Source organism: Ammospiza nelsoni, chromosome 1, assembly GCF_027579445.1.
Source record: "Ammospiza nelsoni isolate bAmmNel1 chromosome 1, bAmmNel1.pri, whole genome shotgun sequence".
Taxonomy (NCBI): Eukaryota; Metazoa; Chordata; class Aves; order Passeriformes; family Passerellidae; genus Ammospiza; species Ammospiza nelsoni.
In genome coordinates, this window is record NC_080633.1 from 24,796,906 (window position 1) to 24,941,084 (window position 144,179).

Genomic DNA, 144,179 nt, shown 5'->3' on the forward strand with positions numbered 1-144,179 from the left:
AACCTTGTTTATAATAACACATAAGGTGATTACTTGCTCAGCCCGGTCTGCTGCCAAACCCCTGTGAAAGAAATGGTACCACGAGGGCTGAGCTTCACACCACTGTGGCAGCAGGGGCTGGCAAATCTGATGGACATCAATTGTCTAAAGTGAGTTTATCCCCCTTCTGAGCCATGAAGAGGTTTTCTCAAAAACTATTCCAGGCAATAATGATTTTAGAGACAGAAATGTTGTGTTTCTTGAGACTGTACATTGTACCTTTTTGAGGGAAAAAATAAAGAAAATGGACAGTCCTCAAGACAATTCAAAGGACTTTTTGAACTTGGAAAGAAATCCTTGTTATGGTAACAAAAGAGTTACTTTATCATTTTTCCTGGGTGTTATGTTTTAAGACAAATAAACTTCCTGATTTAATTGTCATTGCTAACTGGTTTTCATTTTTTTTACCAAACATGTGGGAAGAATTATAAAGTACTCTCTATCAATAGTAAAAGGCAGTAAAAAAGAGCTGAGTTACAAGGTACAAGAGTGCAAAGCAAAATTTTAGGGAAGCAAACTAGTGGAGCAAAGCTAGTACAATTTTCTGAGAGATGCTGTCATTGCATTTGGTTGCAACAGGGCATCCCTGGAATTAAAACTGATGAAACAAATGAAAATATCAAATTAACTAAGAATGTTTGAAACACAAATTCTATAGCATTCCAAGAACTTCAGTATGAGTATTGCCTCAAAAAAGATTGGAAAGTTAGAATTTTGGCTAATAAGAACATGTGGGATGCTTCTGGGTTAGTTTTACAGAACATCATAAAACAGTGGGCTATAAAACCAGCAGTGCATACATAATAACAGCTAACTGCAAACACTCGGTAATGTTTTAAGTTTAGAGGAAAATTTGATTTCAGAAGTAAAAGAAACATCTGTGTTTCTTCCAAATACCCCTAACTAGACAGTATTTTATGTAGTAAACAAAATGGGAGACAATAGCTTCTTTCTGACTACAGTGTGATAGTAAACCTGAGTTTGAAAAAATAAATGTTTCGTCCTAAAAGATTATGACTTAGCAGGAATAGCCAATTACACACATTTAGCTTTCTAGAACCACTTTATGTGATTAGAGAAATGAATACAAGGGAATTAATGCATATGCTTCTACATTCCTCAGTGTAATTTGTGCTCTATACATCTGTCTTTTAGATGACAAATTTTAGGGACCAGGGCTTTTACAAAACATCAAATAAGCTGTTCATCTAAGTATAAAAGAACAGTACTGTGTGACAAGAAAAACTGCTGATCAGATTTAACTTAGGAAAATGCATGGCTGTTCATGCAGCTTGTAAAAAAGTTGATGAGAATTAATTTTTTGAAAGAGTTTTGAGATACAGGAATGGCTCAATGTGTGAGAAGAATCCCCCTGGTGTCTGCCTATGTCGAATATGGCTGCCATGACTTTGCTTTCCATTTTGCTAGATTTCAAACCTTTGTGTTTAAAGAGAAAGAATCCAAATATTTAATGTGGAACAGAAAAATTGTATGTAAGAAGAAAACAAAATATAAAATAAATTTGCATTGATATATAAAATATTTGGCTAACCAGACTAAAAGTATGCCCATCTTTATTTTTGCAGATTGCCCAGCCTTTGTTTGCTCCTGCTGTGGTCTTGCTGTACATGACTCCATTAGTGCTAAAACCAGCTGCCTATTTGAGAGCTGATTTTATTGACATTAGGTACCAGGATTACACAAACTGAAGTTTGCCTGCTATCCCAGTCCTTCTGTTCTGTTTTAGGGAGATCAGTTAGGTCCTTTATGATCCAACTTGCAAGCAATTTCCACTAACTTTGTGAAATGTGATCATGAAAGCTCTGTTGTTCACAGGGCATGGTGAGTAGAGCCGACAACTTCTGACTTTGGAGACCATGCCTTGAGGCTTAGCCACGTGCTGGGTGTGAGATGCCTCTGGTTTTCCTGTTCATTTCCTAGCTTATGTGCAGGGTCAAGAAAATGCAGCTTCACGATGTTTTCAAAGTCCGGCAGGCCAGCAGCAGGCTTGGTGCTTTCATGCAAGGCTGGAACGGTATCTCCAGGCTGAAAGCCCTGGGGGTACAACACAGAGATGGATGATGTGGCTCTGCAGGGACCTGGGCAGCTTCAGGAGCTGAAACACTTAATGTGAACACTTTATGTGAACCCTTCTTGTTCACTTATCTACTCAACTTTAGCCCCAGTGCCTCAGGTAAAGGGCACATCTCTGTAGATTAAGCACCTCTGATAAATGTTCATGGTGGACTACAAGCACCCTGAAAGGACTCCCAGGCCTTGCACTTCTTCAAAAGATGTAACACTGGGGTTTGTCTGCATTTCTTTGTGACTTCTCAGTCAAATAACAAATCAACTTTTCATCTACCAGGCTTCCAAAACTTCTCATGGATATGGAAATTATATATGTGCAAGGTATATATGAAATCTCTGACTTGGATTTGTCAAAGCATTACAAAAGAAACAAACTTTGTGTTAAGAAATATCAGTCTGTGTGAGGCTGGCTGTTTAGTGAGAACATACTACTCCACACATTTTTACGGGCAGAAAGAAACAAAGCATTTTGCTTCTTTACGTGAAGGATGTTTGGTTAGACTTGATACTCTTGTTCTTCTTTTACTAAAAATGATACATTTGAGAGGAAATTCAATCCTATAACAACAATATTTTGTTAAAACCCAGTATTTATACTTTTATTTTTCTTCCAGGCCAGTAATAAAAGAAAATATTTGAAACTTGGAGATTACCCAAAGGACAGAAATTTGAGGTTATAAGAAGCAGCACTGCTTTTCCAGGCCTGAATTTCACTCATATTGAGTGCTTTGCTTGCTTCCAAACCGGTTCCTTACTGTGTGGCCTCTGTAGAAAAAAATCCATCAGTTCACCATTTACTCATATGTTGGTCATTCTCAACCATCAATGCATTTGTGAACCTCCCTGCTGTTTTACTGGCATGACTGGATCCACATGAACCCAAATCTCTGGCCTTTCCCACAATCTGCTACCCGGCCATCCCATCAGAGCTTTCTGATTCAGCCGGTGCAGGGAACCAACGCAAGAACCATTTCACAACACAGAAGGTGTATGTGTATTTTCCCACATTACTCCTCACCCATCCCAGCCACTATCCAAACATGAGGTGTGACAGAAGACATATTGTCAAACATAGGTAAATGTAATAGATCATTCATCCTTCTTGTCTTTGCTGTAGGATTAGAGCTGTCCTGTTTCTTCAGCAGTCAATGAGATAAGCCTCAGAAGCTGATTGTATCCCTTACAGATTTCCAAAATAAACAAAAACTTGAGCAACATATCTAGAAACTTGATTCTCTCTTTTGTGTTGAACACCAAAAAAAATATACGTATTTCCAGTTATATGGCAGTCTATGCCAAAAATATTAGGAAAAGGTCAAGAAGTCAGTACAAGAAGTTGTGTTGGATGATGACAGGGACTAATTCAGTGCCACAGTACCTCCATTAGCTGAAAGGACTGACCTTGTAGGTGAAATGGCAGAGACCTTGAGGGTTACCACGTGCTCCTCTCAGTCCCATTTCTGAGATTTAGTGCCATAGTAACAGAGTCAGATATAAGCACAGAGAAAGTAAAGATAACCACTACCTAAGGACAAAAAATAAGAGATTAAAACCAGCCTGTTTATGCTGGTTGACCTTACAGAAATATTTAATGTAATTGTATCATTATGAAGAGAACAGTAATGGTTTTATTCAGCAGGTTTTCTGGATTGCCTTTTAAGTGGATGAGAGGCACATATGAAATTCAGCTTCAGTCCCACCTTCCCACTGAAACCATCACCCTTACTTTATACAGCACAGTAAAGTCTCTTGATGCGGTATTGCTCCCTTAACTGAGCTGACAGACCCATCTGTCCTTGCAATCTTCATAGTCTGTCTTCATCAATTCTCCTTCTCTTTCATGTATATGCATATCCATATCTATGGCATGAGCCATCCAGCTGAGCTTTAGATCTCATGAAGAGGCCCAATAATAGTGCTCAGATCTTTGAACATCTGCATATTTTTTAGCCAATTCTGTTCATTTCAGGTCTGCCATTAAGACGCACTTGAAATTTCAACTTCCTTCAAAAAATCAGTTCTTTGTGTCCTAGCCTCAGACCACAAGCTCATTCCATACTGTGCATCAAATAAACTTGAATATCAAAAATATTCTGGTCTTGGGTCTAACTGGAACTGGAAGTAGCAAGGTAAAGGCTGTGTATTGCAGGAATCCAAACTATTCAGTATGTCAACACTGTTTGAAGAGCCACGTGTGCGTCATATTCTTGTTTGCAAGCTAATTAGATTGCTTGTTTTGAAAGATGGATTAATGAATTAATCACAGGGTGCGGTAAATGTTTTTTCTTGGCATTCTAAGGCTGATTTAATATAAAGTGTTTTATTTTTTTCCATGTATGATTCACTTCAGAACTCAAAAACACATAAAACAGAAATGTAAAAATGACAGCTGTGTTAAAACACGAATATTATAATCACTTTGGCAAAGCCAGTTTTCATTTAGGCTGTCTGAAACTGTAGATAATACTATCAGCCGTAGAAAGAAGGAATGATATGGGAGCTTTCTTGTTAAGAAATCAAAGCTGAATGGAAAAGGGTGTGGTTTTGATTGCACAAAATGTCAGACGGGTTTCTGGTTTGCAAATCTGGAAACAGGAGTGGTTCACATTTTGATGCTTTCTCATACTGCAGCATTTATGGAATTTATATTTTTTATTTTTTCAAATCAATTAAATTTTGGCAACTCCTAATATTACAAAATTCACATTCAAAAGCAGAAGGCAGCAGAGACTGGGATCTGGCTCAGCCTCTGACCATTTCTGGCCACTCTTTTCTGGCCAATTTACCAAGTCAGGCATTTATATGTGCACTTTTCACTTATTTTCCTGTTTTTCAGCTTTCCCATTCTAAACAACTGCCCACTTAATGGGTAAAATTATGCACATCATTTTCACGGTGATCCAACCCACTGAGCCCTGCATGGAGAGATCCTGGCCCTTGGCACACAAGACAAGGAAGAGCAATGCCAAGTTGTGTGATTCTGAGTAGGACACTTAGCATGAACTATGAACCACCTGGTCTTCAACCACTTTGAAAATGAAAGGTCAAGCCAGATTTTCAAAGGTATTTACCTTAATAAATAAAGATAGATATAAATATCCAACGACAGAGATAAGGTGCCCTAGACACTTTTTTAATATTTCTTGGGAAATTCTTGGGAACTCTATCAGTAGGGTTAGAAAGCTATCCACTTATTAAAATGACACAAATCAAACCTTTGCAAATGCAGTCTTTGTTTCTGATCCCTTCAGTTTTTCACCTTCAGCTATACAAACACTGTGCAGATACAGGACTCTGCAGTTCCTTCACCAAAAACCTCCTTCTCCTTCTTCTTCATTACTAAAGCTGAAGAAATGTAAGAAACCAAAGGACAAACTGCAAAATCTAGTGTTACTAGTAAAGGAGATATTGTACACCCCAAACATACCCCATAAAGTTCTGCACTGAGTCAAGGCAGAGTCCCATATCTGTTGATTATGAAAATAAGCATTTTTCTTGAGTATTGACTAACAGTTAAAAGGAAATTTGGCAGAAATAACACACAGTAAGATTGAGTCCTAATTATGACTATAAAAGTGTCTGAAGGAGACATTATCAAACCATAGTGAGTGAATGCTACCAATAATCCATAATTCTGCTAGGTGTGGATTTAGTTGTGCATTGCAATTTCTTTTCACATCTGCTTTGTTTGAAAGCAATAAAATAGAGAAAGCTGTCACCATCATCCACCTGTTCCAAAAGTCTCAAATTCATGCTTTAGAATGTTTTATGGAGCTCTCACTGCTGCTGAGATTTATTGCATCAGCTGGGAAAAAAAATTGTCATTATTTTATGTTTTCAGTTGTCTGACTGAAAATTTCTGGTGAAAACCACTAGGTTTTAGGCTGTTGATTATTACAGTGATGCATTTCAAAACTCTGTTAATACTCTATGCTCCCATCTGAGAGTCCAGACAGCAATTTTAAATTTCTTTTCCTTTTTGTACATTAGCTAGTGTGTGATAGTGCTGCAATATGACCACATGACCAACAAGTTTGCAATGTAGCGCTCAAAGAATATAAATCAACACTGTTCCTTTGAATAAAATATGCAGTTTTTATCACAGACCATACTGTACAGAACAGACAGGGGGATGGATTTACCAGGAGGGGCAGGGAAGAAGGGCTCTGTCACCAGCCTCAGCACTCCAGCAGGCTGGATGATGTGGTGGGAGCCCCCTGCTCACACCTGCTCTCCCTCTCCCCACAGCCACTTCCCCATCCCCATCCCGAGTGATGCAGCCAGGGCTGTGTCCCTGCTCAGGTCCTGCTCCTCTTGCTCTGTTCCTCGCAGCTCACCTCCCTGGCAGTGAGCTCCCCGGGCTCTGCACAGCACTGGGACATGTGTCCTCCCCAAATCAAAGTCACACTTCTAGCACAGGCTGTGACTTGCACTGGAAATAGGGATTTCCCCAGGTAATGGCAATCCTAAGTGACCTGGGTGTCCAGAAGTGTGGATGGACTCAGTTGGATCCTTTGTTTTTCTGTGATGTCCTCAGAAAACTTATTTGCATTTCCAGCCTTGTGTTACTCCTGGGAGAGTCACTCACACTCACAGGGAAATTTGGAGTGAAAGGAGCTCAGACCACCTGGCTGATAAGCACAGAGAACATGGCCGGGTCCTGTGGTCTCTGGCTTTTTCAAGAACATGGCGCAGGCAGAGGCTGCTCAGAGGGCAGAGCAGAAGGAAGTGCAGGGAGTCAAAAAGGGCTCTCCCCTCCTCCTTTCAGCCCAGGATTCCTTAGCCAAGGAATGATCATTGCTGTACAACTTGTAAAAATGTCTCTTGTGATTAGGAGGGAGCATGCAAGAGCTGGGACTATTTTATTTTCCTCTGATTTACCTTTCTCAAGTGCTTAAGGTATGTCCTACCTCTTTTCTCTCCAGAAAGCCATTTGAACTGTTTGTCAGTGGCTTCTTCACAGAGCTGAGGGTTTCAGCAATAAATACTTTGAGGCAATTTTGAGGCTCTGAGATCTGAAGCCTCACCCTCTGCAGCTGAGACTCAGCATGCTCCTCCCTAACACTTTATGGGATGAAATCAGAAAGCTATTTTGAGAAATAAGATTTCTCAAAAATAAGAAAAAATAAAACCTCAAACTTCAATGCTACTAAGTCCTCACTGTCAAACTTCAATGCTACTAAGTGCTCACTGTCACACATGTTTCTGTGTGTTTGGGATAGAAAAACTGCAGATATCTGTACAAAAATGAGGCAATGGAGAGTTGGATAATTCTCTGTCAGCTCTATTGCAATAGTTTTACAAAGAGCTTTTTTACTGTGTATCTGGAGGTCAAGAGCAGCTTTCCATCTGCATTACTGTACAGTCTGTAATATTTTTTTCAGTCTCATATTAAATAAAAAAATAGAAAATTGGAAAACAAAAAGGAGGTGAGTGTGACTTCAGTGACCCATTTACTTTTTATTGAACTTATTTTATTAGAACTTGTGTGATTCATACTGTACAGTTTTGTTTGACTATTGCTTAGGTTAATTCACACTAGAAGGATGCAAAACTGCTCTTATGAAAGCAGTCAAGGAACTCATTTTAATTGCCAGTACCAAAGGGGCACTTAAGTGTCTACTAATGTGCAATCTATTGGAAAGAAGAGTATCCAAACTAAATGATGAATTTAAACCATACGAAATTCATCCCTCAATATAAACTGATCTCTGATTATCTGAATATTGTTTTAGATTTTAAAAGAAGTCTTGACAAAGGTGGAAGGAACAAATCCTTAGAAACTTAATCAAGGAAACACCTTAAATATTAAAACAGATATTTCCCAGTGTTTTTGTAAAATGGGCTTCATAGCAGTTTTAATTCTAATCCTATTTAGAGATGTATTGGAGTAAAGCAATGAGTGAGTTGCCCCACCAGATCCAGCAACTCTGTGGGTGCTGAAATGAAGTTAAGAAACTTTTTGCTTAGCCTTTGTTCATTTGCTTGCACCCACTGATGGACACTGGTGAAGTAGATCTCAGGTAAAGCAGATGCATGTGCTGCTGCAGGGGAATGCTGCTCTGTGCAAGATCATGTTTCTGCACTTAAAAGGAGGTTATTGAAGTCTTTGGATTCACTCCAGCTCTTGTTGAAATCGTGGTAGAGTCCCTCTGGCTGGCACAGTGGAAATTGTACAGGCTCCTTATGCTCCAGTGCAGCAGCCTGCATCCATGAGAGAGCAGTAAATACCATTCATCACTTGTTTCTCATTAGACTTCCCTCCCACTTTTACAGAAACAAAAAAAAAAAAAAAAAAAAAAAAAAAAAAAAAAAAGGGGGGGGAAGACTTGCAAGTTGTGGTTTCTGCTGGAGGCAGGCATTTCTACAAAGTGTTCTTTTTCAACATCACTGAAAATCAAGATTCTCCCTGTTGAAAATTACTGCAATGATGGAAAGCTTCCTTCTAATGTGGTTGTGTGGTGTATTTTTCACCCTATACTCTCTTGACTTTTTAAATAGTTTTATTAGTATAATATAACCTCTTTATCTTGCTTCCCACACAGAGAAAAAAAAAATCTCACAGACAACAGTTTTCATATGCATTTATTAGACACTGAGTTTTATTACTGCATTTCACTCTAAGCCTTAATATAAACAGGCAGTGCCATCTTAGAAAAGCTGCTGCAAACTTCCTGAGTAGTGCTCTACCTCCAAAAAAGCTCACTGAGCAAAACCATTGTAACTCAGCTGGCAGATAAAGTATTTGACCTGCAGTTAATATATTAAGGCTTTTCACGGGGATCTGGCCTAGGAAACAATAAGGCTTAAGATTCCTGTATGCTCACCAGCTTGAAGTTTAGCCCCACCAAGTCAGACAATGTGATGTGTTCTGAGCAGCAATTGCATTTAAAACCTTTCACTCAGCAGCAGATAAGCACCTAATGTGATCTGTCTGGAAGAGTACCAGTTTTGCCCATATTAATCCTAAATTATGGTCAGCTGCCAGTACAAAGGGAACCTTCATTAAAAGTGACTTCTGTTATTCCCACATAATAGATACAATGCTCTACATTTCATAGATTAGTCTTTAACTTGCCTGAACTATCTCTCTTCTATGAATAGTTCACACACGAGCTAGGAACACTCATTTCTCTGGCATTTATTTGGAAATCACAGCTCCAAATCAAACCAGTGGCTAATGCTTCTGCGCTTCTTGTTTTTTAAATATCACTGCTGTTCATTAGGCTGTATATTCTATAATTAACACCCCTTCTCCTCAGCAATTAATTAATTTATCAGATAACAGACATTACAGTACCGGACCACCAGACTCTGAAAAATGAGGCTTACTTCAACAGAAGCATGTATTTCTGTGCAAATTATTGTGATAGTCTTTCCAACTAGAAAGAAAATGAGGCAGATTTTGCTTTCAATAACACTGCTCTAAATGCATAACAATTCTGGCACATCCACAGCATTGGTTCTTCCAGATTCACACAGTCATAGCTGGACTATGTTTCTCTAGTAGAACAAAATTCTCATCCCTCTTTGAGTCAGAACAGCTGCCCTCAGCCATACAGCTGATTGCAAGCTTCAGGATAAAATCTCTCACCTCTGACTGGGAACATAAGCTTAGAAATTTTATTTTTTTTTAACATGGCTCATTGTTTCTAAAAATTGCTTCTTTCTAAATAAAAGTTCTATGGTTTCTACCTCCTCAACTGACGAGAAGTGACAGAGAAACAGGAATGCTTTTGGTAATCAGAAATCTGACTCCAGGCATACAAGCCGAACTCATTGTCAGTTCACTGCTAAAGTATGGAATTGTGAGAAAGCCATTTATTGGGGCAAATCACTGTTAAAATTATATGTGCTTGCCATTATGTAGCTTATCAATAAAAAAATATTAAGTGCTTCCACATGGATTTCTTTTCTCTTTTTGACATTTGAAGTTCCATTGAAATATAATCTCCTACTCTGGAAATAATTTACAAAGCAAATCCTTGAGTATTGTCATATGATGAAGAATCAGTGCAGATTTTCATTTTTGTAATTTTTATACAGTTCTTTGCAAGATATCACTAAGAAATGATGGAATTATGGGTCACAATGAAAGTTAAAGAGCAGGGATGTTGCAATGCAGTTTATTAAAATCTGCTTATTCCAGCAACTACTTTTCAGTGGCAGGTATGACTGTCCTGTGCAAATCACTAGTCAGGAGTTTCAGTGGCAGCTTGCCTATGCAAACCCAACTGGTTATAATCACTGCTTCCCTCCTCTGCTGTAGAAATTTGCACTGTGACACACAACACCAGATGCTGGACACTGGCTACTATAATAAAAGTTAATTTGCAGGATGGTATGGGCTGCATTAATTTTCAACGTGGCCAAACACTAACAGCTGGCCCAACCTTGGGCCAGTGTTGTTTCATCAGCAAACTGAAAAAGGAAGTAAGTAATGAATCATATAAAGGGCTTTAGATGGCAAGTGTTTAGATTAGTCAAAGTCACAGTAGGCTGAAGGGATGTAAGAGTAACCTAAGAGCACAAAGCAGAGCAGCACAGTGACAGCTGAAATTTTTTGTAGCTAAAAAAAAAAATCAAGATGAAGGCATTTACCTGGAAATATGGTAAAATTTATGTAATAGCTTCTGTGAGGAACTGAAAAAATCTTCCATGAGCACTTCCTTTCCCTGCCCCACCTCCTCCAGAATACTCTAGAGCCTGCTCACTATGAAACCCTGTGAAAAACATGGTTTATGTTAAATTTCTATATGATACCAGGTAGATAAGGGATTAAAACCCAAGCCTGTGATATTTCACCATGTACTTTAGCAGCAAGCCCTTAGGCTTTAAATTATATTTTTATGCAAGTAAACAAAGTGCCCATGGAGCAGCTGCATTGCACAGGGTGTTGCAGTGGTCACTGCAGCATCCTGGTCCCTCAAGACAGCTCCTGCTGAGCCCCTGAGTTGGCATGAACAGATGAGTGCCAAACTCCTGGGTCCTTTCCAGGACATGAGCAGGGTATTGCATTACTCAAAGCACCCAATTCTGGATCAAAACCAAGAGTGGAGCTGCTCTCAGATTTGAGGCTCCCTTTAAATTCTAGGTCCAGTTTTGTATCCCATCCAAAGATACTCCTGTGAAATTCAAAGACACAGAGAGATAAGGAGTAATAGTAATTTCTCAAACACAATTCCAAGATGATACATATTATATACCCCATGGTGTTGCTGTTAAAAGACAGCCATCCTTTACAGCTATAAACTGTGTTTAAATTGAACTTCACCTTCCTGAACAGGCTGATGGTTCTAAAAGCCATGGTCTGAACATGAAACAAAAACAGCCCTAAATGTTTGTGTTTGGTACGAAAAGATATTCAGAGGACACTCTGGGCTGCTGCTCTAAACAGCACAGCCAAAGTTCACAGCCAGCAGGAAGGGATATGGGCAATGCCCACAGACACTGCGCCCTGGCTCCCCCAGGGAGTTTATGCCGGCCCCTTTCTGTTTGAAGGCTGGCAACCAAGAGGTTTGGCATGGGACTCAAAACTGTGTCACAAGTTACTTGCCATTGTCTGCCACAGCGTCCTCATTAATCTGCACTAAGCAAGGGATGATTAAAATAAAAAGGGGTTTTGAGACTGAAAACCAGACATGGAGTAATAGAAAGACAATGGCAAGTACAGACAACTGTTTTAATCAAAAATCTGGCAGTGAGAGAAACATCAGTAAGAAAATCAGATCTTGACTAGTTCACCCATCATGTTCCCTCTCTGAAATAGGTTTAAAGCACACACCTGAATTATTCTAACTGAAAGCCAATGTAATTTCAAACAAATAGCTTGTTACCCACACAAAAGCTATTCAGATAGTGCAACATCAAACAAGAGAGCAGCAGCAGACAATAAGCTAAACTAAGCAGCCCTTTGAGAGCACCTCATTGAGAAAGCCAGCTGAGCTACAAAACTGCTGGGGATGATTAACATCAATGCAATTTATTGCCTTTCTTCAAATAAAGACCTCAGTGTAAGGAAATGATTGAAGAGACAACTAAACTGTTAGAGTCATAATTAACAAATTATAGGTTCCATTACACATATTGGTCTATACAACTCATTCAGGATAATGACAGAACAAGCTTATTTTTTTTCCACAAAAAACATTTTATTAACATTACTTATGAATTTTTATTTAGAAAATATTGACAGTGAAATTAACTGAAATTCAGACATTATTAAAATACAAAATATAAAAGAATGTGCAAAAGTATCACCATAGGCATAACCTACCATAAGAAATATAAAAGTGCCTCAAAAGAGGGATTACTCTTTTGTAGATGAAATTTGCAGAAACTTCTGCTGCTCTGCTTCAACAGCTACTGGATTATCACAAATATCAAAATCCTCTGCAGATGTAATCAGCATAGCTCCATTAAATCAGTAAAACTATGCTGATTAATGCCATATGAGGATCTGGGGTAACCTAGCCAAAATTTCAAATGTCATGAAAAAGTAATGGCTACAGTTTAATTTTAATGCTCAACTAGCTTATTCATTGCCTTTGTCAGAGTGTTTATCAGGGCATCTCTATTCCAAATTCTCTCCTGTGGGATAAGCTGCATTTAAATTTATACTTCTTGTACTGTTATGAAGACTTCTGAAAGCCTTTCCTATGAACATTGACTGTAAATGACCATCTATTTAAACAACAGGGCCAAACTATGTAAATGGCAGGGCAATAAACCTCTGAACACACTTGTGAAAAGTTCCTCTTCTTTAGCAAGCAGAGGATGAAAAAAAAAATTAAAAATCCATGGTAGATTTTCAGTGTTGGACTCTCCTTAGTTATAATAACAGACATTTGATTTTTCAAATTTTAACTGATTTGCAACAGCTGAAATATTCTCCCAAGGCAGTAGTAACATTTCCCCCATAAAAACATGGAAATCTAAACAAGTCTTTCCAAAATATTATTGCAAAGACAACAGAGCAGAAGAACCAAACTTAGGTTCGTTATTCTATTAAATGCAGTTTCTTATAAAAAAGTAAATTGCATATAAAGCAGCTCTGAAAGACAGAACTATGTCAGTATAAAACTTTGTGAAAAATATCTTACAAAAGAAGAAAGTGGAATCAACAAAAAGTGTATCAAACATCCAAGTGCACATCAGCTTTAAGACTTCAGGTTATACATCTGAGATTTTTTCTTCAGTTTTCTCACTATTTTTCTGCGGGATAAATTTGCTGGCTTGTTGATACCAGGTTTCTGATTTCCTGCTAACAAAACAAAGGAAGCAGTTAGAGAAACTGAAGGACAAAACTGTTACTACTTGTTATTGTCTGAGTTTGGTTCATGTTACACTGTTCACTGTCCAATAATAACAAACAGCAGAAACTGTAACATGTGTTCTGCATTCTCTATTCTCACACTGTAAGGTTGCCAGTGTGTTTACCTTTGGCACTGGAATCCTACTTTGCTGCTCTTTTCCTGAGCAGGCATCAAAGCCTTATCCAAGTGTCCTGCAGTGACAGCAGAATGGAACTAAATACTGCCCTCTATTAAAAAAAAAAGAAAAAAAACCCCAAAAAACCCAAAACCCAAACAAAAAACCCCAACCTATTCTTACATTTCTCTAAACAGTGGGACAAAGGTTAAAATACAGCCAGTGCTTGTGGGAGATATAAAGAGAAAATTACTTGAGTTTCTGCACAAAACTCACAGAAGCTGCAGAGTGGCCCAAGACAGTCAGAGCTAACACCAGACATGCTTCCAAAGGCATGAATTGTGTGAGAGCAATTCAGAAAACAAGTATTCAGCAATCTTGACTAAAAATCTTTGTCTTTATGCTACCTGTTTACCAGCACCCAGAGCCACTGTGGCCAATTCCCAATTATTTTGCTGTCAGCCCAATGCATTTGCTTTCTTTTCCAATATAAACTTTTAAAGATTAAATGAATCACAAACCTTTTCACTCAAAACACTATAGATCAATTTAACAAACAAAGTTGTATATTTGCAGAGGGAAGGTCAACTGAATTCAACCTGAGACTCCAAGAGGTAACATGAAAGCTGCTGAGGAGGAAATAATGGAAGCAGGAGAGGAGGAGTGGGAGAGGCTTAAGTTGCCTGAATTATTTGCTTAAAGTTGCTGTGCACTCCCAAGCTCTAGAAATGAATATGCATAGCACAACATTAATCAGCACTAATTATGCCCTTAACTTTGGTCTTCAGCTGCACCAAGCCTTACTGAACTGTGAAATCCCAGAGTTGATGAAAAAGCTTGTAACTGGTACTTTGCATGTGGCTATCTGGTGCTCTAGTTACAAGACGGACAGCATCTCCTTACCTCTTTCTTCCACACACACAAAAGGGGAAAAAAAAAAGAAAAGAAAAGAAGAAGTGAGTTAGAGAGAACCCCCAGGTGAATCTGGCTGGGTGTGGGCAGGGGCAGTGTGCAGGTGAGATGCTGAAGAAGCAGCTTCCTTCCTCCTCTCTCTGAACTCTCCACACTGGAGCCTGGCCCAACCACTTCACAGGAATGGATGCAAATTAGATAATCACAAGCATCTCAGATAAACTTAACATACTATTAGAGACTCTCTCATAATAAAATGGCAGAGACACACTCAGACTTGTCATCCACAGAAATATTACTGTCATGACTAACTGGCAGGCAATATTTGTATTTCTGAGGACGGTGCTCAGGGTACAATCCTTGCCCCAGACCTGGATTTCCAGCCCAGAACTGAAGAATCATCTCCCAGCATAAGGCTTCTGACTATACAACTTCAATACTGAGGTACTCAGATCTTGTGCTTATTATGTTTAAAATAGAGTTTTTTAGTTTTAGTGCTTTCCAGTTTTTCCTTTTTCCCAAAGGCAATGTATATGCTTGATACAGCCTTAAATATATCTCCCATTGGTATCCATTTTTAAAATACTGCACTGTGTCTGCTTCCCAAGTTTTCTGGGCAACAACATACAATTTTCTATCTCGTTTATTTTCCTATCAAATTAATTAAATTAGAGTATTAAAACTTGCAATAGCTGTAATATGACTGCAAATCAAAGCACAACTGTTTTGATTTACAAGCACAGCCACAAGCTGGTTTCAATAAAAGCATTAGGAAAATCTATTATCTTTCCAAGCTTTCCCCCCACAGCCTGAGAAACAGCTGACACAGCACTACTGATGAGGCAGAATCTTTAGTAATGGGAACAGGAAATGTCAGTAGGCAACAGGGAATTGAGGAAGGATGGTAACTTCTGAAAATGCAAAGGAAAAAAGTAAATTGATTTCACAACAGACTTTAATCCTATTTAAAACTATCCAGAATAAAAGGATATCTTAGTTTGTGGTCGTGGAGATACTGAACAGTTTAAAGACTGATTCCTTGTAGGCTCTAGGAAGTAAGCTTAGTCTTTTTGTGTGCCCTCCTCTACACTTCATTCAAATATGGTGTAACCACTTCACATCACACTGATCTTGCCAGAAGGATTTAGCATTGCCTTTCAATTTTCCCAGCCCTTAAAAACACAAGAGTCCAAAATGCAAAAAGCATACCCCTGTAGCTGGCCAAGGTGAGTAAAAGAACACTATGAATATTTGATACTGTTATATGGATGAAAAACAAATAAAAAAAAGAAACAAACAAAAAAACTCTCACCATTTCTGCAGACATTGTAGCAATCCTTTTCAGTGACAAAGTTGTTGGCATTTCCACCACAGCCAGTATATCTGAACTCTTTACACGATTTAGTCTTGGTGTCATAGTAATAGCGAGGCACAGAAGAGGAACACAACCCTTCATCCTTTGGGCTATAGCATAGCAAGGGGCCAGCTTGGGAAAAAAGGAGAAAGGAAAAAAATAAGAGAGAGAGCAAGAAAAATTACATAAATGTGATCACTGTACATGGCTTCTTAAAATTGATCCTGAAATAAGTTTTGTGTCTAAACAGCTCTTTTTCCCCTTGAATTGACACTATTACTGATGACTTCAGAGACTTTCTACATCTAATTCCTGGGAGCTGTGAATTTGAGAAAGCAAAAGACCATCCTAGAAAGCAGGATTAGATCCCATAAGTGAAATTCATCAGCTATCCCCATTTGTGATGCTATACATATGACAGCAAAGATTTTTACATATTATTCTATATATAGGAATATAGCAATAATTTCAGTGGAACAACCTCCACTGAAGGCACAACTTTGCTATGATTTTCCCAGCAAATTCTGCTCACAGCAAAAAGTACAAATCCAACAACTTTGCTCAAGAGCATGTTTCTTTTTGCCTCAACAAAACTTTATTTTTTCTGCTGTACCCCCTTTATCAACTCATTGTATGTGCAACAGAAACAATTCAGCTTTCACCTAAGAAAATGCTGATGATCTGTCATCAGCTACAAATAAATGTCATCAAGCACTAATAACACTTAGGGAGGGCAGTGACAGCTTTTACACATTCTGGTAGATCTTCAAAGAGCCTATCTTGAACTAGATATTAATCTGGTGTTCATGTCAAAACTTAGTTATAGTTACCTGCTCATAACTGCCACCAATCTTATTTAAAGCTCAAATGGAGACACAGTGAAGAACCACATCAGGCATCTCACTTTTGTGAGAAGCTGAGTTGTTGAGTGCCAAAAACCTGAGCTGCCTACCACCATCTCCTAGGCCTGAATTTTAAAAAGGCGTTTTTGCTTTACGTAACACTTCCCTGAATGTGACTGCAACAATCTCTGACACATCATCCTGAACACACATCCTCAAACTTATTATTTCTCTTCAGATACACCTGTACAGCTCTCTAGAAGTCAAGAAATTGATTTGGTACAGCTGTGGGTGTATTTAAGATCTCAGCATTTTTGTTCTTCCAGTAACAGCTAAGACAACATACTAAAATTAAAGTCAACAACATAAACATCTGCTTTACACAAGTCTTCAAAAATACCACTGTATGGGTATTCAGAGGAAAATATCAAATGAAGTATCATCTTCATATTACTTTCAAACCATCTATTTTATTAAAAATTTGGAACAACCATTACTTTTTTCTGGCAGACAGTGGTCCACACAAGACTGCAAATCTCTGAAGTTGTTTCCATTTCCATAACAGCCACCATAGATGAATTCCTCACACCTCATCGAGCTCAAGTTAAAGGCATATCTTCTTAGATAGCTCCTGCAAGGTCCTCCATCAGCCTCCATCCGGCATAATTTGGGCACTTCTGCAGAAACAAACAAAAAAAAAAAAATTCAACCTCTGTAAAACCAGCCCTTCATGCTTTGCATACAGAACAACATGGTAGTGCAGATAAAACTGTATTACTTCAGTTGCAGGCAAGTCCCACTTTGTCCCACTTGCTTTTCTTCTGGAGGAATCCAATGCATTAATTAGCAAGTAAGTGCAATATCAAATCACATTTAAAATCCTAATAGATAAATTCCACACATCATCTCTGGATCAACTGACTCTGCATTTTCTGCCCAAAACTGCCATCAGCAAGAAGCTGCAACAAGCAGGAGGGTCATCAGTTGGACTCGATCATCTCAAAGTTCTTTTCCAACCTAAATAACACTATGATTCTAAGACTTTGTGATATATCGGGGTGGTGCAAAGCGTCCCGCAAAGCCAAGCAGCCTCCCCGGTGTGTCCCCTCCAGCCCCTGCCACCCCGGGACTCACTCTTGATGGTCCAGCAGCTCTTCTCGCAGTCGTCGAAGGTGAGGAAGTTGTTGGCGTTGCCGTAGCATCCCCCGTAGGTGAACTCCTGGCAGCTCTGCGTGTGCCGGTCGTAGTACCAGCGCGGCACCAGGGCGCGGCAGGGCCCCTCGTCGGGGGGCAGCAGGCAGGCGCGCTGCTTCTCTGCGGAGACACCGGGACTGAGCCCACCGCGCCGGGAGGCGGCCCCGGCCCCGCGGGCTCCCCCCGAGGGCCCGTTCCTACCTGTGAGGGGGCGCTGGGCCAGCGCGGCGCAGGCCAGCAGCACTGGCAGCAGCACTGGCAGCAGCGCGGGCAGGCGGCGGCCGGCGGCCATGGCAGCAGCGGGGTCCGGGCAGCGAGCGGCGCTTCCCCTCCGACGGCAGCGCTTTATATGCACCGAGGCGGCTTCCCCGGGCCGCCTCCTTGCGCAGGTGGTGGGAGGGGAAGCTCTGATTCAGCGGGGCAGGAGGTCGCCGCTGACCCGGCCGCCGGCGGGGCGCGGAGGGCTGCGCGATGCGGGATCCGGGGGCGCGGGCGGCCCCCGCCCCGTTCCGCCCCGCTCCGCCGGGGGAGCAGCGGGGGCCGGGCGGGGCTGCCTCCCCGCAGGGTGCGCCGCCCATAGCCCAGGGGCCCCCGCCCGGGGCTGCGGCGCCCTGGCTGGGGGCCACCCCCCGCCCCGCTCACGTTACGGGATGATGCTCAAAGAGCGTTTCCTGTAAATCACGGCGAAATCCGGGACAGGTCACTCAGCGAAAGCCCCCCTCTCTCATCACTGCGCGTCCCACCCTCGTCATCCTCGCCTTCTTCCCCCCGAGGCCTCTCCCTATTCGGAAGCTCCGGGTAGATGACGGTGGGACGCCGAAAATCAAACGCTGGTCCTGCTGCAGGTCCCCATCCAGCCGGATGGAGAAGAGGCTGCTTAGCGAGTGCCGCCGAGACAGACGCGCGGCGTTAGTTTACCTCCCTAGTATAAAACGCTGATGAACTTGAGAAAATGAGGCTTGGACTCTGAGGAAACCCGAGGGGCCGAATGGATAACAACTCTGGCAGCGCAAAGAGGGATGGACTTCAGGAAATACCATAACCTGGTTTATTCTACAGATTGTAGCCCCACCAGGCAATGAGGTGTGATCTGTAGGAGGAGGGGGTGAGCACCAAACAGCATACTTTCCCTCTCTAATCTGTTAGACACATTGCATTAATTAGTGCTTAGCCCAGATGGAATATAGTAAGGCAGATAAGAGGGGCTGCAAATTAGGTGTGCTCTCCATAGATAAGGACAAACTAATCTGATCTCCTATTGTTCTTCTCTGCTCCCTTTACAGCGACATTGGGCCATAGTCCTGCAGGCAGGCACTGCCCTGGATAAGTTGCAATACAGGGCCCTGGAAATCTGTGGCCTGCAGGAAAGAAGATACAGTCTGTAAGCAGGAGGCACTTCAGGGCACCCTGACTGCTTGAACTGACTTTCTCTCCATGGCTTCTGTGCTTTACTTATGTCGGACTACAACCTAGCTTCCTGACGTATTTTTCATAAAGGCAAGAAAGGAGCAAGTCTAATTCCTACTCCACCTACGTGACTTCTGAAAGGGAATGAATGGCACCTCTTTCCTTCATTTTTCAGAACTGCTTCCTTTTTCAGAATCTCCAGTAGCTAAAGCATAAGTGGTGCTTTACTGACAAGAAAATAAATCGTGGTGCAGCTTGAGTCATCACGATGGGATATATCTGCCATGCTTTAGATTCTTATAACTACAATGGTTACTAATGGGTGTCCTCATTTTTAGGGATTTTGTTCAGCATATTAGGCAGAGCAGCTATATCAAAGCTTATGTCCCTCCCGAAAAAAAGAACCAACAAACAAAAAAACCCACATTCTTTTTCTATTTCCAAAAGAAAGCAAAAGGTCATTGGGAAACTAAAGTGGTTTTAATATGATATTCTTTAATATGTTGTCCTAGACTGATGCCCTTTAGTTTTCATGACATTTTTTGGAATTGCAAAGAAAGAAATTTAAATACCACTTTAAAAAATAGCAGCAAAGTGAATGCAAACACCATTTTCAATATTTTCAATTTCCTCTGTGCACAGACATATAGAAATCAAAGTCTGATTTAAAGCCACCTATCCATCAGTGCTGCTATTCAGCTTCTCCTTTGCTTTCACTTAGATCAAGTAAATATCTGTAAAAATATATGAACCACAATAAAAGTTAACACAGCGAGTGGTAGAAAGTCCATCACTCACTGCCATCTGCAGAGCCTGTCACATCAGCAGGCAGGTCAGGGAAAGTTTTCCATTACAGAGCTATGGATACCAAATTCTTCCCACCCCAACCGTGTCAGTGGTGTGCCAGAGCCCACCTTCAGCTCACTCCTGCACCCTACCCCTGCCTCCACCGCATCACATGCTCTCTGCCTCTGCACACCACAATGTTTCTGCTCCCACCAACAGCCCAGGCTGTTCTGGGGCACTGGACAGCCAGCTCCTTACACCTGTTTTGGCTGGCCCAGGACCAGCAGCTGGTGGGGTTTGGGAATGCAGCTGTCAGTGTAGGTTATGGGCGTGTAGAAAGCGCATGCCACAGCTGGGGAGGGGAAGATAGTAGCCATAGGGAGAGGAAGAGAAACTGATTTCAGTGAACTGGCTGAAGTAAAACGAATACAAACCCCAAGGGCACTATAGGAGCAGTGCTGGAGATGTAAATCTTACACGCTGCTGACAGCTGCTTACATCTGGTGAGTAGGAAGAGGTTGGAGAAAGGAGTGTGTTTAATGGGAAAAAACAGAGGAGGAAAGAGGGAGGGTTAATTGCCTATAAAGATCTTTGAAGTGGCAGATAACAGAAGGACTGCAAGCCCATTTTAATGGCCTGTAGCTATGTTCAGTCTCACGGGCCCTGAATTGTGCTTCCATTGCTATTGTAGGAAAACAGCTACTAGGATGACAGATGCTAGGTGTTGTGCAAGCATGCATGGAGGGACCACTCCGTTTCTAAAAGCATAGAAACCTATTTGGGATCTAGACCTCAAAACCATATGCAACCACAGGAGAAGAATTTCCTAACTCCTTCTTGCATTTTCTGAATGCATCACTTCCCTTATGTTGAGTACTCCACCCCAACACCTGTCATAACTCCATGTGTTCAGAGACCCTTGTGCAAACCAGGCACAATAGCCTTCTTATGCAGTTGCAAGTCTGCTTTGCAGACATACCTACCAAAAAGTTGCAATGTCTGGCACTGATGGGCTGGCCACCTGTTGAGGCACTTTATGTGGGAGCAGTTTCTTCCCCTCTCTACCTTAGTCAGTTCATCTGTAGTGGTAATGCACAAGTATTGAGGAAGGTACCCGTGCACGCCACCTGCTTCTGCCTTAGCAGAGGGGGAGAAGAACACAGAGCCCAAGGATGCAGGTGACACAGAGTCTGAGTCATTTCTATGGCCGGGAGGTGCATGGGGAGAAGATGGTGGGGAGAAAGATCTCATGCTGGGCCAAAAGCTCCAGCCGACCTCGCTGCTCTTGCCCCGCACTGGAGTTGCGGAGGGTGAAGCCAGGGAGGTCAGCACAGGAGGGTCTTCCAGCTCCCGGCTCCTGCTGGGACGGCCGGACCTCCCTGCGCTGGCAGGGCCGGTGTCAACGCCCCGGCAGCGGGGCCGGGCCGGGCTCTAATCCGGTTAGGGGGGATTAGCGCGCAGGTTTAAAGGCCGGAGCGGCGCGGGGAAGGGGTGCGGGGCGTCGGAGAGGAAGCGGCCGGGGCTGAGCAGCGGGGCAGCCCGGCCGGCAGCGTGTGAGTGAGCCGGGGGCGGGCCGGGGGCGGCCGTCCCGCAGCCCCGCCACCGCCCGGGGGCTCCGGGCCCGGCGCCCTCGCTGCCCAGACGTAACCTTTTGTCCTCACTCCCTGCGCGCCCCGTAGTGTAGACGATGCCAGCCATCAACATCGAGGACCTGAGCGAGAAGGACAAACTGAAAATGGAAGTGGAGCAGCTCCGGAAAGAAGTGAAGCTGGAAAGGCAGCCGGTGAGCGGGCGCGGAGAGGGGGCCGGAGCTGCCCGGGGCCGGCTGTGGAGCGGGGGGCGAGCCCGTTCCTCCGGGGGCGGCGGGGCCGGGCGGGGCTGTGGGAGCCGCTCGTCCGCAGAGCCCCGGCTGTTTTGGGACGGCCGCGCTTTGCACCGACGGTCCTGCCGCCACTTTGGGTGAGGGGCCGGGGACGGCGCTGTTGGCACAGCGCTGCTAACACCGCGTAGGAGCGCCGGTCCTTGCCGGGGGTGGCTGTGGAGCCCGGGGGAAGGAGCGCATCATCGCTTGGATAAAGCGCCCCGAGGGGCTGGCGCGGGCCGGCCCGCCGCGGCAGGATTTGGCACCCCTTAACTTAATCCCGGTGGATTTGGCACCCCTTAACTTCCCCTCCCCTCGAGTCCCTGGCGCCCAAGGCCGGCACAAGACCGCCTTGCCGGGCGAGGGAGGAGCGCGTCGCGCTGTTCCCCCCTTCTGTAGCAGAACGCCCAGGGACGTGCTGGTGCTAGGGGAGGATGGCCCTCCCCGGGCAGCCAGGGCAGCCCCATCGCGGCACTGCGCCCTGCCTGGCCCCTAGCCGGGTCTCGGCTGCCCGCGTCCCCGCCCCGCTTCCCGTGCCGCGCAGCGCCCGGGCAGGAGCCAGAGCACCGCCCGTGCCGAGCCGTGACCCACCCAGCCTTGTTTCATAGACATCTAGACATTCACACTGATTGTTCCTTCCCACAAGTACTTTCCCCTTAAAGGTTTATGGTTTTGTACATTTTCTATAGACGAAAGATGTGCAGAACTGATCATACTCTATGATGAAACTAATTTTTTTTTAAAAATTCTGCATGCCAGCAGAGGCAAATTACACCTAAATAAACCCTTCAAGTTAGGACCAAAAATACATTTGTATGTGGGAATCAGTAGCATTAGTCATGTTGATTACACTGAAGGTCTAGGTTTTACCCCAAGAATAAAAATGCCAATGCTGAAGTTATGTTTTAGCTGTGAGTTGGCTATCAGTGATTGTAGATATTACAGTATAGTCTAAAGCTCTAGCAGTATTGACGGCTCAACATCCAACTAGTGTTGATACCTATGTCATCTCTCAAAGATAATTCCTAGACAACTGAAATACACTCTGCAGGACATAACGTTTTGGAAATAATAATAATTCTAAATACTTGTCTACATTTTTGGAATAAACCAAAACCCTGATCGCTTTAGGAAAATGGGTATTTTTCAATTTTCCTGTAGTGAAGCATGTTTAATTCTACCAGTGCATTGTAACAGAAGTTTTGCTGTGAGAATGAAATTGTTGTTATTGTCACAGTCCCCTGGTACCTGTGTGGGTGTTACAGGGACTGGGAAATGCAGAAACCACATTACTCTTGGTACCAAAAGCAAAACGTCAGACAAATTTTTTTTTACCCCCACTAACAACTTTACAAAATAAAAAGGAAATGGCCTTTGGAATGAATAAAAATTTCTAAATGTATATTTAAGCAGACTTTTTTACTTGTAAGTTAAAGTGATCCTGGCAGTGCTGACTGAAGTAAAACCCTGGTCCTTCATATACTTTGGCATGCAACTGTGCTATGGTGTTGTTAGGTGCTCCAGTTTAGATGAACAAAGTTGGCAAGGCACAGAAGAACAAGACACGTATAATGGGATTTCTAGGTGCAGCTTCTTCTTTGCTCTAAGGCAGCTAGATCTTATTTTATGCACTGTTTAATTGGGAATTAACTCTCTTCCTTCTGATGACTTAAAGCTTAATTTTGCACAGGCCATGTTCTGTTGTTTGTGATGCAGTAAGTAAATTCATTGGTTCTCTTGTTGTAGTTTTACCTTTGAAATAAAATGTAATTAACAGAGGAGGCAAGGGGCCTTAAATTAGAAATACTAATCATCTAGTGGCCTGGCCAGCAGCTGGGCCTGCTGCTGACTCTGCACAGCAGTACCACTGCAGGGCCTGCGGGTACGAAGGGAGGAGGTAAGGACAGAGCAGGAGTGTGTCCTCAGGCATGTCAGGTATTTGAGCATCTAGGGACAGTTTCTGCTGGCACAGAGAGCAAGAGATGTGTGTGCACAAGGAACCTCAGGAGCCCCAGACATTCACTTGTGCACTCTCAGACTCCACAGACACCATTACCACATGTGCTGCATGTGTCAGTGAACAAAACTAAACACCCTTCTTCCTCCTCGCTGGGTTCTGTGCAGGCTTGCCTACATCAGTGCTAGTTTGATATAAATGCTATGGGAACTATTATGGTCTCAGAACACAATAGGCTCTTATATTAACCATTGTTTGAAATAACCCCAGGTAACCAGTAAATAAGTTGTCTTTCCTAGTTAGACCCTCATTCAAGGTGCATCATTGCTATAGTAGAACTGCAAAGTAAGAATTGGTATTACCACTGAAAAATCATTGCTGAATGTTTTGTTTGTGAAAAAACACATAAAGCCATAACTACTTTGAAACTGAATTGAAAGTTACTGACCCTGAAACTATTGACCATAAGTCATGCTGGTGCTGAGGGAGAGTGTGATCCCCAGCTTAATGAAACTAGATCGGCTAATTATGAACACAAGTTTAACTATGCAGCAATGGCTGTTCGGAGTTGCATTTACATTCCCAGAGACACTCACATGCTCTGTCAATATCAGGCTGTGAAAAGAGAGGAAGGAAGCTGAGTATGCACGTGCTTAGTGCTCTGTGGCCAGATATTTTATGCTTGGTGGGAAGGTGAATGAGAGAGAATATAAATTCATGGGTTTCCTCCACTGATGAACATTTCCCACGGCCGTAACGCAGCCACTCTTCTGTCCTTTCCCTCGAGGTGTCCAAGTGCTCCGAAGAGATCAAGAACTACATCGAGGAGCGGTCGGGAGAGGACCCGCTGGTGAAGGGGGTCCCCGAAGACAAAAACCCCTTCAAGGAGAAGGGAGGCTGTGTCATCGCTTAGGAGAAGGAGCCCCCGCCTGCCCCTGCAGCAGACATTCCTCCCGTACCCGTAGGGAGCGACTAGCGCGTCCCCTCCGCCGCCGGTCTGTGTCGAACGAGCACAGGAGCGGATTTATTTTCATTTTCTATTTCTCCTTACAAAAATACAGTAACCCTCGCGAAAGCAGCCGAGCCCCGCGCCGGCCGCTGGCCAGGGCCGGCTGTTCCCCGCTCCCCGCCGTGGCCGGCCTGTGTCGCTGCGCGGGGCCCGCTCGCCACCCGCTTGTCGGTCGCTTCATGGCTGTTCGTTGGCATTAAAGAGAACCTGCCCGTAACCCGAGAGCTGCCGTGACTTGCTGCCGGGGCGAGAGGAGTGGGAGGAGGGGCGGGGCGGGGCGGGGGCTGCCGGCGGCCCGGGCTGGCTTTCGGGACACGGCGGCTGTAGCGGCCTTTGCCCGGCACCGGCGGCGGCCATGGCGCTGCGCGGCGGCGGGCGCTGGGCCCGGCGCCTGGGCTGGGCGCTGCGGGGCCGCACCTCGGGGCCGCGGTACGCCGGGGACGCCCCGCGGTTCGCCGGGGACACCCCGCAGCACCGCGACCTGCGGGAGGCCCTCCGCAAGGTACCGAGGAGCGACCGGGCAGCGGCGGGACCGCGGGACACCCGGCCTGACCGCCCCGTGCGGGGAACGAACCAGGGCAAGGGCAGCGAGCCGAGAGAACGGCTCGGGATGTGCTTAAATGAGTAAACTTCCCTGTGCCAAGGGAAGAAACGGAACCGTGTGTGCCCTGCCTGCGGGTGACCCGCCGGGTGGCTGAGCCTTGCCCGGCGTGTGCTGCCCGGGGCGGAGCGGGGGCTCGGTCCCCGTTCTAGAGGAGCACGACGGACACATAATGGGAGTGTCCTGCAAGACTCAGTCATAAATCAAGAGGAAACGGAGCGCTTCTGGTAACGTAGCATGTAGATTGAGTGCCAAATGGCAACCTGCAGGAACAGTAGTGCTGGCGAGCTCTGTGTATTCCATGTCAGTGAGGTCAGTGTCACCTGTAGATCTCATCTCCGTGGTACTGTTCAGGGCGCCTGCCAAAGCCAGAGAATCAGCAGGTTCGGCTGTAGGGAGCCCTGGTGTGGTGCCCACTGCTGGGCTGAGCATCAATGGGAAAGAGAAATCCACCTTTAACCTAGGAACCGCTGAGAAAAGTGCTGGAGTTCAGTACCTGCTGCAAGGGCCAAACACCATTATTGTGGCCACCACATAAGAACGTACAATGGGTTCAGGTGAAGGGAATGTAAGGACTTATCTCAGATTGCAGGCAGGTTTCCAAATTCTAGCTGGCGTGCAGTGCTCTGCTGTAGTTTTTTAAAAACAGTATGCTCTGGATTGCCAGATACTTTCATGTGAGTATGCTCTGGATTGCCAGATATTTTCATGTGAGAATGTCCTATCTTTCATGGACGCTTTTAAAAATTACTTGCAGAATCTTGTATTTCCCTGAATACGCTTTATTATTTCCAAACTTCACCTCCAGTCCACTGTGGACAAAAGATAGTGGAGTTACTTCTGAAGGTAAGATTTTTTTAAACTTTCACACTTCCAGTGTTAAAATATCCCAAACCCAGTGTTTGGGTCAGATTTCTGTCACTGAGATCTGTTATCATCGAGCTTTGGGAGAACGGGATGTATCTTCTGTGTTATATAAAAGAAATCCAAATAAGGAGGAAAAGAGACCCATGACTTGTCACTTTCTTAGCAAATTACTTTCATTACTCTACATTCCTGGACTCTTTGCAAAGCAGAAACAAGATGATACAGAAAGAACCAGAAGCTGGAAATGAATCCTCACCTGGATTAATAGTGTAGAATTTTGTAGTTAATACCACTGTGTAAAATTTGTGCTGATTCTTTCTGGAGAGAGCCTCCATATATCTGTGTATCTTCAGAGCTATCTGCCAAATGAACTTGTTCCCTGGCATGCTGCCCTTCATTACCTGCCCAGGGACAACAACTGCATTAGTAAAAAATTCATGTCATGAAACTCAGAGGACAAGGACAGAGCTTGTAAAGGAGGTAATCTGGTTCTTTGTCATGGATAGGCTAAGGCACACATTGTTTTGTATCTCAAGTATTTGCAGCTGTGTATTTATTGAGGACAGGGGAAGTAGCTATATTAGTGTCTGCTAGTGCAGTGTTTGCTTCTCTGTTGTGTGACACACTGCTTTTTTAAATAAAACTTTCCCCTCCTTTTCCCCTTGTTTTTATGCCCTCCATGCCTTCTGAAGTGCAGATAACAGAATGCTCTACCTTGCTGAGTTCAGGGCAGATAATTAAATCATGGGCTAAGAGAGAATGTGATGCTACATTTATCACATAAAGCCCTGTGATGAATATATTGTAGAATAAATCACAGTAGACAATATAAACCAGCTTATTGAATCGCCCTGCATTAAAAAAAAAAGCTTATATAGCACTTATTTTAGATTTCCTCTGATCATATTGGAAAAAAATAAAAATCACTATTTATGTCAAATCCAGTCGGATGTTCACACAAAGCTTCTAGCAATCAATGTTCGATTTGTCTTAAGTTAAGCCTTTCTCTAGTGATTTTAGGATAAATTGAAAAGTGTCCCCAAAGTCTTTGGGAGAGAATGGCCATTCAGTATCCACAACACATTTTAAGTATACCTGTTATATATTCTGGGGCACCCTTCCAGTAGCTAAATGCAGATGCGAGTACCAGAGAAATCAGAGAAATGAGCAGTGCAATTCCATGAGTGAGAGCTGGGGGTTTTGTTTGTTTGTTTGCATTAATTTTATTTTTTAGTGTATTAACGTACTTTAAATGATCTATAATTTCCCAATTGTTCTGAGCAGGATGAGGAAGAGACTCTTATAATTCCAGGGGGCTGTTTTTAGCAAGGGTATTGAAATAATTCTGTGAGTGGTTTCCTTTACAGCTTTATAGGTCACCACCCTTCCTCTTGGAAATTGAAAACGTAACTTTTCCTTAACTTCTTGAACAATGCTTGCAGTACACTGGTATCCTACAGCTTGCTTCAGTAATTACTACAGCTGGTTTGAAGAAAAAAGTTTAACTTACTCTGTGTATATGTGTCTAACAGTATTCATATACATACAACATGTATGTGGGCTGCTTATTTGTCTTTTTCTCTGGCATTAGTAGTAAGAAACTTTGGAAATGCTGAAATTTGACATACATTTTGCTAGAGCTGCATGTAGTGTAAAAATGACATTTCATTTTGTGCCCAGTGGTGATTGAGTATAGTTACACTGTGTTGTGTGTCTGTAGGATGAGCATTTCCCCCATGACAATGAGACTCCACCAAGGGACACTGCTTCATTGTTTGCCATTCTTGGCTTGTATGTCATGAGTTTCTGTTTATTAATATATATCAATAGATTTTTGCAGCAGTTAACGTCTCTTTGTATTAGAGCATGCAGGATCTGAATTTAATATTAACATTTCCTATAACTTTCTGGTAAAATTTCTGTAATTTTTCCATCAAAATAATATGGCTCTTTCTGACTACCTGCAAAATAATGAAGGGTGACAACTATTATCATTGGGGCACCTTGGATGGAGTTGGTTTATTTATCATTTTAAGAAATCATAAAACCCTGCCACACAATGGTGTTGGTATTAGAAAGAATACTTTAAATGCCAGTTTCTCACTAAGTTGGAAGAGAGAAAACATGCAGCTGAATCTGAACAATTACATGACTGGCACCTGCAATTTTAAAACCTAGCTTATCATACACCCAAGTTAAAGGCTTCTGCAAGAGAGCAGTCTGGCAAGGCTCACAGATTCTGCGCTGACTGCCCTTCTGTCTAAGGGAAGCAAAATGTATTCCCAGGTTCTGGGGTATTGCAGTCTTTTTCATCTTGTGTCTGCCAGAAACATCACACGAACATTTAGGGGCTAATTCTCGTGCTGGTACGAAGAATTTTTGGTAGCAATTTATCAGAGAAGAAATCTTCATCATTGAATTTTGTTGTTATTGGAAGAGGCAGCTGGGATACACCACTGTAATGTGAGAGACCACCAAGTACACCTAGTAGTGCCCTACCAAGAAGTGCTTTTAAATCAGTGTAGGAGAACAGGAGTGGAAAAAAAAAATGAGGTACAGTTTATTTAAGCAAGCTCTGTAAAAAGCTTTTTCTCATAATAAGAAAAATGTCACTTTCTGTACAAATGCTTCAGTGTGTAGCAAAAGTGCAATTAAGGCAATTTTGTAATCAGTGCTCCTATTTGTTACTTGGTGTCAGAGTAGAGCTGACATTGAGTTGTTATGTCCTAACACTGGATTTTTTTTTCCTACCTCATATCAGTGTTAGAACAAATTTCCACTGTATCTAGTTAGACTTTTCAGTGAACAGTTTTTAGTACAACTATGCCTCGTGGATATTTTTGTGCCTCAGATCTAGCTATTATATTGCTTTATCATTGCCACATTTGATTAGGCAATACAGTTATGCATTTATGAGAACTAAAATTGTGTCTTAATAAGCACTTTATGCCTGAGGAAAAAACTGGGGTTGATACTGGTTTAGCCTGACAGTTCAAATGTGATGGTGTGGGCTGCAGTGAAAGAACTTGTTTTGTTCCTCCAGGGATGTAGATTCAGAAGGAGAACCCAAACCCCAGCATGCCAGCCTCTGGTGGACATTACACTCTATCTAATCAGCACCTGGGTGCTGGAAAGTAAGATTTGCAGGTGCAAGAAAATCTCTGTGGTCATTTTCTCAGTCTTGTATCTCTTTCATAACTCAATACAAGTAGCCTGGACACCATTCCAGTGGCCAGAGCTCCCTGTTGCCCAAAATGCTTGTCCCAGATCAGTGCCTAGATTAGCACAGCACACATTTTTGGTCTTGTAGGACTACCCTAGTTTAAAAGCCTCTGCTGTCAGATCCCAGGAATAGCTGTGCCCTCAGCACTCGGTTTTTTACAAATGTTGGGATCCTCCCTTTTCTGCCATACTCTTGGATAGGGCAGTTGAAAGGGATGTATTTGTGAGTGTGCAGGGACTGCCAAGACACTCAGGTCTGCACAGGAGGGATTCATCTTTGCAACTGTCTTTGGAAAAATGACATAAGGTCGTGGTGTTGGCTGGGATCGTGTGTGTTCCTTCCCAGCTGGAGCTGCCTTCTAGCCTCTCATTCCTCAGGAAATGGTTGAGCAGGGCTCAGCTCCAGGCTAGGGGGCTGAACCTTTCATTTTCTTAGCATGGTAATAATGTGTGCCCCCTGCTTCAGCAATGGGGCCCCCAGATGTGCCAGCAGCTGCATGGGGGGGAGGGCAGGACATGCTTCTGCACTCCTTGGTGAACTTTTAGCATTTTAGTATTTCAGTAAGTGTTGGCAAAAACTTTTTAGTTGATTCAGGGTTTGGATTTTTTGGTTTCCTGAAGTTAAAACTGTAGTCAGATGTATGGGACCAAAAGATAATCAGTATTCAAATTTCTGAACCAGTACTCAGCCTTGCTTTACCTATTAGGTGTATTGCAAGGAGCTGCGTTGCAGTGAAAAGGAAGAAACACAATGATTTAAACAGAAACATGTCTAGGTACTGACAAATGAATAGACCAGGCACAATTGCAGAATACTTATAAAGTGCGTGCTTTTTTCCCATGGAAAATTAGATTTTGTAAAAATAGATGAGGGCAGGTATGCTTTATTATACAATGAGAAACTGCCAGCTCTTACATTGTAGGGTTTTTCCCTCCACTAATTTTTCCCTCTGAGAAAGGGAAAATTTCCTTTAGTAACTGTTGCCGTATTTGGTGATCACAGCTGTCTTTGGTACCCAGTGCAGTAGAAGATTGCAGAATACTTTGTTGCCTGTGGCACAGCTTAATTGAAGGTACAAAAATGAATCGTTGTGCTCTGATTAATCAGTTTTAACTGCATGTATTTCCAATTTAAGCCTTATATTTTCAAGCTATTAGGAAAATCTTCTGAGTTTTTTCTTTATATAAGCTTACTCAATATTGGTTTAAAATCTGTTGGAATCTTCTCTGGAAGGTCAGTTCTGGCCACAGCTCTGTGCAGCAGCATTGGAGAAACCCACTTTTTTTGTCTTCTCAGTGATATATTCAGTAGGTTCTTTTCTCTCTGTGGGCTACACCTTGTCCTGCAGGCACCAAGTACAACCATTAGCTTCTGCATATAACATGTATGAAAAGAGAGGGAAATAAAATGTTTGAAAAACTTTAGTCAAAATTACTTTGGTTTTGTTCTTTATTTTAATTATGAGGAAATTCTACATCTAGGATGTTTTTTCACTTTTTCACAGAGTCACAAAATGGATGTCTACTTTTAAACTGAACTTTTCAGTTCAACCCCATATCATCATGGAAAATGTTTTCTTGGCTTGTTTCCAGAAACAGTCTGATGACAGCTCAGGGTACAAAAGTTTCCATATCATGATTGAGGCATAGCCTCAAATCCCATATGCAAATAGGGCAAATTTTTCAATGACAATTCTTGTAGCTGATCATTTGCCCGGGTGTGTCACATGATATATTTGGCTGGGTAGCCAGCTGGGAATATTGAGTAAGAGATGCATATTGTATGCAAATGCCAAATCTTCTATATTGTGGGCAAGAGGAGACTTGTCTGTGAGGCAGAGAAGTGTTTCAGCAGCATCTGGGACATTTTCTATCTGGACATGACCCCTTCATAGCAATGAGTTATATTTTACATAGATCTCCTAGGTGAGCTCCTAACTAATAATAACAACTCATGTTTTTATAGGAGGATTGAGGGCTATCCCCCTAGTTTCAGTTAGTATTTAAAAATCCCCAAAAACAACAACAAAAAAACCAACACCCCAAACAACCCCCCAAAATAACCCAACCACAAAGAAAACAATCCCCAGAAAACAGTCCTGCAAAACTTCCTGAAGACCTTTGCCCTGTGCTGGTGGTGCATCCTGAAAGAGGAAGCAGTAGGCTGCAGCTTTGCTCTCTAGATTGCCGCAGACCACAGGCAAGCCTGTAATGAAGGATTTTGCTTGCCAGAAGAAAGTGCACTAAATAACTTTGTGTGAGCAGGCAAGGTTAGCACTGCAGGGAACATTTTCTGGCTGCTGTGTGGTTAAATCATATTTGTTTAATGGGGTTATTTTTAGCCTGTTGTGGTGTTTTAAGTCACATACTGCCTCTGCTTCTGCACCTGATGTCATGGCAGACTGAATGATTGCCTCTTCTGCCGCAGCGCTGAGCCTGTCAGGCCAGGCTCTCCACCACCACGCTGGGTGATCCAGGCACAGGGGCAGCTCCTGGCTTCTGCCAGGGTCTCCTAGCATGTGTCATGGGGGCTGGAAGCACAGCACTGCCATCCATCCCGCCAGCGCTGCAGGGACATCACAAATGCAGGACGTGGATTGGCCTACTGTGTGGCATAGACATTCTCATCGGTGAGCTGCCGTGGCAGAAGCTCAGTCTCTCCACAGCCTCTCTAGTAGGGAGCAGATACAAGGAGCTGACCTGCTTCTCTCACACGCCTATATTCTCCCTGGTTCTGTCCTTAATATGTTTCCACACCTCAGTCTCCTTCCCTGTGGCCTTTCCCTACCTTTCTGAAGAGTATTCCTGGGAAAGGATTGTCCATCAAACTTTATTTAGGACGTTGGAAGAGTCTTGAAAGAGTCCAGGAGGGCTATGACCTCCAAGCCCTTGAGTGAGAAGAAATGAGTAATATATTCTGAGAAACTCATTCAGATGTGCTTGGGATGCATGCCTTGGGGGAACCAAGATGGAGATCGACGTGTGGGAAGTGGGCAGCTGCTCTTTGAACTGGGGACTTTTTTTTCCCACATGTTTTTCACAGGGTCATGAAATGGATGTCTAGTTTTAAATTGAACTTTTTCATTTCAACCCCATATCATCATGGAAAACCTTCCCTTGGTCTTCCTGTGCAGCAGCTGAGAAGACCTGCACAGGCTGCACGTGTGGCCAGTCAGGAGCTCACCAGTGGGGTCCTGGCTGCCTTGCACCCCAGGGCTGGGTTTTGGAGTCCAGCTTTGGTAGCACCAATGTGTGGCCCACGGGTTTGCCCACCTCAGCTTTGGGTTTATTTTTTATTTTTTTATTTTTTTTGCCTTAGCATCTTTCTAAAGTACTACCTTGACCTCAACACAGTGTTGCTACAATGCTGAGTTGTCTCACATTGCAGTCATTACTCCTTGTGGTTTTGATTAAAACTGAAGGGAAAATGTAGTTTTGAAGGCTATTAATTATTTGCTTTATTTATTGGTGATATAGAAAGCAAAGAAATCTCTGGTCTATTACCTCTTGTTTGAGTCATTGTTGCACTAATATCTACGTATAACCACTCAAGAACTGTCATTAGTGGTTTGTTGTTTATTTATTTGCTTTTTATATTAAGATTCTATTAACTGTGTCTTGTTTGGTTATTCTAGCAATAGAGGTAAGTTCAATTACTGTAACTTGATTTAAATGGGAAAAAATTCTGCTCCTAACATAATACGGAACAGTTATGTCATAAAATCATAGAATCATAGAATGGTTTGGGTTGGATAGGACCTTAAAAATCATCTACTTGCAGGCCCCCTACTCTGGGCAGGGATGTTGGACACCAGATCAGCTTTCTCAAGGCCCCTTTCTACCTGACCTTGAACTCTTCCAGGGACAAGGCATCCACAACTTCTCTGGGCAATCTGTTCCAGTGTTTTACCACCCTCTGAGTAAAGAATTTCTTTCTAACATCTAATCTAATCCTGGCTCCACAAACTCCATTTAATATTCTTAATCCAAAATACCTTTTTCTTAGACATTTTCTTTTGCTTCTCTAATAAATTAGTCTAATCTCAGCTGAGGTGTAACTCACAGGGAGCTGTAGTAAAAATTTGTGTAATTTTTTAAGAATTCAGTTTCTTGTTTCAAAATTCATCATCTTGCTAATAGTGTGCTGAAACTGTACACTGTGCAGTCTTACAAGGGGCACTTAGAAGAGGTATTTTGTGTAGAACTGGTGTGGTCTTTAATTTCTGAATTGTATGATAGGAGGTAAACATGCTGGTGAATAATGAAAAATAATCTTTAATTGCTGTAAAAGTCATCTGTACATTCTCTCAGTACCCAAATTAATTAAGGTACAGTTTCTACTGTTGTAGAATGCATTTCTTTTAGAATTCAAAATTAAATGGCATTGCTAATGTTTCTGTGTAGTTGCTGATACAACTACAGTATCGGCAAAAATACTGAACATCAGCATCATATATTTTTGTTACTTTTCTCATTTAAATAACATACCAAGTTTCAGTGGAAAAACTGTGGCAGTGATTTGGGGAGATATTTTAATTGCTTTTTTCTGAAGAAAAACTAAAATTACCTGTTTCTAACAAAATCTGAATTTATGTCTCTGTCCCCTCACCAACCCTGCCATGGCATTTCCCCAGACCTGGTCAGGAAGCTACAGGTGCTGTTTTCACAAAACTTTGTCAAGACAGTTTCTAATGAAAACACTTATTTTTCATACCATCATTCAACATGAAGTAAATTTGTTGGCTTGATCCATTTCCACTCTGGCAAGTATCCAGAGTGTTTTTAATAATTCACAGCTGATAAGAGCCCTGAGGGCATTTTTGGAGGCTCCCCAGAGAGCAGCCTGAGCTCATGCTGGGATGCAGGCTAAGCCAAGGCTGCCTCCAGAACCTGGTCCTTTAGGTTTGCATCTTTATTGCTCGGATGAAGTAGCCTGAGAAAAACACCAGTTCCATACAGACTGTTCAAACATACAGTTCAGATAAATAAGATTTACTGTGTTCTTGCTGTCAGGAAAAGAACGCTTTTTGTTGTGGTGTACTGGTACTTCAACAAGTAGGAAGGTTATATGGCTCCTTAATCAACTTTACACCCCAAATGCCATTGAGATTTGGCCAGCTAGATCAGGTGGAAAGATTTCTTTTGTGGCTGGGAATATCTGTCAGATGACATCTGTAGTATGGTGTGCTAAATATTTCTACTGTTAGAAGTTTTAGATCTTGTTATAGTTGGTATCCTGGTGATGGAAGTCTAAATGCTGGCACTCATGATTTCCATGTTTCTCATGATTTCCATGTTTCTCATGATAAAGCACATATAAATAAGCAGACCAGATGCTCACATACTGCTGAAAGCTTGCTTCTGTGCAATTGCCAAACACTGCACGGATACCTTAGGGTTTAAGTTAATATCCCTACATAATATTTGCCTGAAGTTCATGTGTAAAGTACTTTTCTGAGGGTACAAATGTGAGGAAATAGCTAAAGCCAAGGGAGGGGACAAATCAGATGGTTAAAGTACAAAGCGTTATTTGACCTGTCTGCAGCAAGGTTTTAAACATTTAATTTTGTGATCATTCTGTCACTGCTGGCTTGGCTCTTTAAAAATACCTCTCCTTGTTTCAATTAGCTTTTCTAGGAAGGGATGACAATACCCAGTAATCAGTGCTGAAGCACCAGCCAGTTGAGGAGTACTGTAGTTCTTCAGGAATTTGGCTTATGTTTTTATGAGGTTGTACAAGGAAAGGTGTTCCATAAAACCACAGTGAATGGTCCAGTAGCTAAGAAGAAACTGTGGCTATCAATATCTGGACTTTGACTTAAAAAAAAAATTAAGGCCATACACAATTTATGGTTAATGCAATGAGGTTGTCTTTGGGGGTTTAATTGTATCATGCAAGGAAGATCTTGTTTTACTCAATGTGGCAAACTCACCTGGTAATAAATCAGTTCTGTTAAGCAATTTGAATTTTGCTCAAAGGCACAGGAGCAAACCTGTAGAAATCATGGCTTAGTCATTGCGAATGTGCTTAACTTCAAAGGTAGCTTTGTATGTAGGCTACAAAAATACTTGGCCCAGTACCAGCTACAACAAACAAAACTATGGTAGCATATTCGCCACATATTTTTGCCAAGATCCATCAAAATACTTGAATAACTTTTTGTATGCTCTTTCCCTGGGTGTTTCAGTCCAATGAGCATTACCAGACAACAGCCAAAAAGGTGTAACCACCTTCAACACTGAGGGTCAGCATCTTAGGGTCTGAGCATATGGGACATGGTAATACTGAAGAGAAATGTGAGCTCTCCTAAATAGGGTTCTGCCAAGTATTTTTTTTACTACTGATCATTAGGCCTGTGTTAATCAATATAACAGTGAGAGAGAGATGATAATTACTGAATGAGTTGAACATTCAGTATACGAATTTCTCAGAATTTGGTGAGAGAAGTGAAAAAGTGATTTTCCTGTTACCAGCATTCAAGTATGCTTATTTCTGTGGCCAGCTGGAAGACAGAAAACAGCCATATATGGGTTGAAATTCTCCAAAGAATGTGCAATAAATACACAGTTTGGAAGAAGGTTTCGCAGGGTCTCAAGAACACAGCAGTCATGGAGGGAGAGGATTCTATTTCCAGCTCAAGAAATAGTTAGCACCACAGGACTTGTTTATTTAGTGGGGAAAGAAGACTAAGAGGAGTAAATTCTTGAAATAACAAATTCTCTCTTCATGAAACAGCATAGTAGTTAAATCATGGTCCAGGTTAAAGGCATTACCTTTCTCTTGGGACCTGGTGTTTGTTTTGGTAGGGTTTAGTTTGGGGGGAGGATGTTCATATTCGGACCCCCTTGTGAGGCTGACCGAGGTGTGTGATGCCCTTGGTTGCATGGCAGGAGCAGCCTGTGCCAAGGCCTGCTCTGGGCTGCAGAGCTGGGTGGAGGTGGGCACAACCCAGCTGCCTCATGATGGGCAGCAAGAGCACACCTGCAGGCCGCCCACTTTGCTGCTTTCCCATGGCCATGGAAATCTGGGACTTTGTGGAGTGAAACATCCAGCTCTTGTGCCCTGAAACCTGAAGGTGTTGCTGAACTGCAGATGTACTTTGCTTGCAAAGGGAAGGGAAGGGAGCACTGCAGCCTGAACGGTGTAAGGACTGTAGTCAGGCAGCTCAGGACACTGACTTTTGGAAGGTAGCACAGACAAGAGCTGCTCAGGGACTAGATTTGGAATATTATCAATTCTGGAAGAAGGTCATACTTTTCCAGTACTTATTTTGTCAGACTTGTGGGGAAGTCTAAATACAGACATGCTCCAAACAGCACCAACTTCCTGGAGAGTGTTTCAGGCAAAGGGAGAGGAAATTATTCTCTTCTACTTGGCTTTCTTGGAAATGTGTGTGGTCATCAAGAACAGATCAACCTTTTTTTCCAAGGTTATTTTGAGGATAATCCAGATTTCCTTTCCACTTTCTAGAAACTATACCCAAACAGGTAACAAATGATGAGGGAAAGAGCCATTTTCATAGACATTGAAGAGGCTTAAATTTGCCCTGATGGCCTGTTCTAGTAGTAATTGTTAAAATAATTATTTACATTTGCCTGATTACATTTGTTGCAGTAGTTGTGGCTGAGTGGAAAATAAGGATATCCATCAGGAAGTAAGAAAATTAGTGAGCTTTTCTCAATATATATTTTCTTTTTCTTTTTGAATTGCAGTTTTTAGGTGAAAGTAGTCAAAAGTTGTTGTGCAGGATGCCTGTGTTTATAACTTGTGCAAATTTTTTTTTTCCAAATCTAGATCATTGACAAGGAGATTAATCCCTTTGTGGATAAGTGGGAAGAAGAAGGACAGTTCCCAGCACATAAAGTGTTTAAAATCCTGGGACAGGCTGGATTCCTTGGTGTGGATAAGCCAACAGGTAAGTGAGTATGTAACTCCTGACTATTAATAATGATAGACTCAAAAGATTAATTCACTTTTTCCCCAGGTCAAAACATGGGTTGGAATTCAGTGCAAAGTTTGCTTATGTTCCTCAGTCACATACAGAGTTACTAACTCTGCAAATACACAAAATAACATTGTTGCATACTTAAATTGATATTCTTCTAAATGCAAATGTTAAAACCTGTATGACTATTATTTTAAAATTAGGGAAATGTACATCACTTCAATTTTCAACATAAAATCTGTATAAGAACTTTTCTTCTGCATCCAGATAGGTATGAAATAATCCAGATCTTCATTAAAGAAACCACAATTTGTAGGCATTGGAAGCATTTTAAGATCTGGCTTATTGTACTGCCTTAACATGCAACCTCTCCATCACTTCAAAGGATGAGGATAGCGTGGCCTTTTGGCCATTATCCCCTAGAATGTCTTTAAAATGCATTATTCCATCCCACAGAAGCCTGAACAGAAAAGGAGGCTGAAGATACAGAGAGCAGGTTTTTGTGTGTGTGTTTATATATGTCGGTGACCCAAAAAGTCCAGAGGAATAGGAGGTATTTCTGCTCTTCAGCTAAAATAGATATTCTGCTATCTATTTCTTTAATATGTGATATAATATATACTTGTTTTCTTTTCAAATGCTTCTGTTACATGTTCAAGTCACAATTCTTGGTGATTTTCTTTACCCCATTTTCCTACATTCGGAGCAGCCCAAAGTGTTTAACAGTTAACTGCAGATAATTTTCTCTATGGGGTAGCTCACATCATCTCGGCTATGCTACACCACATCATGATATTGCTAAGGCACAGGGTTCTGTGCAACAAATTATGTCTTTTTATCACTTAATTTCAGAGGAAATATTCCCTCTTGAAATGAACTCAAATTCTTATGTTATAATGTGGAAGCTTTTCCCACAGCTGTTCAGCTGTTAGATCTCAGAGAGCTGTTGGGCTGTGATTGTCTGACAAATCCAATTAGGTCTGAGCTGGTATTTCTTTACAGAAATGCTGACAGTTCAAGATTATGCTTAAGATCGATTTAAAGGACAAATAGGATTACTGGGGGAGAGAGAAAACTGCTTCTACTTTCTGCCATAATTGTTTGATAGGCAGATTTGAATTGCATCTCAGTGGGTCTCCTTTGCATTGCTGATATTCATGTTGGGTGTAATAATGGTGCATTGCATGGCTGGCAGATTTCAGTTCTGCCTTCTTATATTCATCTCAGGGCATTCAGGGCATGCAGAGGCTTCAGCTGGGTTTAGGAACCTCAGTGCTGAAGGTGCTGCACATACAACAATACAGAGGTGGGAACTTTGTATAACACTCACAAAATACCTGGACAAGAAATAACTGGAGTAAAATCCAGTGAAGAAGGGACTCGTGGAGGTACAGGTGGCACAGAGAGTTGCATGCACTTATTACACTTGTCATACTCATGTTTAAGACTATTTTAATTTTGGCTTTAATGTTTGCATCTAGCTGTTAATATAATTTATTTGACCTCTGCAGCTGTGTTTTAAAAAAAGGTATAAAAAATTGATAGAATCCTCAGCAACCTGTAATCCATCTCAGTTCAGTATTGTTGGGCACAGAAAGTGCACAAACTCCTTGGAAGCTGCTGTCTTTGCAGCATTCAGTTGTGCAACAGGATGTCATCAGATCCAGCTTTGCTCTGTAATAGTGTAATGCTACCAGGTACATCTTGAAAGTCCTGAAACTTTCTCCTGATGGTAAGTCAAAGTAAGGTGTGTAACAGCACAGTGTATGTAACTGCACAAATTTGGCAAAGCCTGAAATTCTTTGTCTTCTACAGTTCTACACAGTCCTTAGACTTGCTGTATGATTAGTGTATACTGTAAAATTTTATACTCTGCTCAGCCATTTCTGTTATTTAGTTGCTGTTTGCAGAGGAAGAGAAGTCTTAAGAAACTTGAAGAAACCAAGAGCAGGCAGGAGCTTTGGAGGGCTGTTGCAGGAGAAGAAGGGAAAGTAAATTGATTTGAGGAGAGCAATTGCAATGCAGAGCACTTGTGAATTAACAGTCTGCCCTACTTTCTCTTTCACAAACCAAAATTATCATGTTGTATGTCTTCAAATCCAGATCATAAGACATTCTCTTTAAAGAGCACTGATTATTTTTTTAAAATTAATTCAATTTAGTAATAGTTGCTATTTTGAAATACAAGTTTTATTGAATTTGTTTTCCAAGATCATTCTGTCAAATATGGAGCCTTTTTTTTCCTGCAGAAATAATTTTGAAATTTTCTGATTGGGCAGAAATGGGTCACAAACTTGTTTTGCTTAGATGGAAGGAAACATCTGTTGGATTTTAGATTTGTTGAAAGTAGACTTTTTCCTGTGTAAACACCATTCCCTTTATGAACAATGACCCGCTTCATGGGAGTCAGGTTTTTAAAAGAACGTGCCTTACATGTGTCCCTTATCACTGGAAACTTTCTCTGTGTGGAGAACTGATTTGGGGCACTATTTGTATTGCAAAAGCTCTATCAATTCCCACTGTATGCAGTTGCAGGCTACAAACTTGAAAAAGCTTTTCCTGTATATTTTTTTCACAGTTGTTTATGCAGTAGTTGGTTCTAGTGAATATTGGCTGTAGTTCAGGATGTTCATTGGAGGTCATGTAAACACTGTGGGCAAAGCTCAGACATGCACCCATAATTGGAGAATTTTTAAGAACATCAGTAGATTTAATTTACTGTCTGGTCAGTTCTCTGCCAGAGAAAGAGTCTTCTCTTTGAACAATTTCTCTGGTATTCTTTACATGACTCAAAAATAGTGCATATGTTAGTTTTCCTAAGGAAAGAGTTTGTTTTCTGTTACATTGCAAGATTCTTCCTACTAGCAAAATACATGGTGAAAAGTGAATATCATTTATGCATAAAAAGTGTATTTTTGCTGTATGCAAAATGTGCATAAATTTACTTCACTCAGGATTTAGAAGAAAAAAACAGCATCCCTATATATTTATTATTCTTCATTTATATTTACTGTGTATTTCTTCATAAATGATAAAATTATGGGTTTTTGAGCTACTGCCAGTCCCAAAACTAAGGGTAGAGAATGTTAGGGCAGGCAGCAGAAATATTTAACCAGTCTTAGTAGTTTGCCATTGTCTGTTTTGCTAAGGGAAGTGGGCAAGACATATTCTTTGAACTGTTCTATGTGCAGATTAGATGTGATACTGGATTAAAAGTGGAAAGCAACTCTGTGGTTATTTGTGATCTTATGGCTTATGAATCAAAGCCTTGGCTGTTGCTAAATTTTAGGATGTATTGCCAAAAGTGCAGGCTCAAAATGTACTGTGTGCCTGCGTATGCCAATGCAGATGATTAAAAGTTGTTTTATCAGCTGATGTAAAAGCACAGGAATCCTGTAAAGGATGGGAGAGAAGGGTTTGTGGGAGGGCAATGTTTGCTCTCCTGCATATTCACATGGCATCACTGTGAAACATGAGTGATAATGATGCCTGCCCTGGGTGTTTCATTAGTGTTTACACTGGCAGTACTGTAGGAATATTTAGTGGAATGCGTTAGCATCTAGAAATAATTATGACAAGTTTGTCCAAATAGTAGCCTGCATTTATTACTGTCAGACACCTATCAGTGAACGTAGAAAATATGTTCTTGTATATTTCAGGCAAATTAAGTAACTGTGGTAGGATTTGCACATGGATGGGAAAGTGTAGTTCTACACTGCCGGTCCCCTTTCTCTGGTGCTGGGACAAACGCCAGATTTGGGACTGGAGAAAGTAATAATCATTACCTTCTTGTCACATCAGACAGAGAAGCATCTAATAAAACAAAAATAATGTTTCAAGTGTATGATTGCACTGGAATTGGAAAATGATAACTTTCCTTAAGAAAGTCTGTTTATTACAAGTGTCTCTGTGTTGTATGTGGGGAGGGATTATAGATCTATACTATCCTGTAAGGTTAATTCTGTTGTTTTCTTTGCAAGTATACATTTATCTGGTAAAATGAGACCTTGTGAGAGTTTTGACATGGAGAATCACTTGGAAAAAATGTATGGGGTTATTTTTTCTCCTTTCTGTAATACTAAGCCTTGTTGTTACACAGAATGAGCATAGAAGGACCTGGGAAGAACAATAACTAGAAAGGGATTTAGTAGTTCAGGTGATACTGGATTCGATGGTAACCTAGAAAGAAAATGGAAGGTGTTCAGGTACTTCTGTGGATAAAATTAGGAGTGATAGATTTGTCAGAAGTGAATTAATTTACCCCAAACTGTTCCTGCATGGCAGTAGTGGACCAGCTGCAGTGCTTGTTCTTGATTTAGTAGATTTAAGTATAGTCAGCTGAATCGACTGCTTGATCTTTTTCCCACTTACAAAAGAGTGCAATAATCATCAATAAATAGTAGTTGCACTCTAAAGGTTTGCAAGAGAAGCCTTTGGGCCATGCTTTCAGACACCAATGAACCACTCTCAAGTGTTTACCAGCTATAATCTATACCTGTTTTGCAATCAAGAAATAATTTTGATAGGCCATCAAAAGGCAGTAGACCAAATCAGCCACTGCTTTGTTTGAGTCAATTTGATGACAAAAATTGTGATGTGTGGCAGGGGTTTGGAGACCTTTATCAGATATGTATAAGAAATTTCAGATGCTTATTGGACCTTCTAATTCAGTGGATTGGATTGAAATCTCAGGAAAACAGGGATTTGTATGTGTATATACACCTGAGTTTTGTGTAGTTGAGAACTTTTTCGCCTCCTCCACTGCTGTGAAATGTTGAATAGTCAAGTCCCATCTAGTATCTTGCAAGTGCATGATGAAATTCAGTTGAAAATGGTAAGGTGGGGACAGTTTGCTACATTTCAGAGATCATCAGGTATTTCTGATCAGACAGAGAAATGAGCACTTGAGTTCACCTTTGGTTTTTCTTTAACTGGGAACCTGACTTGGGAAATGGTTGTGTTTCTTTTCTTCATGGCTGGTTGGGAAATGCAGTGTTACCTCTGGGAATAGCTTGTTCAGCTATCAATAGCAGCCAGCAGAGAACTGACTTACTCAAGGACACCCAGTCTTTGCAGAAGAGATAATCTTCCTTTAAATGTGTTGTTGATAGAGGGATCAGATTAGTTCCTGGGATTCTGCTTTTGTGCTTCAGATAAGGCAAATCCTCACACTTGTGGCTTGTAATGCAGAACACAGCAGTACTTCATGCTGTTCAGGTGTGCTAATAACAATGCCTTAGGGGTCAGATGTAGGAGTTTCTGAAATCTGGTATGTGTACAGGCTATGTCAAAATTATATTCAGAAGGCAATTTAAAATGTCTCTTTCCTGGAGAAAGTTAGAAGCATCTTACTGGTAGCAAATGCTCAGTTATGTATGTGCAATTAATGCTTGAGCTCTTGACACACATTTCTCTCACAGCAGACCTGCCATGCCAAATTCCCTTCTGTGAATCACAGGCTTTGCACAAACTGTCAGACCCATGTGGTGTCTTGAATCTGACTTGGAGCACTTAGAATCTGAGATGAAACTGTTACAAGCAGCTGCCACTGTTCTGTCCCTCTTCTGTCCCTGTTCTACTCTGGGTTGTGCAGGAGAGTCTGTCCTCTGTTGTGCTTGACTTCCCTCTAGTTTTGTAGGAAATTGTTGGGCTTGGGGATTTTCAAAGAGATTTATCTGATAAAAATCTGATATTCTTGATTTTATAGTTGTGAATAAGAGAAGAATGTACACTAAAGAGAACAGTTGAATATATTAAAGAAATATGAAATAATATAATGCCTGAAAAGAATATAGGGATTGAGACATTATCAAGTAAGACAGGAACTCTAATAAAGACTTCAGGAAGTTTTTATTAGAGGTGTCTTGCTTATTCTTTATTTCTGTAACTCAAATAGCAAGACTGTCTCGTGAACAAAGCTTGGCCAATGAATGAGGTTATACTGAAACAACCTGAGTATTACAAATATGTCTAATTTACACATAACTGTCTTTTCCCAGCCTCAAGATTCTTGACATCTGTCATATACATAAATGGCATAATTTAATAGCTTTCTGAAAGTATAAATGCATCTCTTATGCTTACATGTCAGTACACATATGAAGTGTGGACTAACTGTGAGAGACAGTGTTCTTCCAGTCACCAGAGTTGTACCTACCCTTAAATTTAATTTAATTTTTCTGTTTTATAGAAAAAGTCTTGAAGTAAGATCTCTGTGTCAGGGTTTTTTTCTGGTTTTTTTTCCCTTTGTTTTTTTTCTTAAGCATAGGCATGGGAGGCCATTTGTGATAAACAAAGTACTTCTTGCAGGACAGTGTATTTCCTGAAGAATGTGTCTGTTTGTTCTCTTTGTGCCTTTCCTGGGTGGCCTAGAATTGCTGATTCCTGTTATCTCTAGTGCGGTAGCTATAATTTTCCATAAGACTACTAAGCTGCTCTGTGGTCTTGCCTGCCCTGGGAGATACCTTCAGTGCTGGGCAGCAGGAGCCAGGAATGTGGCATGACTCTGGAGGAGGGCAGGAACTTCTCGCGTGGGACCTTTGTAACAGCACGCCCTCTGTACTCCCCTTGAGCCTGAGAACTGGCAGAAAATGGGCGGAAAATGCTCAACCATTTACAAATCAGCTTCACTTGTACACCTGCAAGGAGGAGCAAAGATAGGATTAATGAAAAATTTCCATGGATGTGTACCACAGGAGAAAGTATTGGAGTTTTTTGTGGCATCATTGAATGCTTTAAAATTCTTTGAAGGTGACTTTAGGCAGCATTTCTTCTGCTTCCTATACTGTGTGTCAGAGGAAATGAATGGGACTGTTCTCACAGTTGCTTTATTATTCAAGAACAGGGGTCTCTCAGCAGAGCAGAAGATCTGTGAGTAATAATCCTTCTGAAAGGATTTTTTTTTTTCCTTTTTACATTATGTATAACCGGTGAAACTCATTTCATGGAAAACACAAGGAGCAAAGTTTAACAGGAATCCAGAGAATGTTAAATAAATATACAGATGGTGGCACCATCTACAGTTACTGCAGGGAGAGTAATTGTATTTCTGATCCTCAGCTGCTCACTTAGCAGGTGAATACACCATTTCACAGCTTCTTGTACCCTTTGGCCTCACCAACTCCCCCCTGAATAACACATCTAGCACTGCTCCGTGTGCTGGAGTCTGAGCCTGGCAAAAACATTCACAATACATATTTCAACTTGTTCAGGATCCATACACAGCCCAAGAAAGGAAGCCTTTAATTAGTCACAGAATCATAAAGTTTGGAAAAGACCTCTTAGATCATCAAGTCCAACCATTAACCCAGCACTGCCAAGTTAATTTTTGTATTTTTCTCCATCTTTGTATGTTGGAATGGTTGTGAACGTGTTTTTTACTACTATCCATATTTATTTTCTAAATCTTACCAATTGTTTTCAACCACCTCTATCTACTTGTGTTTCCCACTGAGCCTCATCTCTTTCTTCTTGTTTTTTTTCCCTCTTGAGAGGATTCTGGTGGGTCCTTGTGTAACTTCCCAAACAAACTCTATTTGCTACTTCTTCTATTTTAACTGACTTTGAAAGGACTGAAGGCAATAAAAATATTTTGCGAAAAAGTAATGAAAAAGGCCTCTGAATCTATTTTACTGGCTTTTTGGTCTTTGATTGTTTGCTTATTTTAGGTAGAATAATGAGGGGCTCTTTCCCCTCCCATCCTCCCCACTTTTATTTTTTTTTTCCCCAAGAGCGATAGCATGGGAGCAACTTGCTCTTCTGTAGCTGGTGTAAAAGAGCTGTTAGTTGAGTTTGTCACTCAGAGCTGGTCAGGAAATTCTTTCCAGCATGTCCAGATGCTTCCTGTGGACAAGGCTGCTGTCATACTTGGCACATGATTAAAAAAAATCACACTGAAGCTATTTTTTATTTTGGTTTTAACCAGGTCCTTTTACACCATTGAGGGAGGACAGTTTTGCTGGGGGTAGAGTGACACTGTGCTTGGGGTTGTTTGGAAGAACAAAAAGGAACCATGTAAAATTTCTATTTATTTGTTTCTAAAGCCTTACACTAATTCATATTCTGCACGTTGGATTCTGCATTATTAAAGGAAAATAATTATAGCAGCTGATACTTGTAGCAGTGCTGCATTTAAGAAGAGATTTTGGCATCTTTGTATTCTGGGGGGTGTTTGAGCCGATCATGATGCATCCTCTGACCTCTTTGTGGATTGTATTATTCTTTTACATGCTTCTGCATAGGAAAGGTTGTGTAAGCTGTACCTTCTGGTTGTTCCTGTAAAACCTGTGAGCTACTGGACCTATAAAGGAAACAATTATGCACTTGTTACCTTTGGACAGGTCTCACTTGGACTCCCTGGCACCACACTAATGAGATGCCCAGATAAACTCGATTCTCTCAAGAATAAAGGGAGTTTCCTACATTTTAAACCCATGTCCTTCCCAACACAATGTTGGGAATCCCATCCTCTGTCTCTACCCAGGTTGAAACTGTGTGTCATCAGATCCCATAGCCCCAAAAGAGGATGTGGAAAGAGGAGAATACAAGAGGAAACAAACACCAGGAGTAAAATTCTTTACATACAACTCATTTTGACAGGAAATGTTTTGCTCCTTCCGGTAGAATTTTGTAACTATTTTCAGGGCACTAATTTCACTTTATTCCATTTTTGCATTTATTTCTTTCTACAGAGAATCCAGTTTCTTCTTTCCTAGAAGATGGATGAGTATTTTGGTCTTTGAAAAGTTTGCTTCATCATCAGTTTAAAGTCTCCAGCAGATTTTTAATGCACATGAAAGATGCTGTAAGTTCTGCTGGATGGTACATTTAAAACTGAAGGAATCCTGAGTTTTGGAGGTGCCCACTGAACATGCTTCTGCAAACTGATTGTGCAAGAATTGGCCTGTCCTGTAAAGCCACTGTATTGTGTAACCCATAAGCAGCTCCAGGGATTTCAGACTATCATCGTAGAGATGGATCAGAATCTGGCTATTGCACAGATTCTCTGGTGCTGCCTGCTAAATTAGGGAAGGGAGGGAAAATATCCATTTTCTGTTTGGAAACTGGAAAAACAGCAGAAGATAATGAACTGGACTTTCCCTAAAGATATTTTTCAAGCAGTTTAGTTAGGTGTCTGAAACATAAAACATATAAATGCTGAGGATTAGAAAAATCTTCCAACTTTGATCTTGTTAAGGGTTTGACAGGTTTTAATTGCTCCCAGGTTTCAGACTTTGAAACAATTTATGATGAAAAAATTAAAGTGATGAGATTATAGGAGATTTTTACCTTTGCAGCAACCACTATCTAGATTTATAGCGTAGTGTGGTTTCTGCAAGGAAAAATGCACAGCAGAGTGTGGAAGGTGGAGAGAGGGGCCCATTCCATGTTGTACATTGTGCCTGCATGATAATTATTCAGGAGGCATCCTCAGGTCTTCTGCCACAGTTTGAAGCTGTCTGGGGTTCGTGCTGAGTTCTGTGGATAGGCTCTCCAGCATGGCTTTGAAATATTTTGCCTGGATTTGGGTAGATATGTGTTTGTGGTGTGCACAGTCTTCCACTGATGGATTTAGTCAGGAGAAGCTGAACAGAGAGTGGGTACAAGAGATCTGGGGCTTGAACCTGCTCCCTTCTCCCACCACTCCAGCGAGCTCTGTAATTAGCTTGTCTGTAATGAAAGGTGGAAAAAGCCTCCAGCAGAGACTTTCCATGTCCTGATGAGAGATGAAGCAGCACATGTGAAGGGTGGTGGTATCTCACAGTGCTACCATCATCTCCTTTCCTGTCATTTGAATGAAGATACTGGTAGTGCTTGAAAGAAAAAAACAGCTGATGTTTTAACATAATTTTCCCTTCATTTCACTATTTTGTATATTCAATGGGTAGTTGTGAGCTGTATTCTGTAAATGCCTCCACATGCTGAATGATCTAATTTTCCATGTGGGAGTACAGAATAAACTTTAGAACACAAAAGGTTGCACAGAAAGGTGGCATTAATTATACAAAATTACCATCAGAAGGCAGATTATTATACAGAACATTCTTTTTAACATTATGAAACAGCTTTTAATTTAATACTAAGTTTGAACTGACAACATTCAAAAAACAATCACAAAGCTTTGGAGTTTAATTTCTTGTAAGGGAGTATCCTTAGAGGTAGTTGTTGAAGCATATTAAGTAAGTTTAAGAAGAAAGGAAATTTAAATATAAGTTCTGCTGAATAATAATAAAGGGATTAATTGAAATCATTAATTTCTGGTCATAACAGAGCTTGGTCAGAAAAGGTGAAATGGAACAATACCTGAGTTCTTCTCTGAGTCTCAAATATCCATGAGCTGTAAATATGAGAGTAATCTTGCAGAGAACAACACTGCAGCTGGGGGTACTGGTGGATGAAGAGTTGGACATGACCTGGTAGATGTGCACTCATAGCCCAGAAAACCAAAAGTATCCTGGTCTGCATAGAAAGCAATGTGGCCAGCAGGTCAAGGGAGGTGATTGTCCCCCTCTCCTCTGCCCTTGTGAGACCCCACCTGCCGTGCTGCATCCAGCTCTGGGTCCTCAGCACAGGAAAGATTTGAGTCTGTTGGAGCAAGTCCAGAGGAGGGTCATAACAATGATCAGAAGGACAGAGCACCTCTCCTGTGAGGAAAGACCAAGAGGGATGGTGTTGTTCAGCCTGGAGAAGAGAAGACTCCAGAGAGACCTTGTTGCAGTCTTTCAGTACCTTAAGGGAGTTTATAAGAAAGATGGGAACAAGCTCTTTAGCAAGGCCTGCAGTGATATTGAGTAATTGTTCTAAATTAAAAGAGGGTAGATTCAGATTAGATGCAAGGAAAACATCTTTGACAATCAAGGTGCTGAATCTCTGGAGCAGGTTGCTCAGAGAGGTGATAGATGTCCCTCCTGTGGAACATTCAAGGTCAGGTTAGACAGAGGTCTGATGTAGCTGAAGGAGTCCCTGCTCAGCACAGGAGTGCTTGAACTAGATGACATTTAAAGGTCAAGCCAAAACATTCTATGATTCTACACAGTTAATTTCACAGGTATACATAAACAAAAGCTTGCAAAGAAAAGGATTGTCATTTGTTTGAGGTATTGTTTAAAAAGAAATAAGAAAATTAGGCAACAAATAAGAGAAAAAATCAAAACATAACATGGCCACTGATTTGTCTATGGCTAAAGTTGCAAAATGTGAAATAGACAGTGATGAGGTAAGACTTGTGTTTTGTAATTGTCCCTGGCTTTGGAGCGGTACAAGCTCTTACATGTTTCCTTTTTATCTCTAATTATGCCAACTTATTAAAAAAAAAAAACCAACACAAAAAAAAAAAAAAACAAAAACAAAACAAAAAAAAAAAAAAAAAAACAAACCAAAAAACCCAAAGCAAATAAACCACCAACCTGCTCCCAGAGCTACACTTCTGGGATTATTAGAGGCCACCAGTGTAACGAGGTCCATGATGCTGGTGGATGGTGGGTGCCCGCCTAGAGCCAGGCTTCAGAGCTGGGAGCTGAAATGCAGAAATGGCAAAGTCTGGAGCAGAGCCAGAAAATGAACCCTAAATTTGGGAGTCTCGGTAGCTGTGCTGAATGTGGGAGACAGGAGATTTCTGATCAGGATGGTTTGTGCTTGCTCTTGGACAGTCCTGAGGGAGTTACTGTAGTCCAAGGCTTGAAAGATCCCAACAGATGAACCTTGTGGAGAAGTGTTTACCTCCAGCATCTCCCAACATCCCTGCTCAGCTTTCCACCACCCTTCTCACTCTTGTCTGTGATGTTTTTGAGTCAAGATTGTTTGGGGGTTTTTTGTTGTGAGAGTGGTAAGTTTCAGAAAAAAAAGGTGAATGTTTTAAGAACATAGTAGAAAATGTTCTTGTTGTTCAGGTATCATGCTGAGAAACCACTTGGCAGGGGTGATTTTATTTCAGCTGACTCTGGAGAATCTGAGGAATGCCACAAATGCATTTTTAATGGTCAGCTGCAATTTTAATAAGTAACAAATTACACCAATCAGGGCATAATTTAGAGTGAAAAATATCTCAATGATATGAAGTCATTCTAAAGCACAGGGCCAGATGAAAACACCCATGTTCAACACAGGCTTTGAACTCACTATATTTGTGGAGCTGAAAGCGCAATCAAAACATTGCTCTTCTTTTTGGTGTATGAGATGTGTGTCATTTACAAAGAATGAAACTGGAGGGATTATAGTTAAGATTGGTTTTAAGTTGATCCTCTGTTAAAACCGTATGTCAACATACATCTTCTTCATGCAACAATATTTTCAACACTCAGGCTGCTGGCTGAGATTTGGATAATTGCATATAGCATCCCTGTTGCTTGCCTATGTCTTTTTAGCTGCTATAGGTCAAATATCACCTTTCTTTAAATACCCTCTGTGCAATAAAAGGCCTGAGTGCTAATTATTGGGTTTTGGCTCCATTGAACTACAATGAGAATTGGGGACATACATGCAACTTTAGTTCTTTGAAAACTGAGATTGTAATGAGAGAAAGGAAATTATGTGATAAATAGCTTTCTCTTTGTTTGCCTCCTTAGAACATCTTTCCTTGCTGGTTTCTACTAAAGCCTTCAAGCCACCTGGAAGCATGTAACCAGATCAGTCAGCCTGTCCTGGTGTGTGTCTGCTGCCGAGCTCCCCTGTCTCCCAGAACGATTTCAGTGTTGCAAAGCCCAGCAAGGGAATGGTGGGCAGGTGGCAATCACTGCTTGCAGCGATTTTAAAGGCAACATCCTCACTGACTTTAATAAACTCTGGATTAAAGGGCAGGAGACATCTTATGCAACTTCTCTGTAATAAAGGAAAGCTCCCTGAGCCACTCATGGAGATGTCACACAGGGGATGGGCAGATGTCACCATGCCCCCTTTCTAAGTTTTTTAAATTTGGGCAGAGGGATACCTGTGATGAAATAACACCAATGCTACCTGGTCTGCAGCAGTGGCCTTTGGAAGCAAGGGGGGGACACTGAAAGCTGCTTTTATATGAAGCTGTGATGTGGTTAGAGTTTGTTTCTGAAAAAAACTCTTACTTTATTAAGTGCTCAGTTTCCTTTAATGCTTTGGGATATTATGAAGCTCAGCCAGATTAATTTGAGGTCCCAAAGATAAGCAGTTCCTGAGTGTCTGAGAAAGTCCTTAATGGGTGAGAGGAGAGAGACAAGAGTGTGTGCCACCAAGAAAAGAAATGGGGTGTGAGCTGAAGCTGCCCACTGCCCAGCTGGGGCAGCTGCATTTAGAGCTGTTACCCCACACAGCCCAGCCTCTCTCCCGGCTGCAGCCCCAGAGCCTGGAGTGGGGAGCTGGTGGTGCAAAGCCTGAGCACAGAACAGGGGGAGCAGAGCACCTGGAGCTCAGACAGGATTTCCCTCTATATGATGGCAAAAAACACCACAGTCTAATTATTTTTTGTTTGCTGGGTCACCAGGCAGAGTAGTGATCATCACTGATGCCATAAATATTTATAGAAAACAATTCCATTCCATCTTCCACTTTCACTGAGGTATTTATCCTCACTGTTTCTCTGTTTGTTGTCAGGTCACCCACCTGATTCGTTTTTCATCACTCTACACTTGTGGGCTAATGCATGTTGCATATATTCAGATATCTGTGAGAAGAATGACTATACTGTTTTTGCAGGAGTGCTTTTTTACTATATATTTTGCATGCTGGTAATAGAATGTTTCTGTATTGCTTTGAGGTGCTAAATTATTATTGTGGAGTGTATTTTTTTCTTCTTTTAGATATATTATCAAAGCCTTCACTGGTTTGTTTATTCTAAGAAAATCTTTATAAATCCATTTTCAAAGCTGTGCCTTGCATTTATACATATTTTACACAGCCTTAATATGTTGAAGAAAAATCAGAGGTCAAGCAGAAGCTCATAGATCCAATTAATGAGTTCCAGTAAATACCTTTAAATCCTTTATGCATTGGGAGTAGAGCACAGGGACACCTCTCCTGATGCTTATTTTCACTTATTCCTTCAATATTTAATTAGCATGGCTTACTCACTAATTCTCAGTGTGTTTTGAAAATATTTAATTTGAAACTAATTAGACCAATTCCCTGACTATTAATTACCCAAACCTGCAGATGCAGGAATGGTAGCAGATCAGTCCATGTGAAGACACTGGGTGCAGCTTTATGTCAAGGCTGAATCTCAGGTGTGGCTGAACAGGCTTAGGCAAATCTCTCCAAATCTTTCTCTGTACCCCTTGTCCTTTGAAAGAGGGAAGAGGGGAGTGGCATAACAACCTCAATGTTGTGCTTGGCCTGTGTCCTGCAGAGAGAGCCAGGTCAGCCCCAAGCAGTGGTGTTCAGTCATGTCTGAAACATGAGTCAGAGTGGCAGGACATGTTGCTGGTGCAGAGATGTGTACACAGGTGTGTGTCTTATGGTACATGCATGTTTGTGTGTGCATATGCACATCATGACACATCACAGAGTCACAGAATATCTCGAGTCAGAAGGGACCCCCAAGACCACAGGGTTCAGATCCCTGCCCCTCTCAGGACTATCTAAAACTAAACCATATGACTAAGGGAATCATCCAGACAAATGCATTTTCCAGTCTTTAAATTAATGAACAATTTTTATTTTGCCATAATTTTAAATGGTGAAATAATTGTATTGCTTGTGGAACATTGTATTTTTCTGAGGCTCTTTCCTGACTGGATTTGAAGATAAGGGAGTCTGTAGAGGAGGTCTTGTTTTTCAGAGGTTCAGTGTCCTGAAGTAGACATACTGCTAGTTGGAGATGCTCATTTGGTAATCAGCAAGTGAAATTTCAGTGAAGCATTACAAACTCTTAAGTTTTCCATTCCTGCTTTTGGGCAGATGGGCATTACTGTAATCTTGCAATAAATGTGTCGTGAAATGTGTTACTGAGATTTGTAAACTTGCCAGTTTGATTGAAGTGAGGAAGGTTGCTCATGCTTCATTACTCTTGTGGTTTTGTATAAACATTTCTTAAGCAGTCTCAAGTTGTCATAAGGAGCATATACCTGAGTCTCTTTGTTACATCAGTAAAGACACAGAGGCTTAGATCTCACTCTTAGAAGAATAAAAAAGGAAAATTATGCTTTTTTTTACATTTTCCATTTTTTCCTGCTGGTACATTGGTTCTCACCTTAGACTTTGGTCTTGCATCTTGCTGAGTGTTTCGATGTGACTTTTAGCAGTGGACTTGCAAGGCATGGAAGCATTGCTGCAGTGTGCTGTGCAAATCTTGCCCAGCTAGTTGTTTTCCCATAGGCCTGCAACCCTGCCAGGCAGCAAAAGGTGTGGTTGGCAGAGCAGAAAGCCTGTCTGAGAAACCACCATGCAGCTGTGCGGTCTGGCCATGCAGCCAAGTGGGAATTAGATTTTCTGTCCATCATTTGTTCAAATGGCAGCATGAACCCTTCTTCTGCCTGATTAAAGTCAGTGCAGCAGTGAATACTGCAGTAAATAATAGGAAAATACTAGCAAGATTTATTTCTCTGTGTTTGCAACACAATAGGGGTTTCAAATGAGCTGCTGCAGGTGCCCTGCATTTTCAGAGACCCTCAGCTGCTGTTAAATCACAGTCGTGCGCTGGGACTTACAGTGTTTGTTCTTCACACTGACATCAAAACTGTGCCTGCTTTCATGCTTGTCTGCCAACCTCCCATTGCAGGAGGGAATGAAAGAAGCAGGGCTGTCTCCTGAAACACATAGATGAAGTGTATCTTATTTTCATGAGAATATTAATGAGGAGCTGCAGACTGAACAACTTGAGCGTGTAGTAGTGAGGGTGCCTGCAGTTTCTGTCACCCTTCATATCTGATGACAGTAAGATGACTTACTGGGGTTAAAATTGGATCTTCATGCACTTGGTTTCTCTAAATCCTAAGTAGCAATTGAGAATATTCTTAAGTAAGGTGTCTTTTAGTCTGTTATCTAGACTTAATGCAGTGTGCATTATTGGCTAGGAAAGCTGTGGTTAATTTATTTAAAACTGTAGAAACAACAGAGCCCTTTCCCTGGCACATGCCATGTCTAGTGGCAATATTAATAAAAAACAAACTTAGATCTGTTTTAAATTTTTTTAACTCACCTTAGTTTCCTATGATTCTTTTGTTTTTCCTAAATACAAAATACTGAAAAATTACCATTTTGTATGCTGCTAGAGACAATTAAACTGCTATCTAGTTTAATTTGGTCTGTGATCTTGATTTATTTCTCTACCCATCTGTTAATCAGCCAGAAAGACATTTTTGGGAGGTCTTTTTGTTTGGCTGTTGGAATAACTTCACTCTGGTGCTGGACTGCTTCTGCCAGTGAAAGACCTAAGTTTACTAAGTAGCACTGAACCATGTTCTGCTGTAAGAGTTTTGCAGTTATCCTTTATGCTTGAGCAGAATTTATCCCATTCTTTATTTTAAATATTTGTTTTCTTCTTTCTCTTTGCTACAAGGCTGCTTTTCTTTCTGCATCTGTTTACCACTTGTGTTGCAGAGGTCATCACTGTAATTACCAGTAAAAGCTCAAAAAAGAGCAAATCAATCTTTTCTGTATTTCAGGGAATTTTCATCTACAGCTCTTAGGACAACAACTAAATTAACTGCATATTTTACTAGCATTGAGGACAGATTTGGAATGGAAGCTATTAGCTGGGCATGTCTTGGCCTGAAAGTTTTTGGCAAACTAATGAGGTCAAGGAAGAAATTAAGAAAGCTCAAAGGATTGATCTGTAGGAACAATTTAGGAGCTCTCTAGCTGAGCTATGGAGTGATTACAGTCATGTGATTACAATATAAGTGTCTGGCATAAACAAGGAAATGAGGTCCTGTTTAGGACAGTGGAAGAAAATGAGAAATATAGACTGAAAAACTGCCAGCAAATGAAATACTGAGATTATCACTTCTCACCAAAAGTTGGAAACTTTGCTGGTGAAGACATACCGGTTGTATTCATGAAGAAGATATGCAGCTGGGACAATCTTCTGGGACCTTCTGTAGAGGTTCTTGGCTTGCTTTCTCATGTCCTCACATCTTTAATCATCACTAAGAGCATCTTCATAGATAAGACAGATATAAAAAAGTCTCTTTTCAGTGAACAGTGCAAGAGTATGAATAATGGAAGAAAATCAGGTTGGTATTGCTAATAGGCAGCTTGTCTTCAGAATCTCCATACATTTGTTCAGAAAAAGTGTTTATTAAACAATTTCAAGCACATTTATAAGTTTGTTGTCTATTGGCAAACAGGCAAAAAGACAACTTCTGACTGCAAATTATTTGCTACACACACTTCAATCACATATATATTTATTTTATAAAAAAGTTTTGCTCTGTTTCTTTGTAAAATAAACCTGGCTTATGTCATCATTGAAAGTAGTGAAAAATGTTAAGTCATTTATCATGCTAATGAGAAAATAATCTCAACTGTAAACAGAAAAAGATAAGTAAGGAAACCATCAGTCTTCAGTTTTCATGCTGCTTTCTCTAGACAGCTTGTTAAGTCACATTGAAGTTAGAGAGTGGATGCCATGGAAAGACTTCTAAAGCAAATTTTGGGGAAGAAACCATCAAAATTGCTGTGGTTTTGTTCATGTCTTTTGTTATTCTGTAATGTGAAAGCCCCAGATAGAGTATTAAACAGACAAATATGAAACTTCTGTATAGAGTTTGGGTATGGGACAGAACACATGGGACTTAGGTTTTTCATACATTTCTAGTTTGGTTTTATGTTATTCCGACAGCCGTGTTGGGATTGGTGACACTCATTAAAGAGTGTGTAGGGTGGCCATTAGAATTAGAAAAAAGGGAGCTTTAAAATGGAGCTGGTGTAAATTTTGCAAATTGATTTTAAAAAGTATTCTTCTAATAGTTAAAAAGTGTTGTGCAGGGAGATAGCATAACAAGTGAAGTACACTGTGGTATAATTTAAAACAATCTGCCACTTTTTAGCACTGGTTATTTCATAACTCTTCTGTTGCTCCAGGCAGTTGGGATTGTGTGGCTGAGGGATGGGGAAGCCAACAGCCAGAGACAAATTATGTTCAGGCTGGAATAACAGCAGAGCTGCTGGCAGCACCACAGTGTGACAGCTGTGGCTGCTCCAGGAGTCAGAAACCCTTCTCCTGCTGATTTCTGCTTGCAGATGGGGCAGTGGTTCACACTTAGGGATGGTCTGTTATCTTCAAACCAGTCCTCACCGTGGAATAAGGAAAATGAGAGTCCCAGCTGGTGAAAGTCCCAAGCCTTTACCTTTACCTGTTTTGGGCTGCAGTCTCTGTAGAGCTGTGAGCCCTCACCCATTGTTAGGTTTGTCCTGTACATGCCCATTTCCATGGGGGCCATTCTTATACCAGACAAGATTACGGGATGGCAATAAAAAATCTTGGTCTGTTAAAGCTGAGTGGTGGAGCTGGGTTGTTTCTCCAGTCTCTACCTGCCCCCAAAGAAGCTTTTTCCTACTGTTTGCTTTTTCCAGGAGGAAACTTCAGTTAAAGCACATACCAAGTTGGTTGTGAGGATTCATATTTCCTTCCACCCCTTGCTTCATTAAATTAGGTTTTAAACAAAGTACTTTTATTCTTAAACTTCTTTCTCCTTTGTTTTTTGCAATGGTGAGCATCACTCCTTCCTTTCCATGAGCTTTCCTGAAATTATTCCTCTGTTGTGTTCCTTGTTAATTAATTATACTACTCTCTGCTTCAGGGTTTCTTTTTTTTTTCTCCTTTGGCTTCTTTGAGACTGTGATAAAATATCTTAACTTGTGTATCAAGAGACTTACTCTTTATACTCATATTAGTTATCTTGCAGCATCTACTTTGTCATAGAGACCAAAAACATGACAATAGTGAATTGTAGGTAATGTACTATCTCTAAATTACTTTGTCCTTCCTCACCATCCTCTTCCATGTCTTTTACTAGTGTTGTAAATCCTGCTGTCATCATTAAGGGGAAAAAAATTTCATCTTTTCAGTAAGTTATAAGGCATTTTAAAAGAAATTTCGTAGTACAATACGAGGGCTGTATTGCCTCACTAGCCATTTATTTTGAAGAGATATAAAATGCTTCCATGCTTATGCAAGGAGATAAGAAAATGAAGGTAGCTGAATGGGTAAATGAAAGATAAGAAATACAACTGTTTGGCCCCTCTCTTCCTTAGCAGGAAAGACCTGATAGCAGGTAGTGCCTTGTATCTCTAAGTGGAATCTGACTGTCCAGACATGGGGAGGCAGCAAGGCAGTGTGGGGAGCTGAGGGCTTTTTGCTTAGCAACGCTGTGGCGTTGTTGACAGCAGTTGAGAAACTTAGCTAGAGGTCAGATTAAAAAAAAATTAAAATTGAGTCAACAGGGAAACATTTGGAATAATTAAATTCCAATATGATTAGTTTTTATATAACCCTGTTGCAGCACATTCTCCATTGCTGGCAGGCTAAACAGAGGTCTTCTGATCCTGCTGTAAAACCTAGATGAATTTGGTTTGGATTCTTCCACCTTTTCTGTGTTTGTAATCAACAAAACAATCAGATCAACGAGGGCCATTCATCTTGCTAAGATATTCCAAAAACATCCTGAATGTAGGATGAAGAAGATAAATCTTCATTAGCATAAGAAACAGGACAGAAGCACAGTGCCCAAAGCTGCATTTACACTGATAAAGACTTTTCATTGAGGAAGAAATTAGGGAGCACTTTCACCCCAGGTTAGAATGGAAAACACAAACCAGAGAATGGGATTTGTCTGAAGACACATCTTAGCTCTGGAAAGCTGGCATGGAAGGATACACTGAGAGATGAAAAACAAAACTAACAAAAAATCATATCAAAATTTGTTGCTTGATTACTCAAGCATATTCATCTTCAAATAAGAGTAACAGTTTCTTATACCTCTTTGTTCCAACACAGTTAAACTTGCTAGTTCTTCTCTTTTGCTTAAAGTTTTAGCCTAAAGTTTTCTGGAAGCTGACAGGCTGCACACATCATCTCAACTGCAGGGCAAGATTAAACAGAACTCCAACAGCACTAACTACTCTAACACAAAGTCAGAAGCAAGCCAAATCTCACAGAGTGAATTGCAATTAAATTGCAAGTGGAAGACATTTGCCAGTGGTAAAACATTAGTGTGGGTGACCTCAGTCTGCAGCAGCAAAGCTTCCAAACAGCAATTTCCCTAAAACGGTAAAAGGTTGGGGTTTCTTTTGTGGGATTTTCTATTTCTTTCCATGGCAATACTTCTAACACATAAGAAAAATCTGTGCAACAGGAATATGTGTCTAGTATTTCATGTGAGCCTCCTTAAAATGCAGAGAATAGTCACATGGTTTGGTTTGAAAATGTAATTGCTAAGGTCTGTCTTTTAGCATGCTCTTTAGGCGAATTTGTATTTGCTGAATTTTTCATGTTCTTGCTTTAGTTAATTGCTCTCAGTTCATACTTTATCAATGCTACTCCAAGATTTAGAAAACAGGATTAACCACAGTTTGAGAGAGATTTCAAACAAGAAACAATTCTTTATTGGGGCTTTGTAATGTAAGGAAAACAGAAGCTCAGTCATTACAGTTATACTATATTTGCATAAATGAAGGTAAAATAAATAAGCTTTTCCTTTGCTTCTGTGTTGGAGATTTTTGAGATAGAAGATGTGCATTCATTCATGTCTTATTTTTAATTATTTTATGCCACCTGACTTGAAGTGATGAGGCTGTAGCCCAGAAGATGCTGTGATCTTTTCCAGATGGAAAAACTCATCTCACTTCCCCCTCCCTTTGTTGTTGTTGTTGTTGTTGTAGTTGTTGCTTTTTGGTTGGTTGGTTTGGTTTGTTTTCTTTTTTAATGGAAAGAGAATTGCAGCTTTACAAGTGAGGAATTGTTCATGTAAGTTTTCATTGTTTCAACAATGTATAGCATGGTCTTAAAGCTTACTGCTAATTTTTAGTGCTCACTATTCAATGAACAATGTATTTGTCCTTTCCTCAACTATTTTAAACATAGAGTGAGAGTTGAGCATAAATTGATGTCTTTGGTGTAGACTTTCTCATTCTTTGTGGTTCTGTACAATGATGTAGTTGGGAAAAAGGAGGCACAGTCACTGCTGCTTTGCTCACCATTAATTTGCTGTTGCCAGAATCACTCAGTTTGGGCCTACCTCATGCTGAGAGATGCTATGCACTGGATTAATCATAATGAGTTAGCAAATTGTTCTTAAGGAGGAAAAGGATTATAATAATGCAGCACTGAAAGGATGTGCAGTATGCTCAGGATCATGAAGCTTGTAAATTGTAATACATTTATTATAGTTTTGTCTGAGACATTGCAGAAGCTTCAGAATGTGTCACGTTACAGATGCTTATATAGGACTTTGTTTCTTCAGCATCTCACTCTGCACTTTGACCTTGCTAACAATGATGAAAAAGCTGCTTTGTCTTTATAAACTGGCTCTTGGGCAGTTTATAAAGACAGTCTGAGTCAGTGTGGGCTCAGTGTCTCCACTGAGAGATGTTGACCGTGCTGTATTTTTGCATGACTGTGAGATACAAGATATGTGCTGGAAATGCATTTTAAGCCAGAACCATTCTAGGACAGACATCTGCACATCTGCTGCCTCTGCTGTGCAGCATGGAAAGCCCACAGTGTCTCAGCTGCAGGGGAGCTGCAAGGGTCCAGCAGCAATGGGCTCTTTGTGTGTCATCAGGATGATCTCTGCAGTCTCAGCCACCTCCCATGTCATGTGCTGCCCATAAATGAGGAAACTAATTTAGCCCAGCACCTCCTTAGGGTGCCTCTGAAATACTGGAAAGCTTATCAGCAAGCTCTTTGGAGGTGTTGTTTAAGAGTAACTAGGAGATGGTGGAAAATATTTCTCTCTCTGAACAGAAATGTCCAGGAGACTGCATGAAACAAAGCATTCATCAGCAATCTTACATACAGTGGCTGCACAGTGAGATGGCTAACTGTGATAAAAGGTGCCTATGGTAATAAAATCCTGTTCAGTTCCCTTTCTTACAGGCCTGTGCTGCCCACTGGGGTCTCGTGACCACAGAAGCCTGCAGTGATAGATGGATGGATGTGAAAATTAGGCAAATAGTTTGTGACTAGTGAGTGTCCTCCTAAAATAGTGCTTCTTATGAGATGTTAAGTCATGTAACTCAAAACCATGACAAGGAGCCTTAGTATATTAAAATAATTTTCTAAATGTGTGTTTTGTTTCTGGAGATTCTTATACTACTTGTCAATAAATTGCATGGTATTTATTTTTTATTTCAGATGATTCAGTTACTCATTTAGAAACACATAACACTATATAAACACCAGGTGTCTGATGGATGGTTGCAAGTGCTTTAAAAATTCTTTGCAATTAGATGGATCTAATAGAAAGTCCTTCATACAAGACCAATTAAAAATTAGTGGTAATGTATAGTTTTGACAAAAGCTTTTTTCTGCATGAAAGGCTACTTTTTCCTCTCCCATTATTCCCACTTTTTGTCTACATGTAGATGTGTGGGAGAGATAGGAAAATCATGGTGACTGGAAAATCTATGTCCTTGGGAGGTGCAAGGTGGAGGGGACTCCAGCCTCCTTCATTTGTTGTTGTTTTCCTGTTTGTTTATTTGTTTAATTTGAAAGGAAGGTGTGTTATTGGCTAGATTATTGAGCCATGAAGATAATTATTCAGGTATTTGCCAATACTTTTAAGATTGTTTTTTAAATATCTCCTGGAATAATTTCTGAATTTCTATGAAGAAGGTGGGTTTTTTTTTTTCCCTCAAAAAAAATTGTTTTGCTTCTCTTATTTTAAAATATAAATATTTTAAATTCAATTTCAGGAACATCCCATAACAATACAATGCATGTGTTGATTTAATGTAATTTGCCTTTCAGAATTTCATGGAGAAAGCAATGAAATTTAATTCCTTTACAAACTTACTATGTGACCACATATTCAGTGTGTTGAATAAAAATACACATTTATTGCTATGTAACTCTAGAATGATATTTTGGGAACAAGAATTTGAAATAAAATTTGTTGTATAGCTACTTACAAAAGTAAATTACTGAGATGAGTAGTGAACCCTTCTTGGGTTCCTGAATGGTCTGTAAATATTCCTAACTGAGAGAGGTCTGATTTTAGTCTTAAGTGTTTAAATAGCAAATGATGCAAATGCATCCTTACTGCAGACTTTAATTTGCTATGGCTAAATCTATATTCTATTTCTGTGGTAAAAAATTGCAGCTAAACTAGTAAAAGGGCATTTAACTACTGGTCCATGAATTCTTAGGATCATTAATTATAATTTAGGTAGGATTGAGAATCAAGGCAGGGATATTCTGGGGAGGAGGTTTTGTTGGTTCTCTGAACTCATCTCAGTCTTCTACAGATACCTTTAGCCATGTCATTGTTCCCTTTTGCCCTAGATTAATCTCTAGGTATGTTATGGACCCCAGTGTGTCACACTGGTAACTGTGTAATAGGCAGCTTGATGTGATTTTAATTGCAAACTGTATTATCATTTTATCTGGTCTGCAGCAGGGTGCTGTTATTCTCTCTTGGAACAACCTGCTTTTCATTGCTTTGCAAGCTGATTTGGTACTGATTTCAGAACTAAATCTATAAGAAGAAAAAATATAGTCCTGATCAATAATAATTTCTTGGAGGAGACAACATTGTGTGATGAAATTCTTATAGAAATAATATAACACTCTGAGTAGGAGGTTCTTTTGAAGAAAATAATCTTGAACGGGGAATTTTATTTGGTGGTATGCTTGCACTATACTGAAAATCCTTTCATTTTTGGCCAGTAACACACACAAAGCACACCCTACAACGTCAGCATAAATAAAAATAGTAGATAGCATACTTCACACTGGAGATAGCAGTTCAGATCAGAATCCTGTTGTGTCAGCTCTTCTACAAACAGAGAGGAATAATCTGTTTCAGTATATGGTCTGGTTGACAAATCTTTAAGACAAGGATGCACACAGAATCCTAGGCAAAAATGAGAACTGAGCCAGATATTTGCAGCTCTAGAATATGGCTTAAAACATTTATCCACATTCCTTAAACCAAATAAAAGTTGTCAATGAAATTTTTTCTACATTAAAATTATCAAGAATCGAGAAAGCATGGACACATATCAGTTTTACTGAAATATTGACTTTATTGGAGAAAATGAAGGGAAAGGCATTGTTCTGACATTGCAAAAGTGCTTTCATTTTTACCCCAGATATGTTTTTTATTGTGATCTTTCCTTTGTGTGTCTGTAAAAAAAACCTAAGGTCACCTGACAGAGGCATACAATTTACTGTTATAATTGGATTGTTTAATTTTTCGTTGACTTTTGTTCCCCTTTTGAGATCAAACCCATTGCCTTTCCTGGAAAACTGCAAATTTGGGTTTTGTCTTGAAGAGCTCACCACAATCCATTGCTCAGAGCTAGAAATACTCTTTTATTGCTTTGCTTTTGCTAGCAGAAAGCAGTTTCAAAAGCAGCCAGGTTTCTCAAAAATCACAAATACAGGAGGTGGTCTCCTTTGGTTTCTGCTGTCCTTGGGAACTGGGACCTGTGGAGGTTCCAGCACGATGGATGGGCTGTCCACAGGGTGAGTGAGGGTTGGGAGCTGCCAGAGACAAGGAGCTGTGGGACTGGCGGCCCCAGCCCTGCCCACGCTGAAGGCTGTGTCAGCATGCAGAGGCAGATGTTGCCAGCTGAAGAGAATTTATAAACAAGGAAATTATCTAATGACAGAGGGTGTGCTTCTGGCTCCAGCATTACTTGATGGATGTCTCTTTAATAATCTGTTGGCTGTGGCTGTGCTGGGACTGTGCTGACCTGCAATGTGGCAAGGCTGTTAGCTAGGATGGCATTTTACCTTTTTCTCAGCATCTGACCCAACATCTCAAGGACTTAGGAAGTCAGCCATGAATGGAAATTCTAATGGAAATTCATTTAGTCCTTTAAGTCTGTGCTGATCAGGAATTCCTGTGGAAACCTCCTGCAGTGCACTCCTGTTCCGAGTTTGCTGCTACTGAACTAAAACCTCTGTGCTGGCCAGGCTAGCTCTAGAGCATGTCCGAAGTTTATTTCATTATTCACTGCACACATGATGAAATCTTTTTTTTTTTTAAGTTATTGCAAATTGTTGTAGATTGCAATTTTTGCAAAGTGTGAGCTAGTAAAATTTATGTCTTCGGGTGTGACCTATTAAGTGTCTAAAGTTTTCATATCAGACAAATGTGAATTTCCAACAAGCTATTTATTATCTTGGATTGGAATAAAAGATCTTGTAGGGAAGAAAATTAAACATAGCTTTCAACTGATAAATATTTAGTCTATATATTAAATCTTAGCATAGAATTTTTAGTAAGTAGCAAATGTAATAAGTCTGTAATCCTTAAATCACTTAGTATTGCTTCTTATTTAATTGATTTATTTATTTGGAACTCAGAAGAAACAGAATGATGTTTTTAATATTGACTGTATATCCTGATACCTTAAAGGAATGAAAGTAATTGGATGCCTGAAAGAAATGAAGCAGTAAGTCTGCTTTTTTGTTTATAGAGAGCTACAAAACCAAGTACAGTGACTCCTTTTCATCCAGCTTTTAAAAATTCCTTACAAATGTACATACTTGTATTCAGTCCTGTTACTCATCTCTCTGTTGTGCTTAAACTGGGGTATGTTCTTTGGGGTATCTCTGTCGGTTACCCATTGATAACTCAATTCCCATTTTTTTTCCCTGTTGACCTATGGATGGTTGAATGTCTGTGCATTACTGTATGTTCCTTATACTATCTATTTGTGCATTCGCACTCAAGATCCTAGTGGCAGAAAATTTGCAGAGTAGCATAAGCTTTTTGTAGGAATTTGTGGCCGTCCATGTGAGAGGATGAGTCCTGAATAGAAGCACCAGCAACACATAAATGTGACGTACCTGCTTCATCCTTGTGCAGGTGTGGGACTGATTATTACCTGTTCAACGTGAACAAATATGTTTAAGACAGCTGAGCAGCTGTTCAGACATTTTCTTGGGAGGAAGAACACATTTTACATGGGGCTAACAGATGCTGATGACAGATTTGGGTGCCTCCAAGGGCTGACTTATGGTTGTGTCAGGAGGACTGCAGTGGACAGTTGTTGGAGGATTTGGTGCAGTGGTGGCCTGATCATCAGAAGGGTGCCCACCTTCAAGCTGGAGAGAAGCATTCACTGCTGGATATGCCTGACTCAGAGAATTTACTTGAGCATCTACAAGCAAACTTTAGAGCAGGCTGGTAGCAACGTGTGTGCTCGATGTACGTAAGGAGTCTGGGAGCTGTTGCTGGTTGACTGATCTCAAGCAGCAGGCAGGTTGCAAAGGTGATATCCTTGAAATGCATTCTGTGATTTGTTTATGAGCTTGCCCAAAGAGAATCCCCATGAGAAGTAACATGGCTTTTCCCCTGGAACTCAGGAAGGGTGATAGCCAGCCTTTATACTTCTTGACTTCATTTTTCTGTGTGTTTGGTGTTTATTTCATTTTCTTTACGCTGTGACATTTAGTTTGACTGACGCTTTCATATGTACAATAATTGAGATCTGTGCTCTTTAACCTTAAAGTAAAAGCTGTAAGCTATTTCGATTAAACTCCAATTCTTTGGAACAGGTGTTGGATCAGGCCTGGGGTGGGGGGGTAAATAAGCTCCATTTAAAACTCCAGGCAAAAGACAACTGAGGAGTCTGTGACCAGGGGTTGCTTAAAGTTTTTGTCTGGCTTGGAGCTGATGCAATAGCTGGTTCCTGTGGCTGTGTGCACTTTGGATCTTTGTCCTCTTTTCTCTTTTGGCTACTACATCTTTTACATTGTTGATGTTTCTTATAATGTCATGTGTACATTTTACTCTATTGTACCGGGCAGCTTAGCTTTTCCTCCCCCATAACATTGTTTGTACACATTTTTGGGGGTTTGAGTGATATTGTTTTTAAGAGCTCTGATAACCTTCTGAGTTCAAAGTTTTATGCAAATGTGATTGCTAACTCAATGTCACTGGGTGATTCTGCATAACCACTTAGAAAATGAAGAAAACTTACAAATTTTTGAGGGATGTTTTAGAGAGTAGCAAGTGCAGGTGTTGGCAGCTTGGTGATTTAGAATATACTGCTCTAGCTTTTTCAAGTGTCCTATACAGATTTGAACCCTTTTTAAATGTGTCCATGCTATCCCTGGCTGGGGCCAGGTCTCTGTGGTGCATTTATCTTTATCTATTCAGTGGCAGTATTTATCTGCTCAGTGGCAGGCACTGCCAAGTTCCTCTGTGGTATTTTGTGGTGGTGTTATAGAAGAGTTTTTATCCTTACACTGTGTGAGAAGTTTCTCCTTTATTTTATAGTGTAGATCTGTCTTAATTTAAAACAGTCCTATACAGACCCAATCACCTTATTTGTCTCAGTAAATTTAGTTTCTGTGGTGGCAGCTGTGATGACGTCTGTAGAAAGAAGGAACATAATACAGAATACAGTACAGAATAATACAGAATACAGAAGGAGTTTGGCAGGAACACGCATTTTGCATTATTAATTGCTCTTGGGATTGTACTTGTGGTGCCAGCCATGAGTGCTTGAAAAGTAATGAGAAGCCAATCCATATTTTTCCTTTTCCAAGGGCTACTGGGTGATGAGTGATACTAAAAGTTTGGTTAGCAGAGTAAGTCCTTATCTGTCTTGAAATTTTTGCTCTGTGAGAGAGCAAGTACTGAAGGTGACTGTGATCTTTCTAGGATCAACCAAATAAAATCATGAAGCACTATAATTTTTCCTGGTTTGGGACAAAATCATTCAAACTGGGGGTGTTTGGTCTCTCTTAATAAGGTAATCTGTTAAAAGGAACTTTCCACCAGTTACAATGGTTTATTTGCGTCTAGAGGTTTTTTCTTTGTTGGTTTTTTTGGTTTGTTGTTTTGTTTTGATTTTTTTTTGTGAATTGATCTGGGGAAAAAGGATAGCCCAAAAATACATATTCTTAATCTCAACAAGACTAAAATGGACTCACAATTTTCTGTTACTTTTAATGAGAGGTTTTCCTCTACACCCAGCCAGATGCAAATAACCAAGAAGGCAGGGGGTGTTTTCTGAACTTCATCAGTCTCAACTTTTCAGAATGGATTTATGGGAAATTCCACAAGACAGAGAGTACACCCTTTAAATCCCTTCAATATAAAGCAGAGGAAAAGAATTATGATATGGATTTCTGTACTGTCCTACCTGATGACATTTGCAGTTGTATAGATTCAAGGCTCTTTGTACTTCTCTGGAGTTGAAATTCTTGAACCATATTTATGACAGGTGAACAAGGTTTGAGCACTTAAATTTTGCTTCTGTTGATTTAAAATTGTAGACTGTGATGAAAAATAGCAATTAGCTTTGTCATCCTAATGTCAGATATAGAAGTCTCTCAGACCTGTTTCCAAACTGGGATTCGATTCATGCTTTGTCTTTTACAAATATGAGAGCACATATTTGGGGTTTTTTTGCACTGAGGTAGATGCCTAGAGTAGAAATAATACTGAGTGATTTTCTTTGGTGTAGGTAGACATCACTGAAACTTTGGAAAGTATGTAAACAAACAAGATAAATTATATAAGTTTAAGCATTTAACATGGAGTTCTGGATACAGCTGCATTATATTATCACCATCCCTTTATCCAGGCTCACTTACATTCTTAAAATAATGTGAGGACCACCTGTTTCACCTTGCTTCAATTCGCTTACAGACTGTTTTCACTACAGATATTGTCATTCCCACTAACAGCTACTAGATGGGGTTCAGAAGCAAATTCCAAATAGAGACACTTGTAAACTCTTACAAATTTTTGACTAGAGACTTCAAGCCTATCTCATCATGGAACAGTCATATTTGAACAGTCCTCTTGAATAAGTGGCAAGAAATGCTCCGGTCTTCACAAAGGTGAAACGATTATATGAGAGACTTCAGCTTCTCATTTGCCTTTATGACTCCTTTTTCATAGACTTTCTGTGCCTTTGTTTTTCCAACTGGTCTTGTCACCAGTGCTTCCATTTTGACCTGTTGCAACTAGACACCATGTCTTGCTCTTTCATTTGTAGTTTTGAGCATCATTTGTGCCGTCTACCCTAAATTCATGTAAGACTCCTGATACCCTAAATTGTCAGATTTTGTAGAATTTACACTTGCATCTTTTAAAACCAATGTTTTTTTAAGATTCACTGTGTTCTTTTGGATTCTCCACTGCCAGGATCTACAAACATGACATGTAAAAGTTTGCTGGTCTGTATGAAATAAGGAGCTTTTGTGGGTTGGGGAGTGGTGAAATAATGTGATGGTGGTGGTTAGTAGAAAAGCAGAGATCCAATTTAAAGGAATAGTTTAATATACTGACCATGGTGTGGTAGGTTCATCTTGGCCAACCACTAACTCAGTCCTCCTCTTCAACAGGACAGGGCAGAAAATACAGTGCCAAGGCCTGGCTGTCGAGGAATGTCAGGGAGACTGGCCACCAGTTACCATCACAGTAAAAACCAGACTTGGCAGGGGGAAAATTATTTTAATTTCCTGCCAGTTAAAGTAGATTTGTGTGGTGAGAAGCAAAGGCAAATTAAAACAAGATGTTCCACCATCCTCTTCCCAGGTTCATCTTCCATCCTTCCTTCCTGATTGATCTACCTCACTCCCCACCCCGAGCAGCACAGCAGGATGGGGATGGGAGGTTGTGGTCAGTCCATAGCACATCCTCTCTGCTCTTCCTTCCTCCTCACACTTTTTCCTTCCTGCAGCTTGGGTCCTGCCCATGGCCAGCAGTGCAGAATCTTTATTTATTTGTGTGTTTCTGTGCTCTCTGCTTTGGGCCTTATATTTCACTTGCTTCATAAAAGAACCTGATATCCAGCAATGGATGAGATATTATATTAGGCCATTTAACAGCTGGAAGTTGTGCTTTTATCATCAAAACTGTAACAATTTGAACATAGCTGAGTTGCCTCTTTCTACCTGTTTTCAGCTATAAAGCCAATAGTACATTCCACTTTCTGCCTAGTTTAGTCTACTTTGCTCTTTGTTATTTTAATTTTCTTGCAAATTAAAATTGGTAATATAGCCAAACAATTCTCTAAAGGTCCCTCATCTCATTTTAAAGTAAAATGAAGTATTTACCCCAGAAATGTTTAACATGTGAATATTTAAATATAATTTGTTATTGATGTCGAGTTTTTTTGGTGTGGGTTTTTTTCTGTTTATTTTTTGAAATTGTGTTTGTGTGTGTGTGTGTTTCTGTTGGTTTGTATGTTTGTAAAGTGATCAGGTCTGGAATTGATTTGGTTTCTTTCACTATGGATTTTTCACCAAAAATATCACCAAAATTTTTCACTTCTGTGTTGGGCATGGTGTTTGCTCTTCTGAATTAAAATTTAATTGACCTATTACAATTACATCATAGTACAGCTACTTCCAGGAAATGGTGTTTGTTGATGAGACTGGCGAATACAAGCCTACCACCACTAGCATATTGCCTTTTTTTGCAAATAAGTTATTCCAAAAAAGAGTAAATTCTGTGCCAAATAAAAATGTAACACTATTTCATCAAGATTTACCATCATCACTGGAGGAGATGGAAATAAGAATGGCTTGGTGGTTTTGTCTGAGAGCTGAGTGCCATGACGTGGTGGGAAATGTGCTCACACCAGCCCCAAAATCTCTGTCTGAAGTGCTGGCAGTGGGTCTGCAAGCACCAGGCTGCTACTAGGACCTGAGAAAAAAAGGAAATTTCTTTGATGCTTGTAGCCAGCACTACCTGCTAATGCTGTGTGTGACAGCACTGGCAGCCTGGCTCGGTGTGGAGGGCTGGTTCTCCAAAGAGATGGGACACAACTGTGGTTAGCCACAGCCTAAGTTACCTGGATTACCAGGGTAATAATGGCACAGACTGCACTGACAAATCAGTCTCCACCTTGATCAAGTATGTGGGGCTCAAAAATACATTCCCTATCATTGTTTATCAAATCACTCACAGTTCTCCATGAAACTTTAACTTCTTGGCTCCTGGAGCAGAAGTGATGAAAGCTTAGGTGTGGTCTGATTAATGGTTTTACCATTTGCTTCTGCCCTTCCTGCCTGCATCTGTGGTTGTCTCTTGTGTTATCTATCCCGAGATTATAAAATCTTGGGATTTTATAATCTCTTTGCCCAGCAGGACTTCCTTCTCCACCTTCAGCTCCCAAAGCTTCATTCTGCTCCTTTACTCCCTTTGGTCAGAAATTCTTTCATTCTTATCCTTTTAAAAGTTGGCCTTTTGCAGTATTTTGTTTTTAAAGTGTACTGCTTCGTAATTTATCTAAAATGAGAGCTAGAAGAGTCTGTTATGTGGTAATATACAATGGATTGTAGTATGGACAAAGAATGTCTCTAAGCTGGATACTAGGATAAAGTAGCCTAAGTTGGGTCAGTTTTGTGCATAACATTCCTCCTGGGAAGTTACTTTGGATAAATCAAAAGAAACTAAGGTTTTGATCTGTGAAATTTAAAGGAAAGATGGGAATATAACTGCCTGGTAGACAAAACTAAAGATAAAATCAGTAATAACAATAGTCTGACAATAAAATCATTGACTGATTTAAAATAAAATTTTAAAAATGTAATGAAAAGGATTTGTGAGGTGCCAGAACTGAGGTTATCTGTTATAATTCTGTTATAATTCTGTTATAATTCTGCTATAGATCCATTCCAGATTAGCAAAATCTCTCTCATGCCAGATATATTTAAATAGTCTTGCCTTTACAGGCACATCCATTACTGCTCCTCAGAGCATTTATTTATTGATGGGGGCTGTGTAAAGGCAAGAAAATTACATTATCTGTTATGTTAAACACATTTCCATATTGCTGATGTTTCATTGTACTGCTTAAGCTCCCAGTAGGAACTTTATTTTGTATTTTTAAGAAACATTCTTTTCAAGCAAAAGGTTGGAAAAGTAGAAGTTTTTTAATTCTGACAGTCTAGACTATTCATTATGACCTAAGGACAAACGTTTTTTGGAAACCAAACGTTTTGCTTTGCCTTTCCTATTGTGTTTTTCCTTTCAGCAAAGAAAGGATGCACAAAGATAGGTTTTGTGGGTTTAGGAAACAGATGATAGCATACAAAGCCCCATGTTTATATGCACTGTGGTGTTTTGACCTTTATTTAATGGTGTTTTTTGAAAACTTCAGAACAGGTCGGTGAAGGGTGTGCTCAGTGTTTGAGGTCAGCAAGTGAAAACAGGCGAGGGTCATCTGCCCCTTATTGTGTGTGTGAGGGGTGAGGGTTTGTATCTATTTATTTGAATTTTTCTTAGCCAGTCTTCAAAGGAGCTAAAAGAAAAAAGAAAAAAAAAAAAAGAGGCAGCATTATCTAATCAAAGCTGCTCAGTCAACTAATGACGTCAGGTAGTAACCTTAACCTTCACTTTCTCACCGTGTTTCCTTTGGACTATAAGCTATTTAACACAGCTAAAAATTACCTCATCCATCATAGCAATGTAGCCTTTTTCTGTGCTTCACTATGTAGTGGGTTTATCAGCACTGGGCATGGGAATGAGGTGAAGAATAATTTCTTCTTTAATTGAATTTGCAGATTGGAATGCTGCGGGGAGAGGGGCAGCAACAGGCTGTGCTGGCACCAGGCTGGCACCCCAGCTTGTCAGCTCCCTGTGAACAAGAGTGCTTTAATCACTGCACAGACTGGCTGCAGGGTGTGGAATGAATGCATTCAGTGCTGCAGTTGTGTCTAACATGAATTTTGAGCTACAGCAGTAATTCAGAATAGAAACACAACCTGTGTGTGGTCGCGCTCCGTGCTGACTTGGCTGCTGTGTCTGAGAAAGAGGATTGCACTGGGTGATGAGAGCAGGTGTCAGGTGTTATCATGGAGAAATAAAAGCACTTATTACCTTGTGGTAATATGACCTTGCTATGGGAAGAATAATTTTGCTTTCTGGTATCATTTAGACAGCATGTCACTTCTTCCTGCTGTTTCCAGTAAAAGTAATGAGGCTACGTAGGATACTGAGGTGACCTGATGTGCACAGAGATAATTAGAGCAGGTGTCATTCTCAATTCAGTTCTCAATATTGTAGAGAATAATGTGGTATTGCTTTTGTGAAAGGGAAGCTGGTAATTGTCAAATACTTAAAAATTAGCAGTTAAATGTCAGTTGGCAAATCCTTGCAGTAGCAACATCTTTTTTTGCTGTTTTTCTTGTTGCTTATGCCAGTCTAGAATATGAGAATCACAGATTTTTTTTTTCCTCAGAATATGGCGGCATGGGTTTGGACTTCTCCTATAATATTGCAGTGGCAGAAGAGCTGGGAAATATCCGTTGTGGAGGTATTCCCATGGCCATTGGAGTGCAAACGGGCATGGCTACCCCTGCCCTTACAAGGTAATTTTCAGAAACTTTGGTTTAGCCTAAAACTCAGTTGTCATGAGTAGAAAAAAAAACCAATACTGTGTAGATTTACTGCCTAGTTGCTACCCAGTAATGCCTGAGGAAAGAACCTACTCTCTGCTTCTCTCAGTTTGCTTTAGGGGAGAAAATACTTTCTCTCTTTTTTTTGATGCTAGAGTTATATTGATTATATGTTAAAACATAAACCTTGCTGAGCAGTAGATGATATGTTTAAAAACATGAAATATTGGTACCACAATCAATGAAAAAGTTTTAATTCCAGAATCCAGTTTGTTGATGTTTGTCTTTTTTCTTATATCCCACTGCAGTAATACTAAGGATGCATTTAGTTGTAAGGATTAGGATCAGTCTAATTCTGTTTTATAATTTACTTGCTCTTTTTCCAGCTTTGCAAGGTGTTGGTCCTAAAATTGTAGCACATATATCATGCTTCCTAAATATGCCCATTCTAGGCTATTAATAGTTTTTCTTTTTCTCATCATCTATGTCAGAGTTCCCATTTTAATCACTTACTATCATTTAGGTTTCTGCATTTTCTTAATCTGATTTGTTGTGGTTTTTTCCTCCCCCAGTAAAAGTTACCAACTTCTTCATGAAGAAGTTTTGCACATATTCTGTGTTAGAACAGAAATTCTTAAAATTAGAGTGGGGCAAATGGCTGATCCAGCAGTTTGTCCCTGGAATATGGATACACCTAAAATTCTGGAAGATGAGGGTGGGAATTAAATTCTAATAATTATGTTGAAATTGGAAATTTCTCTGCGCTAAACAGATATACAAGAAGGGTAGTGGTACTCAAAAGAATATTTTAGGGATTTTTTGATAATTTTTAGGGGGTTGTTGACTTTTTTTTCCCATTCTGAATGGAAATATCTGTAAATCTACTGAAGAATCTGGAATATCAGCTCTATTCCCTTGACATTTGCTTATCCTGCTGTATGTGTGACTTTGGAGGTCTCATCTACAACAAATTTTTCTTAAAGTTTTCTTCTCCTTTGTGTAATGCAACAAAAGCTTGCTAAATGCATGGAGTTCAGTGTGTCTCTTGCAAAAGTGCCTTAGCTATAGTCCAACTGAGTATAAAAATAGTATTTTAAAAGACTTCAGACAGTACTACCTTGACCCCATGACAGCCTTTTATTCAGGGGTTTTAAGAAAATCTATGGGTAAAAGAAAATGAGACTTTGTTCCATTTCAGTTTTTTGGCCTTCTGTTACTCTGTTCTGCTGTAGTAAAACAGTGAAATTATGCATATTTGTGCTAGTGAAATCTTACAGTGGAAGTTCTTGGAAAATAACAGTGAAATTGTTGTTAACTTGACGAAATCTTTAATTGAGTTGGTATCTGCATTATTGAATTTTTCCCCCACTGCTGAGCCAATTCCACTGGCTATTTATACAGTCCAATGCCCCCCACACACATGTAAAAGTGAAACTTGGTAATGAAAAGAGAAAGCTGGTTGCTACAGGAAATTTTGCCTGTGTGCCTCTTTACCTCATACTGTGTAGTGGGACGACCAACTGCTTGTCCTGGGCCATGGATTCAAATGGCACCCATGTCCTGGGTGGTTTCTTTAAAAGTATCTGTGTACCATGGGGATCCTAAACACGTTCATAGAGATATGTCAGATTTTGCATCTTGGCTGTGCGTTGTTGCACACATCAAACAATGATGTGGGAATCAACCATCAACCCCTAAAAAAGCCTCTTTGTTGGCTTTCATAACCTTGGGCTTTGTTCATCATTCATCCAGCACATAGTGAGTGTACCTACAAACTAATTCCATGAATGTGATTCCTGTAATTCCCAGAATCCCCTAAGTGAAGCAGGGGATTCTGGGAATTACAGAAGTTTCTAAATCTTTCTGCAGGATATAGATATATAATATATAACACAGGAATCTTTCTAAATTTAAGAACTAAATAGAAAATGCTTTGTCCGCAGTGATCTGACCTTTGATGGTTTGGAACATCACTTTCTGCCAGTCTTTCAAATGCATTCAGATATAATATTGCCCTTCTTGCCCACAAATAGAGTGGAGAAAGCAGCTCCTAGCTGAGGCAGTGAATGATAGGCATTTCCCAGTTTATAGACATGCCTGTAGGGTGTCACATCTGTAGTCATACCAAATCAGTGTAGAGCTGCTTATTTCAGCAGTAGGCAGTGAACTTTACTTTTTTTTTTTTTCCTTGTGTTGTTTATAGGCAAATAGTAAGCAAATTTAAGATGAGTAGAATTTTGCAAAAGTGGCATATTTTTAACACAAAAGCTAGCAGCTGAGCAAGGAGCTAGCTGTCTCCTGCAAGGCATAGAGACCCACCATCTTCTGAATATAGTGTTGCCCAACTTTTTTTTTTTTTTTTTTGATTGCAAAATAACATCTTCTATAACCACATTTTTGGAAGGAACTTAACTGTTTTCTGGAACTCAAAACAAAGAAAGACATCAAACCAAAAATATTATTCTAAGCAAAGTCTTGCTGTGAAAATCCTCTGTTGAAATGCTAAAGGTTAGCAAAGTTTCAAGCATTAGAAAGCCTTGCCAAAAATCACCACTATCTGCTCTCATAATCTGATTTTCCATTTTGTTGGTTGGGCTGTTTGGGTTTTTTTTTTTGACTGATGAATATGCAGCTATGGGTAAATCAAAATCTAAATCTAAATCATACTTGATCAGGCCCCATGGAAAATTAACAAACAAAGTTTTCTGCCTAACAGACATGGGTACTTTGTTCCAGTATGCTAGAGGAAAGAGTAGGCACTCTGAACTTGCTTCTTGTATTTATTTGGGATTGCTGCTGTGATTTTCAGCAGGGACAGGACTAGGAATTAAGCTGCTTGTGTGCACCAAATGGAAGTGTCTGCCAGATCCCAGTCTGTTCCCTGGCTGTCCCACGTCCTTTGTGCCAGGGTTGGTTGGAGGGGATGACTTAATCTTAGTTTGAATGGCACCATTCCTTTGGGAATACTGGGACAATGTTTTAGAAGGAGGCCCCAGGAGCCTAAGGAGATGAGTGGTGATGATGAGCTGAGAAGCCTCACAACAAAGAGGAGGCTGAGGAGGAACTTGAATTTATGGATTCCTGGACACATAAGACATTTCATGACCCAAGGAATTTTTCAGTCACACAAGAAAGGTCTGAGAACTAGACCATGAACTCACCATTCACACTGCAAGAAGAAATCAGTGAATCTCAATTAAAGCATGACAAGAAATTAAAGCTTGACAAAATCAAGCATGAAATAGATGTAGCATATCTTGGATGGATACAGTCTTCTAAACAGCAGGAAAACAATGTGTGGCTCTTAACTGAATTTAAATAAAGCCAAGTGAAATTTTTGTGTTAAAATACCATCCAGAGTTTGCTGTTTCCCTTTTTATTTTTGTGGAGATAAAAGAATAGCTGGAAGAAGCATTAATGGATTTTACTGAGTGATTTAAATGTAGATGTGAAGTACAAATAATTGAAATACAGGTCTTTGCAGATGGTGGCCATCACATGTCAAAAGTTTTCAGTCACCACTAAAACCTGGCAAAGAGATGGTGCAAGAAAACAGACCAGGTCCTCCATCCTGGTGGTTGCAGAGTAGTGCAGGAGCCTTGAGAGGAATCCTCAGGGGTTATGTTTATTTAGATTTGGAGCTTTTAAAGCAACAGTCATGTAAATTTTGGCCATCTAGACCACACGTTTCTGTGGGAATAAGACGCCTGAATACTTTTTAAAACTTCTTTTAAATGATTGTGACTGCACTTGTGGTGAAGACTCTGAATCACAGCTTTGGAGGGTATTTATTCTATCTTTTGGCTCTGGGACAGCTTTTACCCAGTCATAGAAAAATTTGTGGGTAGAACAAAATTTGTAACTAACTTCTAATAAAATTTACCTTCATAGGGTTTTAATATCGTATCTTTTTTTTGTTATATTATTGCAGGTTTGGTTCTGATGAGTTGAAAAAGCAGTTCCTCGTACCAACTATAGCTGGTGATTTTGTGGCTTGCTTGGGAATCAGTGAAGCTGGAGCTGGGTCAGATGTTGCAAGTAAGTTAACCTAGCAAACAGTCAGTTTTAGACAGCCTGATGTTTTAATGGAAATAATCTGTTTTCCCTGACCCTTCCCTTTGCCCCATCCTTAGTAAGAAACAAAAGGAAGTAAAGTCTGGTGTGGTGAGTGCAAAAAGTAACATTCCAGGAATACAGCACATCCTTCTCATGCATCCAAAAGCAATCAATTTTAATGTATTTGTCAGGTGAATCAATGCAGTAACCCTGTATAGGCTGAGCACAACAGATTTTGTGCTGGCCCCAGTTTTCTTCTAGTGCTGTCCTGCTCTGTGCAGGCTCACAGCTGGCAGGAGCACTCCAGCCCCTCATCATCTGCACAGCCACATTCAGTCATGCAACTCTGGATATACTGACAGGAACAGAACCCCTTCAGCTGGACCAGAACTGGGCTGCCCTGACAAAGACCTCTCCACTGAATGGGGGAAAACTACAGAGCCTCTCTGATCTGAAAATGATGGCATCACTTTCAGAATGATTTCCTCTTGTTCATCCTTACTTCACCTCGGCCCCCCTTCTGTCATTCCTGTGAAGCAAAAATATCTCTCAATTGATGATTGCTTTATTTAGAGCTAATGAAGAGTTTGGAATGTCAAATCTATTATCTTTATGATTTAGTTACTTTACATGCAACTGGGGTTTTTTTTGTTTAGTGCAAGAATATGTTTAGAAACCAGGACAAATGAAACTATAATTCTGAGGCATCCGAGGCAGTAAAAAATTTGAAAAATTAAATCAAAACAGATACAGTAGAAAAAGAAAATATGTCTCCTCTGATGATGAACCATGGACTTCACGGAAAAGGGAATGATAAGTGACCACTTTTAGAGGTTTGCTTGTTGGACAGAGCATGGCCAAGTTGACCATATTGTGTTCTTACAAGCTTGCCAATGTATGGCAGACATTTTTTATCCGAGGAATCCTATATCCATCTCCATGAGCAAACTCCTGTTGTTTTTTCAAGGCAAACAGATAAACATCCAGTGCTCAAGCAAGGTTGCAGCAGGTAGATTTAAAGAATGTTAATGTGGATAATGAAATAATGGCACTAAATCTTCCTGCATATTTATTGCTGTTTTTCCTTTCTGAGTTAATTGAATTTATTCATAAGAAGAATTCCATAAATTTAATAGACATGTTTATTAAATATTACTTATTAATAATACTTAATAATTATAAAAAATAAATTTAAAATATTAAATTTCAATATTATTTAAACTGCATTATTGCTTATTATAATTTAAATATTATTAGGATTTAAATAATAAATCTTATAATAGCACCTAATAATTTGTATATTAAAGTAATTATAAATTTGAATTTTGCTAATATAAGAAATATAACATCATTTATTTTAATAAACGCCTCTCTAGTTTAATTAGATGATCATCAGAAAATTCTAAATAGGAATTTAATTTTTTTGATGCAGTGTTCCAGATAATAAATAACATAAATATTCCTTGAACAGCATCTTGTTTATCATCTAGTTAAAGTGGTATGATACACTTAGATGAATGCAGTTAAAAACCAATTTGGAATCAAAGAGGATTATCTACTGAATCTATGCTGCAGCTTGGAGACACACTGCAGGATGAAATGAAAATACTTTTTCCCCTGTCCTGGACGATTTGATCCCTGATACAAATGCCAAATCCAGTTTACAGTGCTTCTGAAGGACAATTAAAGGGACAATTTAGGTATGAGCAACAATAGTTTGCGTTCTGAGTTGCACCATTCTGCACCATCTCCAGATGGCCCAGCTGTAAAGCAGACTGAGGTGTGTGAAACTGCACTTGGTGCTTGCTTTTGTTGCTCATGCTATTGGGATGTTTGTGTCCCTAGGAGAAGTGAAGGGACATGGCAGCTGTTCACATGTGAAAGTCAGGGATGTGCTTCTGCCATGTGAGCCAGTGTATTTTAACCCAAAGAATGACACAGAGTAAAGTATCTCTAACATTTTTTCCTGCAGTTCCAAAATTACTGAAGGTGATATGAACTCAGACAACAAAAACAATGTTTACATGAGAACTTAAATGTGCCTCAAACTAATTTATTCAGAATTCAACAGAACAAAAAGGACTGTGTATATTAGTCTAATACAAAATTCATGTAAATTTGAAGGAACACCAGTCTGCTTTCAAGTGTAGTAATTTTATATTGTCCATAGTAGTGACCGTGTGCACCAAAACTAGCACAGAGCTGGCTTGAGAAGAAAAACAGAACAGTACAGAAAGTGTCTTTAATTTCAGGATTCTGGTACTACAAAGCATAAGCATTTATGTCAGTTTGAATGATATTGTCTCATTCTATCTCACTCCAATTCCACAATTTATAGAATGTAATCTGTGGGTATATATAAAACCACATCATGGAAAACACTTTTTTCACACACATCCTCTGTCTTCAGGTTATGTTCAGGTGTCTGCAGCTAGCAACACTGTTCATGTCTACCTCTTCTACATAAATATCCTGCTCCATTTTGTCTCAGTGGAATCCAGCCTTTCTGCTTTTCTGGATTGAGTTTGTCTTTTCTGAGCATAAAACCCCAGAATTCTGCATGGTGTCTATAATGGCACAAATACATTTTCAACCCTGGCAGAAGTATTACTCTCCAATACCTGATGTTACACAACAGCTTGCAGACTTGTGAATCCTGTGATTAACTGTGGATCATCCTCATTACCAGTTTGCTATTGAAACACTGCAGGATTTAGCAATCACTTTTACTGCTTCATGTCTGAGTACTTGTACTTGCCATGTTGAATTTGAAAACTCAAGATCATTCCTTTCTTGCTGGGCCGTACTTCAGTTGTCTGTGTTGGTGATGTCTCCCAAGTTTGTGCCACAGACAAATTTAATTAGTGTATTCCTGTCCTTTTAAAGATCATTAATGCAAATATTCAGTAGGTTTTGTCCAGAGGCTGATATCCAGGGAGGGGCTTAACTAGTACTCTCCCTGCACATCAGAACTTCTTTTAATGTAACCTGATGCAATTTCTGCTTTGCCAAGTTCCTTATGCACATTTCCACTTTTGTCCTAAGTCTTATATTTTCAAATTTTAACTCATAGTTACCTAGTAGTTTCAATTTCACTTACTTGGATCCAATAGGATTTTTCTCTAGATAATCCTATTTAGTAATAAACCAGGTTGGGTTTAAATAAGATACCATGGGTAAATTGAATTCTCTTTTATTTCCAAATGTATTTTGAGGCTGTGCAGATTGCCAAAACCAATAACCTCTGTTTTCACTAATTTCAGTCTTTCTTGTAGGTGTTTAGCTTTGTCAACCATATTTGAATCTGTCTCCTGTGAAATATTTCTTCTTTTTAAATATCCTCTATGCGCCTCCTTTTTTTTCCCATTCTCTTTTCATTTCTATGGCTGAAACAGTTTTGTTTGCCACCACAGTCTTCTTTGATTTTGTTGGTTTTCATCTGCAAGATTTAACCTAGTTCGACCTATTTTAATACTTGTATTCCAAACTCCAAATTGTAGCTTACTTTCATCATTAATCTTGTTCATTTCCTGCAAGTCATTTCCTGGTTTTTGATGTGATTATTCATTCAGTCAGACTTGAAGGTATTTCTTTGAAGTTTTTCCTATGCTGATGAAAATTTAAGATATGTGTTCTTCATATTTTACTTTAAGGATGTGTGTTGCTTATCTTTGACTGTAATATTGACCTTAAAAGTTGAAGCCAACCTTACCTTTAGTCAGATCTATTTGAGTGCATGGCTGGACTCGAGTGCAGTAGAGAAGAAAATTGAGGCTTGAGTTAGTGTGATTTGAACAGTGATGTGACCAGCCCTCATTGCTTATAGGGCACCAGCTGTATCATTCACCTCTCGTGATGCCTTGTGCTTTCCTAGAAGGGCTCCTCAGAGAATGCTGTGCAAGAGGTTGTGAGAGTCAGTGGTGTGTGCCTGCAAAAATGAGTTATGGAGCACCCACTGAAGTAGCCTTTTACCAGAGATATTCCAAATTATCTTCATAGCCATATTCCTGAGTCCATTTGACCATAGTAAATTGCTAAGTAGGTTTTCAAAGCCTGCTATATTTTAAACATAAAACTTATGTATTGATTTGATCATCTTTCTTAATCATCTCTAATTAAAGAGAATTAATTCTTCACAAGATCGTTTGAAATAGTTGTTTCTCACGTGTTTGAAGCAAACTGTGAACAATTGAATCTGGAGTACTTGAACTTTCTCATTAGTAAGGCATTTGTTCTTTAATCTGTGTTTGGGTGGTTAGGCCCCTGTGACGCCATGCCCACAAGAACTATTTACATTTGTGGTAACATCACAGTGCTCATTGTTGCTTTGCAGGCCTTCTATGGGACTTCTATCTAATCTCTTCAGTAGCTGTTCCACAGCAAAGGGATGCATGATGTAAATCACTGTGTATGCTCCCGTCCTTGTCACACCATTTCAGTACAGTCATATTCCTTATTCCAGCTCTTGTGTGTCCTTCCATTATTATTTAGTCTCCATGTATGTGAGTGTCCAATGTCTGTGTCTGTGTATTATGAGTGCCAGTACTTTAGATTACTTAAGTGTCTTGGCATTCATTTTTATACAGATTTCATATCAAGTCCCTTGGACAGATTTGCCACAGTCTTTTTATGTGTCTGCTGGTTTTATCCACATGATTAACAACTCTTTCCCTTGCTTATGTTCCTTTAGCCATAGCTAAATTCCATACTTCCTTATTTAATACCTTATTTAATTTTCTCCCATTATTTTTCTCCTGTGCCTTCATTAACAAGAAAAATTTTCAGCTGTGCTGACCTCAGTCCCAGTTTACCTCCTAAATGAAGATCAGATACTTGGGTTTGCTTTTGGTTTATGTTTAGAGCCCCAGGGAAGAATGTGCATGTGCAGACTGAGGTGATTGTGTGTGAAAGTGTAACCAGATGATTTAAACATGCCTGCCCACTCCACTTGGTGTCTGACTCCTACCCTCCAAGTCTATGATCCCCCTTCAGTGGATGTTCTCTCATGAATTTCATAGTCTTGTTAGATTCACAGGTGCTGTTAGGAGTGTGGCTAGGTTCTTTTATACCATCCCCTACTTACAGCTGGATATCTGTTGGAGAGTCTTCATCAACTGGGGCTCTTGTCAAAGTTCAATTGCAGGGAAAAGAAGGGAGCCCTTTGGAAACTCTGCTGGAGGATAAATAATAACTAATGATTCTCTCTGGCTCTCTGTTGCAGGTAGGGCTGCTTGCAGCATGATGTGAACCATTGCAGATGAAAATAAGATTCTTTTTTTCCAGGGTGTATAAATAGCATTTATAGGTATTTAGAAGTCCTTCATGTCCACACACTCATTGCATTCAGACTTGGCCTTCAGTAGCTTTCCAGCTTTGAAGGTATTGCAGAACTGTGACCAAGAGCATGCAGGAAATGCATGTTGATTTATGTTTATGCATTAACAGGTACCGAGGCTTGTGTTTGTTTAAGTCATGACTCTGGAATTAATGGACTCCTCAGGACTAAAGCACACAGTAAGAGAAACTGTAACAGATCACCTCACAGTGAAATCCTTCTCTCCCAAGTTTTTGACCACCACATTTACTTAGGAAGTTTTGTGCTCTCATCCACTGGGATGAAGACTCCACCTAAAGGAAGGTGGAAGAAGTGGTCCTGTTTCCCTGGCTTGCCTTCCAAGAGTTTTCTAGACAGCTTTGCCTTATGGCCTGGAAGGGTTATAGGACAGGGGAGTATGAGGGAGAACCAAATAGTTTTCTATCTCAAGAGCAAGGGAATGACCCTGCCAGTCATAACTGGATCGATATACCCCTCCTTCACAGTAATAACCATTCATTTCCTGTGTTTTGAAATAGATATCAAGACAACAGCCGTGAAAAAGGGCGATGAGTATGTCATAAATGGTGGTAAGATGTGGATTACGTCCGGGAGCCAGGCAGACTGGATGTGCCTCCTGGCAAACACCAGCGAAGGACCTCCCCATCAAAATAAATCTCTCATATGTCTGCCAATGAATCTACCTGGTAATAACACAGAACTCTTTGTCTTCTCATTTGATTTTATTGGTGTTCTTTGTATGCCTAATACAAGAAGGAAAGGTGTTTAACCAAAAATATATTTAGAGAAGTTGGTCAGATACATTTTCATGGCAATGATTCATATGCATATGAAAATAAAAGAATAAAGAGTTTAGAGATGTCAAACTTGGGAAATACCTCTCAGGCCTGGTGGGCTTGCTGAAGAGAATTGCAGGCATATTTAGAGTGTTTCATGGCTGTGCTGTGCAAAGGGATCCCTTCACCAGGGCACTATTACCAGTTAAATTAAAAAAATAGTATAAGAGTTAAATGTGGGCTGGAGTGAAAGATTCCAATATCCTGGAAGTAAGGACTTGTTTTTGAATAAGACAAGCAATTCTGCTAAAGACATGGAAGAAATACTTCCTGAGCTAAGACTACCAGTTTCAGTGGTACATGCACACAGTGTCTGTTCCTGGGTAACCTGCAGACCTCACAGAATGCACGAGTGCTGTATGCATAGGGAACATCATCCAGACAGGATGCAGTTAAGATTGTGCTGGTGGGGATCTTTTGAAGTTTTGATGCCTGTTCAAAAATTTTTAAACCTTTTCAGTTTTAACTCATTTTAATATTTAAAAATATAGAATATATAAATTTATGCTCTATATAATATATAGTATATTTAATGCTTAATTTTTAAAGTTAATGTTCATTTCATGCAAACAGTTTAATACAATTTAATAGTTTTTAAATATAGACTAATGTCTATTAATGTATTTATATATAATATATTTATACTCAGGGCTCTTTTGTTCATTCAATTCAGAGTATTTTGCATACAAAATATGCCATTATTGGCATTTCACATGTAGGAACACCACTATAACAGTGAAGGGAATGAATCTGTGTTCACTTAATGGATTAGACCGAGAACAAAACCCAGGTCTTCAGTGTTGCAAAAGAGGATGATGAGAGCTTCTTAAGGGAATGTCTTTTAAATGAATTTAAGCATGGAGTAAGTCAAGCAAGTGAATTGCCTTGGGAATCAAGCAGGTTCTGAGTGAGCTTCTACTACTTCTGCTCATGCAAGACAGGCTTTGAATGGGTGCTCATGGAAGACAGACCTGAGCTGCTTCACTACTTGTGAACTTCATCCTTATTGAGAAGTGATGAGCAAACATGTAACTTACAGCCAGAATTGCTCTGAATTTCCAGTTAAATTCACTATTCAGCCATCTGCTGATAAAAGAATGAAGTCCTTCTTGTGATTTTTCATGGACAGGTCAGAATGCAAATGCAGTACTTCTTCTCTGAGATCAATCTTCCTAAAACAACAAAGCAGCTGACCCACAGTTGGTGTCAGATAAAATACACAGAAATTTACTTAAAGGTTTTCAGCTATTTGGCTTATTCCAAAAAGACACGAGTTGTCATAGCTCTAGGAGTGGGGAGATGTTAGATCTCACAGCCTACATGCGGACCTTCTTTACCTGCATTAAATAGATTTAGAGTAGAAAAATTGTCTGAGACACCTTATTCTGATCTGCAGAAGTGTAGAAGTCTTCCTAGGAACAAAATTTGTGCCCCTCAAAATGCATGTGTTCTAATTCTTCTGTGATGAACACATATTTATCTCCAAAGGGGTCACAGTACCAAGATTGGTGACCTTTTGAAATGAAGTATTAAGGCTGTTGATTGTGCTCTGTGGGTGAGTCATATCAGAAGTGAGATTTTCAGGAAACTCCATCTGGTTTGATACATCCTAAGGATGTCTGTCTGCTAAAGATTATACTCCGTGGAGGGCAGCAGAGCAAGGCTGTACGGGAAGTGTCTGGAGGACATCACGGAATGATGCACTCTCAAACGTCCGGGGATGTATGTGTGTCAAAGCTCAAAAACAGCTGCAACAGAGAGCAAATGTGCTGTGTCTGACTCACCTCTGCAGGCACCAGCCTATAAGTCTGGGGAAGGAAGGATCTGTGGTGTATTTTTGCTAAAAATCTAAGTTGTTTTGTATTTATATCGCGTGGTGGAGGAAAAAAAGAGGGAGAGAAAAAAATTCCAAGTTTGAAAATGAATTACTGATTTCAACAATTGATAATTTATTGGATAGACAAAGTAGGATTTGCTTCTACTAATTTTAGGTATATATACTCTCTAATCTAGGCTGAAGCAAATCCTGGTCTAGATTTGACAGACATTGCTGAATACATTTCTCATAAAGGAAGTTTGGATAACAGCACCATGGATCCACAATAAATATCCAAATTAGGTGAATACTCCTCATGCAATAACAATGTCTTTAAAAAGCAGCTGAATTTTTCATATAATGAAAGAGAATCTAGCACATTGCAAAATGTCTGTGTGTAAAGTATATAGACAAATGGCTTGCAGCCCTGATATGGTAACTGTTTTGTCCTCTGGTTTGTCCTCTGAGTCCTCAGATAGCTCTAGGGGAGATTGCAAGGAGGAGTTAATAAGGAGAAGAGCAACCATGAAAAGAGAAAGGGTGTGTTTCTTGGATTGCAATTTAAAATGTGTCTGTTTCCATTTGTAATGGCAGTAAATGGTGTCAGGAGAGAGCAACTGCCTTTTTCTTAAGATAGAATACAGGAAATAAAAGAGATTGTCAGAAGGCTGAAGGAATGGGAGAAAATGAAAAATCAAAGATGCTTGGGAAGAACTGCCCAGGCAGAGAAATAGCAATCCATCTCAATGATACTGGTGCAAGTAGCTTAAATGGCTCTGTTACAGTGATTCTAGTAAGTCATGTGCTTGGCCTTGTTAAGTTCAGATTTGTGAGTTATTGCGTGTAATTTATTTAATACAGATGAACTCCAGGACTTACCTGGGCCAGTAATTTCTACTGCTGCTGGTAATTTCTCATTTGTAGTACCCCTTAGGAAGAGAAGGAAGATAATTACATGAAGGGAGGCTTTGATGCCCCCATAGTGGCCAAAGAGATGATTATGTATGATTGTCTTCCACAATGTAAAGCATAGCCTCAGAAGGGGCATCCCATGGGACTGATGCAGCTTGGTCTCCTTGTGGGTGAGAACCATGAATTAAGAGCAAGTGAAACTGGTAGGGCATGACAAAGGGGGATGCTGCTGGACCCAGGAAAATTGAACCACAACCCAGTCTGGAAGAATTGCAGACAGAAGTCATCAGCACATTTAGCTCACTAACCAAGCCTGTAAGAGCTTTCTTCAGTGGTATTTGCTGTATGTGGATCTGGGAAGTAAACAACGGGATTAATTTAGCAATGTAATAATGAACTGGCAGCAGTTTTGCTTTCTTGAGGAGAGTCCTTTTAAACCACCCACTAACAAGAGCAGTAAGTGCATCTTCATGTGGCTGAGGAGCAGTGATTACATAAAGCCAGTTGGCTTTAGACCGTACCTGATATCTGCAATTCTCACAGAAACCAAATAACAGTATTCCAATGGGAAACAATGTTCCTGATTTCATCTGGGCTTCTAAATTGCTCAGTGTGTGGTTATTTAGCTATGTTTTTAATATGGAAACAAACCACAAATGATTTTTTAGCTGACTGAGTACAAATTACTGGATAATTTTCAATTCAAAAGTCAAGAATTCTTATACGGCTGTCCTGATTTTGCTCTTGCATTGATCATATATCAAAGCAAGTCTTCCTAATACATAACCTGTTTACAGCTTGGTTGGTGGAGAAAAAATCTTGAGTGGAACTTGTGGAAGTCTATGTGAACATTGTTCTCAGAGAAGTCTTGGCATTTGTAAATAATGTCAGTATTTCATCTCTGTGAAGAGATGAAAATTTCCATAACCTTATTTAGTGCAGCCAGAGAGAGTAAATTTGAAGGAAATTACTGCCAACTTCTTCTGCCTACAAAACCAAAGTAATTTTCATACGTCTGAAGGCTTCCTTTGAGTAAAGGATGAGATGTCTGTATTAGTTCAGAAAGAGATATTTTCTGAAAGTTGTGAAGAATAGCAAGATATGAACAAGTACAGAAGAGCAAGAACAGTCTGTGTGGTGACCAACCAGGTTCTACTGAGCCATGCCAGAGAGCAGTAGAGGACTGAAAACGAATAAAGAGGAAAGTAACAACAGAATACCTTCTCATCACAAAGCTGGTTGGAATAACATGGACATGAGTAGTAAAAAGCTTTGGTTATCTGACAAAGATACATATGCTGAGTTGGAGGACTGTTTTGCTACACATACAGACTTGTCAGATGTAATTAATGTATTATGCACAAATCCTTATGCCTGGTTGTTGTCCTCCTTTTGCTTTTGAAACATTCTTGACTTTCACCCGGAATATTTGAATTAGCTCCAGATCAACAGGGAGACAAAAGCTGAAGACAGGAGAAATGCCAGGGGAAAACAGTGGGTGCCTGTTAAACTCTCGCGGCACAGGGGTGAGCCATGTTTGCACCTGAACAACAGCAGGGAAGAACTTGTAGCTATGAGAAAACAAACAGTGGGAAGGAGTCCTGCCCAGGGTGATGAGGTAGCTGAACCCTCATGTGGCCAGGCCTAAATGAACCAGGTTCATCTTCAACAGACCAATGCATGCAGGGTCAGAGTCAGTGCTGTGTAGAGAGAGTCTGTGGGGACCCAAACTCTCCTCACAAACATACACACGTGAAAACTGAGTGATCGCTGTACCAGAAAAAATCAGCATAGGCTAGGAAAGGGAGGATAAATTAAGAAGAGAGGGAAGGAACAGGATTTCCAGGAGGAGAAATACTCTAGCTGCAGCTTAAAATGTAGCTCTGTTTTTTTCCTTACTGAATATTTGTGTACTGTTTCATAGCAGTGCAGGCACTCAGCAAATATTGCCAAATTGAATTTCAGCACTTTATTGTAATGCTAGATAAAAATCAAACACAAACAAATAAAATTGCATTGTTTGAGGACCTGTGTGGAGTAAGATTATTATGATTAGTAAATATTATTATTTGGGGATATAATGAAAAGCAGGACTTTTACATTTAAAGTTTCTGATTTGCTGGTTTAATGAAGTGGAAAAACCTTTTAAAACAGGATCTGGGCCATTTCATTCCAGAATACTGTTATGTTTTTCCTGAAGGTAGATTGCACTGTTGTCTTGGAATGTACATTCACATCTGCAGACTTTTCCTTCTGAAAACATTGTATTTGTTCATAGTGCTTCTATTTTTTGTGGTCTTTCTCATGCACCTTTCTCTTCAGGCATTCATGTTGCTAAAAAGATAGACAAACTGGGTATGAGGTCATCGGACACAGCTCAGATCTTTTTTGAAGATGTAAGGGTCCCCTGCAAGAACCTCATCGGTGAGGAAGGAAACGGTTTTACATACCAGATGTTGCAATTCCAAGAAGAGCGGCTGTGGGGAGTAGCCAGTGGTAAGTCATCATTTGTGCTTCTGCAGGGACACAGGGGTCACTCTTTGCATGACTAACAGCACTTTTCTTTTCTTGTAAGTTGCAATGATCTTTTAGGATCTGTTTTCGAAATCCGTCATAGCCTGGATACAGAGGACATTCCCTTTCTGTAGAAAAATTGCTTTTTCTCTAAAAAAAACTGAAGCAGAATATATTTTGTGAGCCATTGCAGACGCTCTTTTTTGCCTTGTTTATTTTTCTTGTTGCTACTCTGGAAAGAAATTATGGCATCATGTTATGTCTATTACAAATATAGTGCAAAGGCTATCAAAATATCAGCATGAAATAGAAAGATGGTGACTTTTCCTGTAGTACAGTGCATTATGATGCTGATCATGGATTTTAGAAAGGTAACTTATTGGCTGTGTAAAGTTAAGTGGCTCTTGCAGGGTGTCAGAGCTTTGTTTTGCAAATCTGTTTTACCTCTGTACACTTTGGACATAAGTGGTACATTCCTTTCGCTGAAGTTATATTGTCACAGAGTTTATGTTACTCAGAACTCAGGCTGTACTCAAATCTAGGTATTTGGGTTATATGGATTCTGGATATTCCAGGAAACCAGATCCAAGTCTGGATTCTCTACTTTCAGCCTGCAAACTTTTTCCCTACCCCTCAGTGTCTGGTTCTTTAAGTTAAATAGAATGTAGTTCACAGTAAGAAGATTGGTCCTCTTTAGATTCCAAGGTTGTTTAAATAATCTCACTGTATTCATGCTGCTGTGCATGTCCCAGTCTGTGTGTGGCTGGGGAATTAATCATTCTAAGTGGTGTTTTGATTAAGTGAACAAATAAAATCACTCATTGTTTTGGGTTCATCACAGACCAAATATTTTGGAGTTCAAATGCCTTTAAAAAAAAGTTTGTTTATTGAACTAAAGTTCTTAGTTCAGCCTGAGATAAATAGTACATGTGAGAGTAGTTTTAACAAAGGACAGGAGGTTACACTTGCCAAGGACATCACTGCAGACTCAGGCAAGCAGGAGTTGTGATACTACCACTGCTTCTGCTTTAATTGAGATGTATACAGACTGCAAGGATGTGCATTGTGCATTTCTATGCTCAGTTTGAAGCCAAAATTAAACAAACCATGAGAAGCTCTGGGCTGCAGTGAGACTCCTCAGGCAGCATTACTCATGGCCCAGGCAAAAGTGACGCGCACTGACAGCATCAATGCACAAAGCCTGGCAGGTTAGATCACTCCTGCTAAAACCACAGGCAGCTTGGTACTGTCCAGTCTTGCACAACTGCCTGGCTCTCACTGTGCTCTGCCAGGAACTGGAACACCAGGTTTCAATTCCTTTTTTTGTCCACAACGACTCAGCAGGAGCAGGTGAACCCTTGCCCTGGATGAGCAGCCTGGGAAGGGCCTCTCTCCTTGCCTGCTGTGGCCAGGCAGCGGCCAGCAAGGAGGAAGAGTCTGGGAGCTCACCAACGAGAGGGAGCTGCTTTCTGCAGTGGCTACTGTGTAAACCTTGCTGGACCCCTTGGGTTTGCTTTTTTCCAACTACCTGATATAAAATACATAAAAGCACTGGCAGCAGGGACAAGACCCATGGTTTGGGCCAAGCTGCAAACTTCAGAGATCACCAATTGTGGTGAACAAGAAAAAGAGTAACCAGTGTTCAGAAGGGAGCCCAGTACTCAGTGGGTGCAGTGTGCTGTATCACAGCATCTAGAGGTGTTAACTTCCCATCCTGAAAATAGTTTCGCATAACTTCAACCATGACTGCTCAGGTGAAGGCTCAGATGTGTGAAACCATTTAAGTGCCTTTAAGTGCCTTAGGTCTGCATGTTTAATCCTGGTCTTCACTTCTGCCCCTCAGTAGGACATTTCTGTTCCTTCCCAGTTCATGACCATGACATTGAAAATCATCAGTTGCTTTTAAATGCTTTAGGGACCAGTCCTGGGATCCTCACTTTCGCTGCTTCCTTTAACTTGGAAAAGGCAGTTGACTAGTCTGTTTTTCCTTTCTGGGAGTTGTTTTGTTGTGTTTGGGGTTATTTGTTCTGTTTATCTTTGTTTGGTGGGGGGTTTATGTATTTCTAGTTTCAAGTATCACATGCTCTAAACTTCTTTTTTGTTTATTAATTATCTTCTTGGTGGCCAGTATCTTTCTTCACTTGTCTTTTTTTCTTTTAAAATCCATCTTCAGTCAAACAGGTTTAAAATACAAATGGAAAACTAGCTTCCTGGAATTGCAAAATTTGCTCCCAGGTGTGGTCTCTTCTTCTGAGTGACATATCATCAAAGGCATTGGTCAAAGTCACTGTGTTTCTTGCTTCACTGAAAGAAAAAAGGTGCCACGAGTCTTCTGTGTTGTGACACTTGGTAAACACTGTCCATTTTAAGGGCCTGTTGCACTGATCACAGGAAAAGAATGTTGCTATGGCAAAAAAAGCAAACAGTTGTCCTGTGAATTGCTTAACTCAGAGACAAAGAGGGAGTTCAGCATACATATGTGAGCAGAATGGCACTTTTCTAATGAATTCTATTTGCTCCTGCAACTTCAGTTTTATGAACACCATTGAGTCATGGCCAGTAAGCAAGATGACAGATCATTTTGCATGGGCAACACACGTCCTTAAGAATCAGATTGCTCAGCTTAGAGCTCATGTACATTTCATTAGAGAATGATCAGTCACAGCTTAGGAAAAACATAATAATTTCATTTTCTTTTGAGAGGAAACACAGCAATAAGACAAAGTGTCTTTACAGTGAGCAGAAATTTTAAGTGGAATTATATAAGTTGGATGGAGATACGAAGAAAAGATTATTCTGCACTGGCAACTTCAAGTGCTTTCACAATTCTCAGCTGTGTGGTAGGCCACGCATTCCTTAGGCTGCCCTAGTGACATTTCCTGCATGTGCTGTCAGTTGAAACCCATGGGGCTAAGTTTGTCTGAGGATGTGGAGAACATTGTATAAAAAAAGGAAACAAATACACATAAAAAGAGGGGGGTTCCTTATTATGAATGGCATTTCTCTGAATCGGTATGACTGGGAAAGTGTTGCGCGCTGTTATCAACCTGGCTGTTGGCTGTCATGGTATTCATGGTGTGCTGCATTTTGGTGCTGTTTGCTACACAGCCAGGCTTTGCCATGTTAGAGCTGTGCTCAGAGCTCTGAGTACCTGTCGTCAGCATCGCAGAATGGTTTGGGAAGAGACCTTTAAAGTTTATCACGTCCAACCCCTCCACCATGGGCAGAGACACCTTTCATTAAACCAGGTTGCTCAAAGCCCATCCATCCTGGCCTTGAACATGTCCAGGGAATGGATGTGTCTTGGGGCACCCACACCTTCTCTGTTCCAACAACAACATGTTCCAGTGTCTCACCACTCTCATAAGACATTTCTTACAATCATGAAATGACAGAATGGTTTGGGTTGGAAGGGACCCTAAAGATCATGTAGTTCCAGTTCCAAAACATTCTTCCACAGCCATTTTGTTCAATCTAAATCTACATTCTTTTGATTTAAAACCAGTCCCCCTTGTCCTGATACTACAGGGTGTGGTAAAAACTCTGTCCCCATCTTTCTTATAAGCTCCCTTTATATATCAAAAGGCTGCAATAAGGCCTCGCCAGGGCCTGCACTGATCCATGCTGAACAACTCCAACACTCAGCCTGTCCTCATGGGAGAGGTGCTCCAGCCCTTTAATCTTCCTCAGGACCCTTCTCTGGACCTGCTGCAACAGATCAATGGCTGTTCTGTATTGTGGGCTCCAGAGCTGGATGCAGTACTCCAGATGGGGTCTCAGGAGAGCAGAGCAGAGGGAGATAATCATGACCCTTGACCTGATGGCCTCTTTTGAAGCAGCCCAGGACAGTCAGATTTCGCAAATGAGAATTCCTGAAATAAGAAGGAGGGCAGTAATGGCAGCAAAGGAAACAGGAGAAAGGATCAGCAGGGGCAGGAAGGAGGCAGTGAATTGGAAAGGTGGACACTATAAGAGCAGTCTTCCCAGAACCCCAGTCTGAGCCATGATGTTTGGTGGCTGCCTGAGTGGAGTTTGATCAAAGTGCCTTCATGATCTTTAGATCTTTAGATCTTTAGACCTTTTGCAAGCAGGACCTGAACAGTTTCTGTCATGTTTCTTCCCACCTGATCTTGCTCCTGCCTCCTCTTTGCTCTTATTTCCTGTCCCTCTTTCCCCGGTGCTGGCTGCTGGGAACCACACAAGCTGTGCTGGAGCTTGTTGCGCTGACAGACCAACACAAGATGAATGCCTTGTCTTTATCCCTTCCACCTCCCTTCTGCTCTCCTAGCACAAGCATTTACTGTTTAGTTTCCCACCCAGCAGCTCAGACTGCACTGTATTCTTCCCAGATTTCAGTGGGAGGGAAAGGGACAAGTGGTGCCTGGATACTCCTTGCTCTTTCCTTACATTTCTCAAGCTGGAGACCATTGACATACAAGTAAAAAAGCTGTTGGTGTTACACATGCTACAGTGTTGTGTGATATTGTCCTTTGGAAGGAGAGTATTTCTAATCAAGAGATGTTCCTGAAAACAGAAATTTATTTTCCTTTCCAGAAAGCCAGAATTTGGGTGACAACGTAGTGTGTTAACACAGAAGAAATGAGGACATTACTGTATATACTCTTCTGAAAAATAAGCATTGCAGTTAGTTGTATGATAAAGGAGGGGAAAATATTTAGATAATGAGAAAAGCTGATCACCCTATGGAATGTGGAGACATCATGTGAAAAATGGTGCTCTGTGGAAGTGATGGTGAATGATCATGGCAGGGAGAATTGGTGGGATGCATAGTCTACACAGGACAGCAGTACAGAGATGAAATTTAAATAGCAGTGATCTTGAAAACAAAGTAAAAAGGTACATGGAACCACACCAGGCTCCTGCAAGGGACTATCATGTGAGTAACTCACAGGTAGGAAAAGGGATTTCATACTAGTTTGGCTTGGGTTTATTTTGCATTTCACATTCAGAGTTTTGTGGTTTAGACTTTAAATGCAAATGGATGTGGATACGCATATTTTGAAAAGAGAAAATTTGACCCTGCTCATACAGATAGTTTTGTGAAATCATGCCCTGCTGCTTGTCATAGTAACATGAGTCCATATTTGCCAAACAAAATGCTCCACACATTCTGTATCTGCTGTTATCCCAGCTACACTGGGACTGATAGCTTAGTCATTCACTTCAAGGCCTTGGAAGAGAAACTTTTCCCTTTTTTTCTTGTTTAAAATGAGATTGCACAAAAAGCAGCAGCAAACTAGCTCTGCTTTAAAGCATTGTCTGCTGCCTCTCTCACCTGTTTTACAGCAGTACCCTATTTTCATGCTGTTTCCATTAGAATTATTTAATGTTTTTTTTAAAGTGGGTATGAATTTTTTTTCTCTACGCTGGGATCACAGAACACAGATGTAATAAGCAGTCTATTTGTGTTCCTTGATCTCAGAACAGGTTTCTGCCTTTTCCCTGAAGGCTTCCTTCAATTTGCATTTCTACAGTCTTCCTCACCAAGCACACTACACTGTCTGCCTTCAGATTTTGTTTCCAGGATTTAACAAACCTTCAGCACACAGGTAGCATGGGAAGTAGGAGTTGACACAAGCTTTTGCTAGGGCCCTAAATGAGACACTAAGCATAAAGTTTACCTCTTCATGTTGGTACTGCTTTTTATGAGTCTCCCTCTTTCCTACCCACTTCTCTTCCCTTTCTTCCAGGTTTTGGCAGTTTAGGGCTCAAATAAGATAGATGTCTTCAAGGAACAAGGAAGTACCAGACTCTTCTCAGAACTGAAACTTCACCCCAAACTGAGTGTACAGAACAATTTCCTTTAAAAAACCTAACATGTTGCTTGACTGTTTGATGCTTGTACAATGTGAAAAAACCTTCTTTTTCAACAAGAAGCTAAACAGATCTGGCTAAAATGATGTTTTGTTCTGTGCTTTGTTTCTTCCAGCCCTGACACCACTGGAAACTATTATACAAGAAACTATTGACTACACACGGCAGCGGAAGGTGTTTGGCCGGCCTGTCCTGCACAACCAAACCGTGCACTTCCGCCTGGCCGAGCTGGCAGCCGAAGTGGAGCTCCTGCGCTCGCTGCTGCACCGCGCCGTGGGTGAGCTCCCACATCTGCTTCCCAGACGTGCTTCTCTTTGAGCAAAGAACCTTCTCAGGCTAAAGGAACATGAGGAGGTGACTTCCAGAGTGACTGACTTTTTATGTCTTCTTTTTTTATTAGCTCTCTATGTAGAAGGCAATGATGTGACAAAATTTGCCTCCATGGCTAAGCTAAAGGCAGGTCGTCTGACCCGTGAAGTGACTGATAGCTGTCTCCAGTTTTGGGGAGGAATGGGATTCACCAATGAAGTTCTCGTGAGCAGGCTTTACAGGTAAGAGAGTGATGAAAATACAAAGTGTCTTTAACTGAAATTTAGCCTCTTAAGTGTCCTGTTAAACAATCACCTACTTGAAAAGAGCAGCAGCTTCTCATTAGTGTGAATGGTCTTGTTCCACTTCATAGCATGTCTCTGAAGTGGATTGTGGATGCAAGGACACCCAGTGCAATTAACTTTGAGTAGACAGGTGTCAGAACTTAACTATTCTGTTGCCAAATCTTGGCTTTGCATTAAAGTTGTGAAGTTTGAACTGCCCACAGGTTAGCTTAAATGTCAAATGGAAGAGGAAAACTCAGTATTTTGCCTGATGGTCCTCTGGTATCTGTCACAGAGTAGAAAAAAAGGTGGGAAAATTGGGAGCTACCAACCAGTGACTTTTTTCTCTTTGCTTTTTGTTTGAATGTAATCTTGATTACAAGAATAGAAATAAACCCAGAAACTTTCTTCTAAAATGAATGAAAATCAGCTTTATCTTTTTCCCCGGATATGTGTGAAGCTGGAGTTCCCCACTTGGCTTCTGCAGTAGCCTGTTGTGATAGCAGTCTCCATCCTTTTAGTCACTAGATACCATGTGAGACGTACAAGAGATGTAATTGCTTCCAGAAAGTTGTTAGATCATTAAACTGGTCCAGAGGCCTTTTTGCACATTAATTGAGGTCCCTTCAGATTTTAGTCTCTATCTACTTAAAACAAAATTCTCCTTAAGGAAACAGTTTTTTAGGTATCTGGCCTCAGTGTCTTCTATTCTGTAGAATGATCAAAATTGACCTTAGATTCTCTTGCAGTAACAGCTTTCTGTTCAGCCCTTACATAGACAACACCTAATCCAAAGTTAGAGAAATCAGTCGTTCAGTTAGTTGAAAGCTTTGGTAAATGTGTCTGTGTAAAGTGAGAGCAGAACACTTGAGAAAATCTGAAGAAACACTTGAGAAAATTTCTTCTTAGGTAGGTTGAGTTCCTTTTTCTATTTTTAACAGCATTTTATGAACAATAATGTCATTGCAGTAAGTCAACAGATCCTCAATAGTTTTTACAACTGGACTCCTGAAATTTTCTTACAAAGGTACAGACTGCTTTATGATGGTGTTTTTACGCTAGCTGTCAATATGATGGTTTTCCTTGGTTTTTTTCACAGCCTTATTTTAACAAGTAATGGTCATTGGTGATAGAGATGTTAAGAACTACTGCAGTAGGCAATCTAAATAAAATTAATCCCTGTCCTTACAGCACTTACTGTAAATTATGTAGTCTGGACAGATTAATGTGTACATGCTTTTACATAGTTTTGTTTAAGATTTCCTAGCCCAGTATATTGCTAACTGTGAGCAGGGCTTTTCTGTGTGGATTCCAGAGTGATTTCCAAGTATAACAGCACAGTCACATTTTTCCTTAGAAGAAATCCAGACTGTTTCCTGTTAGTGGACGCAGTCAGCTGGCTAAAGAAATGTATCTTTCTACCTCTAAAACAAATGCTCTTATAAATGAGGCTAAGGACAGTGTGATATTTATACTCTGAAATTTTCTATGAATCAGTAAAATTCCACCATTGAGTAACCAAAGGTCCAAGAAGGGACAAGGAGAATTTTACCTAAATAAACAATTACACGTTCAAGATAGAATCTTGTTAATCTGTGACAACAAGCAAAGCAGCAACTTCCCTAAAGCCCTTCTTTTACTACAGCAGTCTGAGTAACTATTCACGTCACTGTGATGTTTGTCCAGTAGCAGCAGTATCATTGCACAGCAGGACATCTAGTCCTAATGTTCAAACATTTTTGTAGCATAATCTTTATGAAGTTCCCAAAGAGATGTAGGTTAATCTTCAACACTTCTGGCTGTTACTCACTCCTCAAAGAACATACAGTACAATGCATAGTTAGTGAATGAAGTCTCTGAATTTTAGTTATTAGGGTCAGTTAGAGATCATAAGCAGAAACAGCACAAAACTGCCAACTTATTTTATTGATATCTGTCATTTAATCAGTAACATTTTAAACTTTGTAGAACAACTGGCACGTCTTAATTCCTATTCTCTAGAAAGCATGAAGAGAGCTGCTTCACTGTGTAGGTGTCTATACTGGGTTGATTTTAGATATGTAAATATCTCACTTGTACAGATTCTAATAAGAAGAATAGGTAAAAAAAAAAAAAAAAAGAAAAGCTTAGAGCTCAAATATCAAAAGGTTTCATAGAAAAATACAAGACAATATAAACCCATAAAGAATATGACTGTATTTCCCAACTGTACCCTAGCAGGATTCTGGAGAAGGAAAGCACTAGCCTGGAGTCATGCTTGTTTATTTTTCTCTCCTCTGTCTGAAAAGCCTTAAAGACATCGTGACTTGGCAAAAATCTATTATTGAACAAAGCCATCATTTATATGAAAAACCTCTCAAGGTTATGAGAGACTGAGGAAAGAAACCTTCTTGAATCAAGTTTATTGCAATTTTTCAGACTTCCTGAGTTTTAAAAAAATTCAGGTAGTGATCTATATATTTTAATAGTAATTATGTGTGCTTCAATTGTAATAGGAAGAACTTATATGGTCTTCTTAAAGCAGTTTGATTTGTTTGGTTTATTTTAAATTCAGATTGTTATTAACTGCTAAACATCATGTCTAACTGCTTCCAGTTCTCAAAAGTTTTTCTCCTATGGGCTGTGATGGGGAGAATGCTATCATTTCTTTACTTGCTACATTGTAAAAGACTTAAGAAAGCAGTAGTGAAAAATATTGACCACTCATGTGAAATAGAAGTGTAAGTAACATTGCAAATGCATAGCTGCAGAAGAAACACATTTTCATTTTACTCCTCAACAGTCATGTAGTTATTGCAATATGAAGGTCTATTTGTAATTGAGGATAGTTAAAAACCTAAATTCTGTATAATTTTAAGTGGATTTTTTTAATAAGTAATGTATTTCCATCTAGATATTTTTCCTTCCCATATTTCAAAAGTTAGTTCAAATACTTCATTCACTTTCATTTTCTATTTCATTGTTTATTGTCTTTCATTCTTTATAAAACATGTCTAAATTTGAGTGAGTCCAGACAAATGGAGGTTTTAATCAGCTTTTTTCATTATAGTAATTTATAGTCGTACCAAACAAAATGAAACTTATCCATTTCTGCTGACAATTTGCTTTGATGTCTGTACCTAACTGCTGAGACAAAACTTAATACCAATTGCTGTCATCTGTGAAACAAAATCTGCAGTTTCCACCTTTTTCTGCAGAGGCTTTGAGACAGATGCCTGTCTACCCCTTTCTTTGACTTTTATGAGTACCTTGAGAAGGAATTTAGGAGATGAAGCACATGACATTTACCTTTAAGATAGCAAATCAAGGCAGTGATGACTTTAAAGCAGAGCTATGTTCAACTCTGCTTTATGCTCAGAGCAGGCAAGGTGATGCCCATTCCCTCCTCTTGGCCTTCAGAATGTCCCTGAGAGGGAAGGAACAGGGTCATGGGAACTGGCAGGCACGGCTGTGGGCTGTGCCAGCCCGGTCAGAGGTCTGCTGCATTGAGTGGCACCAGCACAAATTCTTCTCTCTAGAACAAAGCCTCCTTCAGATTCTGCTTAATTTGGACAGCCTATAGGTAATCTAGCTGGGTTTGAACATGAAAAGTCACAAAATATTAGGCTTGAGGGTTCATCAGTACCTTTTTTGGAGAAAATTCTTGCCAGTAGTAAAACCTTAAAATAGTTAAAACCTTAAATAGTGAGTTATGAGAAAAAAAGGGTAAATCAAGTGCAGTTTGTGCTGAAAAGAAGCAGTGTATAAATGGCCAGGGAAGCAGTGATACTCTGAGCCAGGCAAACCTTGGTAAGGTTTTTTACCAATGGCCTTCTAATCAGGGAAGTGGAGAGCAGCATCTCTGAGGGACTGCTGCCATAATGCCAGGCTGTTAGGGGAACCCAGGGCTTATTGCCAAAACTCAGTTTCTGCCCCCTGACTGGCACTGATCACTGCCAGAAAAGAGAAAAAAATTTCTTAGTTTATTTTGGCAGGAAATTTGAAGTTTCATGAAGACACCTGCATCACAGATAGTGCAGCAGGCTCCTCTCAGCCTGTTTGGGAACAGAAACAGCTTCAGTCCAATTCCATATGGTTTCCCAGAGGAAAATGTAGCGTAGAGCAGCTCCCACAGCAGGCTCAGCTTCTCAGCTGTAGGTAATAAATGGTACTGGAAGGCACAACTGCAAGCATGATCACATTTTACCAGCTTGAAGCTACAGACAGATGTAGTGTGCCATGAGCTGCATACAGCACATTACAGGATCTAAGTTTGCTTGTGCTGTGAATGTCCCTGCTTTATGGCTGGGGAAATCGCACACAAGGAGAGCTCGGACTGGGATAAGGACCGGCCCTGATTTTCAAGAAAACTGGGACCAAAGTTTTAGGGGCAGGGTAGTAGACATGGCTTAGCTTGTGCAAAACAAGGTCCAATGTCACTCAGGGTGCAGAGGGGTCAGCACCAGCCAACAGAGGAATGTTTAACTGCAGACTATTTTGGATTACACTATTCAGAAACACATTTTCAGGCTGTGAATTACAGGGTTCCTAATCACTAGAACAACTTTGTTATCTCATAACCTTCAAATTAGGGTAGTCCAAGATTAAAGGGAGCTTGCTTTTTTCCCTTCAAGCAGTGCTTGACACATTTCTGAAGGCTGTATGACATGGCCTCTATGGAGACGGGAAACATGATTTGACAATGTGGAGGGCCTTTTTTTTTCCAGTTGCTACCTAACTATAAGTTATTAATCACCTGGATTGAGTTTGGTGGGTGGGAATGGTGCCTCACCCTCCCTCTTAAGTGCTGTTTTTTAACTTGACATTGAAGATTTTTTTGCTTTTATTCATTAAAATGTGGATTTTTACCATTTATCTCTCTTGATTTGGTTGAGTGAAGTCTTATAATCTACAGTGAGTATTTCAGACACATGGGATTTCCTGAATGTAACGAAACACTTCACAGGGAATATTTTAGAGGGATAGAACACAGTTGGATTCTCTCCTTCCTCAGGTTAACTCCCACTCTCTAAAGAAAACAGCATTCAATGACATTCAACAAGTAGCTAGAGGTTTGGTCCCTCAAAATGACACCTTTACAAACTGCCTGGTGTGCTGCAGGCTGGTTCCTCATGGTCCTTGGTCAGGGGGAAGCCACCCCACACTGGTGCTCACCTCAGGAGGGCTGCAGGTAGTTTAGGATGTGCTGCTCTGTCATGTGGCAACAAAATGGTGATGCAGAAATCAAAAGCAAAATGTTATTGTGCCAAATCAAAAGTCATAACAGCAGTAGCCTAACAGTGTCTCTTACAAAAGCAATCGAATTCCAATATGCATATATGTTGAAATACTCATGTGCTGTATTAATAATGCATTCTTGATATAAGATAAACTATCAAGCCATAAGAATACATTAAATAACTGATATAGAAGCTGACTTCACTATGTGCTCTTTCCCAGCTTCCTTACAGAGTTTCTGGCAGGATAGTTAATCCCATGGTTTCAGCTTCTTATGATGAAAGCAAGTTTCTTTCCCAGAAGACAGCTGCTGGATTAAAATCATTTGTGTCTTTTGTCATCTTAATCCACTTAAATTAGGGGGAAACCTTCTGTCCTGGCTCCCCAGAGGAGAGATCAGCATTAGTCACCTGGCTGTAGATTCTGTAAGAAATATTCCTTATCTCACCCACAGAGACAAAAATATAATGATCAGCAAATTTTTAAAGATATAGACAAGCACTAAACATATGAAAGCTGTTCTGGTTTCTTGAGATGTGTCTTTATACATGACAGCCTGACTTGTCTGTCACACACACCACCAAAGCCAGATCTTACCATTATAATTTCATATAAATGAGCCCCATGTGTCCAGGATTCCTGCTGCAGATTTCTGTGGACATCACAGAGGAGTTCTGAGGATTAGTTACTTGCTGTTGCTACGATGAAGATGCCAAATGCTGAGCATTGGCAGGGACTTTCTTCAGCTTGACAAAGCAGACAGCACCGCAGCATTAAGAATAAGCAACCTACCACTGTTCCAGCTCTGCTGCCTTCAGCAAGGCCCATAGGAAGGTCGGGAATGTTAAGGTTACTAAGCAGAGGTAGTTTAAAATTGTTCTGGTAGTTTTATTGGTGGTGTTTTTTCCTTCTCCCCTGAGGTAAAATATTTGTGAGTAAAACTGCTTGAGGCTGCAGTAGTGAGCACTCTGGCTAGCACATAGAACCTAGGCAATACTGTTAGGGTTGACTTGGGATGGTTATGGCAGGTTTTAAATGAGTGATATTCAAAATATCAAATAAAGAGTAAATATTCCTGAAGCATTAATTTTTAAAGCACAAAAGCTCTATTTACACTAGAATACTATACAGAACTACTTGTAATATTATACAATGTAACACTGAAGAACCATATAATATTAATAAGGCTTTTACCAGATCTTACATAGTCATTAAGAAAACCTGGATTGGTTATAAATCTTAAATGGAAATTATACCCTTTCTGTGCAATTCTCCAATACCTTATGTACTTGACTCTTTTACCCCAGGTAAGCCAATTTAGGAGCTGCAATGCTTTTTGCTGCTGCCCCTGGAAAAGCTCCCTCCCCTCCTACAGTTCAACTGCAGGCTTAGGCACCGACAGGTTTGGGACAGGCCCAGCAGGGTTCTCGTGGGCAGCATCACAGCCCACCTGCCCAGGAGCCAGTGGATGAGGTGTTCTGCAGGCATGTAGCATTTGTAACCAATGTGTAAGTAATTCTGGGCAAGCTGTCCAGCACAGCACCATCAGAACAGCATGCAAATGTTTAAATCTACTCTTTATGTTTCTGCAGGGACTTGAGATTGATGTCAATAGGAGGTGGCTCAGATGAAACCATGCTTTCCATCATATGCAAATACATGGACATACTTCCAAGAAAGTGATGCATCTGCACTCTTCCTTGAAAATGAAGAAAGCAAGAGCATGACTTGTGCTGCACACTGAAGGGGTACAGATCAGTAATTTTGCCATCAGAAAGCACATCGAAGCCTTTCACCATTACCACTCTGTGTTTTCCAATGTCAAATTCTTGTTGAAATGAAGCACTCTGAAAGCTTGCAGCCTCCTGCATTCCATTTTTTCAGTGAGTGACCTAAGTTTTCCAATGACCCTTGCTAAGCACACAGAAAATAATATGTTCTTTAATCAAGCTTTATCTACACTTCAGAGCATCTAAGCTGATAATTACGCAACAGAACTTCCATATGAATGGAAGCTATGTAGCTTAATCTCATTTCAGTAAAGCTCTGCTTTCAAGATGAACAATCATGGCACAAATTATTCCCTGCCATAATGAAACCCCAGAACAGTGCCTTTCCTCTCAATTAACAGGCACCTTCCCTATCTTTCACTTTTAGCAAGCAATCATTAAAATGAGCTGTCATCTTTGCCAAATCCGTATCAATTTGTACTCCGCTCTGTCACGGACTTTTGGTGATGGGAGTAATGTTACATTTTTATTTGCAGAATTCTACAAACAACTGTTTAAGTGTATCTGAAGCTTGCAGAGACTGAACTTCAGCAGCAATGTACCATGTTGTATGCATAATTATTAAGAAAAATATTAAAAAATAAACACATTAATATGAAAACTGTGCATAATTACTGAAAATCTCCCTAAAACAGCCATTTAAGCTGGAAGAGGCAGCCTGTATTATTGATTAAAAAAATAAAAATTGCCCCTTAAATACAGCACCATTTCAAAAAAATACACTGATATTCTACAGTAGAAAAAAATGTATATAAACAACACTAGCTAGGATAATACTACAGGACACTTTATTTGTAAGTTCATAGTTGCTTATTAATGGTAACATATCATACAGTATTTTTAAAAAAGTTTTTCAAAAATTGTAGATGCGATTTCAATATCTAGCAAACTTCAATTTTTTTTGAATGGTAAATTCAGCAACACAATAGCCTCAATGATTAGAAACTACTTGGTGAGCCAAAACTAAGTTCTCAAACCCTAATGTGACTGCATCTCCAATAAATACATCATAATGTACTTTAATATAAAATTCAAAAGATCTGCCATTGTATTTCAGACATCATGCACTGTAGATTCAGGGACTATCACTAATTGGAAAGTAAGCATACTAATGGTAAAAGTTCAAGTGATTCAATTGAATCATTTCAGTTTTAAATACTTTAAATATAAAGAAAACATTTGTACTGTGTCCATATTGGTTGGTCCCAACGATGAAAGGCATTTGCTTAAAAGTGTAGATGTGTAAACATGATCTGTCACATTTAAACTAAAAAAAACAAAAAATCCATTTTTTTGACAAGTAACTTCTTGTCAAAACATGCAGTTAAAGTTACTTACACATTAACAGATCTAAACACAAAAGTAATTTTTGGGAATACCAGTATTACATTTGCTAGCTTCAGGCCAGCCTTTAAAACTCCACAGGTAAGATCTATTTAGAAAGATCTACATATTCTTTGTGCTCTTGCAACTGAAATGACTATATGCCTGAAACTGGAGCTCTAATTTAGAGCATGGCCCAGAATGAAAAGCAGAATGAAAAAGAAAGCCTTGAAATTCTGCAAGTACTTCATTTTCAAATAACCACTCTTTGAATTTTTTTAATCAATTCTAAAAACTATTTCCCCTAAAAAAATCCATCCCGCTATGCTAGCTGTTTCTGCATATTTACAAATAATCCCCCCAAAACAGGGGATGATGGAAAAACTCTGATACATTAAGAAAACTATATATAACTTCGCATTAATTGTTAATGCAATTTACAACAATTTCACTGTTTTATCCATAAAATGTGCCACTTTAAATCAATGTCTTCATTAACTAAGACTACAGTTGAAATTATACAATGTAAACCAGAGGTAACATGCATCACCTCAGTTTAATAATCCAGTATATCACAAAAAAAACAAATAATGAAAAGAGCATCATGTAGCATAATAGCTTTGTCTGGCTTCCTCTGGAGAGTGTTCTCAGTCTGCCCATAGTTGCACCTAGAAGTCCACCCGTAGAGTCAAAATCATTCTCCTATATTTAAAAAAGATACAACCAAGCAAACAAAAGAGAAAAAAACGTAACTCTGAGAGAAAAGTACCCTTACAGCTCACTCAATATAGTTTTCCCTGTTTTTTCAAAGTTTCCAAAACTAAAATTATTTTAGAGGCAAAACTATCACCCATTTATCCAGTGCTATTATTACCCCAAGCCAAAGCAAAGTGTAAGCAAAAAAGGCATTTCTGACTCTCTTGTTTTTCGCTTCCTTCTTCTATTCTTGAATACAATTAAATATAGAAGTGCCTTTTTAATGATACTTGACATTTGCTGATTAAAAACCTATACTGATATCCGAAGCATAAAGATCTAAGTTGTGCCTTAGGAGTAATGTATTTGCACATCTTATCTTTTTGAACAGAAATACTGATACTGCTGGCAGATCAGTCACATGTTGCAGTCAACAATAAGCTGTCAAAATTTTAATACCAATGTTTATACTAAAAGACAGGATGCTTTACATTATTAACTTTTAATCCTGACCCATATTTAAAGAAAGGCAGTTATTCAATACTTACCATTTCTGATAACATTTTATTCTGGTTTTTAACTTCTGTTCCAATTTCAATGGAAAGCTACAAAAACAAAACAAAACAAAACCCAAAAAGTATTAAATATGAAGAATCAGTTAATACACAGATTGGAGAATCCACTCAAAAAATACATGACATGACTAACATTTTCCCCAGTGAAAGCAATACCTGGTATTTTCAAAAAACAAAATAACATGCACAGTATTCTATCAATAACCCTTAGGGAAATAAAAGATTTTCCATTTGACTAGATGAGTCTAAAGAGTCACTGGAAGTACTCAATGTCTCACTTCCCCTTTTCCAGATAATGTCTTACATGAATTATTGGACAGACTTAAAAAAACTCAAAATCTAGTCAAGTCTCAAGCAGCAATTACCCATTCCTGGAACAACTGTTAAAACTGCTGGCACACAGCAGAGAGAACCATGAGCATTGGTTTGACTCCAGGTGCTGCTGGAGCTGACACTCGTAACCTGCAAACACATCTCTTTGACAAGCTGCTGTGCTATAAACAGGAGGACTTTCCTCAGTGAACTTGTGTAGCCCTTCTCTGCTTTATGTCACAGAACAGGAGGAGGAAAGCTGCACTAGAGCCAGTCCTGAGACAGTGACCAGCGCCAGCAACAGCCTGGGCAAAAGCCTGAGACAGGTCCCAGGCCAAGCCAGAACGTGAAGTGAGGGAGGAATGGGTTAGGGTTGGAATCAGGGGGGAATGAGACCAGGCACAGCTGGAGCTGCAACATCACAAAGGTGAGAGCCAGCCAGAAGAGCCTTGGCTTAAAGCAGCTCTGGAGGTAAACAGGGGAGAACTGACACTGAGCCTGACTCTGTTACCAGCACACTGGCCTTGAACAACTGCTCAGTTCCTGGGGTGGAGGGAAATGCACTCCAGGCCCCCATGCTTTGGATTAGCCAAAACCCATTTGTTTTCACATGTCAGAACTTGAGTCTCATTATCTCATACTGATGCATTTCAAACAAGAGTGAAACTGATTTTACATGAGGCTTCTTGGATTATGTGAAGGCTATTCCATATGCCAAAATTATCCCATTGCATTAAAAGACAGAACTACAGAAAGATCTCCTTGGGAAACCATGAACTGCTCTTTTGACATACATGGATTTTGAAATGTGACATACCACAGCAGGAGACAAGAAATGAAATTTGATAACAAAGGTCAAAGCTTTTTTTTTTACCCTTTAACTTGCTCCAAATTCTTATTCTAAACCTGTTTAATTTCTCTTTGAGACAAAACCAATTTAAAGCAACAGTATTAGCAGTAAAACTTCGAGTGAGTTCAGGCCTAAAAAATTCACTGGAATGTTGTTTATAAAACTTAAAGCTTTTAAGAACAAGAAATCCACAGAACTTTAATCTCAGAGCTGTCTTTCAGTTAGACTTGTTTGAAAGAAGTCCTCAATCTGTGAAAGGAATCAGAATCATTGGAACACCAAACTTCTCCTTCAGAGGATATTGGCAGGCTATTTCTAAGAGCTGTTTTCACATTACATATTTTTTTACTGCAACTCCCATTCCCCGTTCCTCTGTACCACTGAGATTTAAGAAACAGAGAAAATTGGGAGTGAAGCTGAGCCCAAGAAAAAAGGAAAGGTAGTGGCAAGCCTTTTTAAGTCTTTTATTTCTCACTACTCTACTGATTTGATTGTCAATAAATTCATTTCCCCAAGTCAAGTCTGTTTTGCTTATTATGGTAGTTGGTGAGTGATCTCTCCCTGCCCTTATGTTGATGCATGAACTTTTCATTGTGCTTCTTCCTCCCTTGTCCATCCACCTGAGGAGCAACTTTGGTAGGCACCTGACATCCAGCCAGGTTAACACATCACAGTTTTAAATTTCTGTTGTAAACTAAGTCTGCTGCTTCCCTGATGGATATACCTGAATTTCCTGCTGTGGTGACACCACTGCAGTTAAATACGTACCGATTTAATGGCACTGACTTTTGAACGCAGACTTTCTGTTAACCTGTCGTTCTCCTCTTCATAAACACTGTAGCCACTGTTGGTATAGCCATAGCTCCCTGCAGCTGCTCCATCACCTGCAAACACAACAGTCAGCAGGCAGGCTTCCTTCAGAACTCCCTGCTGAAACACCCATCCCCTCTCCAGAAACAGCACGCAGCTGGGTGGCCTCCCCGTCAGTCTGACAAAGGAAAGGACTGAACACTAAGCACCATCAAATACCCACTTCTTAATGATACACTGCCTAACACCTCTCCTGATTCCCTAAGAAGTGTTCCCAAGACTTGTTTGATTTCATGAAAATACCACTGCACAATACAAATCTGAAGTGTAGGAGTAAATCTAAGGTAGTGTCAGACACACCTGGTTCAGCCCCAAATACTTTCTAGGAGGAAGTCCTAGGACTCAGTCATACACTTCAGAGGTGTGAACATCTCCTCAGCTTTACAGAGCCGTCACAGCACCCACGGGGTTGCAGAACATGACGTGGGAGTTCAAAGTTTCCTTCTAGTCATCAACATGACTGCTGGCTGAAAAATGAGGCCTAAGCTGCCCAAAACACTCAGCAGGAATTCTGCAAGGATTTCTCAACTTGCACCAGATTATATCTGTAATAAATTTATAACAGTGGATATTCTTGGTTTTTTTACTCCCTGAACATGGCAGGGAAACACAGAAGCACTTAAAAAAAACCCCAAATGAACAATTTCTGAATTTGGGAAGGACTTGACAGAAGAGCAATAAATCTGTCTATTCATGGGAACACAGCTCAAACTAATATGGTGTTAGAACAACTGAACAACAGCACAACTAAATGGGGCAAGACTATTTACAAGAGCATGTAGTGACAGGACAAGGGCAATGGGTTTAAATTGAAAGACAGTACGTTTAAATTCAATACTAGAAAAGAATGCTTTACTGCGAGGGTGGTGGGGCACCGGAGCAGGCTGCCCAAAGAAGTTGTGGATGCCCCCCCATCCCTGGAAGTGTTAGCTCAAAGCCAGGTTGGATGGGCCTCTGAGCAACCTGGTCTAGAGGAAGGTGTCACGGCATGGGGGGTGGACCTAGATGGTCTCTGAAGTCACTTCCAAACCAAATCCTATGACAAACACAAACCTGTCGCTGCTCGGTAAATCCAGCCGGGCCAGAAGGAGAGGCAGAGGCAGGGCTGACGGCCCTTCCCCTCCAAGCTCCCGAGCCCTGCCAGCACCCTGCCCCCAGGGCAGAGCCAGCACCCTGTCCCCAGGGCACAGCTCCCCTCACGCCTCCCGCGCCCCCAGCCCTGACAGGGGCCGGGCCCTGCCCGTGTCGAAGCCCGGCCCGGCCCCGCCGCCGCGCTTACCCAGCCCCGCGCGCCTCATGGCTCTGCCCTAAGCTGCCGCGGGAGGAGCGGGATGACGAGCAGGAGGAGGAAGAGGAGGATGAGGAGGAAGAGGAGGATGAGGAGGATGAGGAGGATGAGGAGGAGGCCGGAGCGCCGCCGGGACGCGGCGGGGTTGGCGCGGCGGCCGCGGACCCTTCACCCGCGAGCGCCACGACAGCGCTGCGCGCGCGGACCGCTGGGTGCGCGCCCGGGGCGCGACGGGGCCGCGCGGGGGCTGCTGGGGGCTGTAGTCCTGGCCTAGGGCCGCAACAGAATGCCAAGAAAATTAAAATTAAGTGCTGAGAGGAGCTTTTAATTTCTTTTTTTTCCTCTGTGAAAAACGCCAATCACTTGTTTTTAAAATTTTAAAAGTTTAATAGGAATAAAATGGTTATAAAAGTAGTAATACAATTAGAGTAATAATAATTTGGACAATTTGAAATAGGACAATATAATACTACAGAGACAAAGAGTTACGGACGTCCGGGTACCTTTTTCTAGGCAGTACGAGCCCGAAAAAGGACGCACGTTAACAGAGGATTAAGCCTTAAAAACAAGAACTTGTTGCATATTCATATACCTCATACATGATGCATAAATTCCATTCAAGTAAAGGATACTATCTGGTCATTGTCAACTTCTTCCTCTGAATCCTAACAGCACCTTCGAGGCAGGAAGAAGTTCTCTTCTTCTGATAAGAGAGCAGTAAATTCTTTTTCTCTGAAAGATTTAGGTGTCCTGTGGCTGCTATTTCGCTGCAAGTCCTTTCTTTTAAAAAGTATCTTACACAGCATAGTTTCTATTCCAACTTTCTTTTATAACCCCAAACTATATTTAACACACTACTCAAGAGAATCAATACAGCATTACTTTCTAACACAACACATATAATATTTTTAATATTTGCGAGAAGCCAATCATAAAATACACATTTTTCACATTCTCCCTCCACTGTTTATTTAGAAGTAAAAAGTGTGCCACTGCAGCATACAGACACTTAGACTGGAAACTTGAAGAATACAGTCACTTGTATTATTGAATGTGATTTAAATTTTGTTTTCAAAGATAATTTCTCCTTCATTCATTCATTCACCTCTTGCAATGCATTAGCACATAGGGGTTTTTTCTGCTTATATGAAGGATGTGATTGACTGAATTTAATTTATTTGCCAGGATGATACCAGAAGGATTTATCAGAACTCCAGTGTAAAGCAAACACCACTGAGTCCATTCAGAATTTGCTATTTCAGGGGTAGTGTCCACTGGATTAAAGAAGCTGAACTGCCTTTCCAGATACAACAGGCTGCCTTTTCATTAATTGTTCTGGTGTTTGTCTTCTGGTACAAACTGGGACCCTCAATATTGGACCAGCACCTACTTGCATTGTACAAAGTATTTAAACACAGACCACAGCTCCTTTTTCAGGAAGCTTGCAGTACACCAGGAGCCTTCACCTAGGCAGACAGAGTTGTAGAAGGAAGAGTAAAATAGTTCTGGTCAATAAGAAGGCCCATGGCATCCTGCTGACCTCCTGTGTAATTGCTGTAAGACACCCCAAGTCTCCAGTGAATAAACCCACAAATACTGCAGCATGTCTTCTCTCTCCCTTTGTGGAAGTGCATTTGAGACCTTAATCTTGTATCTGTCCAAATTCTGGACAGATGTTAAGAAGCTGATTTATTTCTTTCTCTGTCACCTCTAGATGCCTGTGTCTCAAAGAACATTGCAAAGAGTAAAGTTAGTTAATGCAGAAAACAAATATTTATTTCATTATTGATAATTTAAGCAGTTTATCCAAAATTTCAAGTGCAGCATCATTTGCTCATCTAAAACAGAAGAGAAGGCCAAGGAGAAGAAATGAGCTGCAGAGCTGTCTCCTGTCATGGGATTCCGTCTGGAGCTCAGCAATTCTTACTGGAATTTGCTAGCTGCCATTATTGATAACCTGAGACTTGATTTACAGCAGTTCAGGCAAATGCATCAGTTGTTTCAAAGATGGCAAAAGTGCTATCACCAGATTGAAGCTCAAAGATGGAGCCCTTTGAGGTAAAACCATCTGAAGTTCACAGACAGGCCCACTTTTTACCTTGCTGGGGCAAAGAGGTCTCTTGAAGGATTTCATGCTTAGAGCAGCAAAATCTAGATGTTGAAAATGCAAAGAAAATTAACAGATTCTGAGTAAACCTTCTTCCTGAGTGCTTCAGATTTGAGCTAGGGCTCTGTTAGGAGCAATGTCCTCATCAGAATTTTTGAAGAAGGGCTAGTGTGACAGTCTATACAACAAGTAATCAGAGAGTTAAAACTGAAGGTTTAGGAGGCAGTAGGAAATGTTTTTGTAACAACTGGCCCGACACTCTCTCTCTTTATTAGGTGTAATTTTATTTACATTTTTGTCTTCATACACCATCCAAGAAAATTATTGCATTTGGTGACATTGCTGTATGAAAATATTTGTCTTTACAGTATTTGCATATTATATGTCATCTTTTTCTTTCCCACATGACTCATCTTCCATTTTTCAGTAAACATGGGTTTATACGTAACTAGGTAAAATGTATATCTCTTAACAAGAATTGTAGTTATTCATATTAAGGAGCTCATTTTTCATTTTCACTTACATTTTCTGCAAAATAAAATCCCAATTAACCACAGGTAGTGTGTTCGGAACTCATAGTGTATGGATATATAATCTCCTTATGATGTTGTGAAATAACATCTTGAGTCTATATGCAATTTACAAATACCACATTTATTCTACAGTTTCTTACAGCAAAGCATGAAAATGATACTGACATGATTAATGTTTCAAACCTATTTTAGTCATACTGAATTTATGGTTTTTCATATACTGGAAGTACCTCATAGGAAAGTTAGTTAATTCTGCAGATCTCCTGACATTACAATAAGGAAATCAGGATTACATTCTGCAGCAGAGGCTGCACGCAGAGGTCAACTCTGGGTGTCATTAATATGTTTATGTTACATTTCCATGGAACAGCTTGTACTCACGTTAATGACTTCACAGAACACATCTGTGACATAAATACAGTTTTTCTGTCGATGTGATTAACTGTGCTGCTGCTGCCTTTCTCCCTGGCAGCTCCCTGCATGGGGATGTGCCCTGAGCTCCTCAGCCATCAGCCCAGCTGTGCATGGGCAGCTGGCAGCTGTGGCTGCAGCTGTTCCGTGGCATCTGCAGCTCTTCCTGCCAGGAAGCCTAAGTGAGTAGTCAGCAAGTGGTTTTCAATGAGTCACTCATCAATGTTTGATTTGCCAGTGACAACATACAGGAAGAAAAATCACATTTTAAAAAATAAATGAAGTCCGCAAGCTTACCTATTTTGTCAATGCTTTTACAATCTTTTAACGATAGCCTGCTACAGGTGTGTCATGGTCAGAGACCCTGCTGAGGCAATGTGCATGTCATTCTCCTTTCCCCAAAATATTAGTGAACAATTTACTCTTTAAAAAAACAAAAATCATGTCTTTTGTAAGAGAAGCATTCCACATGTCCTACCAGCTGTCCTGTCACTGCTACAGTTTTTACTGACTCTTTACTGACTTCTACTGGTTCTCTTTACTGACTCAAATTATACTAGATTAATACATTTATATGGCAAACACCCAACAGATGATATTAGATTATAATTTATTATATTAGTGGATTACTCCATGACCACTGCAAAAGCAGTAAAAATTATATTAGTGGATTACTCCATAACTTCACTGCAAAAGCAATAAAAAGGAAGAAAAACCCCAAAACCACAGGGAATCTGATTCAAATATCCTGTAAAATCAGTCTTCCAATACACAGCTGACTTTTACTAACGTGATACAATAATGACATTATTTTGATCAAATTATTATGTCTTTATGGTTTTATGTCTTTAAAAACAGATTTTACAGTCTTCATTATTAACTTGCTACTTTCAACAATTATAGATTGTGAAAACAGCCTGACTAGTCACAGGCATCATTAGCAAGTTGAAAAGCAGATGTCACACAATATAATGTTTAGTATCAAATATTTCAATCAATGTTTTGTAAAGCAGTTATCTTCAATTATTAAAAAAAACCACTTGCTAGTTAAATCTTGATCCATTGTGCAATTAAGTAACAGCTGACATTTCTAAATAAAACTAAAACATTATTTATAAAGAAGCAGCACAAAACAACAGACTATTTTAGTTACCCTCAGTATTTTCAAAAAGGAGTAATGTCAGCATTTTTCATCAGTAACCTTGTCAATTAACATCTTAGTTTGTTCTAAGACTGTTTAGCAAAAGGGAACTCTGAAAATGCTTCTGTTCTAACAAACCCAGTGAAACCATTCAGGACTTTGTTCCCATGTTGCAAAGCTGACAAAACTGATAGTGGGCTTAGTATGTCATGAGCCTTGTTCTTCCTGGTTGTATTCTCCAAATGATGCTGTCAAGAAAACAAAAAACCATGTAAAAACACACCTTCTGTAAGACTTTAAATGGCTGAAGGGGTCTGATGCTCATTGCCACCCAGGTTGTCAAGCGAAGAATTAACATCCAAGTCACCAGAGGAATAGTACATGCAGTCATCACAAATTCTTTAATCATGAGACCATATGTAAACCACTGCAAGTACCAACAAACCTGCTGGTGTCACCCATCATGATGATTCAAATCTTTATTAAATAATGCCAAAGAGAACAATGGCTGTTTCTGGTCTAAAAGCAATTCCATCATAGCTAGTGCCTTCCTTCTGGAATAAGGTTTAGACTCATTTAATCTCATGTTGTATTCTAACAATTTTTTTATGATGTTATTTTAATAGGACAGTTATCAAGTATCTGCCTAAATAGCCTTTTTTGTCTTTAGAAGATAATCAAGAAGATATCTACCTGGACAAGAACATTCTGAGAACTCCTGTAATTTTTTATAAAACCATGTTGCTGGGAATCAGAAGAGCTTCCTTGAATATATGTAATTGTGTTTATCCCTGCCTAGTCATCCTAAGCCTTTCCATACACAAGGTCAAATGATCATTAACACTTTGTAGCTATAAAGACTTCCTATCTCATAGCTTTGCATATGAGTACGATTACAGGTTGAAAAATCACATAAATCTATCACAGCATTTTTCAACTCAGTAAATATGCTTAGAGCAAAATTTCTGGTTTGTATTTATATAAAGTTGTGATGGAATACTTTCCACACTATTTTCTTGTTCCTGATTTCAGTATCATCTCTATTTTACATTCATAGTAGAGGTCCCTCAGGGAGCTTGGTTTTTCAGATACACATCAGCAGCCAAGAACCACCGGGGGGAAAGAGAAACAATATCTGTAGTTGCATCAGCAGAAAGTGTCTAGTGAGAAAATATGGTCTTTTTCACCTTTACAACACTTCTAGAATTTGTTAGCAGTGAAGGCATCTTTCTTCTCACTTTGATATAAGTTGTATTAGGGAAGTATTGAGCTTTATATTACCTCATGCACCATATAATTTAATTATTACCTGGTTGCAAAATACTGTGATTATTCTTATTTTCTCCTTCAGTTGCTTTTTAGTATCATAAACTGCTCTGGCTCCTGTTTGATTCTGCAGGGAACCCACCCAGAAATCTCTGGCGTATTTTTATAAATTTCTTGTCAGTGCTGTTAAATTACATCAAAATAAAGAAGAGAGGTTATGGACACAACTGCTGTCTCCCTCCTAAATTTCATTAAGTAAGGCTAGAATCAAAATTTACTGAAGTCATGGAGAATTTTTGTATTGACTTTGGATCAGGCTATAAATTTTTATTATAAAAACACCTCTGCTGATTATTTATCTCCCAAGTAGTGTATGCTGTGTAATCTATGAATAATTCCAGTCATGGTTTCTTTCTCTAATATTAAGGTACCATTTCTGATGTCAGCTTTGACTGGGTAATAATATCAGCTGAGTGAGTGATAAGAATTCAGAGCCATGGCAGAAGCCTGAGCATTAATAACTGTAATGTCTAAAGAGGAGGACTAATACATTTAAAATAAAAAGTGGAAGTCAAAGTAATTTTTCATTTCAGTAGAAAAAATGAATGGAGCACACAGTCCCAATCCTCCATAAGATGCAATTAAATAGTAATTTGATGATTTGTGTTATGTTTATTTTGACCTTTCAAATATGTGGGAAAGGCTTTCACCAGTTAAAGCAGAGAATTCAATAAAAACAGGGACTTTGAGCACAATGAGTTTCAGTGAAGGGAGTGCTCTTTTGCAGACTTGCAGAGCATTTTCCTACAGAATATTTTTCAAGACAAATGGAGCAGACATCATGCTTGTTTGTTTGTCCAGCAAGGCAGAACTGAGAACGTGAATCAAGATTCCTGGATATTGGAGCTAGCTTTGTTCTACCTTTGTGCTTGGCCACGGAAGAATTACTTAAGAAGGAAAAAACAAACCATCATGTACTTCCTCCCTAAGAGAACTCTCTTTAGTCTTCTCATGAGTCAACAAAGCATGCAGAAACCAATTTATTTGATGATTAATTAGAGAAGCTAGTGCCTGAACATAAGTCTGCAAAAGCTCTTGCAAGCCACCTGTTTTCCAGAAAGACCATTATAAGCAAATTGCCCATTCAAAGCAGTTTTATAAAGATCATTTTCTTAGACTGCTGCATGGACTGCAGCAGCTGGGTTAATTACCTGGACAGAGCACAGTGCTAATGGGATGATGTGACTTCCTGTCCCACGATGGCTCATTCTGAGTTTTCTTGTGTGTTTCTGCATAGCTCTACACTGGGCCACAAGAATACATATTTAATTTCTGTATTTATATTGTTTGCTTGATGCAGTGTAGGAATCATGGAAGAAAGTGTGACATTGTTCTCCACAAAGATGTGTCAATGCACTTGTAAGAAAAAGCTATTTTAACTTACTGAAAATCTGAGCAAAATATCTAACTTATAATGAAACTTAAAAAAAATTACATCATTTTTACAGCAAGGGGGTCAAAGACTGAAGTAATTATAGTGCAGAAAGAATCACTATGTTTCAGAATTAAAAGTCTCTTTATGGTTTTCTGTAAATGTAGCTAAAATCAAACTTAGGTTATATTTTATGCTACACCCATGAAGAAAGATTCCATCTCCTGCAGACCATTCACCTACAGAAGTAATATTTACTTGAAAATAACTTGAAAAGTCATTGTCACTTGTCAAAATATGGTCAAAAGGGACATGATTTATGAGTTCAAATTAAATTATATTATACACATCTATGCCATGACATGCAAACCCCCTACATTGACACCAGTGCTCAGAAACCCGTACTTGGACAATAACCACTACCCTCTGTCACTTTAGGGACCACATTAGGCAAAAGGTCTGGATGTAGGGTAAAAGGTTTCTACCCCATTTACTGCCAGTTCAAGTGCACAAAACCTACATGCTATTGTGAATGGCTTCAGGTTCACCAGCTTGTGCTTTGCTGGTGGACCAGGAAATCCAGTGGTGGGTTGCTCCTTGGTTCAAGGTCCACCAGCTGGTCCTTTGTTATGGATTGGATCTTGGCTTACAGCTCAAAGTCTGCTGGACTCCTCTTTTGTCTTTTACTCTCAGTGCTGGCCTTTTCCTGCTGGAACTCCATTCCCCGCTGTTTGACGTGTGACAAATTAAGCTTGACTCTTAAATACTTTTTCCTTCCCTTTTATCCTTTGCTAAGGAGACCTTATTCAGTTTGTCCATCCTAGTCAACACCATTTGATATCCCTGCTGCTCAGAAAATCCTTGAGTAATGTGTATTTCTTCATAGCTGAGTAAATATGAGTTGGTATTTTTGAATCCTTTTACCAAGAATCCAACTATTTAACTGGAGCCTTTTATCTAAATCTCTTTCCTGAAATTCTGAATCAGGGCAAAGGATCAGGCTGGTGGTTTCTGGAGAATATATTTTCCTGGAAGGGTTCAGGAAGGATGGAGAGGACACGACACAACAAACTCTACTCAGAGTGATGTTTCTGAGTTGACTCCAAATGCTAATTACTTGTACTTCTGTTGGAAATTCACGGAGTTAAAATACAAATGTTAGTTTACTAGAGCAATGCTGAATGCCTATATACTCCAGTGGTGTAAAAGAAAATGTAGAAAGCATATCTGAATTTCATACTCATGAATCTTTAGTTATAAAGATAATTTTTCTTTAAATGAAATTACTAGGATAACCTCATTCATTAAAATAAAAGTTGTTATTCAATATTACTGTCTTTTAAGTTGTGTATTCCATATATGTGTAAAACTATGCTTCAGGAATTACTAAATGAGGTATACTAGTACTCCTGTTAGAATCCCTATTTCCTGACAGGATACATAACCATGGATCTGGCTTCAAAAGTTTCTCTGATGGCTTCCTTCTCACTGGTGTCAGCAGTATAAACTTTAGACCACATTTCTCTTTCACAGGTCAGCACAGATCACAGACCACAGCAAAAGTAGGGATGATTCCGGCCACACGATCATGTTTCACAAGATGCAGTTCTGTATCTTGACAGATCATGACCAACTACAATGTGACTGACTGTATATTAATCACAGAATATCCTGAGTTAAAAGGGTCAGGTCCCACAAGGACAAGGATTCCCAAGAATTGCACCACATGCCTGAGAACATTGTCCAAACGCATTGTCCAAATTGCTTCAGGCATTTTCCAGAGATGACAGATCTTAAGAAATTAGTAACACAAAGAAGCCTAGCAAAACTAGACAGCAAAAAAGACAGCTCTGAGGCACCTGGCTCTTGCACCTAGCATTTTCTTGGCACATACAGGCCAGCTCATCCTGTGCCAGATGTCAGGCTGGAGGGCTGGAGCCAGTGCTGGTGTGCAGTTTGATGTAAGTGTGACATATCCAGCATGTGTCATGTGTGTGCAAGGCAATGTGCGTGTGCACATGGCACAGAATGCACCTCTCTTGGATATGACTCATGCTCTTCGTTAATCACAGGAAACACAAAATATCCTGGTGACCTGCCAGGAGAGCAGGTCTGGCTCTAATTCTGGGTTTGTGCCTCCTAACATGGTGGTGTGTGGGATCTCAGCACCTCAGGATGGAGGTGCAGAGAGGCCGAGAACACCCTTGGGGGGCTCGGGAGTCCTGGAATGTTGCCAGAAGTGTCTGGTGGCAGGGCTTTGATCCTACACAGGAAATGACACCTGTATGAGGACTGGGAGGAATTCACTGGGTGAATGGTGAAGGGATAAGTTAATTAGAGTGTGAAACACAGGGTTTAGGATTTTGGTACAGGGGGGTCTAAAGAAGTAAGATGGAGGAATTGGGGCGTGTCCTGTCCTTCTTCTTCTTCTTCTTGGCCTCCATCTTCTGTGGTGATGGTGGCACTTTGGGATTGGTTATTACTAGAAGTGCACCGGTTAATAAGGGTAGAAGATATTGGGGAAAAATTATAAATATTGTACACGTAACTTCGGGTATAAAGATAAGTGACCGCCCCGGGGGCTTGCAGAGTGTGCCCATGGCTGACTTGCTGTGCAGACCTCTGTCGGGCTGAAAGAAAATCTTTTAGATAAACAATTAATAAACACCGAGACCGAGACAAGATCAGAAGTCTCTCCTCGTCCTTTGAAGCGCTGGGCTCTTCAAGGCCATCCCTGGGCCTTTCCAGGCCACCTAGACAGCTCACAGAAAACTTACAAGTGGCGTCTCTGAGCTATCTCCGGTCATAAATCAGCAAAGAGAAACAGTGAAAACGTACAGTGGTGCATGAGAAGTCAGACTCAGTGTGTGCTCCCATGCTGCTGCTGGGAAAGGGGCAGTATTTCCTCATTTCTCTTGCAGCACAAAGTGCAAATGGCAGCTCAGAAAATGTTCCTAGAAAGTGATATGCAGGATGGAGAGAGAGGATGATTGGATTCTAAGCTTGGAAAATAAATTCTGGGATGGAGCCAAAAACATCTCTGTTCCTCTTTTTCCCTGTCACTAGAATGTTAATTTCTTGCCAACGATGTTAAGGGGTTTGTTTAATCATTTTTACTAATATGTTCTAATGTCTTGAAATGGGGCTTAGGAAAGAAAAAAGTGTTATTCATTATCAGTAAAAGAATAATGTCCACTATTTGTGCTGCAGTAGAAACAATTACCTGATCTATCACGGAGATTACATAGGGAGACATAATTCCTTCCTCAGAGTCAGTGGGAGAGGAATGACCCTTTTTTGCATTACAATAGAGTAAGATTATATGGTTCATCTTGTAGGTTTTATAGAAAGGCACGACAGTTCTCCTAGATGCCTTATAACTCTTATGGTCCCTGGAGTATTTTATCCTACTGTGAGCATTAAATTTATGCCTCATTTTAGCAACAAGGAACCCATTTGAAAGAAAAACATCTAGGAGTGCAAACTGAATAGAAATATATCAATATAACATAGTATATAAAATATATATTTTATATATGTCTTTGTAATAAAGTAGATTTTATTTTTGCTAGAAATAATGTACATTTGATAAAAGAAGCTATATGATCTATTTTAATGTTGTTGCACTGTAATTTCCAGTTTTATGAAAAAGACACAGAATGTGCAGACAAGTTTGCAAAATCATGTTCATGCACATCACCAAACAGCCATATACAAAGAGCTTTTGCATGAGGCTCTTCAAGGTCATGTTTATTATGGAATAGATACAAATTCTGTGTGTGCACTTACTGGTAATAAGAATCTATTCTTAGGAATCACATAATTCATGGAGCAAAAGTTCATTTTAGAAATTATAAAGAAATATTTGATATCAACCTTTAATAAATTCATAAGGATTTTTGAAAATTTAGATGAAGACAGTTAAAAATAAGCAGATTTGTTCTGTTGTATACTATGAATTGTTTTTTTCAAAGCTTTTTTCTGAGCTTCCCTGCATCGCCCACCCAGTGATTGTCACAAAGAGGAAATTCATCTCTCCCTTATGGCACTGCCAGCAGGGAGGGAAGCAGCCAGCAGCATTCAGAGGGATGCCTGCACCCTGATGTGCTGACAGGTGCAGGGGTTTCTACAGGAGGAGAACTGAAGACAGAAGAACTGCACATTTCTCTGCTGTTTCAGGTTGAGCATCAGATGCTCAGGTGCCCATGGCGAGGGTGCTGGGATGAGCACACCTGTTTGTGTCCACTTTTGGCCATGTCAGGCAGCAGCCTTGGTGCTGTTCCCAAGGAACAGAAAGAGAAGAAAGGGGCAAGAGAGGGACCTTGGGAGCTGCCTGGTGTGTAGTCTATTCCAAGCTTTCCTGTGAGCAATGAAGGCAATGAAATCTTTATCTTGGTTTGGTTGTCATAAAGTTTAAGAACTTGCAAAACACCTTTCCCTCTACTGGTGTGTTATTAGGGTCTTGTTCACTGATCAGGTGTCTGCAGGACACTTGTGGGAATTCAACACCAATAAGGCCAGAAGCCTGTTAAAATTCGACAGCAATTACCTAGGGCTCGTGCTCAAATGGATTCAGGGACAGAATGCAGTGTCACTGGGGGACTCCTGGGATAAGACTCCTCTCCTGGAGGAGTGATGAGGAAGAAGGGAGCGAGACCTTCTTAGACTAGAAGAAAATATGTGGGGGGGTAGAAATTAAAATTGTGCATGGTTAGTACAAATACAAAAGCAAGGAAGTTATGCTGTGTAGGAGATGTTCTGAGGGAGCTGAAATATCCAACTCTTCCTACCCAGCAGAATTCTCAAAAGATGTTGAATCCTGCTGGACACTCACATGTAAAGGATGTGAATATTGTAGGCAGCTGAAAATGAGAGTATGTTTCTTTAGGGGTGACTTTTGCTAAGAGTTTAATTAGATAAGTTTTTACATCTTAGCTTTGATGATGTTCTTCGATGAACTGTTTTGTACAAAACTGGTTTTCAGGCATCTCTTATATGGACTTTGATAGAAACCAATTCTAGCCAAGGCTTTTAAAATAGTCCAACTCACTGCCTTCAATTATTTAAGAGCTCTTTTTTTTCCTTAAGACTCTGGAGAATATTACCTTGAAGTCAAATAAAACTGTTTACACATACTGTGAACCATCAGCAAAACAATTAAACCTCTTTCTAGGAGACCATAATGCACTGACAGTTAAGATTTTATTTAATGGAATACTAACGAGGATTTTAAATGACATTTAATGGATTTGAAAAGATTATTTTCTTTCCACAGCTGAATTATTAGTAGGTTTGTACTGAGTTGCAGGGTATCATTATTATTTTTACATCAGTAATGCCTTTCTAACCTCAATTAGCAGGAGAACCGAAGCCACGCTCTGAATGTTTCACTGAAATGCAGTTGTCAGCTATGTAAATGACTTTATAAATATGTCCCAAAAATGGAAATAGTTTATGCAAATTAACCTGAACCACACTGTACAGGATTGGAAGTACAAGAAATAACTCAGTGGTTTTGGGAAGCATTGAAAAGCATGACTTGGAGAATCAGCTGAGTTCCACCAGAGGCAGGAAAGGAGACCTCACTAACCTTTTCAGGAGTGCCAAGGATGGAAAAGGATATCTCTTCTGCTCACCCTCTTTTCTTGTAAAGTATTTTTTTTCATTCTCAGAACATTTCCTCTCATGTAAAAAGAATCATACTTTTAAATATATCCTCAACGATTGGAAAAAACCTACTACAAAGGGAAATAGATTTAAAATTACTACCATTAATGTTTCATGCTCCTTAGTGGTAGCTGGTTCTTACAAAGATTTGGAAAGAAATATAAAAATCCTTGAAGCCTTTCACTTTGAATTATTTGAAAGCTGGTAGACTGGCAAAAAGAAATGTAAATTTTTTCCTTCCTTCAAAACTCCTGAACATTTGCTAATATTTGCTATTTTATCCATTTTATTAAAGGCTTCTCATGAGCATCTGCTCTGAATTTGCTTTAGTCATTGATTATTAATTTCTCACATAGTGTCATGTGAGATGTTATTACTCAATGTCTTTCAGTAGGTTTAACTCAGTAAAATCTGCAATTGCTGCTCCTTGAACAGTTTTTATTTAGACTGTGTTTATACAGCTTGGGTAGAATTTCTCATCCAAAAGGTATTAAGACCTTAAAGAGGACAGAATTTTGGTACTGAAATGAAAAAATATAGCTGAAAGAAGATCCAAAAGAGGATCAGAAAGATGTCTAATGTGAAGCAAATTCAGGTGTTAGGTTTTAGCTTGTACATATGTAATAGCAGAGATGAAAAGATACACCTTCCTCAATTCCAGCAGACACGTTTCTCTTCTATGAGGAATAGAGGACTCTGTCCTAGATGCTTTCTTCAAAGATTTACTCATTCTTTTAAACTATTGATTCAAAAATGCTGAGAACTTTGGTAAATGAGTTACAGTTTCTGTCAAGGTACATAAAAATAGCAAACGATAGCTAGTTTAGAAGTTGGCAATTACAGTAGCCTTGTTAGGCCAGTGCTGCTTAATAGTTATTATTTCATAAGATGTTTATCTTCTAACCTTTTTGTGAGCATTTTAAAGAAGTTGTCAGTTCACTATTAACATGTCATGTTGATGCATTCCTTATCTTCAATATGAAAAGTTTCCAGATAAGCTGAGATATTGCATCAATTACTACAAACTATTTGTAATATTAAATTTGCCTGAGTATCGAAAATTGGAAGGGACCTCTGGAGGTGAACTGGTCCAACCCCATGCTCACACAGACTCATGGCCAGAAAGCTGCCAGGACAATGTCCAGAAGGGTTTTGAATGTCTCCAAGGATGGGGATAATGTATTGATTATCTTATGCCTCTTAATGACTCTTACAAGCACCCTGAAAGCAGGTTTAGCATTTTTGAGAAAGCCTCAAGGACACTTTTGCCTACTCGAGAGCTGTGAAATACACAGTGATTACACTGCTGTGCAGAGGGCTTACCTGACGGTCTGGGCTGAGATTCCTGGAATCTCAAATGGACACACTGGAATGGCTCAGTTATGACTGAAGTTTAATATTTGCCTCCTGCTGTGTTTCATATGTTTCACTGGGAGAAATCTGCTGAGGATTTCATAAGCAGTTCTATTTTTTATTTGAGTTTTCAATTGTATTTCCAGTCCAGCCTTTTTATCAAACACAGAACAGTTTGCTGACAGAATTCACTGCTTCATTTCAAATGCTCCACTTATCACCTGGTTTCTGCTGGATGCTTTATCTATTTTTTAGAAAACACTTAATCTGAGATACCAAACAGCTATCTTAATACTGAGTATGTATTAGTCAATATAGCAACAAATAGAAAGCTTGCACACAGCTATTACAGACAAATATGGCAATCAAAAACTTATTTAGCAGCAATTTCTGATAGCATCAAGAAATAACACTGATTGTAGGGCAGAGGATTTCTCCAATGTGAAGAAATAAATAGCCCTTAATATACAGTTCTTTTGTATGTGTTTATTTTCTGCTTTTCATAAACTATATCAGTTGAGTTTGTCCTTTAATAATGGCAAATGGAGAGGGGAAGCCAAGCTGTTAGGCTGTTTGTTTCTTAGCACAGAATTAGAGCACCTTTTCTTACATTTGACAGATCTGGACCTTTTATACTGTATAGTATCCTAGCAGGGGTGTGTGTGTGTGTCTGTTACATCTCCCATAAACAATTATTTTATTGCCATCTGCTAACTCACAAAGATCCATGGACCACAAAGGTCCACATGGTCAGTGGAAGTGTTAGAAGTAAAAAACATGCTGAAAACTTACAATCACATTTTTCACATGCCTCTATGAAATAAACTGGCAGAACTGGTGCAGTACCCTCCAGTCCAAAGATCAGGGGGTGAGGGGGAGTATCCTGTGGTTGGGTCAGCACTGATCATCAAATTTAACTAATTAAGGGCTAATTTAACTCATTAAGGACTATGGTCTCAGTTAGTTATGACTAGACTGGTCTTTGGATTTGCACAAGTGTAATCTCTTGAGCTCTCACACACAAAGATTTTTTTACCGCTACTAGGTTAAAAAGGAAATACATTGTTTTCTCTGTTGATATTTAATATCTCACTATTTTACACATCAGAGATATGCATAGATATGTTGTTAGAGTCCACTAAATATTGGAGGTTTGTGTTCATTTACATTGCATGCCTTTTCAGTGTCTGTTTAACATTCATCCAGTAAATTCAGGAATCATAGCTGATTTATTATTTGTGTCTGCTCAGGCTGCAAATCTCTGTTCTGTGGTTTACAGAACTATTGCAGTATTGTGTCTTGGTGTCAGACTTCCACATTCAATGGCAATTAATCTGTGCTGAAACAATCTCAGAACATATTAAGAATGTTGAAGGACATAAGTATTTCATATATGAGTATCTAATTAAATGTTTATAAATATTTTGTCAGAAAGACCACTGCTTTTCTCAACTGTAAATGTAAATTATACCTTATTTATCCAGGATTCACTACTTTTGAGGCCTTTTTCAAATATTTTTTGGAGTGTTAAATGTCTGTTCAGAGTGACCATCACATTTTCTGCACACTTACAGAATTGCACATTGAAGGGAGTGCCTGAGCCTGCAGGTGCTCGCAAGGCTGGAGCTGCTCTGGGGTGAATTGGCTCATCTTCATTCCTTACACAGGGCAGGCTGCAGCTGTGTCTGAAACTTCTTGCAGCCCTAATAATTGTCTTGCTATTGTGTGAATAATGCAGGAAACTCTGGTATTTCTGCATTGTGGTGGAAAATAAAAAAAAAACATGAGTCTAATAAGGGATATTTTTTAAAAAGTGTGTATCTGAAAGAGGGATTTAGCCAATATTTAGCTCTCAAATCTCAAGCTGCAATTTCAAGAACCTCTCCACACCTTCTGTCTCATAATGCATATACTTAAACTCCTAAGCCCCCCAGTCCTCTAGACTTTTAAGTTCTTCTACTCAGACTCAGAAGCACTTCTGCTTGGATAAGGCTGACCACCTCAGGATTTTTCAATTTAAAGATCAGATACATAGGAATTTTGGTGACTAGCAGCCAATCAATACCCTGATGTGGCTACTTCTTTTGACTGCTATATGGAATACTTAATCTCATATTACCACTCCTAGGTTTTATAGTGAATCTAATGTAATTACATTTTCCCCCCCTGCCTTTGTGTGTTTTTATCCATGGAATAATTTCTGGACATGTTTACCCATAAGTGTGATTGATTTTTTTTTACTGAAATACTCATTTCTTCTTCAGTAGTTTGAAAATATTAGCTAATATATGAGTCACAAAAAGGTTCTTTCCTCCCACATTTTTCTTAGCAATTCTTGTTGATATTGACAAAGTTTTTGCTCATGAACTGCAAGTATCATTTTTGGTACTCTGACTTTTAATAAACTGAATCAAACATAGGGAGTAATCATTATGAAGACAGCAGATTTCAGTTATGAAAAACTGAATTGCTGGAAGGGTGAAACCTTAGTCACACAGAAGAAACCCTCTAGATGCAGAAGTCCCCTTGTACATAGTCTTCATTCCAATTTGGGGTATATAGCTCTTGAATGCTTCAAGGCTTGAGATCTCATTAAAAAAAAAACAAAAAAACAGATGCTTTGAAGAATATACATAACAATACTTCAAAGTTTGAATGAAAAAAAAATATCCTAATTAGGATCAAGAACACTGTATCTTCTCACAAAGCCAGAAATATACTCCACAAAAACAATGCATATTTCTGTCAGCCACTGAAAGGGATTAACATTTACTAATTTGGTTGAATCCACCACTTTTTTCCATTTTCTTCTAACCAAATACTATATTTCAAATTTGACAGCTCTCTATATTATGATCTTGAACACCTTCCAAAATCTGTGGGCATATAATAAATTTCAAGTGAAGTCTGAATCAGAAGGTTTTTTTCTCTTACAAATGTTTGTACCTTTGGGTAAGAGAAGTTCTAAAGGGATGACACTTGTGAAGAAAAATGTGAAAATAGCTATTAAAAATCATTCTTCATGTAACTATGTTTAAAAAATCTATTTTAGGCTACCATATGAGGAGCTTTCATTCTCAAAAAGAGATATCTTATTTTCAGAAACAGAAAACCTTATAGAGCTTTTGTTTTCTGTCATGTGACTGACTCTAAGTGGATAGTACTATTAAAGAAATATCCTCCTGTAGATTTAAAATATGGTAGAAATACCAGATGATAATGGGAGATGATTTTTATTTTTAAAGAAAAATAAATTGTTGTTATTTAATTCAAATGCGAAACCATTAAAATATGGTTATTAAAATAAAAGGAAAAACAATAAACCAATAAAGTCCAGCTTTTGGGAGTTTGGGATTTTGTCTATGTTTTATGAATCCATAAAATAGCCTGTGCTTTTCCTTGGAGTATTATGGTGCATGTTTGTGATTACTGAGCTTATTTACTTTCTCATCAATGTGCTTATGATTTGCAAGGTGGGGCTCTTAGCAACTCGTCAGGAGCTAACAGCAGGTAAATTAAATGCATGTAAAGAACCACATGGTTCTGCATTTACTTGGAACAGTTGCTCTAGAGAGGAAAAACACAAGGCTTGAAGAACTGGCAAGAGGTAACACTGTGTAAGTCCAGAAGTGCCAAGTTTACTGTGTTACCAAACCCATGCTGGGGCTCCTCACCAGCTCTGTGCCTTGGTCCCTTCCAGCCTTCCCTGCTGGGTGATCAGAGGCAGCAAGGCTGCGGTTACCTGGGGCTGTGATATCAGCGCTCCTCTTTTGCCACAGGAGGGTGTGAGAAGTGGTTGGTCTCCTCATTCTTTCCCGGTGCCTAAAACTGAGACCGCTGGTTGGGGGTGGGAGTTTCCAGGGCTGAAGGTGAAGGCTTAACCCTGTTTGATTTTGGTTTTCTTTCTATTTTTTTTTTTTTTCCTCCTGGGTGTACTGTTCCCTCTCTATTAGCAGAAAACAGTATGGAATATAGGACAAATTAATTGTTGCCAAATTTCACAACTTGCGGTCAGGACTAGATTCAGCTGATTACTAGCTGATGTCAATTCTGACTCTAGAGTCAGTTGTAAACAAAAATCATACAAAATCTGGACTCACACTTTCAGTGTTCATGATGTTCTGGTGTAGCTTGAGCTGAAGAGTGGTTTCCAGCTTTATAACCTGATTAATGTCTCCAGTATGTCCAAGCAGTGTGCTGGTGGAATATTACTGACAGTATTTGGTACAAGTTCTATGGCTGCAGTAAGTTAAGGCACATAATGTACAAATCACTTGTTCAGGCCTATTTAAAATGTCACAAGGAATAAATAGAATAAAATTCAGAAGCAGAGAGTTCCCATCCTTTAACACATAAGCTGAATAATCTATGATTCAGGAAAAAAGACTACCCTCAAACCAGATATTTTTTCTGCGCTGCTTAAGCATAATTTGTGCATTCTCTAATAAAACTGAAAAATGTTACTTTTTATGCTTTCATGTCTTAAGTTTTTTAGTAAAAACAGTAAAGGTGAAAACTGAATATAGGGTGAAGAGTTCAACTGCAGCTTGCTAATGAGGCTTAATTTAGGACATTCTGTTTGCTGCTTTTTCATAAAGTCTTTCTCTGTTCTTTTTAGGTGAAAATTGTCCTTTGTTAACCACAACTAGATACTAATAAAAAATAAAACGTGGCTTAGAATTGTACGCCCCATGATAATTCAGGCATGCAGAGGTGTGCCTGCAGTGAGACATACGTGCCCTCAGCAAGCAAAGAAAAGATCTGATTTCATTTGCTCTGATCAACAATGGCTGTGAATCCACTGTGGTTTGGGGCCTAATTAGATGATTGTTAATTGCTTAATGTGTGAAGGAAAAGTTCATGATACATAAGAGAATCTTCTGTTGCTGATTTCAAAACCCATGAGTAATCCTCAAGATTGGCAGTGGGACCATGGCTGACTCAGCTCCATGTAGTGTCTATAAACACATTAGCAAAGCAAGAAGCTGATGAATTATTCTGGGGAGAACTCAAGGGGAAAGTTATTTCCTCTGTTGTCAGTCAAGGCAGAGCAATAAATGTGGCCTTGCTTTGACTTGGTGTTCCTGGTATACTGCAGGTTTTCACTGTCCTCTATCATCTTCTCCTTCAACATCTGCTTTGCACTTACCCTGCCAGCCATCAGCTAGAAAACATGTAGACTGGCTCTTCTTAAACTTGAGCATAATTATGAAGTCCTGGATACTTTGTAAGCCAGAAGTAACTAAATCAAAGGTAAATTAAGGCCATAGGAAATCCAGGAGTTGTGGCAGAAGCTTGTATTGACCAGGCACCTGGATAGAGGAAGGGATAAATTAGAGCAGCTGGTGCAAGTAGAAAATGGTTCTTAAGGCACCCCTGGATACAGACTGAGGAAGGGTAAGCATTTTCACGGTGGCATTTAAGGAAGCAGAACAGACCTCCTCTTAAAGAGGGAAATTTGCTTTTTTTATTCCTTTTCTCATTTTGGAGGCAGAGATGCATAAGGGTTTCCAGAACTGAGAGGCAGGAAAAAAATGAGTTGGGAGTCAAAAGCTGGTTGCCTTATGTAATGCTTGACCTTTTTCCATTGTTCCTAAGTAAGTTATAATTATAGTCTGACTTATAGAAGAAACAACTGTTTGAAACATAAAATAGCTGAATTCTGGTTTACAGAAATGTCAGAAATTATATATTTGATGACCTTAAAACATCTCTTTCAATGTTTTATTATTTTACTAGAATTAAATACTTTTAGCAAAGTGCATCAACTTTAATGGGTGCAGTTTTCATTTTAAAAATACTTAGAGTTGAAAATAAATAGGTTGCTTTTTTTAAGATCCCTAAGTGTGTTGGAGTGTGTTCTACATGTGAAAGACCATGTGTGTTCTTTTGCTACAGAGTTCATAACAAAACACCACTTTGTTATCTTCAAATCCAGAGGGTCACAGTGGGTAATGTTCAGATTGGAATATTTGAAATCAGCTTGTACTTAGATCAGCTCATTTATGTACTGTGCTGAAAATTAATAGTTGTAGGTTTTGTGCCAGTGTTGGACAGTATGGCCTGTTGGTGACCTTGCAGAGCTGATAAATGGAATGTTTTCATTTTTCTGAAGAATGGTCTGTATGGTCTACTCAGCTCATATGAAGGAAGCGATGTTTTGCATCTCCATAGTAATCTTTAGTAGTACTTAACTCTTTGTGTAAACAATTTTGCTGTTTCTTCTGCTGTAATTTCTTCTCAGCACACATCAATGTAAAACTGTAATTTAAGAGTTCCTACTTCAAAAGATACAAGTTTTCATAATATTTGGTGATCTGTCAAGTATGGAAAAGTCTCACCATGAAGAGCTTTACAGTTAACACAGTTACGGCTGCAATTCCCAATTCAGTGCAGTCAGTATCAGAAATTACAAATCCAAATTGAAGACTTCTCAAAGGCTCCTCTGAGAACACAACTTCATCATCTTGTACTTACCTACTTCTCACTAACACTCTTGTAGACAACCCTCTACTTGAGCAAATCCCTTCTTGCTTGTTTATCAGCATGGGCTGTGATACAGCGTGGTTTTTTTCAGTGCTTCCCTCTTCTGTGCTGAAGCACGGATTCCTGCAAGTCATCATCTGGCTTTTCTAGCTTTCTAAAGGCGCCTTGCTTGAAACCTATATGAAGAAATGATTTTTCATTGTGCTCACCACTCTGTAACAAATGCAACCTTGACTGAAAGCATTAGGTTGATTGTGCTCTCAGCAGCTGTTTCACCTGAACTGCGCTTTCCCAGAGATCACTCTCGGGTTCATTCTATCACCTGTGAGACAAAGAAGAGAGAAGTTCAAGCAATGAAGCAGTTCAAATGTCAAAACATATTTTGGCAAGGCAATTGTAGCTGACTATTTGCAGAGTTCCTGATCACACTGTAGCCAGCAGCAGAAGAAAGCTACTGAGAATAATAGTTTCCTCATAACTGTTTAAGATAAACAATTATAAAGATAAACAATTATAATGACTGGGAAACAGTCCCCTGTGGCTGTCTGTTCCCATAAGCTTTCAAAAAAATGGCTCAAGTCTATTTCACCAGAAAGTCCTCAATTTTCCTGCCAATTGAGAAAAATCCAATAACATCAGGATAAAGCACCCTTGAGATTCATTCAGCTGGCAAAGCTGTGTCTGTCTATTTAGAGTAGAAACACCTGGTCTATTTTGGTTTTTATATGCAAAGCACTGAAAGCATAGCTAACAGATTAAGGCACTCAGCATCTGGGCAAGGCAGGCCCATAGTGCAGAATCACTGATGGCTTACTTTGCATCAGGAAGCACCATTTTATGGTAAAATTACTTTTTTCAGTCAACATTATTTAGATATGTGTTCTATTGGTTGCAAAGTATGGGACTTAAAGAGAAGGTCTTGGTAGTCACAAAACTTGATGCTCCAAAATAGTTTAAGATATATCTAATAGATCAATCAAAAGACAAAAAGGGGATGAGAAACAGAGCTGATCAGTGCAATCATGCAGCAAAATTATTACCCCATAAAGAAAAGATACTCCAGACCTGTAAGAAGAAAGCAGTGCTCTGTTTCCTCATCAAATTCTTAAACCTTAGGTGCTCACTGCTCATGAAAGTCATTACAGTATTTCTAATTCTAGAACTGCTTTATATAGATACTAATGTTGTAAGCAAGGCTAGCAGAGGCCACTTAAGGAGCAGAATATGTTCCTTAGCTGCTCTAAACAAAAATACCAATTTCCATTGTCAGGTGGCTAAGAGCAGCATAAGGTGTGGACTTTGTGCAAGTGCAGCGGGTTCGCATGGGGAAGTTTTGATCCCATCAGGAACCAGAAGGGTATTGAGTGTCACTCTGCTAGTGACTAAAATGATGTCTAACTTGCCTTGCTTTACTGGTTCAACTCTTTCTTTAAATAGTTGTTTTCTTCCTAGCTGCACTGTAGAACAACAAAATAGTTGTGATGCCAAATTTAAAGACTAACTGATGTAGTTTTTATACTGGAGCACTATTGTGCAGAACTTGGCAGAACGTATTAATTAGACAGCTGTAGTCCAAAATTCCATATACTCTACTTCAGTCACATATTGGAGAAGTTTGTTTCTTAATTTTCATAGAATGGTGAGCATTTCACATTTCATTAGACCAGGTTGCTCAAAGCCCCATTGAAATATCCTTGAATACTTCCAGCGATTTAGGATCCAAAACTTCCCTGGACAACCTGTTCCATGATCTTACCACCCTCCGTGTGAAGAATTTCTTAGTAATATCTTTTCTAAATCTACCTTCTCTCAGTTTAAAGTCATTCCTCCTTGTGAATTACCACTACATGCTCTTGTAGTAATTTCCTGATCAGTCAATAATGTCATGATCCTTCATCCCTTCAGTTATGTGCTACAGGTGACAGAATCGGGGGAAGGGGTTATTTTGTTTGTTTTGTTTTGTGTTTTTTTTAATGCTTTCTGACATGTATCAGCTGAGGCATCTTAGAAATTATAAGCCATTCAAAATCTTAAGGGAAATAATTCAAAAGAAAATTGGTATTTTAATCTTATGCTTCTTACAAAATAGTGAATGCTTGTTTAGGATTCCTCACAGAAATTTAGGCAATTAAATATCTTAAATGCTCCACAAATAAGAGCAAAGATAACAGGATTTCAGTTGCATGTAGGCAAATTATTTCTGTGTGTGTAATGACTGCCTAAAGAAATAGGCACTTGAACATGCAAGTGATAATTATTTATGGTAATGTCTTGTTGTCTACCAAACCACGCATCTTGCATGAGTGTTTTTTGTGTAGGAGCATATTTGTGTAACCTCTGCAAAGGGCCTTTCCTCACTCTTCTCAGCTCATGTTATTGAGTTCTCAGTACTCTGCAACTTTTGCCTATCCGATTCAATTTGCCTGGTTTTGATAATGAAGTTCCCATTTTTCAATACTTTCTGTAGCAGCTTTTCTAAAGAAGTTTTTTCAGTTTTTATTAGGAAGTAGAGGAAAGGCAAAAGGAAGAATCAGAGATGCAGGTTCTACAAAGCCCTGGGGAGTCACTGTAAGACCTTCTGTCTGCACGTAGGACAGCATTACCCTTCTGGATCTGCATCTATATTGTTGTCCTGCTTTAATAAATGCTCTACTCCCACCTACTATTGCTTGCGACCAATGAGAGCTTCAATGCATATTTTGCTTGAAGAGCTCTTGCTGTAGCATTCCATTACACATGGATTGCCTAGATGCTCTGGAATCATACTAGTCTACTACTACATACTAGAATGTATCCCTTGCACCCAATAATGTACATGTTCTTAGTCATGAAACTGATCCAAAGTTGATCTGTACTGAAGTTCTCTCATTTGAAGAAAAAACTTAATTAATGTTAACATTATTAATATTAATTTTAATGTTTCTCAGCACGTAGCTTCAAATGAAATCAGGTAAAATAACAAGCCCTCAAAAAGTCATAACACACAGAGAGCAGGAGAAAAGTGGGGAGTGGGCAGGTATGGTGACCACCATACCTTAAAGGAACAGGTGATTCTCCTGTTGCATAAAGGAAACATCTGATGGTGAGCAGTAGCTGCTAACTCCCATGCTTTTAAACCTCTTCTCTCATAATAGGCCAAATCTACTTTAGTCAAAGAGTATAATTACCTGAATTACATTGTCGTACTTCAGCTCTGTGGAGAAGCACCTGGGAGTCCTGGTGAACAAGAAACTGTCCATGATCCAGCAGCACCCTTGTGGCCAAGGAGGCCAATGGTATCCTGCTGTTCACTAGGAAAAGCATCAACAACAGGTCAAGGAAGGTGATCCACACCCCCTGCTCAGCCCTAGTGTGGCCACACCTGGAGTGCTGTGTCCTGTTCTGGGCTCCTCAGTAGAGAGGGAACATTGAGCTGCTGGGGGTAATTGAGCAACAAAGATGATTAAGGGACAGGAGCCTTCTCTTATGAGGAGAGGCTGAGAGAACTGAGTCTGTTCAGCCTCGACAAGAGACAGCTGAGACCTCATCCATGTCTATCAGTATTGGAAGGGAGGGTGTCAAGAGGATGGACCAGGCTCTCTTCTGCTGCCAGGCAAGAGGACAAGAGGCAACGGGCAGAAACTGATGCACAGGAAGTTCCACCTGAACACAAGGAAGAACTTTACTGCACAGATGACCACACACTGGAATAGGTTGTCCAGAAATGTTGTGGAGACTCCCTTGCTGGAGATATTCAAGAACCAGCTGTACACAATCCTGTGCCTTGTAAGAGATTGAGCTGTATACCCACTGTGTTCAACCCACTGTGGTCAACTTCCAGCCTTACCCATGCCAACCCTGATCCTGCGGTTCTGTGATGAGTAATGAACTCCCCTGTCCTTAAAGGAAAGTCTGCTGTAGTTGGAAAACTGCATCTCACATTAAATTATTACAGATTAATGAAGTGTCTAACTTTAGACTCAAACAAGCCAGATAGGCCCTGAAAGTGTTCAGTCATCTCTGTTGAGAGCTGCCTATACAGGTCTATCTCCCTCTCCTTGCCTCTCTCTCATCTTCGTGATAAATCCTGTGCATGTGAGCCTTCTGAGAAAGCTCTGGGCCCAGTGTGCCTTCTGGTGGTGTATTGCTCTGTTCTCACAACACTTCCTGTGATTCAGTATAAGATTCTCTAAGAAGAGAACATTACAGAACATGAGCATTTATCCAGAAACTGTACTTGAGTTTTAATGCTTCCACATCAATCTTGAGTTGCAATGTTTCTGTAGAAGTTGAGCTCATGGAAATTAGTAGCAAAAAGCATAAAAGGGATACTTCTTTATTGCAGAGAAATTCTCTTTAATTGGAACGTGGGCTGTGGCTTGGTGCATTGAGCTGTTTTGCACTGCAGTGAAGTATAAAACAGGACCTCAGCTGTATGACATTGCTCTGGCCTCTTCCACTGCATCATTCTGGGAAAACTGAATTTAGAGAGAAATTAGTTTGTACAAAGACACTTGGAGGCTGTCTTCTGTCATGTGTTAGAACATTTCAAGGTATGTTTCTCCAAGACAGGGACAGCTGTTCTCACTGCAGAGACCACTTCCTTCCAGAAGACATCTGCAGAGAAAAGTAATGCAGGCCTATGAACCTGGTTCTATTTCAGTGTTTCATCTTCCCAGGTGATTCATAGTACGGCCAACAGACTGAATGCCTCAGAATAAAAAAATATTGCAATGCTTATTATTTTACAGCTATCCAAAGAACCCTCCTGGTGATATGAATGTTGGATGTGTTTAACAGGAGCAGTTATCTTTACATTCTCAGGAATATTTTCAAAGATATTTATCTTAAAGAGCTGGTGCATCAAATGATTATGTAATGCCTTTAAAGGTAATTGACAGCTATATTATAATTAGGAATCTCTCAACGTCAGGTTTCAAAGTAAGTGTAGTAATCATTACATTAGAGTTTTCCCCCTTTCTATAGCCTCTAAGAAGCTTGATCAAAAAACTACTACTTGTAACCACCAACAACTTGACATTTGTTGGAGACACAGGTTTAATTCTGCACCTGAAGGTGTTGGTGTCTTGAATCAGTCCTAGGTAAGAAAACCAATTTCTGGGCTATTTAGGAGGTTCTTGGAAAGTTAGTTCTGGGGGCCTGACACTGAGGAGTGTCTGATGTTGCTTGGGATGGGAGAGAGGAGGAACAGTCTAAAAGGAGCTCCAGTTGCCTCTGAAGCAGGATAACTTCCAGATACTTTTCTGTCTTTGACAGGACAGGTTCTTCTGTTGCCTAATTTATCTAATGATTCTAAAATGCTGGGATCTCTGAAATGCAATTTTTGTCCGTTCGTTACAGTAAGAAACCTATCAGTACACTTGATAGAAGATTTGTTATATGAAGACTTGAAGTATAAGTCTTTGACTTTGAGATACTATTTCTGATAGCTTGAAATAAATTATAGAGAAGTGAATGATTATATTCCTGAAGTGGTCTAATACTATTTATCTTAGGAAGCATGAGTTAGTAATTTTGAACCACATAGCATTTGCTGTATCCATCCAGATTTTGTGCATCTCAAGGGGATACAAAAATACAGGCCTTTCAACGGTGCCAAGATATAAAAGTAGCTAACTGGAAAGCTGAAATAGCATGGATTTAATGGACAGAAACATCTGAATTGAACTTGTTCATATTTTAGACACTACACTTTATTTGTTACTGTGCCTTCTTTTAAACATGCTTCCTAAGTGATGTTTATATTTGCCCCTGAGGTTATTCAACCTCAAGTGAAGTTAACAGCACATAAAGTTCTAAGGATCATTTTTAACCTTTATAAGACTATTTCATTGCTCCCAATGAAGCCTCCATCCAATGGAAAACATTTGCCTTTAACAATTCAAGATCAAATCCTAAATTGTTATAGCAGGCCTATAACAGTGCACAGCTGGAATGTGAACATCACAGAAATGTGTATGCTGAAAGGTCTGGAGGAGGCAGAGGGAGCCAGGAGCCTGCTGCTGGATTCCCAGCAGACCACTCTGTGTCCAGGCATGCCAGAAACCTGGGGACTGCTCTCTGAATTTTCTGCATGAAAGTACATGAGGACCTGAGACTAGAATTCCTGTCTCTCTCCCAAAAACTTTGTTTTAATGCATCACACCAGTACCACTTGAATACCGGAGACTGGCACTTCATATCCTGCATCCTAGTAAAATGAATTGTTCCTGTGTTTGATTTCATTTCCTTGACTCCTAACCCCCAAGCAGAACAAGTAAAAGTTAATAGTGTTGACTATATAGGCAGAAAAGGGGGATTTGTGTTGGTGGAGAAAGCCTTGAAATGAGCCACTCTTCTGACAGAAAACAAGAAAACACTTTTCAAAAAAGTTCAGTAGTTTAAAAAGTAGTTACATATACTGCAGCAAAATAAGTTTGTACAGTGGTCAAATATATCTTGAATATTAGATTCAATTTCCTGGGATGTTCATTGAGTTGAACTATCCCAAGCAAACCTGTAACAACTTCCCCACTGGAATGTAATTTCCTTCTGCCATGTTACATTCTTAGTTTCATTTTGCAAAAGAAATATCTAGCTGGAGAGTGGGTGGAGGCAGACTGCAATGAATCTTCTAATATTTTGGCCAGTGATACATCTGCTGTGGATATAATTTGAGCACAGTGGAATTTAGAATTATGTCAATACTGGAATTGATTTATTTGTTTTCCTTGACATCAAAACTTGCACTATGTGATAACATATAGAGTATAACTCGGCTGGTTTTCTGGATTTTATCTTGTCCTCCAGTACTTAGTTTCATTTGAAATACAATTCTACTACTGATAATCTCGACTGCAAGAAAAACCTCTCACTTAGGCCTTTGTGAAGTGTGACATCAGCTTTTATTTAAAGTTCAGCTGAGGAGAAAAATCTAGTTTTTAGTGGAAACTGAAGGTAGTGTGTGTTTTTTCCTTGCTATTAATAGCACCACAAACTGTGTTAGTCTGGTCTTTGTATAGCAAAGTTTTGAGATTTCCAGTAGCTGATAGATGATGTTTTCACCACACCTTCAATGCTGAAACAAAAACACGTGCAGCTCATCTGTAAAGTAAAATCAAGGTCAATAACACAGACTGACTTGGTTTAGTGTACAGCTGATTAGAATTTTATGTCTGTTCTATCTGAAAATGGTTAAAGAGTCATTAACAAAGCACTAGGGGGTGGGGAAAAATTCTAGATTTATCATTCTTAAAGCTGAGATGTCATCAGGTCCACAGAGGCAGCAGCCCATGCTCACACATGATGTGAGGAGACCACATCATGCTTTTATCTTCTTTCTCTTATTAGCAAAACACCTATGTATGTTTTCTCCATGTATACAGGCTGCTTGAAAACAGTCCCCCTTGGATCTTGGCCTATCTTGTGAAATATTGCCTTGTGGTGGTATTGCAAATATGGGTGTTGTGAACAGTTATCTGAGATCCATTGGTTTAGCAAGTACCATTGCCTGAAATCTTATTGCATTCACTACCATTGCTATAATCCCTTCCCCATGGTGCAGTTTTCCCTTCCATATTTAAAATGCAATAATTGTATTATAAGTATTGTTTCCAAACTTATTCGGTTTAATTTAGTTAGTTTCTCATTAGCTCTGGATCAGGACCTTGCTGCGGTACTGACTCTGCTATACTTCATTTAATTATATTTAATGCAATCTCTGTTTCCCCAGGGTTTAAACAAACCTGCAGCCAAAGACTGAAAATGAGAACAGAGGGCTGCTTTCTAGAAGAATTAGACTTAAAGCATGCATTGCATCTACTGTTTAGTTCCCTATCTCTCCACAGTACTGCATGACCCCCTAACCTAGCAGCAGGAAGCCAACCCAATTCAATATGAAAAAAAAGCTCTTTCCCTCTGGACAGCTAATAAAGTGGTTTTGTGCTTGTTCTGGGTTTCCTACTTTTCTTTATGCCTGGTCTTTCTACATTCAAATGCTTATTTTAGCTGAAGATTTGGGTTTTGTTTGGAACATCTGGCAAGGAGATGTGGTACTGAGCACATCCACAGAACATGGGGCTATTCAGTTAAATCTCATTTCCACATTTATGTGCTGCAGTTGTTAGTTTTCTGACAATACTTACTGGAAGAGTCCAATTTATCAGTTTTCTTTCCATTTCCCAGCATAAATTGAATTCTGCCTTTCCAATGATTCCTATGTTTACCATTATTACTGTGGCCCCACTTCCCTTACAAAAAAAAAAGGTAGTTTTTATGTCCCGGGAGATATCCTGCTGTTTCCTAGGATACTTTTCACAGAAACTGAGAGATGCCTCTTTCTGCAAAAGCAGTATTGCTGATTGCCCACAGGTAGGGTGAAAGGGTAGAGAGCAACTGGCTTGAGCTGAAGACCTAGGGAAAACAGTGTGAGGAGCAAATCTGCAGAATCTGATGCTATGGACATTTGTGCCCATTTCTCTTTCCATACTTGCTTTCTAAAGCATCACCAGGTCCTATTTGCCTATTTTTACTGCACAGGTACACACAGAGATGCACTGCAATAAAAGAGTCCTAAATGGCAAAGTATGTGCTCAAGTTTCGCTGCTGGGCATGTTGCAGCAGGAGATCACTGTGAATGAAGCTCCTCAGGAACAAAGCAATTGTGAAGAGTGAACAAAATTAGCATTTCCTCAAAACCATGGGGTCTCTACAAGCAGAAGAAATGTGAAGGCCAGCCGGGGACACGACTGGAGATAAAGAGAGAATACAGATCTGCTGTTTCTACTGGGCCAAATGCTCAGAGAAGGGTTGAATTCCCTCTGCTTTGAGGAGTACTTGGCTTCCTATTACATCTCACAAGTCACTGTCCTCTATTTTCAGAAGTGGCTTTCATACAGTAGTAAAAGCCAACGCAGGATTAGGTGAGAATCTGGTTAAAACCCTGTTTCATACAGATGAATTACATATTCCTCTGGATGTTTCTGTAGTGTTTCCAGGATCTTTAGCCTAAGCTTCAATTAGTATAGCCTTGTAATAGTACATTTCACCCAGAAATAACAAGGGTTTAATAAAATTAGCTCTATGGTTGTGTTTTAATGTACTCTAGGGATTTGTAATTAAAGCTGATTAAGAACCTTCCAATTAAATTACTTTCTATTGGATTATGCATATTCTGCAGCATTATGATGTTTCCTTATACTTTTCCCCAGAAGCCCAGGTAGGCTTCAGGGGGCAGGCTGCTATGTGGTGCAGATCCAGCCGTAGCATTCCAGGCAGCCCTTCCCCAAAGCAAGAAGTCTGAGGTGGCAGCCCAAGAGGGTTTGAACAAGGCTGCCAAGGCTGCAAGCGTTCTCGGCTGTATGGGAGGAAACTGAAGGCTGCCTCCAGGAAAGGGAGGTCACTGTCATTTTGAATGGCTGCAATTAATCTTTTCAAGCCTCATTCTGTAATGACAGTTTGCAACAGTCTTTCTGATGAAAAACTCTTGTTTTTTCTTCTAAAATCTCAGACTTGTTTATTCCAGCCAACCCTCCTCTTTTCCTAATGCACAGAGGAGTGGAGGCATTATCAGTGTTTTTTGCTTTTCTAAAATCTCCTGGGAAACATAGAAATAGCCAGCAATAAAGACCAGCAGCTATTATCACTGCTTTCTGTTATGATAGGTGTACAACCCCTGACACTGTCACTTTTAAAAAGCTACCTACCTTTTTCCTATGTGCTCTGAAAACTTCTTTTAACGAATGGGTTAGTCAGTAATGATTCTTGAACTGGGTTGCCTTGGACTAACAAACCACTTACCCTTTTCTACTGGGCTTTCTAGTAGGAATGGGGACTTTTAATTTGCTAATAAGTGACTTAGAAATACAAGAGTCTGAGTGTATGTAATCTCACAATGCTCTTTAAAAGGGACATTGTGTAATCCTTTCTTTCTTCAGCTTCAATGGGGTCACTCCTGACCTTGCATCAGCTCTCAGAGTACACTGTGCTACTCTGCTGTCACTGAGTACTAATTGTGGCAAATAACTCCACAAATTTCTGCCAGAAGCAAGAAACATTCTTGCATTTGAAAGTCACTGTACTTGGATGTACTTTAATTATGCCTTATATTTGCATTTTTCAACATCAGCATCTCACTAACATCTCAGTTTATAAATGTTAATCATCTTTTTTTTAAGACTGACAGCAAACCAAAGTTACAGCTGACTCTATTCAGGTGTCTGGGAGCAGGTCCAATAATTATAAAGAATCAGAGCAGCAAGCTCTACTTAGAGACATCAATTCAAAATAAATACAGAATATGAAAGAATTATGACTTTGAGAATTGCCGCTTTTAAAACTAGCTAAGGAAGCATAACCTAGTGCTCAAGTGATAAGGCAATTAATGAATAATTGCATGCTAAATGGCTGAGCTGAAGTCAGAACTTGGAAGTAAATTCTACTTTTGAAAAGTAAAAAATTTGCCTAAAAGAAATCTTTAAAACAAGAAACACGGTTTCTTTAATTAATTTTTAATTTAGGAACCAAGATGTTTGTGACTGAATCTTCTTTCTCACTGTCTTTAAAGAAAAGATTTTTATGGCATTATGAGAAAACTTTCACTGTCTTTTATCTGAGAGAAGATTAAAAAAATAATTGAAAAGGCTTAAAAAGTGTGGGAAGTATTACACAGGTGTACAGAGGCAATAGTCAAATTCATCCCAGTATAGCAATAACGCTTAAAAATATGCTGAATTTTAAGCAGTAATTTAATTGGATCAGGATGAAAACTGGTGTGTGGAGTGAGTTTGTAATGTACAGAAGAATTCCTAACCTCTTCATACTGTTTGTACTGTAAGACAAAATCACAGTGCAATTCTCAAAAAAATAGACATGGAAAAAGAAACACTGCCAGAACTTTCTGCTTTGAGAGTTACAAGGCACAAAATGTTAGAAATCCTTCACCAGTAGGGATTTGGAACACACTTTTGTTTTAGCTTTTCATAAAACTCTGGCAACTGCTTGAGAAGTTGCAGTGGAAGCAAAACATGATGAGTAAAACAAATCATAAGCCTGCCTAGTAATATAAATCATTTAAAAGATGGTAGATCATTATGTATTTAGGAAATAGGTTTTCTTTTTAAAATATACTTTGCAATAATGACTGCAGCATTGCTACCGGAATATATTAACATTAGACTGATGATTAAATGTAAAATTAACTTTAAAAAATTTGGACTATTAAAGAGCAAGATACATTAGAGGACAGAACAGGAGATTGCCATATTACTGCGCCTGTGTGGGTGCTGCAGATGATAGAGAGACAGTGAATCTTGTATCTTGAATCAGAAGGCTTATTTATTAAGATATTATATATAATACATTATTACTATGCTAATAAGAATATAGAGAGAGGTTTGCAGAGCAGCTAGGCTAGGCTAAGAATAGATAGCAAAGAATCTATAACAAAGTTATCTCCAGGGGCTCAGTCCCCTAGCTTGCACTGGTGATTGGCCCTTAATTATAAACATAGAAAATGAGCCAATCAAGGTGCATCCCATTACATTCCACAGCAGCTGATAATAATTGTTTACCTTGTCTTCTGAGGCCTTTTGCCCTCCAGAAGACACAGAAATCCGAAAGAAAGGATTTCTGTGGAGAAATGTCTGCGACAATTGCTAGAATGACATTCACAGTCATCTTAAATGGCATTTTATGCAAAGAAAAACCTATACAATGTAACAAGGTAAATTGCACGTTATTCACTGACATTCTTCAGCAGGAATTCTTTGAATAAAAGTTTATTCAGCTCAGATGTTTGGAAGACATCTCTTTTTTCAGGCTGTTGGGTCTTTGATATTTTCAATGTGCAGAACTGCATAGTAGTCACGGGTTTGTTCTTACAGCTGAAAGTACCTCCTTGTCCATTTTGATTTTAACATTAACAGCTGTTAGAACCATTCAAGGGTTTTCTCTGCTTCTTGAGACACTGAGATCAGAATTTCCATCCTGTCTTTGTCTTCATTTTTTTTTATTATGAAAAGTAATAAGAGTATTTTGAACACCTCCCAGAGAGAAAATTTGGATGTTTATGAGAACTCAGATGGAGCTGAGGATGTCCACTCAACAAATAATGTAAGTGTGCATGGCTGTGGAGAAGGGGAAGGCACATGGGTTTAAAGCAAACACTATTGTGTTAAGCACAGATCAGCCACCAAATTCCTTGAGTTCTGAAATGAGGAGCGGCTTTCATCTTGCTTAATTCAGATATAACACGTTCCATCTAAGCCAATCATGCTAAGCTCAGTTTATAGTCAATTAGGTACACTCTTTTAGCACCTACGATGAGATGAGAAAAGTTGAGCTTGACACTCAAGTGGGGAAATTGGACTCTCTACTCCCTTCCTGATGTCTTTTGGGCTCAGGTTAATGTAGTCCAATGAATTACTGCTTCATTTTTGCCACCAAGTACAATTAGGCCCACCCTCATTGCCAAGTTGAAGCTCTAATTAATGAGACATTGAAATAGCCAACTGCCCTGCCTCAGGCTGGGGTCCTCTGTCATTCTGAAAGATTATGCCTGAAAAGACTGATATCTAAAGGACAGGATATTAGCAAAATAGCCCACCCTGCTGTGGGAGGTGTGATGAGGGAGATCTCCCTGGTGTGTGCTGTGGGACCAGTGAGCTGCACACAAAGAGCACTCTGCCAGCCTTCTGAGGCATACCCACAGATCATGGCCTGAGCACGTCAACAGGGTGTCAGGAGATTCATTGGACCAAGAATGAAGGCTCTGACAACTGTCAAATGTATACTACAAGTGTATTTCTGTGCTCTTGACTGAAATATTTAAGCTCTGAAATACTCTCTTCCACTTTCCCTAAGACATCCTGGGCAGCTTTGTCACGTGCCAATTACTATTTAATTCAGTTTTATTTTACTTTGCAGCCTATGGATGCTTTATTTTATTACACAGCCTTGTGTAGTGTCCTTGATGTATTGTTATGAGTACTTTTACTCCACCTGTATCTGATAAGAACTGCTATTCCATTTACTTTTCATTGAGACGACAATTTTTCCTTGTTATGCAGGTGTTGGGTATTTGATCAGACAATTAAGAAAACTTGGAACAGAACATAATGAGAGGTATGATGGTCTTTAAGTTGTCTGCCACTCTTGCTGTGTCAATTTAAAGCTCTGTTTTATAAGAAGGTCACAGCAGAGCACTGTAACTTTCCATGTAACATCAGTCATAGGACTAATCAGCATTAACTCCTTGCAATAATAGCACCTCTATTACACATGGAAAAATTTCTGACAGATTTGTTCTTGTTTAAGATTGAATGGTGTTCCCAGGCAATTTATGGCCATTTGTTGGGATTTAAGCCCAGATGGAAATTAAGCACAACATAGAGTTCAATAATTAAAATATGGTAACAATTGTAAATTTTTATAACAATGAGAATGAAAAAGGAAAAAGAAACAAGTGATGCACAATGAATTCCCTCACCACCCACTGACAGATGCCAGACACCCCTTTTCAAACCCAGATTAGCTGCCCTTCCAGGCAACTCTCCCCAGTTTATACACTGGGCATGACTTTCTATGCTGTGGAATATCAGTTTGGGTGACCTGTCCCAGCTATGCTCCCTCCCAGTTTCTTTTGCACACCTCCTCACTGGCAGAGCATGGGACACACACACCAAAAAAAAGTCCTTGATTTATGATAAACACGACAGCAAAAAACCAAAACATCACTGTGCTTTCAACACCATTCTCCCTCTAAATCCAAAACTGTTACATCACTGTAACAGCTACTGAGAAGAAAGTAACTTTACCCTAGCTAAAACCAGGACACAATTACAGAGTTTTTATTCCCTTCTCTATCAAAATAAATAGGTGAATTATTAGTTGAGAAGGAAAAAGTTTTTACCTCTGAGAACAGACTGAAAAGACAAACACCTTATGTAGGTTAATTTAGGTACTGCATACATACTGGTATGAATGCATAAAAATATATAGGGAAGGTAGAAGTAATAATATTTTAGTTTATTAGAGGCTAAATTTTTTAAAAAAGCGAAAAACCCTGTAAGGATTAAGGAAGAATGGGAAGACAATGCTACCGCTGTTACCTTACACCAAGGGACTTAAAGGATATATAGATGACAGCTCTTAAAAAAAAGGCTTCAGAACACCAAAAAGAGACTATTCCTTCTAGAAATAAGTTGTGAGAAGTACATGCCATACTTTATCACATTAGTATATTCTTATATTTAGAGAGTACATATTATGGGTTATTATTAACAGTACATTTAAGGTATTCTTCAGGAATACCTTAAAAGCAGGACATATTTTCAGAATTTCTGCTTTAAGGCCCAGTTCTTGGTGTGAAGAAAAAAACTCTGTTCAAGAAAAAATGTTGGTAGACTTATTACAAAGTCTTGAATTAAAAAACAAAGTAAATAGGGAAGCAAGTACTCCGTGCCCTCAGATTACCAGCCTTTCACTCTATGACTCCTGGAGAACCACACACTGAGTTCTGTAAACTCTACTTTGAAGGCAGAAGTTGCAGATGCAAACTTTTCAGTTTAATCAAAGAGTTGGAAGTCATGAAGGGCCTGGGAAGTCTGGAAGCAAGTTTTTTATTACATTGATAAATGGCTTTTGGTTCCTAATGTGTTATATTCAAAATTTAATGTAGTTTGACTTATTTTTGCAAATTCCCAGGGCAGAATTTGTCACTGTCACAGATTGGGCTTATTATATTGCAATCCAAGACAAGTACATCCTCTATCTTGAAGGTCTAATTCTTCCCATCATGGTCACTTCTGGTAACTGAGGTAGCCTTGGGAAGAACCAATGGTTTTCTCTTGCACTTACTTCCATCTCTGTTATCCCTGATATTGGTCTGCTTTTTATACCTCTGTTTCCCTTGAGAAAAAAGTCTTATGTATCCTAGCTTGAATAGTACACTTTTCTCAAATAAATCCACATTCATTTCTAATCTTTGCAATATTCCACTTGCCAACACATTGAGTATTTTTTCCTTGTGTTTTCCTTCTTGTTGCTTTCATCTTCTACTGGAAATTTTTTAATACGTTATCACCTAGTATTCTCTTGATTGCCTGAGATATGCCTTTTGTCTTGAGTGACTTGAAAACAGCCTCACCTTCTAAACTGATAGTACATAACTCCAGATGGGAATTTTCCCAGTTGTAGCAGATGGGTGTTTTCCTGACTGCTCCTACACCTGTTCCTTTTTAATTGTGAGGAAAAGAAATAAAATAGTGTCCTTCTAGATAATTCCTTTCACTTGAATTATTAAACCTTATATTGAAAATTATGCAATTTCTCCATCAGGCAGTTTTCTTTATGCTGGAGCCCATGTGATGAGAATCAGTGATGTTACATTTCACACCGCATTACTCAAACGAGTGAAGTGTCTCTTGTGAACAGCTCAACTTTCACAATTTGAAGCAGCACTGTCAATGCCCAAGTGGATTTTCTATTTCAGCTTTTCCAGGAAGTCTTTCTGTTCTGAAGGCATGTGCTCCTGGCTTTATTTTTTCTGTCATCTCATTTTAAGCTTAGCTCCCCTTTGTGCTCTGGCAGTGGTTGCAGCTCCCCAGCTGTCTGCTTCTTGTTTCCTCAGTGTCCCATGGAGAGCTTCAGGCACAGTAGTTAAGTGTTGCAGGTCAGTAACTTCTTACTACAAGAATACTGAATGTCAGATTGTTCCTCAAAGAAATAGAAGCTGGTCCTTAGTGCTTCAGAAGAGTTAATTTTATGGCTTCCAATCCCTTTTCTGTTTGTCTCCTTCGGGGCTGAGAGGCTTCTGTTCAGAACAAGCTGAGCCAGTCACTTGGGTGAGACTCTGAGGATCAGTGTTTACCTTTTAATTAATGACTGTTCCTCATTAACACAGTCCTCTGCTTGACTTTTGGTGTTTGGGGTTTTGGGTTTTTTTCTCCCTAACAAGTGTCACAGAATCAGAGCTTATGTGTTTTTACTGTCTCTTCAGAGCTCAATTTCAAATGTCCATCTTAGTCCACAATTCTGCAGTTCCCTGCATGATAGCCTTCAGAAGGGGTGTTACATGAGAATAATACATAAGGATGTACATGTATTTTGCACATCCATTATTTTGCCTTTCAATGGCAAATTACTGATATAGTGAGGATTTTAGGTGTTACTCATACCTATAATACGTATTATAAGTAATTTACATAGATTAGAGGTAATACAGTAAGTAATACCTAGAGCATTTTTGGTACCTGATACCTGCTGCTGAACAGTTTCAGCATGACTGCTGAAGAAAAAAATGAAAGATCTTATGAGATATCACTGATACAAGGTATTCTGGACCAGAGATGATAGTCTTTACTATGTGCTGAACACAGTGGGGTCACGGTTTTATAGCTTATAGGTGTTACCTTACTGAAAGGAATAAATCAACCAACAAGTTTATTTTTCCTATTATGTTATCATTCATCAGCCTCTCATTACAGAAGGTTAATAGTGCCATTTGTGTAGGTTGTCATCACTAATCTTTACCTCTGTATGATGATTCATTGTCTACCATCTTTTTTTGTCTTTTGTCAGCGCACAAATTCTAGGAATGGGTGAAAAATTCTGTGATAAAAAAAAAAAGGCTAATTGTACAACAGTTCCCAAAAACCTGGTGAAAAGCACACATAAAGTGTCTCATAGAATTCTCAGATTATCTTCTGGAAACTTCCTTCATCCTTAGGGAAGCTCTTTACATCACATATATAGAGCATTCTGATTCCTTAGCATGGAGCCATGTTAATTTCTCCTTGAGTCCTTGATTTTTTCTTGTTCTGGTCTAGACCAGATTAGACAGAAGAGAAAAATATTTGATGATGTGATAGCCTTGCTCTAAGATCAGTCTGCTTCTGAAGGATCCATAGGAACAACATGATGTAAGCATAACTGTGCATGAACATTCAGATTTTTAAAATAAAGCCTATCTCAGAAATCTGATGAAATTCAGATTTTCATTTGATAAGTCATAAACAGACAGTAGAAAATCTTCCATATTCCATTTAGATAATTGCTATACTCCAGCTTATTAGAGTTAATAGTTGTGTCAGAGGAAAAACTGCACCATGCACATAGATATAGGAGATGGGTGAGGTTCAACAGCCTCCCAAATGATTAAATCACCTGAATATACCATTCAGAGATTTGTTACACATTGAGAAAAATCTAGATTTATCTATCAATGGAAAAAGGACTAAAATTATTGTGTAAAATATCCACAGCTAGTAATCATTTATACCCCACTGTTAAAATATATGCTTTTCTTGCCTATTAGTTAAAATTAAAGAAGTGAGGCTATTTTTCATACAAAGACACATAATGTATTAAAATGTCATGTAAAAAATGTACCTACATACACAATTTTGGGCTGTTTTCAGCTGGCTTTGGTACCTCATGTTATCTGTGGGTGGCTGACTACAGCCAAACTTCAAATGAGTTTTGTAATTTTTGTGTCCATCAAGCAATCTCTGAAGCAACTGGTGGGGCAGCAGACTCTGCCTTGAGTTCTCTGTGGGGAATTCCTGTTGTCAAGAATTCTGCTTCTCTTCTCAGCTTCATTTTTCATTTCTCCTCAGTTTCCTTTGAGGTTCTCAGAATGTCAGAATGAAACAGACCCAAAAATGTTTCAGTAGGTGAGACAGAACAATTAGGCTGTATCTGTATAAAGAGACACCAAAGAAGCCCATCAGTCCTTTATCCTAGTGAGATAACACCAAGTAGCATTCATTATGCTGCAAGGGCAATATGGTTCATTAGTCATTCATAAATACAAGAGATTTCAGACCAAAATCAATTACCACAAAAAATATGGTAATATTCAAAGGTTTAAAGTGTTTTGTCAAGCTCTTATTTTCTGTAATTTTTATGTTGTTTAGAAGTTACAATTGATAACCATACCTTATAGAATTTCTTGATCTTGTTATTACGTTGTTTTAATTTCATTTTTTTCATGTACCACTAAGCTAAATCAGTATCTCTAGAAA

At 39.7% G+C, this 144,179-nt stretch overlaps 4 protein-coding genes across 6 annotated transcripts; 2 read left to right on the top strand and 2 right to left on the bottom strand.

The window, feature by feature from the left end:
* Window positions 1-12,256: 12,256 nt before the first annotated feature.
* TFPI2 (tissue factor pathway inhibitor 2) lies at window positions 12,257-18,325 on the bottom strand. 2 transcript variants are annotated; one of them, XM_059478123.1, is made up of 5 exons: window positions 18,064-18,325; window positions 17,803-17,982; window positions 17,166-17,345; window positions 15,785-15,958; window positions 12,257-13,390 (listed from the first exon to the last, which is right to left on the bottom strand). In XM_059478123.1, the coding sequence occupies exons 1-5, from the start codon at window positions 18,152-18,154 to the stop codon at window positions 13,290-13,292; spliced, it is 726 nt and encodes a 241-aa protein (XP_059334106.1). In that variant the 5' UTR covers window positions 18,155-18,325; the 3' UTR covers window positions 12,257-13,289. The 2 variants fall into 2 exon arrangements, with proteins under 2 accessions (XP_059334106.1, XP_059334098.1); XM_059478115.1 differs by having other exon boundaries at window positions 12,257-13,393.
* Window positions 18,326-21,497: 3,172 nt separating this feature from the next.
* LOC132073957 (guanine nucleotide-binding protein G(I)/G(S)/G(O) subunit gamma-11) lies at window positions 21,498-25,099 on the top strand. 2 transcript variants are annotated; one of them, XM_059473331.1, is made up of 3 exons: window positions 21,498-21,608; window positions 21,735-21,838; window positions 24,661-25,099. In XM_059473331.1, exons 2-3 carry the CDS (start codon window positions 21,743-21,745, stop codon window positions 24,784-24,786), a joined length of 222 nt encoding a protein of 73 aa, XP_059329314.1. In that variant the 5' UTR covers window positions 21,498-21,608; window positions 21,735-21,742; the 3' UTR covers window positions 24,787-25,099. The 2 variants fall into 2 exon arrangements, with proteins under 2 accessions (XP_059329314.1, XP_059329306.1); XM_059473323.1 differs by having other exon boundaries at window positions 21,515-21,838.
* Window positions 25,100-25,186: 87 nt separating this feature from the next.
* LOC132071808 (probable acyl-CoA dehydrogenase 6) lies at window positions 25,187-100,468 on the top strand. Its single transcript, XM_059469590.1, has 9 exons — window positions 25,187-25,384; window positions 37,368-37,488; window positions 70,807-70,936; window positions 74,895-75,001; window positions 80,873-81,040; window positions 86,241-86,414; window positions 92,383-92,544; window positions 92,668-92,818; window positions 99,670-100,468. Exons 1-9 carry the CDS (start codon window positions 25,238-25,240, stop codon window positions 99,758-99,760), a joined length of 1,251 nt encoding a protein of 416 aa, XP_059325573.1. The 5' UTR covers window positions 25,187-25,237; the 3' UTR covers window positions 99,761-100,468.
* Window positions 100,469-100,633: 165 nt separating this feature from the next.
* Window positions 100,634-105,974, bottom strand: BET1 (Bet1 golgi vesicular membrane trafficking protein). Its single transcript, XM_059469602.1, has 4 exons — window positions 105,773-105,974; window positions 104,392-104,507; window positions 102,435-102,491; window positions 100,634-101,892 (listed from the first exon to the last, which is right to left on the bottom strand). Exons 1-4 carry the CDS (start codon window positions 105,789-105,791, stop codon window positions 101,737-101,739), a joined length of 348 nt encoding a protein of 115 aa, XP_059325585.1. The 5' UTR covers window positions 105,792-105,974; the 3' UTR covers window positions 100,634-101,736.
* Window positions 105,975-144,179: the final 38,205 nt, after the last annotated feature.

What these genes read in the sequence shown, in the direction of transcription:
- TFPI2 (XM_059478115.1), bottom strand. Translation starts at nt 18,154, where the DNA reads ATGGCCGCCGGCCGCCGCCTGCCCGCGCTGCTGCCAGTGCTGCTGCCA. An exon ending in CCACTGTCTGCCAGAAAAAA is followed by an intron (nt 15,959 to 17,165) that starts GTAATGGTTGTT and finishes TTTTTTCCCAAG; the next exon opens with CTGGCCCCTTGCTATGCTAT. An exon ending in CTACAATGTCTGCAGAAATG is followed by an intron (nt 13,394 to 15,784) that starts GTGAGAGTTTTT and finishes TTGTTTTGTTAG; the next exon opens with CAGGAAATCAGAAACCTGGT.
- LOC132073957 (XM_059473331.1), top strand. Translation starts at nt 21,743, where the DNA reads ATGCCAGCCATCAACATCGAGGACCTGAGCGAGAAGGACAAACTGAAA. An exon ending in TGAAGCTGGAAAGGCAGCCG is followed by an intron (nt 21,839 to 24,660) that starts GTGAGCGGGCGC and finishes CTTTCCCTCGAG; the next exon opens with GTGTCCAAGTGCTCCGAAGA.
- LOC132071808 (XM_059469590.1), top strand. Translation starts at nt 25,238, where the DNA reads ATGGCGCTGCGCGGCGGCGGGCGCTGGGCCCGGCGCCTGGGCTGGGCG. An exon ending in GCTACCCCTGCCCTTACAAG is followed by an intron (nt 70,937 to 74,894) that starts GTAATTTTCAGA and finishes ATATTATTGCAG; the next exon opens with GTTTGGTTCTGATGAGTTGA. An exon ending in GCTGTGGGGAGTAGCCAGTG is followed by an intron (nt 86,415 to 92,382) that starts GTAAGTCATCAT and finishes TGTTTCTTCCAG; the next exon opens with CCCTGACACCACTGGAAACT.
- BET1 (XM_059469602.1), bottom strand. An exon ending in AAGTCAGTGCCATTAAATCG is followed by an intron (nt 102,492 to 104,391) that starts GTACGTATTTAA and finishes TTGTTTTTGTAG; the next exon opens with CTTTCCATTGAAATTGGAAC. An exon ending in ATAAAATGTTATCAGAAATG is followed by an intron (nt 101,893 to 102,434) that starts GTAAGTATTGAA and finishes TTTTAAATATAG; the next exon opens with GAGAATGATTTTGACTCTAC.